Below are 121,896 nucleotides of genomic sequence, written 5' to 3'. Positions count from 1 at the left end.
CTGGAACCACCTGGGCTCCTGTCAGAGCAGCGGCAGCGTTAGATTCTCAGCGGCACAAACCCCACTGTAAACTGCGTGCGAGGCATCTAGGTTGTGCTCCTTGAGAATCTGATGCCTGAGGGTCTGAGGTGGAGCTGAGGCGGTGATGCTCGTGCTGGGGAGCGGCTGCAAATACAGATTATCAGTAGCAGAGACGTTTGTATAATCACTTCATTATATATTGTAATAATAGAAATAAAGTGCACAATAAATGTAAGGCACTTGAATCATCCTGAAACCATCCGCCCTTCCCCAGGTCTGTGGAAAAACTGTCTTCCATGAAACCGGTCCCTGGTGCCAAAAAGGGTGGGGACTGCTGCCCTAGAACTGCTGTCCCCAACCCCCAGCCTGAGGACCACCAGGAACTGGGCCGCAGGAGGTGAGCGGTGGGCGGGCGAACGAGCCAGTGAAGCCGCACCTGCACCCACGCGCCCCGCACAGCTCGTATCACCGCCCCCCAGCCCCGTCAGATCAGCGCGGGCATCAGACCCCCATAGGAGCTGGACCCCCACTGCGAACTGCGCAGGGAAGGATCCAGGTTGCGCGCTCCTTGTGAGAATCTAATGCCTGATGCTCCCACGTGGAGCCGAGGCGGCCACAGCCCGTCCGTGGAAAAACCGTCTTACACGGTTCTCGGTGTCAGAAAGGTTGGGGGCTGCTGCCCTAGAACACAAGTGTCTTGGCTGTTATTTCCAGCATTGGCCACATGAGGGCAACTCTTTCCATCTCACAGGCCTCACTGCGTTTAGCAAGGACGCGGGGCCGGCTTCGCCTTCCCCCGGCCCCGCCTTGCGGGCAGGGGTGGGCGTGCCGCGTTCAGGTCAGTCTGCTGCTGCTCTGTGCCCGGGGAGACCTGGGAAGACGACATAGACTAAGAACCAAGCTAAGAGGGGAAATACCAAAGAAATACACAGCTCAGGCCGGGCGCGGTGGCTCACGCCTGTAATCCTAGCCCTCTGGGAGGCCGAGGCTGGTGGATCGCTCAAGGTCAGGAGTTCGAGACCAGCCTGAGCAAGACCTCGTCTCTACTAAAAATAGAAATAAAAATTATCTGGACAACTAAAAATATATATAGAAAAAAAATTAGCTGGGCATGGTGGTGCATGCCTGTAGTCCCAGCTACTCGGGAGGCTGAGGCAGGAGGATCGCTTAAGCCCAGGAGTTTGAGGTTGCTGTGAGCTAGGCTGACGCCACGGCACTCACTCTAGCCCGGGCAACAGAGTGAGACTCTGTCTCAAAAAAAAAAAAAAAAGAAATACACAGCTCAGGTGAAAAAAACGAACACATTACAACTCTTCTTTTCCTTCCGGTTCCATCTACTGCCTGCCTTTCTCACTCTCTTACGTCTCTCTCCCGCAGCAGGCCACGCGAACTGCAAAGTGAGCTTAAAGTTTTTTCTATATTTTAATTTAAAAATGAATTCAACCATTTTCTTTCAAATTCTCCATGAAAATCCAAAGGAAGCTGTTACTTTTTTTTTTTTTTTTTTTGGAGACAGAGTCTCGCTCTGTTGCCCAGGCTAGAGTGAGTGCTGTGGCGTCAGCCTAGCTCACAGCAACCTCAGACTCCTGGGCTTAAGCGATCCTCCTGCCTCAGCCTCCCGAGTAGCTGGAACTACAGGCATGCGCCACCATGCCCAGCTAGTTTTTTTCTGTATATATATTTTAGTTGTCCATATAATTTCTTTCTATTTTTAGTAGAGATGGGGTCTCGCTCTTGCTCAGGCTGGTCTCGAACTCCTGAGCTCAAACGATCCTCCCGCCTCAGCCTCCCAGAGTGCTAGGATTACAGGCGTGAGCCCCTGCCACCGTGCCCTGGCCAAGCTGTCACTTTTTACTTATGCATATTATACAAAGAAAATATTTTCTTTTTTTTGCGGGGGGGAGGGCAGGGGGAGACACGCTGAGCACCTCATCCATTTCATCACACCCACTGACCTGCCTCCACTGCTTCACCAAGCCCTACAGGCACCTTTCCCTCCCCTGTTCCAGTCAATCTGTCCTTCCTGCTTCCATTTTTCCTTCCAAAATACCCTTGCGACCTTAGAGGTTCTCTTCCTGTGAACCCTTCCCCAGGCACAGGATCTATCTCCAATTCTGAATTATCATCATTCTCTTTTTCTTGTTCCTGGTACTGGGCAGCAAACCTAATGTTGCAAAATCACAAAATCCCACTATCTTGGTCCAGTACAAATTAACATTAGCATTGGCTCAACACTGCTGCTTGGCAAACTTCTCACTCTTCCTGATTCTCTGGCTACAGAACTGCTGAGAAAGTGAGTCCCATCCACTGTGAGCACCATTTCCCCTTCTCTTCACATGAAAATGTCTGAATCTACATTATCTCCCTTCCTTTCTTAGATGAAGAAGAGAGTCTCCTTCTTTCCAAAGTAACATTGAACTGTTCTGGCATCTCCTGTCTCCCCCTGCCCACTATGCACCCAGCAGCCAGAGCAATTATGTACAAATGAAAACTGGACCAGCCGATACTCCTGCTTCAACAGCACCAATGGCCTCTCAGTGCTCCCAGAATCACATCCCAACTTCCTGTCAAGGCATGTTATAAGGCCCCAGGTGTAGTGGCCTCTGCTCAAACTCAAGCTCAAGTCACATTCCTTGACCATGTCCAGTTCTTTCCAGTGTCTGGGCTTTTGCACATTCTGGCCCCCTTCCTGAAAGCCCTACTTTCCTACTCATCTGGTTCGTTCCTTCTCCAACTTCAGGCCTTGGCTTTCTTTAATGTTAGTTCCTCTCAGAAGTCTTCCCTAATCACTCAAATTAAAACGTGACCCTCCCCCTAGTTCCGTATCTATACCTTTCAACACTCCCCAAAGGCACCACTGAGTTCCTATCTTCGCATTTTTTTTTTTTTCTAAAGGAGACAGGGTCTTGCTGTCACCCAGGCTAGGGTGCTGTGGCATCCTCATAGCTCATTACAACCTCAAACTCTTCGGCTCAAGCAATCCTCCCACCTCAGCCTCACAAAGTGCTGGGACTACAGGCGTGAGCCACCGCGCCTGACCTACCTTTGCACTAACAAACTCTTAGGTGCTGCTCCTGCTGCTGCTACGAAGCCCTTTTGAGAACCAGTTCAAGAGTTTTGGTTGTTGCATTCAGCACTGGCCACGCAAGCGGAACTTATTACACTCTCAGGGCATCTTTGAGTTCCCTGTGGCCACGGGCTCTTTCCTGGTTTCTAACTTTCTCACTGTAAGTTTCCCCTAACGTGCCGCTAGCGTATTCCTAGCACAGTCCCGTCCTGGCTATCATGCCCCCGTAGCAGGGATTCTTTGGCCATCTTGGCCACATTTTACAGACTTGGGAGGAAAACCCAAAGACACTGGAGTCAAATAAACAAGGGTCGTGACTGTCACAGTTCTACCTCCCCGCAGGCTGGGCGCCCTTGTGCAGGCCAGCGCTCTCTGGAGTTCCCTCAATAGGAAGGGGTGGACAAGAATCATCACTTTTAAAAAACACTCCTGTAGTGCTCATTTTGTACCATGTTTGTACATGACTTGCAGGCAATAAAGGTTCAGTTTTAAAAATTTCTGCCAGTGAAATTCCCAAGCACTACCATGTAAATGTGTTATTTTTTTCCTTTTTGCGTTTCATTTCCATGCTGCTCTTTTCTGGAGGGGCCCATATTTAGGTGGACTTTTTTTTTTGTCAGGGTCTCACTCTGTCGCCCCTGGGTAGAGTGCCACGGTGTCATCACAGCTCATAGCAACCTCAAAACTCCTGGGCTCAAGCAATCCTCCTGCCTCTGCCTCCCAAGTAGCTGGGACTACAGGCACAAGCCATGATGCCTGGCTAATTTTTTCTATTTTTAGTAGAGACGGGGGTCTCACTCTTGCTCAGGCTGGTCTTGAACTCCTGAGCTCAAGTGATCCTCCCGCCTTGGTGCTAGGATCACAGGTGTGAGCCACTGTGCCTGGCTTAGGTTAATTATTAATCCCATTACATAGTATGTATGCTGAAGGAAGTAATGAAATTTGTGTCCATGGATGAAAGTTATTTTGGAGCATTTGAAGTGCTTGTAGTAAAATTAATGATCAAAAACTTGAAATGCAAGTTTTGGTGTTCACTTTATAAATAACATTCCTATATATTTTATGTATCATCTCATGTACACTAGCGAACTGAAAATTTAAAGTGTAAAGTGTGATATGAAATACATATAATAAAAATAAAGAATTTAAATCACCTTACAAATAATTACAAATCTAATCTCCTAATAACCCTACGAGGTAGGTACTTTTTTCACCTTCATTCTACATATGCGTGTACAGGCACCAAGAGGCTAAGTGGCTTGTCCACAGTCACACCCCTTGTGGGTGGACTCGAAGCCTGGCTCCTCACTCTTCTTTGATAGATCTTCATACAATTGTGGAACTACTTTGCATTTAATATACTTAGTCAGCTACTTGGCACAAGACTCTGATTTTTTTTTTTCCTTCAAATTCCTCAAGAGGGGCGTCCCCTAACTGTGCTTGCACAACTATCTCCACACCAAACCTTCACTTCTAGTAAGAAACTTGTACTTGAGCCCCAGTATTATTTATTCACTTGGCCAGAAAATAATTTCCCAAAATTAGATGCCCAAAGCAAGTCTTAACCAAACAGCTCTTCGTATTTCCCTTGAACTGGACTCGCCTCCTGATCATTCTCTTCTCCTCCCAACCCCACATCAGCCCCTCCCATCCGTCCTTTCCTTTCCATCTGCACCTCCCTTAGCTGGCTCAGCATTCAGCTTCCTCATTCCCACACAGAAGCTGTGGGTCCCATGCCCATCACCACCTAATACCGCTACCAACCACTTACATTTTTATGTTCCAAACCCATCTCCCCAACCTAAATCTAAGAAAAATGGCCACATTCCCACATTAACTCCCAACTAACTTTTTCTTCCTTCCCAAGCTTGGATCTGTTCTTTTCTTAGTTTTGAAAAATGGCTCCCTGTTCCCTGATTACTCAAATCATTATTTTTCAAGGTCCACCCTCAGATGATCCTGCTAAATAACGAAGGCCTGGATCATCTTTCCCTCCTTTGAACATGTGGCAATTTGGAAATCTGGAGTCCCACGTATCTGGTGATTAATTGCATCCCACTGTGCACTCAAAATGTTTTTCAGGTCTTCTCTAGACTATGAATGAAGGCAGACCTTTTGTCTTTTCCCTTCTTGTATACCCCACAGTACTGTACATGCTGGCTGGCTGATTTAGCACTTTCTGAGAGGATCGGAACCCTGGTCCCTGACCACAGGGTGGAGCACCTCCTCATTCATGAGGTTAGCGTGGACAGTGGAGCGACCCAAGTGTGCAGGATGGAAGGTGAGAATCACTCTCTCTTTTGTCTGAAGGGCTGGGGGAAGGGAGGTAGGATCCTTACACAGCCAACACTGTCTAAGTTCAGTAAGACTGCAAAAGAGATCAATTTGTGCTAGCGCAGAAGAGGAGATATTAAAAGCTGCTAGAGAACTGAATACAGCAGATCAAGACTGAAAACAGTTCCAACTCCCATGAACCTCTACACAGTGACAGGGCGACAGCAGCTCTGTTCCTTTATTTCTCGCCCTCGGACAGGCAGATCCAAGTTCAGCAGCGTTCCTTTCCTGCCCCCGCAGTCCCCATCCAGACAGGAGGCTCCTGGGTTGAGTAACGGCACAGGCTTCAGACGCCGGCCGCCAGCTCTGAGCTGCAACACCGGCAAACAGCAGCAGCACTGCGAGGCCGGGGCTGGGCTTGAGGCTCAGGCTGCGCAGAGGCGGCTTCCGAGTGCTGCCGGTCTGGAGACAACAGGCCACAGAAGCTTGCGGGATGCAGCCCCACAGCAACGAAAGTGGTCACCGCTGTCTGGATAGAGGATGTCAAGGGTAAGGCCAGCTCAGTTCTCTCAAGAAAAGTGGGACAGGCAAGTCTTTCAGAGAAACGGAAGCAATCAAAGTGGTATCCTGGTCACGTCAAGACAAGTTTCTGCCTTCAGGTGCCTGAGTCGCTGCCGGGCCAGCTGCAGCCCAGGGCAGTCTTCCGAGGAGAGAGGGAGAGGGCAGGGGAATTCTAGGCCATGTAAGCTTGTCTCTTAGGAGCCTTCCAGGAAGGAAAGCTCACTCTCGGGGCCGGTTGACCATGACTTCACCCAGGGCCTCCAACACCTCCCGCTTGTAGTCCTCGAAGTCGCCATCGATTTGGCTGACACTCTGCTCCTCCACCACCCACAGCTGGCAGTTGGTTTCCGTGATGAGTCGCGCATCATGGCTGACGACGATCACAGCTTTGAAGAAAGATGGCAAGAGAGGGCAGGGAGAAAGGATGAAGAGGAAAATCAGAACACAAAAGAAGTGAGCCCTAAAGGACAATACAGCTCAGTACCCAAGGGGAGAAGGGCCTGCTCCGAGCTGACTCACCACCCTTGTACTCGTTGATGGCTTCCCCCAGAGCATCGATAGACTCTATGTCCAGGTTATTGGTTGGCTCGTCCTGTGGAGCAGGAGGAAGCCCAAGGCTGAATGCTGTGACTCCTACTCCCACTACTGCTACCCCACCCCGCTCCCGCAGCCCAGCTCACTCACCAAGATGAGGACATCAGGCTCCCGACAGGCCAACTCCGCAAACACAACTCGGGCTTTCTGACCACCTGTGGCAAACGAAAAGGAGGTTCTCACACCTTCCACTGCCGTGCATTTCTGTGCCAGTGTGTCCGTGCCGAGGCCGCCCCATTCCTGGCCCCCCCACCTTTCTGCCTCCAGGTACGGTTTGTAGACATGAATGGTAAGGAGGAGGCCCCTCCCGGCCCCCTACAGCAGTACCAGAGAGCTTGCAGATCTGGATGGTGTGGGCATGACTCTCCAGGCCAAAGCGGCCCAGGCACTTGCGGGCGTCCTGGTAGGGCAGGTTGAAGCTCCGCTGCAGGTATTCGGTGGGCGTCTCCTCCATGTGCAGCTGCTCTGCATACTGCTGGTTGAAGAAGCCAATTTTCTGCCCGAGAGGAGAGGGAGGTGGTCAGTGGAAGTCATACCTCTTCTATCAGTGTTTCACTCCCTAATTCCCAAAGCCAACTTACCAGCCGATGGTTCTTTCTCATTTCCCCGCGGGTCTGCAAGGGAAGCACAAGTGGTAAGAGTAGGGACGGGGCGAGGTCTTCCAAAGGGAAGACACACACCAGAAATGGGCCGGAAATGAGCATGTTTGAGAAAAGGAATGTAGACGTTCTCCCTCACATGACAGAGCAGAAGAGGAAGGGGCAAAAGGGGCATAAGAAAAGAAAGAAGGCTGTAGAGACGAGACAAGCAGGAAGAACAGCGACAGCCAGAAACACCGACTTCCCAGACGGTGAGACTCACGACAGGCACGCTGTGTGGGGAGCTAAGTTTTGGGGGACAATCTAATAACACCTTTCTAAAGATCTACAATCTGTGGCGTGAGAAAATGGCCCACCCAACACTGTTGGAGGAAGCAGAAATGGCTACAACCTTTCTAAAGCACTCTATGGCAACGTATTACAAAAGGTCAAATAACACATATGATTCTAAGTATGGAAAAATGGTTGATGTATATATATTTTTAAGAGACAGGGTCTCGCTCTGTCACTCAGGCTGGAGTGCAGTGGCGCAATCACAGATCACTGCGGCTTCAACTCCTGGGCTCAAGCGATCCTCTCACCTCAGCCTCCCAAGCAGCTGGGACTACAGGCATGTGCCACCATGCCCGGCTAATTTCATTTTATTTTTTAGAGACAGGGTCTCTCTATGTTGTCCATGCTGGTCTTGAACTCCTGGCCTCCTGCCTTGGCCTCCCAAAGTGCTGGGATTATAGGCGTGAGCCCCTGCACCCAGCCTGGTTGATGTACATTATCTAGAAAAAGCTAGCTATAAAACAATTCTAATGATAGCCCATTTTTGTTAAAAAAAAAAAACTGCATGCACATTTGCAAAGGACAGGAGAAAGCTATCCACTAAAACGTTAATTAATACTGGTTATCAAGATTTTTCTCTTGGCTTAGGCAACCTCTAATCATTCTACAATGGACATATATTTCGTGTCTAACCTAAACACATATGCGGGTGCCCCCATTCCAACTCCGATTCTCCTAGCTGTCCTCCCTCAACCCATCTAAACTCTTCTCTTCCTCTACAGCCCTCTTAGGGAGATGAATCATCTTCGATGAGTTCTGAATGTCACTCTGCAGCGCCGAGAAGCCCGAGTCTAGCCTCTGGCGAGCAGCTGTGCCTCACGCCTCGCACGCTCTCCCTTCTTGGTCGCGGGGCTCACCGGCGTCAGTTTGCCGGTCAGCAAGAGGAGCAGGGTGCTCTTGCCCACGCCATTGGGGCCCACGATGCAGACTGCGAGAAGGAAGACAGGTGGTCAGACCGAGAGGTCCTCAGACGCTCTCGCTGTGGCCCTGCCCCCCATCCCTGAGCCACCTGACAACTTACTCCTGGAGTCCATGTCGATGCCAAAGTCTAGGTTCTTAAAGAGTGGTTTCTGCCCCTCATAGCCAAATGTCACACCTGAGGGCCAGGAAAAGAAGCCATTTATATCCTTTTCTGTGCCCCCGAAGGTCCCCCTGATGTCCTGGCCTTGGAGAAGAATGGCCCCAGTCTTGGTGGAGAGCTTGGGGTGCAGGTGCTTCCGCTGGGAGCCGGCGGCACTCACCGTGCAGACCCAGCACCGGAGGGCTGAGTGGCGGGGGGTCGGGGAAGGTGAATCGCACAGTGTACTCCTTGGGGCGCTTCAGGAGCTCAGGGGCCTCCTGGGATTCCTCATCCTGGTTTTTCCGTCGGCATTTCTGCTGCTTTCGAGTCAGGGCTTCCTTCGTTTGCTTTTCCTAGAGAGGAAGAGGAAAGGGAGAAATGCACACCCTGCACGGCATTCCTCAAAGCATAGGCTGTCCCCAGGGTCCCCTCTTCCTCCACTGCCATGAGAGAGGAGCAGCCCCCACCCAGGAAGCCCCAGGCGCTCACCGCCTGCTTGGTGGACTTGCCCCCCGCCTTCAGCTCCTTCAGCTTTTTCTCCTGCTTCTCGTACTGCTTCAGCAGCTCCTTCTGCTTCTGCTGGTACATCTTCTTGAAGGTCACTGGGGCAGAACAGGATGGGCGTTGCTGTCTGAATCCTGACGAGATCTAGCTCATCTAAATACCCACATGGACCCTCCCGCCCTTCCAGGCCTCTTTCTGAGGCTCATCTCTCCCCTCTACCACACGCTGTCCTCCTTACTGTAATTGCCCCTGTAGTAATGGAGCCGCTGGGCGTCCAGATGGATGATGTCAGTGCAGACGTCATCCAGGAAGCCCTGGTCGTGGGACACGATAAGCAAGGTCTTCCGCCAGCCCTGGAGGTAGCTGGGTTTCAGAGAAGAGTGCGGGAGTGTCACAATGGCCAAGTGCAGTCAGGGAAGCAGACAGACGAGGGGGGCAGGGAGGGAAGGGGAAGGTCTGGAGTGAGAGCTGTCAAGGACGCAGTGGAGAAGAGCTAGAGGAAATGAGGACAGGGAGGGGAGGGGAAGGGAATGAATGACGCCAACGCCGTAATCAACGGCAACGCACTTGTTGAGCCAGATGACGGCGTTGAGGTCCAGGTGGTTCGTGGGCTCGTCCAACATCAGCAGCGTGGGCTCCATGAACAGTGCTCTGGAAGGCAGGCGGCAGAGCAGCGTCAGGGAAAGAAGATCCTTCCTCGGGGAACTGCAGAGGAGCCTCTGACAGGGAGAGCCTGCGACTAGGAGAACTCCTTCCCAGGCTCCCCTCAGAGAAGTCCCTGGGCAGGATATGTCATGAGAACACATACCCCCAGGGAGGGACAGAAACGGAGAAAGACCTCGAATGCTCATGATGCGGATAATGAGAGAAAAGCTGGCCTTGAACTTCCCTACTGGCCTTGGCAGAATGGGGAGAAGGAAAAGGGCCCTGGTGATCAAGGTTGGAAGGGAGGGTGGTGATGTGGATGGCCCACCTGGCCAGAGAGACACGCATGCGCCAGCCCCCCGAGAACTTCTGTGTGGGCCGACTCTGCATTTCAGGGTCGAAGCCCAGACCAGCCAGGATCCGCCGTGCTTTGGCCTCTGCAGCTGCCGCCCCGGTGGCCCGCAATTCCTCATACACCTGGGAGGAGGGAGAAGAGGACACATGTTCAAGGGCCCCAAGGACCCCTGAGTCTTACCTGTGTCCCCTGCGCCGTCTCCTCTACCTTCTCTAGCCTCTCGGCAGCTGTGTCATCCCCCTGTTCCAGCCGTCCCTGAAGCTGACGCTCCTCTTCCAGCAGCTTCAATCGCTTAGTGTCGGCTCGCAGAACAGCCTGCACTGCTGGTGTCTCGTCCGCCACCACCTCTGGGGCAGGGGACAGCAGTTAGGGAGCCTCAACGGCCTGACAGTCCCAACCCTCCTTCCCTTAAGTGCCATTTCTGGTTTGCCTAATCCTGCCCAGCTCTTTGCACGTGTTCCAAATCAAACGTTCCCAAGTCCCTCAGTGACTCTCCTTCCCCTTGTCCAGCACCCCTTTCCCAACCCCATCTCTCCTGCGCCTCTTCAGCTCCGTCACTGTGATTCCTGCCATCCTTGGCCGGCTCTGCCACCCCACCCACCCACCCGCCCAGCCCTGGTGCCGCCCGCCCGCCGCCTCACCCTGCTCACACAGCAGCACGTCGATGTTGGGGGGGATGCTCAGCGCTCGGTTGGCGATGTGCTTGAGCAGCGTGGTCTTGCCCTTGCTGGGGACGAGAGCCATCAGGACCAGCCCACCACCGAGAATGTCCTCTGCTCCCTCCAGCCCCTCCTCTCCTCACCCATTGGGTCCCACTAGCCCATAGCGGCGGCCGGCGACAATATACAGGTCCGCGTTGACAAATAGCTCCTTGCCGTGGGCCGAGATGCTGAACTTCTCCAGCTGCAGCCATCAGGGAGGCAGCGCCAGAGGGAAGCGACAAGCACATGAGAATCCTCTCTTTGGGACAGGAGCTGCAACTCTCTCCCTGTAGGGAAGCCTCTGACAAACCGATCCCTCCAGCATAAGCCCTTCCTTTGGCCAGAGCCAGGCCCCTTCTCTGTCCCTGGCCTCTAAGGGGAGCCTCCCACACCCTAGCCAGCCCAGCCTGCCCTGGCCTATTTCCCTCTGAGGGTGCACCCCTCTACTTCTACTGGTTTTTCTATCTTCTTGCTCGAGTTGAAAGATCCCATGGTGTGGAAAATAACTCTAACTTTTCTTCCCAGTGACCTAACCCATCATGCCCTGCTTCCTTGGCTGTCACAGCCTCAGGGGAGACGAGGAAACTAGCTCTTCCCTGGGGGAGCAGGTTGAGGGGCCCTTCAGACCTTACCTTGATGTCAGATGCATTTTCTAACATGGCTTGGCGAGAGGACACCTCTGCCTGGGACACGGAGAAGTCATTTTCAGCAGCATTGGCCGCTTTTAATGAAGCCACCTGGCGCTCATACTCCATCTAAGAAGAAGAAGATACTGCGTTTGAAGCCATAGTCTCCCGGTTCCCATCACCGGGACACAGCCTGTGTCATCAGACATCAGGACGAGGTCCACAGAACATAATTCTTTCCTTACTCCAACTGTTTGACTTGGAGTAGCCCCCAAAGCTCTCCTGCCTCCACCAATCATGTCCCCTAGTTGACATATGAAAAATCCCCTTACATTTGACCATGAAGAACCAAATTCTTACCTGTTTCTTCAGTTTTTTCTTCTCCTTTTTGCTAAGGTGAGCATAGGGATCATCTGCCTTAGAATCTCCTTCTTCTTCCTCTTGCTCATCGGCTTCTCCTTCTTCCTCTGAACCCTGTGAGAACCAGGCATGAGAAACATTAGGGCTACCTTCTAGAACTCAGATTTCATATAATCCCTCCACCCCCACATTCATTAGCCAGCTCTTTCCCTTTTCCACCCAGAACCCTAAAATACCTCGGGATCCTCTCTCATTCTCATACCCAGCCTGGTCTCCTTGCAGTCTTTTACCAACTGCAGTTGCCAGGAAGGGCATAAGACAGATGGTATGAGTATGTATGTATGAAATGTAACAACATATACGTCACTATAAATATAATTTCCAACACAACATAACTGAGGGTTACATGCAAATTGAATTTCAAAAGAGTTTCATTTGTATCAAATGAGTTTCTGTGGTTTACATGTTCACATGCAAAGAAAAGATGAGGTAGCCCTGAGGGACAGCCAATGAAGAATCTTAATCTCCAAGGCGCTTTCCTCTCTGGAGCAGGTATTGCAAACTATGGCCATGGCCCAAATCTGACCTGACGCCTTTTTAAATATGTCCCGTGAACTAAATGGTTTTTGCATTTTCAAAGCATTGTTAAAAAAAAATATGTGACAGAGATTGTATGTGACTTACAAAGCTAAAAATATTTGCCACAGAGCCCTTTATACAAAAAGTTTGCCAACCCCGGCTCTGGATGGTAACAATAGCCCAGATCCCGGCTCTCCTAAAGAGCCGCAGAGCCCGGCCCTTCGCCCCACCACTCCCAGGGTCAAAATACACACCCGCTCTGCCTTCCTGGCCTTCTCTTTCCCTTGTTTGGGAGGCTCCTTTTCTTTTGTTATTTCTTCTTCTTCATCCTCTTCTTCATTGGCCAGAGCAGCAAATTTACTCTGAGGCTAACAGAGAAAAGACAACTGGGTGAAATGCTTTCAGGCCTGAGACTAAAACTTCCCCTCCTGCTTGTCTGTGTCGCACCTTAGCCTTCCCTCTCGACTTCTCTTCCCGTGCCTGTCTGCCCTTGAGCCCGGGCTGCTGTTGTTCCTCAGATACAGCCTGGAGGAGATAAACACAAAAATTAATTTGCTACCTTGCTGCTTTATAAGCATTTCTTTCAGAGTCTACTGTGTTAACTATACAGATGGTCCTCAATTTATGATGGGGTTACATCCCAATAAACCACAGTAAGTTGAAAATACCTTAAGTCAAAAGTGCATTTTGGACTTTTTTTTTTTTGGAGACAGAGTCTGGTTCTGTTGCCAGGGCTAGAGTGCCGTGGCGTCAGCCTAGCTCACAGCAACCTCAAACTCCTGGGCTCAAACAATCCTACTGTCTCAGCCTCCCGAGTAGCTGGGACTACAGGCAAGCGCCACCACGCCTGGCTAATTTTTTCTACATATTTTTAGTTGTCCAGCTAATTTCTAATTTTTTTTAGTAGAGATGGGTCTCACTGTTGCTCAGGCTGGTCTCGAACTCCTGACCTTGAGCGATCCTCCCGCCTCGGCCTCCCACAGTGCTAGGATTATGGGCGTGAGCCACCTCACTCGGCCTGCATTTTGGACTTTTGAAAGTTTCAACTTAACGATGGGTTTATCTGGACATAACCCCACCATAAGTCAAGAAACATAATGAATGAATGAGTATGGCTTTCGCACTATTATAAAGTAGAAAAATAGTCATGGAACTATCTACACTGAGTGCTGCTGGGTAAAAATGAGACCAAGAAAAACCTTATCCTCCAGCTTGAGACCAGACAGTAAAAAGACAGCTGGAGAACACCATCAAAACTAAGGGACTGTGAGTCAGGCGAGTGCACACTGTGGGTAGGGCACTAGCACTGGAGGGCTTGCTTTTTTTTCTTTAGCCAACTGACTGGGGCTTTAAGGAGGGCTTGAGAGGGCAAATGCTGAGAAGAGGTCATGGACAAGGGCTTGGAGAAGGAGGGAGGAGGGAAGTAGGAACACAAAGAACAAAGGCTTCACCAGGAACACAGTCAAATGGGATGCCAGGAGGTGATCAGGCTGGTCTGAGAGGTATACACGGCAGAGTCCCAAGTGGAAGAGCAAGAACCTGAGGGCTTTTGTTTTAGACTCTGAATTTAAAGGAGAATCACTGTAGATTTCTGAGCAATGAAGAGAATTCATATTTTTACAAGATGATTTAGATATCAAAAGCAAGAAAAACCTGGAACAGCTAGTTTAAAAGCAGGAAATTGCCACACCACGGCCAGCAGGTGCTAAATGAGGTAGGAGTGACCAATCAAGCCACCACTTTCACCTTATTGATCCGATTCTTCTCTGGCTTGGCAGGCTTAGGGGGATGTTTTTCTTCCTCCTCCTCTTCCTCACTCTGATCCTGAATCAGGGCTGCAAAAACATTACCACCCTAGAGGACGAAAGGACCACAGAAGTCAGCGGACGGTCAAGGCTGCACCCTTGGTGTCTGCTGACCATGCAGAGGGCTCACCTTGGTCTTCTTCCCCGCTCGAGCTACCGGGGCAGGCACTGAAATGACAAAGAGAAAAGAAGAGCTTGGAAAGAGAGTTACAGTGCCTGGCTCTGCACTTTTATGCAACGCAAAGATCAGCGCATGAGGCATCACTCTTCCTGACTCGTGGATTCTGGTATCCATTCCCCTCAGGTTACTCACCCTCGTCCTCCTCATCGCTGGCTGGCACCGACAGTTTCTTAAGGCGCTCCATGAGCTCTCTCTCCTCGCCATCATCGTCCACATCCTTCTTTCGCCGGGCTTTTCGGGTGTCTCGCTTCTTTTTTTGCTGCTGAAAGAAAAAAGAGTGAGAGTATGAAATGCAGGTACCTGCTGTATTTCTGTGCCACAGAAAGTTCCCCATCAGCTGAGTGAACCAACACGGGCTGGAGAGGGGTCATGGGCCCCAGACGCTTCCCAGGATTGGTGGGCCGCACGGCACTTGTACCTGCTGCTGCTGCTGTTGCTGCTCCTTCTCCTTGAGCGCTTTCTCTTCCTCGCCAGCCTGTTTGTCTTCTACTGCCAGTTCTTCAAAGAACTATAAAGTGAGTTCTGATATAGGTAAATACGGCTCCAAGACCAACCAAGCCGTTTCGTTTCTGCCATACACAGAGGCCTGCTGGGCCGCCATTCCACCCTCGCCTCTCCTGCTCTCTGGACAAGATCTTGTCTCCTTCCTGGGACCTCCCACCTCCTTCACATGGCCATTTGTTTTGCTTGAAAACACCCACACTCGTTTCTCATCCTCAACCCTCATTTTCTCACCGTCTTTTTGGTCTTCTTGTCCTTCTTTCCTTTCTTCACCACTTTGTCTAGAAGGTGAAGTGGACATTATGAATGTTTGTCTACAAATTCCAAAGCAGTCTGATCACCCCTGCAAAGAGCTGAGACTTCTATCCTATTTTGCTATTCTTCTAGCTCAACTCTCACTTCCTAGGCATTTGCACTGTCCCACAACTCCTGCAGAAATAATCATTCCTATCTCCATTCATTCCTCCAATAAATATGATTTACGAAACAGCTCCCATGTGTCAGCTATTGTGCTAGTGTAGGGGATACCACAGTGAGCAAGACAACTGTGGTTTCTTCTGGAGATTATAGGCTTTATGAAGAGAGATTTTTAAGTAGGGAATTAATTACAAGTGTATTGAAAGTTCCCAAACAAAAGGTGAGCCTACTTGGTGGGGAGAAAAGGGACTGGCCTCATCTCTGTTGTTGGCCTCCCTGAAGAGATGGTATTTAAGCTAATACCTGAAGTATGAGGAGTACAGGTACAGGGTGCGGTTGCGGTGCTGCACACAGATCCAGCTGTGAGAAAGCACACACTGAGAAACGGAGGGTCGGCATGGCGAGGCTCAGGGACTGACGTGCAGAGTGGTGCACAGCAAGGCTGGAGCGAGGGCTCTGTGATCAGGTTAAGGGATGGGGGCTTTATCGGTATGATCACCCTCACACTTTAGAGTCTCACTCTGGATTCAGAGAGCAGCAAGGATGGGAGGGAGGAAGTATCGTGGGAAATCTGTCGGGAGGCCATCGGAGTAGTTGGGAAGAGACAACGGGGCTTGGTCTAGGCTGCTGGCAAGGGGAGGGAGACAAGCAGAATTCACAGGGTGGGGGAAAAGGTGGGAAATAAACAAGAGCACTCAGAGATGACTCCTATGTTTTTAGCTGGCAAAGTCAGTTGGGCTGGTGGTAGCACTTATTAATTCAGAAGATAGTGGAGGAGAAGGTCCCTTCCTTCCCCGCCACCCCCCCCCCCTGCACGGGGAAGGGGAGAAAGAAGATATTATGAATCCAGTTTGGGATATGCTGTTTGTAAAACCTACAGCCACGCAAATAGAGTTATCTGGCCAGGCAGTGAACACCCGGGTCTGTGCCCCACCTGCTCTGCTCAAACGTTATCACACCAATCACGTTGTGTCATATTTACCCGTCTGTGTGCCAGTCTTTCATCCTAGAGAGTGACCTCAGAAACTGTTTAGCTTGTGCTCCCAAGGAGCAAAGTGGGAAGCCAGTAAGTTCACTGACTGAACAAATCCCAGTCCTCCCTCTGTCCATCCCTGTTTCCCTCAAGACAGGTGACTGTGTCTAACTCCCTCCCTCTGCCCTGCCAGCCACGGGGGCGGCCGCCAGCAGCCCCATGACTTCTCTTCATGGCCAGGCCCATCTACCACTGTCCCTGTCATACACTACTATGTAATTATGCCCCCAAAATCATTTAACTTTAGAAAAAAAAAATTGATGGTGTCTTCCTATCTACTACTTCAAGTATTCTTAGACCATAATTCCATGCATTCCACAGTAAGCATTCATTCAGGATTTTATACAGCACCTACTGTGCCAAAAAATTGGAGATAACGAAGGACAATCCTTATAATTTAGGACATCACAAACTAAAAGCTCCCTTTCCTATCTTTTCTGTTTCCCTACCCACACCTCTGTTCCGGACACTGGCTTCTTCCTGATCCTTGACTAAGCCCCAGGCATGCTTATGCGTCTCTGCTTAATCTGTGACCTCCCTCCAGAACACACCGCAAAGTCTGAGCCAGTACCGGGTGACTAGTGTGATGGAGTCGGAAAGACGTAAAACTAAAAGGCAAGGAGTTCGAACCTAAAGACACCAAAAGGGAGGATCCACTGAAGCACCTGAGAAGGAATGACATGATCAGCTCACCTTGACAACACTGAGGAGTGACTCATCCCACACACTAATTTCTCCCCGAGGGCTAACAACCATACCATCTCTCCTTCTTTTACATCTCTTCTGTACTTTAAACACCACTCTGATCCACCTGACCTGACCAGAGGGAGAGTAAAGTCTGTACACAGGTTCAACTGTGAGAAAAGTATGATCCCCAAGGAACTGAAAAGGTTAAGTAAGGCTATGGCTATACTGTGTTTTCAATCTCTCCTTCTCTAATCTCTTCCATCTTGGTATTAGTATATTGCTTAAGCTTCTCCTTCAAAGAGAACTTTCCTTAACCATACACCACACCCCGCCCTCCACTGCTGTTTTCTATCCTTGTCTTTATTGAGTCTCTAAAGAGTAACTCACACTAGCTCCACTCTCCACTTCCTCATTTCCCATTCTTTTTTAAACATACAACAATCTGATCTGGGTATAATCTCCTAACGGAGGCTACGTTTGCCGAAGTTGCCACCAACTCCTTAGTTCCTCAACCCAGAAAGTATTTTTTGATCCTAATTTTGCTTGACTTCTCTGCAGCATCCCCACTGGCTACCTCCGCAGCCTTATTTTTCTCCTCTCCTGCCATTACTGGACTTCGGGTCCTGCTTGCTGCTGGCTCGCCTCCAGTTTCTCTGGCTGCCCGTCTTTCTCAATCTCATCGCCTCGGTCTCCTTCCCTGCCTGCTTCCCTTTACTGCTGAAGTTCTTTTGGGTTTCCGCCTTCCACCTTCTTTTTACTTCAGTCTGCATACACTCTCCAAGGGACTCCTCCAGATCCAACGCCTGTATCTTCATTCCTAGTGTAGATCTCTCTCTCTCCAGCCACTAAACAAACTCCTTGTCATCCCCTCTTAGAAATTCTTTAGAAATCTCCAATTCAGCATTCATTCATTTATTTATTTATAGACAGAGTCTCACTCTGTTGCCCGGGCTAGAGTGCCAAGGCATCAGCCTAGCTCACAGCAACCTCAAACTCCTGGATTCAAGCAATCCTCTTGCCTCAGCCTCCCGGGTAGCTGGGACTACAGTCACATGCCACCGTGTCCGGCTAATGTTTTCTATATATTTTTCGTTGTCCACCTCATTTACTTTTCTAGTAGAGACGAGGTCTGGCTCTTGCTCAGGCTGGTCTCGAACTCCTGAGCTCAAACGATCCACTCGCCTTGGCCTCCCAGATTGCCAGGATTACAGGCGTGAGCCACTGCGCCTGGCCTCCAACTCAGCATTTAAAAACAGACCGTATCTCTTCCTACTTTCCACCCTACAGCCGATTACCACTTTCAATGAATGGTCTACTACCCACTTACCCACTGAGTTACTTAAGTGAGTGTCATCCTTAATTCTTCTCCCTTTAGTCAGTGCCCAGTTCCAGGCAATGCCAGCTCTTTAGTGACGCTTTAGTCTTCACTGTCTTGGCTTATTCCCTTACCACTTCTCCTCTGGATCATTGCTGCCTCCTAAGTGGTTTCCCTAGCTCCATCTTGACCAATTCAAGGCCATTCTCCACTGCTCAGTGTTTTCCCGATCAAATGATCATATCATTCCTGTGCATTTCTGTGGGTCCTCCCTCTTAATGTTTTTAGGATTAAACTCCTTGGAATGGCATATAAAGCCTTTCATTATCTGTCTCCTGCACATCTTTCCAAGCCCATCACACTAGTCACCAAGCTCTAGCGGGACCAACCAGGCTCACCTACGTCTCTACCTTTGCACAAACTTCTTCGGCTTGGAATGTGTTTCCCTTGCTAACTCATACTGATCCTTCAAGGATGAAGTACATGCTGCTCCTCCCTCCTACAGTCCCACAGCATTCTCAATGACATTCATCACACCCTGACAACCACTGCTGGTGAATGCTCTGTGCTCTCCACGACACTGGGTGCTCACTGAGGCTTACTGCTGTCTCTACATTTCCAGTTCCTTCACACAGTACCTGGTGTACAGCAAGCATCCAACAAATGCTTGTAAAATTAGTCACTGTGCACCTACTGTTGTTATTTGTGTCCATTTTCTCTCCTCTTTAAAGTGCCTGCAAGCCTGGGAGGATGTCTGCATGTTGTTTTCCCCCTTCCCAAAACACAGTGTGTATATATACACACACATATAGCGCTTAGTTAAAAACAGGCGCTCAACAAACATTCGCTGCTTTTAAGCAAACCTTAATCATCATTCCAAAATCCAAAATCTACACTCTTGCTCCCGCTGAGTCAGATGGGTGTCCTACGGAAGAGCCCATGACGGAGTCACCCTCTCTCGAGAGGCAAGTGGGATCACAGGCTCCCCGGGGGCGCGCGCAGGGGGGAGGGAAGGTCGAGGCACAGATTATATTGCTATATTCCTGTGTGGCGGGACGTCCAAAAGAGAAGAAAGCAGGACGTTTTCACTCTCCCCATCTCTCCCTCGGTACCATACGCTCTTCCTCGTCTTTTGCCCACTCCCAGTTAAGGTCACGTGCGACACCCAGGTATCTTCCCTCTCGCCCCCACCCGAACCCCACTCGTGCCGAGGCAAACTCCGCGCGGGTCCCGACACGCATGCGCAGTAGCCCACGCACGGCCCGGCCAGTCTCGCGCCCCAAGACCCTGTCCTGAGTCACGCGCACTCCTCGCTCTCTTCTTCTTCCTCTTTCGTTTCCTCCCTGCCTGCCAACCTCACCTGCGGGGCTCGTGCCCTCTCCGTCCCCGATCCACTCGGGCTCTGGCGGCTGCTGCTTGGGACCCTTCGGCATCGCGGTGGCAGATACGGATACCCTGGCGGCGCCCGGCGCTATTTCCGCTTCCGGCGGCTGGAGTCCCGAAAGGGGCGGGCTCTCCGCCCCCGCCCCGCCCCCGCCCCGGCCCCGCCCCGCCCCTGGGGCACAGGTGCGAGCGCAGCCGTCATCTCGGGGGCGCGGGTGCAGCCCGAGGGAGGCGTGGCCTTCAGTGACGTGGCGGGACCCGCGTCCACCTGCTCCCGTCGCGTCCGCGCAGCGTTTATGACCTTCTGGGAAGCCTGACCCGGTGACCCTGCGACGCCGCGAGACTAAAGGAACGAACATCATAATTACAGCTAGTACGAAGGAGTTGCAGCATACAGCATACTTCTTTGAAGCAGATGCTATCTTCTACCATCCGCTTACGTCTGGTCAAAGGCGGGACAGACAGCGGGGTCCACCAACTAAGGAAGCCGTCTTGTGGGTCCAATGTTGAGATGTGTCACAAAGCCCCGAACTCTAGCCCAACAAGCAGAAATCACGGTGCGGTGATTTTTTTTTTTTTTTTTGGTAACAGCTTTACTGAGGTATAATTGACATACTATAAACTGCACACACGATAAAATGACATACAATAGACTGCAAAGTGTACACTTTGATAAGTTTTGACATGCATAAACCCATTAAACCATCATCACAATCAAGACTTGGGCTCATTTCTAACTCTACCACTTAATAGGTTTGGGAGCTTGAGCAAGGGCTCCAGTAGCCCTGTCAGCTCTCCTTAAACCACAATCATGCCTTTGTCCCCACTGTTGCCTGAATTCACTCTTGCCAAGGTCAAGAGATCAGGGGCCAGTTCTCTGACCTCATCCTACTCTCCCGGCAACATCTGATACACTTGCTCACTCCCTCCTTCCTGTGTTTTCTTAAGAGACACTGCTCTCTATGGGTCTCCTTTTCGTCTCATGGGCTGCTCCCTTACCCCTCCTTTGCTGGCTTCTCCTCCTAAGGTCTAAATGTTGAAGTGCATCAGGGCTCAATCTTTGAAACTCTTTTTTATCTAGACTTACCATCTATGTGTCATGACTTTAAATAACACCTATAACTGATGAAGAGTCCCAAATGTCTCTTGCTGGCCCCAACTTCTGCCCTGAGCTCCAGGCTCATGAATTCAACTGTTTACTGGACATCCTCTCTGAGATCTCTAATAAATGCCTCTAATTAATATGCATAAAATGGAGCTCTTGTTTTTACTTTTTTTTTTTTTTTTGAGACAGAGTCCTACTCTGTTGCCCAGGCTAGAGTGCCGTGGCGTCAGCCTAGCTCACAGCAACCTCAAACTCCAGGCTCAAGCGATCCTACTGCCTCGGCCTCCTGAGTAGCTGGGACTACAGGCATGCGCCACCATGCCCGGCTAATTTTTTCTGTACATATTTTTAGTTGTCCAGATAATTTCTTTCTATTTTTAGTAGAGACAGGTCTCGCTCTTGCTCAGGCTGGTCTCAAACTCCTGACCTTGAGTGATCCTCCTGCCTCGGCCTCCCAGAGTGCTAGGATTACAGGCATGAGCCACCACGCACAGCCCTTGTTTTTACTCTTAAAGCCCGTGTCTCTTCCAGGCTTCCCTACATCAAGAAATCCACTACTTTTCACTCAGTAATTTGGGCCAAAACTGGAAGGTCATCCTCTTTCTCCATTGCCCTCCCCTAACATCAGCAAGCCATGTCTGCCTCATTCATTCATTTGTTTGTTCAACAGAAATATTTGAGTGTATGGTATGTGCCAGACACCCTTCTAGGCCGTTGGGATACCACTGAATAAAAATCTCTGCTTACATTCCTAGCAGGGGAGATAATGTTATAGATAAAAGAAAATACAGATCAACGTAAAAAGTATCAGGAAGGCAGGTTGTAGTACTAAATAGACTCTTCATGAGGCCTCAGTGAAGTGAAATTCAAACAAACCCTAGAAGAAGGTGAGTTTTGGCCACATGGATTTCTGGGAGAAGAGTCTTTCTAGCAGAAGAAATAGCTGGGGCAATGTTGTTCTATGGCAGGGGTGTACTTGGCATACGTGAGGAACAAACAAGAAAGAAGCCAGTGTGGCTGGAGTGACATGAGTGAGCAAGAGTTGTTGGAAAGGCCAACAGAGAGGTAAAGCAAGGTCTGGATTGGGAAAGGTCTTTTAGGTCATTTTAAGAATTTTGGCTTCGTCTCTTGATTAAAATGGAAGTCATTGCAGGGTTCTGAACAGAGTAACATGACCCAAGCTACATTTCAAAAGGGTGACTCTGAGGGTTATTCTGAGAATAGACTGGGAGATGGCAGGGGTGGGCAGAAATGACAGAAGCAAGGAGACCTATTCGGAGGACCAGGGTCATATTAGTGGAGGTCATGAAAAGGGCTGGTTTCTGGATTTTTTTGAGACAGAGTCTCACTTTGTTGCCCGGACTAGAGTGAGTGCCGTGGCATCAGCCTAGCTCACAGCAACCTCAAACTCCTGGGCTTAAGCGATCCTCCTGCCTCAGCCTCCTGAGTGGCTGGGACTACAGGCATGCGCCACCATGCCTGGCTAATTTTTTCTATATATATTTTTAGTTGGCCAGATAATTTCTTTCTATTTTTAGTAGAGACGGGGTCTCGCTCTTGCTCAGGCTGGTCTCGAACTCCTGACCTCGAGCGATCCTCCTGCCTCAGCCTCCCAGAGTGCTAGGATTACAGGCGTGAGCCACCACGCCCGGCCTGGATATATTTTTTAAAAAGAGCCAAAAAGTTTTGTTAATGGACTGGAGGTGTCAGGTATGATAAAAAGAATTAAGGATGACTCCAAGGTTTCTGGCCTGAGCAACTAGCAAGATCGAATTGCTATCAACTGAGACTTTAAAACATAACCCAAATCTTACCACTTCTCTCCACCGCTACCCCAGACCAAGCCACCCTCCCTTCTCCCCTGGACCACTGCAGTGGCCTCCTTGTTGGCCTCCCTGCTGTCATTCTCAGTCTCTAGTCTATCCTTCACACCTACAGTCAGGGGTAGTTTTAAAATGTAAATTATTTGTTCAAAATACTCAGAATAAAATCCAAATGCTTTACCCAGCTTACAGGGCTCCGTATGATGTGGCCCCGTCAAACATCTCGATCTCATCTCCACAATCTAAGCACATTGGTCTTCACACCCCCCAGATTCATTTCTGCCTCAGGGCCTTTGCCCGTGCTGCTCCCTATGCCTGGAATGTACTTCCTGCACATGTTCATATGGTTTGCTTTCTTGTTTAATTTAGGTTTCTGTCTACATGTTACCTCCTCAAAGAAGCCCTTTCTCAACCTGTTTAGTATCAACTGTTCTCTTCCCCCGTCACTCTCTAACCTCTTCCTTAACTTTGTTTTCCTTCAGAGGACTTACTACTTCAAATTATATTACACACTTACTAATTATCTATCATCCTCAATCTATGTAAGCTCCATTTGGGCAGGGACCCTGTCCTTTTCATTTATATATCTCCGGGCGCTAAAACAGTGCCCGCCTTAGAGTAGGCACTAGAGTGTTCATTGAAAGCATGTGAAGCTTAAAGAAGACAGTGCACGTGAAGAGCTTAGCGTGGTACCTGGTGCAGAGCAAGCAGCCACACGATGCCACACTCAGACATCTCCCTGCCTCTCTGGCAACCTTCCGCAGCCTCTTTGTCAGGCTTATCCTCGTCCTTCTTCGCTCAGCTCAATGTCAGAGTTCCTCAAGGTGAAGTCCTGGGCCCTTTCTTCCCACTTGACATTCTCCTCCCTGGTGATTTCGGCTACAGATTCCTCAGGGAGGTCTATCCTAACCACCATGTCTAAGTAGCTCCCCAACCACTGTTGTCTGTTCAGCACCCCATTTCCTTCCTTTGTATTACTCATCACAACCTGTAGTTACCCATTTGTTTACTTTTGAGAAAAACAGCCCCTGACAAATGGGAACTGGCCTGACACTAACAGATAGGCCTTGCAGTTCTTAGCAGCTAGCTGACGCTCAGAGCTAGGCCGTGGGGCTCACTTGAACATAATCTCACGGAACACCAATGTTAGACAAGGTCATTCTGTGACTGTAATGAAGTGAGACAAACTTCATGATGTTGTCTATGCACAGACAAAAACAAGGCCACTGTGCAAACTACAAAAGTACCAAACAGTTCCCTCTTGGCTAAAATGATAGAATGAATGCTGGCTGGCTGATTTATTTATTAATTTTTAATTAATTATTTATTGAGACTGGGTCTCGCTCTAATGTTGCTTTTTTATGTTATCGCTCTAGCCATATTTCATTCTTTCCTCTTTCTAGATAAGATGAAGATGTGCAATCATGGAATTGCCTGTCCTTCCTGACAGCACCCAAGCCAGAACAATTCCCTGCTTCTTTGAAAACATCTAACACAGGCCAGGCACAGTGGTTCGTGCCTGTAATTCCAGCACTTTGGGGGACCAGGGTGGGAAGATCACTTGAGGTCAGGAGACTAGCCTGGACAACACAGTGGGACTCCTGTCTCTACAAAAAAATTTAAAAATCAGCCAGGCATGGGGGTGTGCACCTGTAGTCCCAGTTACTCAGGAGGCTGAGGCGGGAGGATCATTTGAGCCCAGGAGTTTGAGGTTGCAGGGACTTATGATCGAGCCACTGATCGATCCAGCCTGGGTGATGGAGAGACACCCTGTCTCAAAAGGAAACCCTCTTTTAACGAGATAATCTCTGCACTGCAGAGTTAATAAACCCAATTTCGTTTGATCGCAGGTGGGTTCCTGGTGGTCTTTGCCTGGAGGGCGTTGACACCTTCGCTGTCTTGTTCTCTGTTGCATTCCCCCAATTTTCACATAGCGAGTGGCAGTTAGAGGCTGTTCATCCTACCCTAACATTTTTACCAACAGAAAGCCCCTGATATTTTGCTTAGCACATGGCTGCCAGAACACACACAAAAAAGAGTACTTTTCCAAGAACTAGGTAGTGGCCACGGGACTAAGTTACAGCCAGTGGCATATAAGCTGAAGAGCTGTATGTTAACGTTGAGGAAGTTTCCTAAAACAAAACTGGTGTCCTCTGCCCTTCCTCCTTCCTGGGGCTTTGAACATGGATGAGGAAGCTACAGCTTCACTTTGGACTGTGAACAGGAGTTTATGATTGTGTATCTGAAAGCTGGGGCTCCGCGTTCTGAACACCTGAGGACCACGTGGTGGCATGAGTGTCACACGTGCCTTGGACTGTCTATGTCTTGACTCAGAAATAAAATTATCTTGCTTAAGATGAAGTTAGGGTTTCTGTTACAACTGAACTTGATGAACCTGATGGAGTGGGACACGGGTGCTTAATACTTAGAGGGAATGAATTTATCCGCGGTCGTGGCTTCAACCACCAACATACGCAGATAACTCAGATTTGTCTCTAGTTCTAATCTGAATACCAAAACCTGTATATCTAACTACCTACTTTATATTTCTGCCTGAATGTCTTCAAAGGCAGATCAACCTCAACCATTCTAAAAGCAAATTAGTGGCATTCTGCCTGTTTTCTTCCAATACCTTTCTTTTTAAATGTCACTTAGTTACATAAGCCAGAACTACCCAGAGAAACCTAAAATACTTTTGTTTTGACCTGTCATTTCCAAACGTCCGCTTTTCTCCAGCTCCACTACCCGGGTCTATGCCATCACCACGGCTCAGCTGTACTATTGAAGTAACCTTCTAACTTCCAGGTCCAAGCCTGGCCCTCTCTCTACAAGTTAGTTTTTTTTTTTTAAATAAATTTTTAAATTTTTTTTTGAGACAGAGTCTCGCTCTGTTGCCCGGGCTAGAGTGAGTGCCGTGGCGTCAGCCTAGCTCACAACAACCTCAAACTCCTGGGCTTAAGCGATCCTACTGCCTCAGCCTCCCGAGTAGCTGGGACTACAGGCATGCGCCACCATGCCTGGCTAATTTTTTCTGTACATATTTTTAGTTGTCCAGATAATTTCTTTATTTTTAGTAGAGATGGGGTCTCACTCTTGTTCAGGCTGGTCTCAAACTCCTGAGCTCAAAGGATCCACCCCCCTCGGCCTCCCAGAGTGCTAGGATTACAGGTGTGAGCCACCGCGCCCAGCCTACAAGTTAGTTTTTTTGTAAAACCATTCTAATCCATGATGTTCACCTGCCTAAAACTCTTCAAAGGCTTCTGTTTTAAGAAAAGAGCCAAGTCCTTGTGTTCTACAAGGCCCGGAGTGGTCTAGCTCTTCTCCCTTGTCTTCTACTTTCCCTAGTTTTCTTAGCTCATCTTCCCCTAGGTCTTTTAGAAAAACCTTGGCCTCGACTTCTCTCTCCCACACCACCTCCTGTCTGTCCTTCAGAGCTTGTCTCAGATGTATCTCCTTCTCTGACTCCCTTCACTGCAATGTCCCTTTCACCATGCCTCTCCTGCCCAGCACTTTTGACAGGTGTAACTTTACACCTTATTAGTGATTATTTGATGAACCTGTCTTCCTCAGATTTTTTTTTTCTATTCATTGGTTTTGGCTCTTGGTCATCTCTAGCGCTTAGCCAGCCTGCAGGCACTCCACAAGTACCTGCCAAAAGACTGCTTCATCATTGCCACTCCATAAACAACCCTACAAAGTAAATGAAAACTACTCCAGACACGTGGGGCCTTTCCTTTTTCCTACAAAACTTTGCCCTTGAACATAACACAGCTCAGTGTGGTTGATGCCTCTAGGCTAGTGGGATCCCATTGGTTCTTTTAGCCTGGAAGAGACTTACACTCGGCCATTCCCCATCACCACTGCACACGAGCTAAATGAAGAGTGAGCTGACTCTGTCTGCACCTCCAGAGATGACTAGTACACAGGGATTAAAGAAAATGCTGGATTCCACTCCGTTTATTACTAATATAAAAAAATGTTAAAAAGAAAAAAAAACCAAAACTCATTCTCAGTTCTCCAAGAGCTCTCACCCCTCCCTCTTACCCGCACAGCTCCTGACCCATTTCCTCAGGGCCAGCTCAAACCGAACCTGCTCACTGCCGTTTTCACAGAAAACAACCAGCGCCAGGGATGTAGGGACGAGGGTTGGGAGAGGGCGACAGTACTGTCCAGGCTCCACCCGAAGACAGGCCAGGTGGATTCACAGAATTCAAATGAAAGGGCCGGTGGCCTCACGATAACACAGTCTAACTAAAATGGACTGGAGAGGAGCTAGGTAGGGTGAAGCCACCAGAGGCTCTACCAGACGCCTCACAGGCCCGAGTCAGACCCAGAATAACCGACACCAGGAGAATGGGAGGGCCGGGGAGGCAGTCTGGTGGAAAACTTCACAATTCTCCCATGTAGGGACGTGGGGAGAGTCTAGAGGGCACCAGGAGCCTCACTCATTTTGGCAGGAAAACTTATTCTAGTGTTGGGAAGCCACAGAAACGCCACGGACGCTGAGAAAGGCTACAAAGGGCTATGCACAGTTTCACGAAGCACAGTGATCACAGACCACGGTGGTGGGGATCATGCTACTGACGGAGAGTGGCCTTTTAGGGAGTAACTCTGTACCAGTCACCCCAACTTGACCCCAGGCCAGACAACCTGGTGAGTTTCACGAGCAGCTGACAACACGGAGGGTAAGGGGTGTCACATAAAAAGGACTTAAAACAAGCAGCTAGAAGGGAATGGCAGGAATCCGCTCCAGGCTCTCAGGAACCGAGGGAACAGTGGGGACTGGTGGGCAGATGCACTAGAAACAGCACCAAGGAGGTTTCCTGCTCAGCAGTCATTTGACGGGGGAAGGAGCCAGGAGGCAACTGAAGCGGTCCCGAAGGGAAGTCTCTGGAGACCGGATCAGAAACAAGCACACGTTGCGCACCAGCGCTGAGATACGACTCTGGACCCCAAACGGGGGCGGTGATGGGCGAGGAGGGTGTGTCACTGACTTCGGGTGCTGGGTGCAAGAGCCTCACAGTAGCCTCCAAGGGGCACAGGGAAACACATGGCCGCCAGGTCACAGAGGGCTCCTTCCGCCTGGATGGAAGGCACAGTCTCACAGGGGAGGTCCGTTGACGCCGGGGTGGTAGAAGGCACAGAGGTCCTCGTATCGACAGTGGCCCTTTTTGGCAAAGTGTCGGCAGACAGGGCGGTCGGATTTGTCTGTGAATAGTGAAAATTGGGCAGTTTAAAATTTGAGTAAGAAAGAACAAATATAATGAAAAGCAGAGAGAAGAGGTCAGATTTCCTACCCCCTACCATTTCCAGGTATTTTGGAATAGCAGTCTTTCTCCCGGGGAAAAAAAACATTCAGGTCTACTTCTGCTTCCAAATGAAAGCAGATAGCCCAGAGGAGAAAAGTCACGGGCACTCTGGGAATTAGGTCACGCTGGAGTAATGGGCATAACAAAATGGACCTCACCTTCCATAACCTGGGGGTCATCCTTGGCTGGGCACGTGTTCTTGATAACAGACCAGCTTTTGAGCCTTCGAGGGTTTCTCTGCTCTTTGTGAAAGCTTCCCCTGGAGGGACCCCCATGGCCTGGCCCCGGAAAAGGAGGTTCAGCATTGACCCCCCACCAACCACGACCATATGGGCCAGACCTGGGGCCGAGGCCTCCCCGAATTGGGCCTCTACCCCGGGGAGGAGGTGGGAGACTGAGCAGTGGTGGAATCATCAGTCCCCTTGATCCTGGAGGACCTCTGTGAAGAGCTGGAGAGAGAAAACAACACGCAAAGGTGACCAACGGGCAGCTTAATGCTGATACAGAAGCCCTGACTTTCCCCCACTCTTTTATTGACATACAGCATACACACAAGATACATCAGTTTTTAAGTACACAACTTAATTATCACAAAGTAGATACACTTGAGTTTCTACCCCCAGGTGAAGAAAGAATCTGGTTTTCCTTCAAAAGACCCCCGACCCCTTGTGTCCGTCCTCCCACTCTCTTTCCTTCTTCCACAAAGGTAAGCACTATCCTGACTTCTAACACCATAGGTTAGTTTTTGCCTATTTTTGAACTTTGCATAAATGGAATCATACAGTCTCTGTTCGTGTCTGGCTCCTCTCACTCAACGTGTTTGTGAGATGGATCCGTTTGCCTGCAGCAGTTCGTTCATTTTCATTTCAGTGTATACCCACTGTATGCACACAACTTACTTATCCATTCCACTAATGATGGACATGTGGGTGGTATCCAGTTTAGGGCTATAACAAAAAATGCTATGAACATTTTTATACATGTCTTTGTTACATGTATGTATGCATTTCTGTTGAGTACATATGTGTAGAGATATTGCTTGCTGGGTCATATAGTATATGTATGCTCCAGTTTAATAGATAACATCAAACTTTTTTGGGGGGGAGGACAGAGTCTTACTCTGTTGGCTGGGCTAGAGTGCCGTGGCGTCAGCCTAACTCACAGCAACCTCCAACTCCTGGGCTCAAGCGATCCTCCTGCCTCAGCCTCCCTAGTAGCCGGGACTATAGGCGCATGCCACCACACCCAGTTAATTTTTTCTATATTTAGTAGAGACAGGGTCCCACTCTTGCTCAGGCTGGTCTTGAACTCCTGACCTCAAGTGATCCTCCCGCCTCAGCCTCCCAGAGTGCTAGGATTAACAGGTGTGAGCCACTGTGCCTGGCCAATATCAAACTGTTTTTCAAAGCGTTCATACCAATTTACACTCCCACCAGCAGTTGTTCCATTGCTTCCACAACACTTAGTATTGTTAGTCTTTCTTATTTTACCATTCTGGTGACTATGAATAGTGGCGGTTGTTTTGCTTATTTTTTATTGTGGTAAAAAATATGTAACATAAAATTTACCATCTTAACTATTTTTAACTGCCTAGTTCAATAGTGTTAAGTACATTCATACTATTGTGAAAAAGATCTCCAGAACTTTTTTCTCTTGCAAAACTGAAACTCTATACCTACTAAACTCCCTTTCCTCAGTCCCTCTTCTCCAGCCCCTGGTAACCACGTTACAGCTTCTATGAATTTGACTTTAGATACCTCAGATAAGTGGTATCACATTATCTGCCTCTTTTTGAGAGAGTCTCACTCCACTGCCCTAAGTAGCATGCAGTGGCATCATCATAGCTCGCTGCCACCTCAAACTCCTGGGCTCAAGTGATCCTCCTGCCTAAGACTCCTGAGTAGCCGGCACTACAGGCATGTCACTGCCTGGCTAATTTTTTTATTTTTATAGAGATAAGGGTCTTACTATGTTGCCCAGGCTGGTATGAATTTCTGGCCTCAATCGATCTTCCTGCCTCAGCATCCCAAAGTGCTGGGGTTACTACAGGCATGAGCCACCACACCTGGCCCACAGGACTTGTCTTTCATTTCACTTAGCATAACGTCCTCAAGGTTCATCCATGTTGTAGTATGTGAGTTTCTTCTTTTGTAAGGCTGACTAATATTCCACTGTGTGTACACACCACATTTTGTTTATCCGTTCTTCTGTCAATGGGCATTTGGGCAGCTTCCACCTCTTGCCTACCATGCTTAGTGCTGCTATGGACATGGGTGTGCAAATACCTCTTCAAGATCCTGCTTTCAATTTTTTGGATATATACCCAGAAGTGGGACTGTCATTTGACAGTCTATTTTTAACTTTTTGAGGAACCTCCATACTGTTTTCCACAGTGATCACACCATTTTACAATCCCATCAGCAGTGCACAAGAGTTCCAATTTCAAAGTGGTATGTTTTTATCTTGCATTTATTTGATGGTTAATGCTGTTGAATACTTGTTCACATGTTTCTTGTTCATCTAGATCTCCATTTTTATAAGATGTCTGTTCTGGTCTTTGGTCAATTTTTCTAATGGCTTGTCTGGAAGAGTTCTTTATATATTCTAGGTATGAGCTCTTTACTGGTTATATTTGTTGCAAATATCTTCTACTCTATGGCTTCCTGTTAAGAAACAGGTGTCATTTGATTAATAGAAGCTTATATTTTCTAATGTAGTTCAACTTATCAATCTTTCCTTTATGGCTAGTGTGTATATGTGTATTTCAACTCTGTTTAAGAACTCTTGGCTACCCTAAGACCATGCAAATACATTTACTTTCTAGAAGAGAATTAGTCTTTTATCTTTTACACTTAGCTCTACGGTCTACTTGGAATTGATGTTTGTACATGGCATGAGTATGAGGTCAAATTCCATTTTTTTCACACGAAAATCCAATTGATCCAGTATCATTTACTGAAAAGACTAACTTTTCAGTTCTATCTTCATCATAAATGAAGTGTCCATCTATGTGTGGGCTTGTTATTGGACTACGCCCTCTTATTGACTTTTATGTCTGTCACCGTGCCTAAACCACATTGTCATAATCCCTATAGTTTTATTTCTTTTTTTAAATTATTTTTTTAAGAAATGGGAGTCTCACTGTGTTGCCCAGGCTGGCCTCAAACTTCTGGACTCGAGGGATTATCCTGAGTAGCTGGGACTACAGGGGCATGCCACAGTGACTGGCTTACAATAAGCCTTTTTTTTTTTTTTTTTTTTAAGAGACAGGGTTTGGCTCTGTCACCCAGGCTGGAGAGCAGTAGCATGATCACAGTTCACTGCAACCTTGAACTCCTGGACTCAAGTGATCCTCCCATCCTACCGTCTCAGCCTCCTGAGTAGCTGGGACTACAAGTGCATAGCACCATGCCTGGCTAATTTTTTGTAGAGATGGGCCCTCACTATGTTGCCTAGGCTGATCTTGAACTCCTGGCCTCAAGTAATCCTACAGCCTCAGCCTTTCAAAGTGCTGGGATTACAGGCAAGAGCCACCACACCTGGCCACAATAAAGCCTGATATTCAGAGTAAGCCCTCCCACTTCAAGATTGTCTTGACAGTCTCTCATTGTGATACTTTGTTATTTCCATATCATAATGTAAAATGTTTATTTCCACAAAGCCATTATAGGAGTTCTGAGTGGAAATGCATTGAATCTATAGATCAATCTCAGAAGAAGTGACATTTTTATTTTTACAACATTGAGTTTTCCAATCTGCAAATATACAACTTCTCTCCACTCATTTAGGTGTAGAATCCCTGATCCTTTGATTTTAAGTCCTTCCTTGGTTTTACTCCCTCCCTTGTTCCCTTCTCCAGGATCTAACACGGATCAGGGCCCCTTCCTCCTCACCTGACTTGGGATCACCAGGCTTTCCATTGGCCATTGGGGGAGGGCCCAGAAGGCTGGGTGGTCCTAAGAGTAGACATAAAAATATGGTCATCGTAATGGATTAAAGGACTGATGATTCTGTTCTTTTTTTTTTGAGACAGAGTCTTGCTCTGTTGCCTGGGGTAGAATGCCATGGCATCAGCCTAGCTCACAGCAACCTCAAACTCTTGGGCTCAAGCAATCCTCCTGCATCAGTCTCCCAAGGAGCTGAGACTACAGGCGCGTGCCACGGGGCCGGCTTATTTTTCTATTTTTAGTAGAGATGGGGTCTCGCTCTTGCTCAGGCTGGTCTCCAACTCCTGAGCTCAAGCGATCCTCCTGCCTTGGCCTCCCAGAGTGTTAAGATTATTACAGGCGTTAGCCACTGCGCCCGGCCGATGATCCTGTTCTTAGATGTTTTTCTTTTATTATTCATTGCTTAATTCAAGCAATAAAGTTAGGCATATTCTCACCCATCTCTCTGCCCTTTTTTCTGCAAAGTTCTTTCAGGGTTTGCAAAAAGTGGAGACTCAGTCAAAGCAGATAATGCAACTTTTTCTTTTCCTTACAGTGCTGCTATCCAAAACATCCCAAGTGATTGCAGAGATAAATCAACCCCTCACCTTAACTGCTGGCCAATCAGATAGTTCTTTTCTCCTCCCTTTGCCCCGGGGGAGTAGTTTAGAGAAAGCTGCCACTTCCACCTTCCCAGTGAAAGTCTGGTCACAAGATGTCATCCCAGTCATCGCAATCTGCAACATCTCTGCTTCCCCTCTTCCCTGCCGTTCTGCGGCTGCGCATACGAGCTCTTTATCCTCTCCTCCCCCGCCTTCTCTAGAAAGGTTTGGGGCCGGATTGAGGTTGATGGTTCAAGTTAGAGAACTCGCTCAAGGTTCCATTCGGGACAGCCCCCCGCCATCTCGCCCCAGTGCGTGCGCCCCTCCTCCTTCCGTTAGCCCACCTCCCCCGCACCTTATCGGCCCTAGCCCACTCCCCGGACGGGCTGACAGGCATGTGCACATCCCTCCCAGACCCCTCACCGACGGGACTCCCATCCTCCTCATCTCCTGTCTCGTCCCGCTCGGGCAGTGGGGGCTGCTGCGGCGGCGGTGGCTGGTGCTGATTCTGCCTCTTTCGTTTCGGCATCGTGGCTGCGGCAATGGCTGCAGCGGGATCTGGAGGGCAGTGAGGAAGGGGCACGCTGGGATTCTGTTTCCGCTTCCGGGGGGGCGGCGGGCCGCGAGGCGAGGCTCCCGCCATTCCACTTCCGGAGGGCTGCGGGCAGTCCCGGCGGCGGCCGCATGCTCAAGTAAACTGCGTCGCTCCACCTCTGCCGGCACGGCGGCTATGTCAAACCTTCGCTTCGCTCCTGCAAGTGCTTAGAAAAAATCCCTCTCTTCCACCTCGCTGGACAACACCATAACCAGCTCCTCACAGTGTGCCGGAGTCAGCAGGCTCTCGGGCCAGAAGGCCTGAGAAGAGGTGACTGTCGCACCAGAAGATCGCCACATCCGGCCCGCGGTTACTATGGCAACAGCTGCAGGCATAACTTCGTGCCCTCTGACCTCCTTCCAAAAGTCCTTGTCCCACCTGGGTTTCCCTTCCTGTCCGCTCTCACGTTTATGATCTGTAAACATACCCCTTATTACCGTTCCCACAAGAAATTTGGGTCCCAGCAGGTTGGCGCCCAGACCGCCACCAGCCCCTCAAGACCTCTGACCGTGCCCCCAGTGTAGCACAGCAACCGGCGTCATCCCGGGACGCGCAGTCTCGGCGTTTCGCTAAGGTCAATCCCTCGAGTTGGCCCTGCAGCCTCAGCGTGTCCACGCCCCCGTCTCCCTTAGGCAGAAGGACCCGCCCTGCGCCCCGCCGCCCCCTCCAGGTGAGTGGTAGCTCCTCCCGGGAACGCAAGGTAGTGATGACACGCGTCCCCCCTCCTCCGAACGCGACTTGGTAGCGTCCGTGACGGAGTGAGCCCGATCCTCCCACGCGCGCCGCCCAGCTCGCCGCCGGGGTGCCTCTCCGCGCCGCCGGCTTCCACGCGCCGGTAGCCCGTCCCGCATCACCCCGTCGCCCTGCTCCCAGAGGGAAGTGGCCGTATTCCTCGCGTCCGCCTTCCGCCGCTGCGGCCGCGGCAATTCGGCCGGGCCCGCCCGCTGACGTCACCTGCGAGCCCCGCCTCCTCCAGGGTCCCGGGCCCTGGCGGCTGGGGCTGCCCCGGGGGAGTCAGTTGAGGCGGCCGGGGCTCGGCGCAGGGCGGGCCAGGTGACTGGTCCGGGCCATGCCGAGGAAGAAGCCCTTCAGCGTGAAGCAGAAGAAGAAGCAGTTGCAGGACAAGCGGGAGCGGAAGAGAGGTCAGTGCGGGAGCGGGGAGCCGGGGGAGGGGGCGGGGCTCGGGCTCCCGCACCTCTGGCAGGAGGGGTGTGCCCGGCGCACCTCGGGGGCGTGGGCGGGGGAGGGGCGCGCTCCGACCCCGCGGGCTGTGGCGGAGGGGACCCCCACCCTGGCCCCTGCATCTAGAAGGGGTGGGGACGGATGGAGAGTTGGGGGAGGGGAATCCCTCCAGCTCCAACGGGGCGCCATCCTCGCGGCTCCCCGGAGGAGTGACTCCCCACGCACATCCGGGAGGGTCCTGGGGAGGGTGGCTGGGAGGACGGAGCCTCCAGAGAAGTTGGGTGGGGTGAGGAGGAGTCGGACGGATCGGGGAGAGGGTCTTACGGCCCCTGAGAGCCGGCCAGCGCTGGCGTCACCAGCCCCTCCCCGCAGGGCTTCAAGATGGGCTACGCTCCAGTTCCAACAGCCGCAGCGGGAGCCGGGAGCGGCGGGAGGAGCAGACCGACACCTCGGACGGGGAGTCTGTGACCCATCACATCCGCAGGCTCAACCAGCAGCCTTCTCAGGGGCTGGGTCCGCGAGGCTACGACCCAAATCGGTGAGGGTGGGAGGGGGCGCTGGTCCCTGGCTTCCCTGCCTACCGGAAGTCAGAGCGTGGGGGAGAGCGGGCTGCTGCTGGGGCAGCCGTGGAGTGGAGGCGGTGGGGCTGGGATGCCGCGGTTCTCCGCCGGCCACTTGGCTCTCCAGAGCCGGCCACAGTCTTGCCTTCCTGAGGGGCTGGAGAGAGTTTTGCTTTGAAAAGAGGGAGGCCGAATGTATCGTGAAAGAAGGACTGGGATCAGGCTGACTGAGAGGAGACACGAACAACTCTGGAGAGAGAGCTTTGCAACACTGTCTGCCCAGGAGTTTGTGGCCACAGGATTGTGCTGGATTTCATGGTCCCTGTTCCCGTAGATACCGGCTGCATTTTGAACGGGACAGCCGGGAGGAGGTGGAGAGGAGAAAGAGAGCAGCTCGGGAGCAAGTGTTACAGCCGGTCAGCGCCGAGGTGCTGGAGCTGGACATCCGGGAGGTCTATCAGCCCGGCTCAGGTGAGGGAGAGCGAGACAGGCATTGGGCCGGGGGAATGAGTGTGAAAGGTAAGAGCTGACTGCTGTGAGGAAGGAGGGGTCTGGGATGTGCACTTGAATCCTGGAAGTGTCTTCACACTTACTTGGGCTCTTTCTTGACTTCCCAGTCCTGGACTTTCCCCGACGTCCTCCTTGGAGCTATGAGATGTCCAAGGAGCAACTAATGAGCCAGGAGGAACGAAGCTTCCAGGAGTATCTTGGGAAGATTCATGGGGCTTACACCTCTGAGAAACTCAGCTACTTTGAGCACAATCTGGAGGTGACAGTGGAGTGGGCACAAGAGTGTGGCATAGTGACCCATGGTCAATTTGGTCTGGGGTCAGGCTGGAGAGGGATTCTGAGCTCAGGTTCTCATCCACTGATCTTGTCTTTTCAGACGTGGAGGCAGCTGTGGCGAGTGTTAGAGATGTCTGACATTGTCCTGCTTATCACTGACATCCGACATCCAGTGAGTCCTGGGGATGAGGGTGGTAAAGGAGGAGGAGGGAGGAACGTTCTTGTGGGGTAAAGGTCAGAGGCAAGAGTTGGGAGAAAGAGGTATTCTTCTCTTTCCTTTCTTTCCAGCCTCTACCCTGTGCTGATGTCTGCAGTCAGGAACTCAGTTTTTTATTCATCTCTTGTTATAGCCTGTCACTCTTCCCCTGGCCAGCTAACTGTCTTCTTTACTGCCTTTGATGAAAAACTCTTATGTCCGGTCTCCTAGCCCACCAGAGCTAGACCGATAGAAAATCCCCGTGTGGAGCTCCAGGGATTCTATGAAGGCAGCTGGGGACTTCCCCCTGCCCAGCCCAAAGATGCCTTTTCTTCTTATCTCGTTTCTCTAGTACCACCACATCAGTCGCTACAGAACCCACCTGGAATGCTAGGGTAGTGGTTAAGGCTGTAGACTCTGCTGCTGGACTGCCCTGTGTAAATCCTGGCTGTGACACTTCACTGTTGTCCTCCAGTGGGAGAAAGGGAGGTTTGTGGGGATGTTTAAGATGGAGGTCTTTAACAACATGCACACACACATACAAACACACGTGTGCACGTGCACATCTGTACATGCAGGTATGTTTGCATACACTCAAATTCACATTCACATGTGCTTAACACACAGACATGCACACATGCGCATGTGCTTGCACGTCTGCACGTCTGCACGTGTACACGCTTACACAGTCCACACATGAAAACAGACAGTAATTTCTACCCCAACCCGCATCCCTGTTTCTGATCCCATCCTTTACCTCAGTGTTTTTTTTTTTTTTTTTTTTTTTTGAGACAGAGTCTCACTTTGTTGCCCGGGCTAGAGTGAGTGCCGTGGCGTCAGCCTAGCTCACAACAACCTCCAACTCCTGAGCTCAAGCGATCCTCCTGCCTCAGCCTCCTGAGTAGCTGGGACTACAGGCGTGCGCCACCATGCCCAGCTAGTTTTTTTTTTATATATATTTTTAGTTGTCCCGCTGATTTCTTTATATTTTTTTTAGTAGAGACGGGGTCTCGCTCTTGCTCAGGCTGGTCTCGAACTCCTGAGCTCAAACGATCCACCCGCCTCGGCCTCCCAGAGTGCTAGGATTACAGGCGTGAGCCACTGCGCCCGGCCACCTGAGTGTGTTAAGTGTTGTTATTTCCTTGTCCTGTTTTTGGTTTGTTTCCACGTTTAATCATGACCTATAGGAACGCCCCAAGGCTCACACAGACAAAATTAACTCCTGCTTTGTCTTTCTTATTTAGTTTGGCTAGTTTATCATTTTCAGTCCAGAATCTGCTACCACCAGGGCCTTGTTTCCAAGCTGTGTCTGCTGAGCAGGGAGCGGGAGGCAGAGGACTCTGGGTTGATCTCTCGCTGCTCCATCCCGTTCCCAACCCTGTCCCAGGTTGTGAATTTCCCACCAGCACTTTATGAGTACGTGACTGGAGAACTTGGGCTGGCCCTGGTGCTGGTCCTGAACAAGGTGGATCTGGCCCCACCAGCTCTCGTGGTTGCCTGGAAGCATTATTTCCACCAGCACTATCCCCAGCTCCACATCGTCCTTTTCACCTCCTTCCCTCGGGACCCTCGTACCCCACAGGACCCTAGTAGTGGTGAGTAGACGATGAGGAGGGCAACATAGGGGAGGTGGGGTGGCAGGGGACAAAGGGGAGAACAAAGAAGCTTATCGACAAGGGGATACCTGATCTTGGGCCTAAGCGTGGTAGAAGAGATGAAGTGCACGAGCCTGTGTGCAAACCCTTTTGTGCCCTGTGACCTCAGTCTTGAAGAAGAGTCGGAGGCGGGGGAGAGGATGGACTCGGGCCCTGGGGCCGGAGCAGTTGCTGAGAGCCTGTGAAGCCATCACTGTGGGGAAAGGTACGTGACCCTTAGAAGAGGGATGTGGGAGGCCATGAGGGAGACCCAGGCCCAGAGTCATTTTGCTCACCTTTCCTGAAGACAAGCCCTCTATTTTGAGAGCATGTTGGAGGTTCTAGCAGGGGAGCGCAGCTACTTTTATACCCTTGACCGAAGAACAGTCCTCCTCTATCGGGAAGGTCGTCCTCTTTGAGCGCGCAGCTTTGGGAGGGACACACATGGAGCGGTGAGGGAGGAAGGGGACAGCCGCCTAGCCAGCCAGATTGCCCTCACATCTGAGCCCTCTATTTTGGATGTGCACGAGAGGCCAGGGGTAGGATGGAAGAAGGAGCAAACTGACTTGGTGGGACAAGAGAGGCAGCAGGTAGGCAGGAGCCTAGTGGTTTGCTGCTTTTAGTCTTCCCAGGACTTTTCAGAAACTCAGACAAAGAAATGTTCATGATTCCAGGGTTGGGTCAAGTGAAGACTGGGAGATTCTCTGGCCCTCCATTGTTTAGGTTGCCACTGTACAACTCCAGAGGGTGTCGGTTATGTCAGTTATGCAGTGTACAGTCTGTGCCATCGTGTATGGCCGCTCTGGGGAAAACCTTCCTCTTCTTCTCTGGGCAGTGGACCTGAGCAGCTGGCGGGAGAAGATTGCTCGAGATGTGGCTGGGGCCACCTGGGGTAGTGGCTCCGGGGAGGAGGAGGAAGAAGAGGATGGGCCAGCAGTGCTGGTGGAGCAGCAGACTGATTCAGCGATGGAGCCAACCGGCCCAACCCAGGAGCGCTACAAGGATGGGGTGGTGACCATCGGCTGTGTGGGTAAGGAAGTGGTGTCCTGTGCATGTTGGCCTCCCAGGAGGCATACAGTTGGCAAAGAGGGAGGGGGAGCAGGTCTTATTAGGCTACAGGGTCTCTGAGGGGAGTCTCTGCTCTTCGTGGGCAAGGCAGAGGGGCATCTGCTGTGCTGGAAGGATCACGACAGCCTGAGCCAAATTCCACCTCTCCTCAGCTGTGTGGTCTTGAGCAAGTGATGTAGCTACGTTGAGTCTTACTTCCTTTGATTTTAAAAATGAAGGCATTGGCCGGGCGCGGTGGCTCACGCCTGTGATCCTAGCACTCTGGGAGGCCGAGGCGGGCGGATCGTTTGAGCTCAGGAGTTCGAGACCAGCCTGAGCAAGAATGAGACCCGATCCCTACTAAAAAAATAGAAAGGAATTAGCTGGACAACTAAAAAAAAAAAAAAAAAAAAAAATACATATATATATATAAAATTAGCCGGGCATGGTGGCGCATGCCTGTAGTCCCAGCTACTCGGGAGGCTGAGGCAGTAGAATTGCTTGAGCCCAGGAGTGTGAGGTTGCTGTGAGCTAGGTTGATGCCACGGCACTCTAAGCCGGGCAACAGAGCGAGACTCTATCTCCAAAAAAAAAAATGTAGGCATTGTTACCTGATTAAAAGAATGGATGTGAGGAACGAAGGGAAAAAGCCTAACAAGGAGTGACAAATAATGATAGCAGTAATAATAATGCTCTCAATACTTAGCATTCACTTGGTGCTCACTTAGAACCAGGTGCTGTTCTAAGTGATTTACATATATTAACTGTTTTAGTTGTAGTAATTAGTCTATAGTATAATGATCATTAATTCATGGTAGGAGCTCAACAAGTATTAGTTTCCTTCTAGGTCTTAACTCCTTAAATAAGGGCTTTGTCTTAACTCTCAGTGGGGGAAAAATGAATGCCTGAGTAGGGCCCAGGGCCCCTTTTCATTTTGGGTGGGAGAGGTGAGAAGAGACCTTGGTGAAATTGTGGTATTTGCGATGATGTTGGGACCAAACAGGGCCCAGTCCAGAAGACACTGGGGAGTGTGAAGCGGGTAGTTGGGCTCCTTGGAAGGGCCCCTGACTTGTCTTTCCGTGTCCTTTTTGTCTTGGGGAAAAAGCTGCCTGACGGCTGAGTGACTGTCCCCCTATTTCCAGTCATCTCACACTGGCCCTCGTCCTGGGGGCCTCTGTCCCTCTCTCACAGTGGGCTCTGCACCAGCATGTCTGTGTGGAGCGGTGTGCTGAGCCCAGCATTTGCTGCGGCACGGGCAGCCCCGAGTTTGGATTTCCCTGCAGCTCTCGTTCACGTATCCACTCAACAGATATTTACTGAGCACCCACCAGGTGCCAGGTGCTGTTGGAGGGATGGGACGTGCCACTGTGAAAATGGCAAAAAGGTCCCTGTATATTCATGGAGCTTATTTTCCTGTGAGTAAATAGATTTATGATGTGAAATCATATTATTTAAGGGCAATGAAGGAAAGGAAGCAATGAAAGGGGACAGAGAGTACCTGGGAAGGGAGGGGACCTCGGGAAAACCTCCCTGAGGAAAGAACTGGATGGTGAGAGGAAGTGAGCCATTTGCAGCTGTACGGGAAAGGTCCTGAGTGGGAATGAGCTTGGTGATTCCAGGACCACACGAGTGTGGGACTAGGGGACTGGAACCTGGGGGCCCGGGAAGAGTATCTAGGATGAGGTCAGGAAGGTCTCCAGGAGCCATATCACGTAGGGTCTTGTGGCTGTGACAGGCATTTTGGATTTTATTCTAAGTCTCATGGGAAGCCAGCGGTCGATTATGAGCAGGGGAATGACAAGGTCTGATTTCCTTGTTTAGAAGTTTACCTACTAAGTAGAGAGTAAATGGTGTAGGGTGGGCAAGCAAGGAGGCAGAGAGCGCAGTCAGAGGCTGTTTCAGTAGTCTAGGGGAGAAATAAGAGCTGCTCAGAGTAGCGTGCTAGAAGTGGAGGTGGTGGGATGGGGCCAGAAACAGGACATATTTTGAAGGTAGAGAAAATGAGATCGCTGATAGTTTGTATTTGGCACCTAAAAGAAAGCAAATAAAGAAGAACTTCCAGGTTTTTTTCCTGAGCCACTGGGAATTCCATGATGGGAAGACTGGGAGAGAAGCAGATTTGCAGGGGTTGGGGAAGGGAGGGGAACCAGAAATTAAGTTTGAGATTCTTTTTAAATATCCCTAGTGGAGATGTTAAATAGGCAGTGGGTATAGGAGTTGGGAGCTTAGGGGAGAGAAGAGTACTGGAGATTTGAATTTGGGAAGGATTTAAATTTGGGGAGCCATTGATGATATAAGTAGTATTTAAAGCCATGGGATTGGGTGAGACGTAGGGGCAGAAGTAGGTAGAGAAGAAGAAGCCAAGGACTGAGCCGTAGGACAAGCAGCATTTAGAGGTTGGGCAAAGGAGAGTGAGAAGGAGGAAAACCAAGGGAGTATCCCACAAGTCAAATGAAAAAAGTGTTTGAAGAGGAAAGGAGGTGTGGACTGTGTCAGATATTGCTGACAGTTGCGTAAGAGGAGAATAGAGACTTGCTCGGTGGGCTTGGCAACGTGAAGGTCAGAGGTTTTGGTGGAGTGGAGGAGAGAAAGCTATATTGGGGTAGGCCCACGAGAGGACGTGTAGCAACATGGGGAACCTCACATAACCTTGTGCAAAAGGAGCCAGCACAATAACATCCATGCTGCACAATTCCATTTGTATGAAGTTCAAAAGCCAGGCACAGTGGCTCACACCTGTAATCCCAGAACTTGGGAGGCCGAGGCACGAGGATCACTTGAGACTAGGAGTTTGAGACCAGCCTGGGCAACACAACGAGACCCCATCTCTACAGAGTATCAAAAAATTATCTGGGTGGGGTAGCGCGTGCCTGTAGTCCCAGCTACTCGGGTGGCTGAGGCAGGACGATCACTTGAGCCCAGGAGTTTGAAGTTACAGTGAGCTGTGGTCATGCCGCTTGCACTCCAGCCTGGTGACAGAGCGAGACCCTGTCTCAGAAGCTGCAGAATTTAACTGCATCATTGAGGGACACACAGGCTGTAAACTAAAGAGAAACATAAGGAGTGGAATCTCTTAAAAGTCAGGATTGCGAGGGAGAGAGTTATGATCAAGAGGGATGAACGGGCTTCTGAGGTAGCATATCACATCCTGGGTGGTATGGGGTTCATTAGGCTGCACATTTATGTTCTATGCATTTTTTTGTGTGTTAAAGTTTACAGTCACAAAGAAGGTGGCATGAAGAAGTGATGACAAGAGATAGATAAATCTTTTAAGAAGTTTTCCTATAAAGGGGACAGAGAAATGGGGGTGGTGGGAGTTGTCAAAGGAGAATTGCTTTCTCCCTCCCTCCTTTTGAAAGGAGACACGTCAGTGTGTGTGAGGGAGTGCATTCGGCACTCTGGCATGCCAGCCACAGTCGGCTGCCCAGGAGTGGGTGCTGAGTGGGCAGAGAGTTGCATTTTACAGGGTTGGGGTTTTACCAGGTGGGTAGGATGGAGGCGGGAGGCAGGACCAGGGCGTTCCAGGTCTGCGAATGGACCTGGTTTAGAGCTGGATCATGGAATCTGAGTTGGGTAAGAAGGGAAGTGAGGACATAGGTATTGCATAGTGCTACTGTGCGAGGGTCAGGGTCACAGACTTATTGGAATAGGGGAACCAGAAAAAGCGAGCTGGAGGGGTGGATGTCAGGGCAGAGAGGCGTGTGAAATGACAGGGTCTAGGTATTACCACGGGAGTGGGCAGCTGAGGTGGGGTTAAGGAGACACTGTCTGGCAGTGTGATGCGGGCACTAAAGTCAGTCAGAAGGAAGGTGGTGGTCCAGAACAGAGTTGCGGTGAGCCCCAAGGCTTCCAGTTTTCTCCTGGCACAAGTCATAGTGTTTATTATGAGAAGTGGATCACTTGTGCTGGGCAGTTATTCTTCTGAGAGCACCAACCCAGGCAGTTGTATTGGTTATCTCATTTAATCCTGATCACTGAGGTAGGAGGTATTGCACTGTAAAATGAGGAAACAGAGGCCCAGAAAGTTAAGTAAATTGCCTTGAGGTCACAAAGCTGGTAAGTGGAGAGGCCAGGATTCAACCCTAGTAGTCCAGAGCCTGATTTATAATTTGCAATGTTGTACCGCTTCCTTAATTCCTGAGCTGTAGTTCTCCTTTTATCTACAGCTCCAGCACGGCATCCTGCCCATCAGAGTAGAGCCATGTCCTATGTGATTTTCCTTGCCTTCCTCAGGTTTTCCCAACGTGGGAAAGTCCTCGCTAATCAATGGGCTGGTGGGGCGGAAGGTCGTGAGTGTGTCCAGAACCCCAGGCCATACCCGATACTTTCAGACCTACTTTCTCACCCCCTCCGTGAAGCTCTGTGACTGCCCGGGCCTCATCTTCCCATCTCTGCTGCCCAGGCAGTTGCAGGTATGAGGGCGGAGGGGGCAGAGGAGGGAGAGAAGGTGGGACGTTGAGGAAGGTGCTGAGTGCTCATTGCCCCGCAGGTCCTGGCGGGCATCTACCCCATCGCGCAGATCCAGGAGCCCTACACCGCGGTGGGCTACCTGGCCTCCCGGATCCCCGTGCAGGCCCTGCTCCACCTGCGCCACCCAGAGGCTGAGGACCCCTCAGCACAACAGCCCTGGTGTGCCTGGGACATCTGTGAAGGTGAGTTCCTCGTGCCTGGCTTCTCCCTACGTGGTTCCAGCTGCCCTCCCTTACCTGTCAGCCTCTGGCCTCGCCCTTCACCCTCCTCTGTCTCCTTTCCTGCCTTCAGAGATTCTGCCATCGATGAAGCTGCTGTCCACTTACCCCCAGATTTCTGAGGCAGGGACAGCAAGATCTCTGGCCTGGAATGTTTGGGGGAAAACTGGAAGGACTGTGTTATAGCAGTGGTACCTGGTTAACGGTCCCCCCTCCCGCTATCTTTTCTCCCTCCAGCCTGGGCAGAGAAACGTGGTTACAAGACAGCCAAGGCGGCTCGGAACGACGTGTATAGAGCAGCCAACAGCCTTCTGCGGCTGGCAGTGGATGGCCGCCTCAGCCTGTGTTTTCACCCCCCAGGCTACAGTGAACAGAAAGGTCAGAGCCCGGATATTCCTACCCAGCAAAAGGGTGTGGGCTTTGTGGGCAGACAGAATGAGGGTCAAACCTGGATTCTGCACCTGTTGTCCAGGTCTGTGTTTTCTGCCATCTTAGATGGTTTCCTGATCTGAAAACTACGGGTGCTGATTGCCCCCTAGCATGGTGGTTGTGAAGATTGAGATCCATGTGCATAAAGCTTCTCTTCAGTGCTCTGCACATGAGAGTTTGAATGAATGAATGATTGCCAGCAGCTATAAAAATTACTCTTATTCCTAGTCTTTGCCTCTTCCCCACCTTTCTCTGGCTTCAGTTCCTTGCTCAAAACTCTCCATTCTTTTTCTTGTTTTGGTTTCCCAGGCACCTGGGAGTCCCATCCAGAGACCACGGAGCTGGTGGTTTTGCAGGGCAGGGTGGGGCCAGCAGGTGACGAGGAGGAGGAGGAAGAGGAAGAGCTGAGCAGCTCCTGTGAGGAGGAGGGAGAGGAGGACCGGGATGCGGATGAGGAGGGAGAAGGGGATGAGGACACCCCAACCTCAGCTCCAGGGTCCAGCCTGGCCACCCGAAACCCTTATGCCCTGCTGGGTGAGGACGAGTGCTGAGTCCCCACCCGGCACCATCTTCCCATCCAGTATCTTTGCTTTCGGACTGACCTGGGGGTATCTCCCCTCTGCTGCCGCAGTTGTGAATAAAGACTGTCTGCTTTGTAGCCCCTTCCCTAGATGAACGGAGGTGAGAGCGGCTGTTTGAGGCTGACAGCTGTGGGAGGCTTCTCTCCTCTTTTCCCTTTTTTCATGCATCCTCTTTACAAAAAAAGTTCTCTTAGGAGTTAATTCAGTGGGTTCTGAGGCCCTGCAACCTGCTTCCTCTGCCCACTCTCCCACTGTGCACCTTAGGAATCCCATTATCCACATGGGGAGGGGGGGTCTAAATCCAGCCCCTTTTAGAGTTTGCCGTTCTCTCTGACTGGAGCAGTGGCCCCGTGCGCCCCCTGCTGCCAGACCTGAGTCCTACCACGAGGTACTGGGAGAAGGAGCAGTAAGAGAGAAGGTACCTCAAGCTGATGTGAGATTTTTACAGGAATCATTCAATTTTGACAAATGTTTACTGAGGGTCTTCCATGTGTCTGGGCCTGCGCTGAGCACTGAGCATACAAAGACACACCGGTGGGGCCTGACCGAAACCTGCAGCCGGGCTGCCGTCAGGGCCCCGTCCTCAGGCACCCAAGCTGTGGGATTAAGAAGGGTGAATAATGTTCTCCAAATCCTGGAGGCTCATGGGGTATAATTCTAGGACTTCCTGTTGATATAAAATTTTAGTTAAGACAAAATACTTGTGAAAATATTGATTATATGTGTACAAGTAGAGTCTTAATTATTGGTGCACAACTAGCGTGCTCATTTATGATCCGAGAAGAACAGCCCTTTAGGTACAGTGTTAAGTTTCATTATTTAAGTGTCTGGCAGCTTCGGGTATGTGGGATACCTAGGGGAGTGTGCAGAACCAGCTTCCTCAATCCCATTTACTCTGGTTTGAGGATGGAGCAAAGCTGACTTAGTGTAGGGTACCTCGAAGTTAGCAGGTGGCCAGAGCCATCTTAATGTTTCATCTCTGCAGTGCAGCAGAGATCAGCTCTCTTGTGAGTCGGGGTGCCTTAGGCCTTGCTTTATTTCATCCTTGTTAAGCCAGCAGCTAGACTTCTAGATTTAATTCATGGCAAAAAGGAAGAATGGGCTTTGTTTTATTGCCTGCCACAGTATTGTCTGGTTTGGATGATAACAGTAGGCAGGTTGACTGTTAGGTGGAAGGGTGAGGAGAGGGAGTACCAGATCCCTTCTCTCTGAAGCATCCCGTTGAGGTTCCGAGTCACTGGGAATTTCTCTAATGCCAGCAGAGACCCTGTCAACCAAGGAACAAAGGCAACTATAGAAGAGGCTGAGGTGTTTGGGCCACATAGTCCTTCAAGCTCACCCTCTCCATTGGTCCCAGAGAGAACATAAGTCCTGGAATTTTCACTCCAGTGCAAGGTTTAAATACTACCAGCATGTGGATGTGCTTGAAGGTTGCCCAAGATGTTCTGGAAAAGAGAAACTGTCCCAGTTGAGGGAAAGATCTACCTATCTCCCATCTGGGGCTCTTTAGTCTCACCAGTGAGTCTTCTAATGGAGAAAAGGGGGCCCCAGCTCAGCTTCCTTTGAGGGTTCGTGATGTTCAGAGATGCTCAGGGACTTCTCTGCTGCTGGAGGTGGGGTGGGGACATTGGATTCATTTCCTCAGAAAGTGTAGAGATGGGAGAAAAATCAGAATTCTATTTGTGCCTCTGCCTCTGTGCTGCTCCTTTTCACTTGTCTTTATCTTTTGCTATCTCATGAGCTTCACCAGGGGCATTTGGGAGAGTCTGGGAGTAGGAATGAAGAATTGAGACCAGGAGCCACGTGGGCAGCTGACGAGGGGAGATTTTTATGCTGAAGATGTGGCAGGAAGCAAATCTAACATTTCCAAGGGGTTAGACTGAATGACTCTTCCCAGACCCCCTCAGTGACTTGCTGCCTCCCTAAGAAAGTAACACCAGGAAGAGAACTATCTTAGGAACAAGCAGATCATGGAGGAGAAGGATAAATAGTACCCCAACACCAGTGACTGAGGCTGGGTTTGACACTGACTAAAAGGACAAAGGTAATCAGGAGTCCAGTCTCTCCTCCATGTGGAAATAACCCCCATCCTTACACCCCTGTTGTCTGGGTCACATGCACTATGTGGCTACTTGACCGTGGAGGTCTGGGGCTCTGGCAGCTCCCACTGCTGGCCAGTCCCTGATGGAGCGAAACCAGTGGTTCTCTCATCCATGCTGGAACTTCATTTAGACATGGAGTTCCTTCCAAGCTTCTCTTTTTCCAGACTGGGTTCTTGTCCCGGTTCTGGAACAGGTAGCTGTGTGTGGTCCAGGATAGTTCAATTATCTGGACCTGTGTTCCTTTATTTCTTATAATCATTGATACAATCAACAAAAATTGGTTGAAAATAATATGTACCAGGCATGCCGAGTTCTGGGACAAAAAAAAAAAAAATTCAATAAGGTAATAGGTCCTACCCTCAAGGAATAGAACAGCCAGACACTAATAATACAATAATTCTATGGTACTATATAAATTATAAAAGAATTACTTTACAAGTATCTATTGAAGGAAGGTGGATAGTACTAGAATCATCCCAAGGATTCATTCACCCACAGAACATTTGCAATTATTATCTGCCAGTCACTGCTAAGTGGGGAGAGAGAAATGGTCCTTTGTGGAGTTCACAATTTAATGGAGAACTGCAACAATGAGATAGACAATTACAAGCCAAGTGCAATAGGAGCTGGGAGAAGGGCGGTACAGGATCCCAGGGGATAGTGGTGGCTCCATATAGGAGGGGCTCTGGGATACCGATCAGGAAGGAGTAGGGGGCAGGGCTGGAAGCTGTTTTAATATAGCAAGTTATATAAGACAGTAAAAAAACAAAAGTCAGTAGTGCATGGTAATGAATTGCTATGGGAACGCCCAATGGGGCAGTTAAGCCAGTCTTGGTGTGTCAGGGGAAGTCTCCTAGAGGAACAGGTCCAAGCTGAGGCTTAAGGACTCGGCAAGAGTGTTAACTGGACATAGAGAGGGAACAGCAAAGGTCAAGGAATATGACAGCTTTGGAAGACTGTAACTTGTTCAGCATGGCTGGGGCAGAGGGTGCAAGGGAGAAGTGGAGAGAGGTGGCTTGGTCTGGTTCTCACAGGGCCTTGTCAGCCATATTAAAGACGTAGGCTTTATCCAGAGGAACACAGAGGAGCTTTAAGCCTAAGACTAAAAAGGAGAGAATTGTGCCTTAGAAAGATCGCTATGGTTGCAATGTGGAGACTGGCTTGGAACGGGGAGAGAGCAGAGACTTTTACAGCCATCAGAAGGGAAAATGGAAGCCAGAATTGAGGTAGTACAGACAGAGAGAACTAGTTTTATGGGATGCTTGGGAGATACAACTGACAGTTCTTGGGATTGCTTTGCTTTGGGGGGAGAAGGGGAAGGGCAGGTGAAAAGTGCAGCTGGGTGAGTTGTAGGGCCATTTCCTGAGACAGGACGTGGAGCCTGGGGAAAGAGTGGCGGCTGGAGTAGGAGATGTGGCGCCGTCAGCATATAGGTGGGAGGAGAGGACAAGACCGAGGGCGAAAGTGAGGAACATACGAAAGGGAGAGCAGGTAAAGAGGAGCCAGTGAGACAGGAGAAAGCGAACGTGAGGTGCGGTGAAGCCAAGGGAAGAAGGAAGGAGGGCGCGCCGCGGGGTGCTGCTCAGAGCTGGGGACGCAGGACTGCAGAGTAGCCCCTGGCGACAGGGGGCTGGGTGATCGCGGGGGGCGGTTCTATGGGAGAGGTGAAATCAGAGGCCCCGGAGGTCAGGGGGTTAAGGAATGCTCTGGAAGAGGGCGGCGGTGGGAGCGAGGATGTGATTTTCAAGGTGGCTGTCAGTGACTGCAATGAAAGAAACATGCGGGGAGCGGGGCACGTGGGACCGAGGAGCTTTCCCTCGAAGTCTGGAGGGTCCGGCGCGTTCGACGCGCTGCTGCAGTGCAGGGGAGGAGGGAGGCGCGGCCCGGCCCGTCGGCGCGGCGCTGCTGTACCGGTCAGCAGGCACTGCAAGAGTAACTGCAATCAGCAGTAAAAATAATAGCGTAAATTCTGATAGGAACTCCTCAGTTAAAGCTAATTAAGTCATCGCAACAGCCGCTGGTAAATGGGCTTCGCGCTGCACCTGGGAAGCTTCGCGGCGCCACCTGCCGGTGTGGCGGCAGCTCTGCAGGCTGGGAGGCTGCCCTGCGACTTCGTTTTGAAACACTGAGAATTGCCTGTTTGAATTATCTTCCAGTTACGGAGTTGCTGCTGCTTCTAAATAGATTAGCTTCTACTTTGATTTTATTGTTAGTGCTTTGTCATTCTGGTGTCAATAGCAAGTTTCAGTGTTTTAATATTTACAAATTCAAGAATTTTTAATAAAATACTAAAGCCAAATGAAGAGACAACAAAGTTTGGATGTTTCTTAATGTGCCTTTTGAAATATTATAAATGAGAATCTTTTGATTCCTCAGGAGAACAAAGAAGAAATAATAGTCATGAGCTGCAGCCTGGAATGTCTTCTTCTGTTAACTGTGCAAGAATTAGACTAATATGGAAATTGTTTCCAACTAATAATAATTATATTTTGAAAAATTTCTAACACACAGAGGAAAAGGACAGTAAATACCCAGATACTCAACACAAAGATTCAACACATTCTAGGGAAAAAAATCAAATAAAAAAATTCAACAAATGCTAACATTTTGCCGTATTTGCTTTACTGGTCTCTACCTATCCTAGGCATTCACCTATTTGCGTATTTATCTATCCTTTTTGTTGTCGTTACCTTTTATTTTCTAAGTTTTAATCTTTAATTGTAAGTTGACAAATTATAGTTTATATATTTATGGGGTACAAGTGATATTATGATTTATGAATTCACTGTGGAATAATTAAATCGAGCTAATTATCTGTCACTTCAAATACTTGAATTTTTGTGGGGAACATTTGAAATTTACTCTCTTAACAATTTTGGAAATGTACAATAGATTATTATTTGCTATATTCACTATGCTGTACAATATATCCCAAAGGAAAACTGCTTATTTCTCCTGGCCACTTGAGGCTTTGTACCCATGGACCATCATCTCTCCATTCCTTCCACTTCCCCATCCTACACTCTGCTTTGAGGTCAATTGTTTTATATTATTTTATTTTATTATTACTTCTTAGAGACAGAGTCTTGCTCTGTTGCCTAGACTGGAGTGCAGTGGCACGATCCTAGCTCACTGTAACTGCGAACTCCTGGACTCAAGCCATCCTGCCACGCTGGCCTGGCCTCCCGAGTTGCTGGGATTACAGGTGTGAGCCACCTCGCCCAGCCTCAGGTGTTTTAGATTCTACCTATAAGTGAGGCATTATTATTTGTCCTCCTGTGCCTGGTTTATTTCACTTAGCATAATGTTCTCAACTCCATGTTGTTGCAAATGACAAAATTTCTTTTTTCAGGCCTAATAATATTCCACTGTGTGTATATACCACCTTTTTTTTATTCATTCATCTGTTGTTGTTTTTTTTTTGAGACAGAGTTTCACTATGTTGTCCAGGCTAGAGTGCCCTGGTGTCAGCTTAGCTCACAGCAACCTCAAACTCCTGGGCTCAAGTGATCCTCCTGCCTCAGCCTCCCGAGTAGCTGGGTCTACAGGCATGCGCCACCATGCCCGACTAATTTTTTCTATATATATTTTCAGTTGTCCATATTATTTCTTTCTATTTTTAGTAGAGATGGGGTCTAGCTCTTGCTCAGGCTGGTCTCAAGCTCCTGAGCTCAAACGATCCACCTGCCTTGGCCTCCCAGAGTTCTAGGATTACAGGTGTGAACCACCTCACCCGGCCTCCCCATTTCTTCTTAATCCAGAATCATCCAGTCTTTTTATTTCTTGGAATTGACTCTTTGAAGAGACTAGGCCAGTTGTCTTCTAGAATGTTCTCCATTCTAAATTTGTCTTATTGTTTCTGTGATGTCATTTAATATAGTCCTCTATCTCCCTGTATTTGGCAGGTTTTTCCCCCCAAACTTTTTTGATTAGATTCTGGTTACCCAATTTTGGGACTAATTCTTCAAAACTGCTATATACTTCATATTGCCTCACAGCAGAAGGCATATAATGTGAGGTCATCCCCCCAGTAGTGATGCTACGTGTGATTGCTTGGCTAAGGTGGACACTGCCACATCTGTTCCGTAGAGATTATGTTTTCCCCTTTGCATTTAGCAAGTCCTCTGCAGGGTTCTTTGACATTGTGTGAATATGCTTAAAAACTTTCACCTAATAATTGCCATCCATAGTGACCCTTGCCTGAATTAGTTATTTCATCAGGGGTTACAAAATGTTCCTTTCCTACTTCTCCCACCCCTTGTGCATTTGTAAGGACATGATTACCTGGAGAGGAGCTTTCCCTCATCAACCGGGGGATCTATGGTTCCTTCTAAAAAGGCAACGTAAGTTAAGGTATTTCCCTTTAATTACCAATTTTCAGAGTAAAGTGGTGGTGTAATATTAATCTATGAAAGTGAAAAATTTGTTCTTTTTCTTTGTTTAGACTAAAGATTCAGGGTTTTTTTGGTCTTTTTAGACAGAGTCTCACTCTGTTCCGTGGGCCTAGAGTGCCATGGTGTCAGCCTAGCTCACAGCAACCTCAGACTCCTGGGCTCAAGTGATCCTCCTGCCTCAGCCTCCCGAGTCGCTAGGACTATAGGCACATGCCACCATGCCTGGCTAATTTTTTCTATTTTTAATTGTTTGGCTAATTTCTTTCTATTTTTAGTAGAGATGGGGTCTTACTTGCTCAGGCTGGTCTCCAACTCCTGACCTCAAACGATTGTCCCGCCTCGGCCTCCCAGAGTGCTAGGATTATAGACGTGAGCCACCGCGCCCGGCCAGATTAAGGTTTTTGTTTGTTTGTTTTGAGACAGAGTCTTGCTCTGTCACCTGGGCTAGAGTGCCATGACATCAGTGTAGCTCACAGCAACCTCAAACTCCTAGGCTCAAGCAATCCTCCTGCCTCACCCTCCCGAGTAGCTCGGACTACAAGCATGTGCCACCACGCCTGGCTAATTTTTTCTATTTTTAGTAGAGATGGGCTCTCACTCTTGCTCAGGCTGGTCTCGAACTCCTGAGCTCAAGGGGTCCTCCCGCCTCGGCCTCCCAGAGTGCCAGGATTACAGGTGTGAGCCACCACGACTGGTCCCAGCCATTTCTCTCTCTCTCTCAAGAGATGGGGTCTCGCTCTCAATATATCACCCAGGCTGGTCTCAAACTCCTGGCCTTAAGCAATCCTCCCACCTCAGCCTCCTGGGTAGCTGGGACTAGAGGCGTGAGCCATTGCCCCTAGCCTCAGCCATTTCTCTAATTCGTTTTTTTTTATTGAAGAATGGTATTTAGAAACTACTCTTTAGGTGCTGGGAGAGCCCATTGCTACCGGCTCATTAGGTGCTGGCAACATTGCTTTAAGTCACATTCAGGGTTAAAAAAAAAAATCATGGGCCGGGCGCGGTGGCTCACGCCTGTAATCCTAGCACTCTGGGAGGCCGAGGTGGGTGGATCACTCGAGGTCAGGAGTTCGAGACCAGCCTGAGCAAGACCCTGTCTCTACTAAAAATAGAGATTAAAAAAATTATCTGGACAACTAAAAATATATATAGAAAAAATTAGCTGGGCATGGTGGCACACGCCTGTAGTCCCAGCTACTCGGGAGGCTGAGGCAGTAGGATCGCTTAAGCCCAGGAGTTTGAGGTTGCTGTGAGCTAGGCTGACGCCACGGCACTCACTCTAGCCCGGGCAACAGAGCGAGACTCTGTCTCAAAAAAAAAAAAAAAAAAATCATGAATTTATACTGATATTTCCAACTCAAATTTTATATTATAGGTTTTTCTCTTTTAAACTCTTTGATGTTATATTTTTATATCTTTTATCAGGGTAACTGAAAGTCTTTTTTCTTAATAATCTTGACATATTTACCTATTTGCTTTATCCTATAATATATATAAAATTGTTTCAAAATTGCAATATATTTTTGTGTATGTGTGAGGTAGAATTTTCTTTTATTCCAAATTCAGAAGCCATCCAAACTGAGCTCAGCCATCCTCTTAGGTGGTGGTTGTTTCTAGGTGGTCAACAGAGAGTCTCCGGTGTTACCATTAATGCATTAAGCTCCTAGAAGATGGCCGTGGAGACCCTGCAGTGGAGGCGGCTCCGTGGCCGCCTCCACGGACTCACACGCTGATTCATGGTCAGGGTTCTGGGCGTCCACCATCCAGCAGGCGGCGGCCAGTGCCCAGACACCGAACATCAGCCTGCGTGGCGCGGTGGTCGGCAGGACTGGCCTTTGGCAGGTGCTGCTGTCAGGTGCTTTTTCAGAGGTCAAAGCAGGGGTCACTCACACCTTCTTACAGAACTCAGACACACAGAAGTTCCAGAACCTTGTCATGCAACCTGTTAATAGGTATTTCTTCTGCAACCTCTTAACAGGTATTTCTTGAAAAAAAATTAAAAAGGAGAGAAGAGGCTTTTCTTTGGTTTTGTAAATTTGGGGAACTTCCAGATAAAGACAATCAGGATTTTTACACTCTGGAATGTGTAGTGTGTGCTGTGACTCTTAGACTGGGTTATGGTATGCAACATTTCCCAAAAGCAATTTATTACGGGCCCTGGAGTTAGGTAGTGAGGAGGAAGGGGAACAGATGCTTTGTCCAGGGAGTGTTCATTCAGGAGCAGATGGCACTAGGAGATACTTTGCCTACAATAGGAGGAATAGATTGACCAGAAAGGGGGTTTCTTTCTTTCTTTTTTTTCTTTTTGGAGACAGTCTCACTCTGTTGCCCAGGCTAGAGTGCCGTGGCATCAGCCTAGCTCACAGCAACCTCAAACTCCTGGGCTCAAGTGATCCTCCTGCCTCAGCCTCCCGAGTAGCTGGGACTACAGGCATGCACCACCATGCCCAGCTAATTTTTCTCTATATATTTTTAGCTGTCCATATAATTTCTTTCTATTTTTAGTAGAGATGGGGTCTCGCTCGTGCTCAGGCTGGTCTCGAACTCCTGAGCTCAAACAATCTGCCCGCCTCGGCCTCCCAGAGTGCTAGGATTACAGGCGTGGGCCACTGCTCCTGGCCCAGAAAGGGGGTTTCTAAGAAGGAACAGGTGACATCAAGGGGGCTTCCAAGGACTGACAGATGTTTGGTTTACAACAAGACATCTCCAAGGACTGACCAACCAGGAAGAGGTAGAGGGGCCACAAAGTGGAAATGCGATCAAGGCCACAAAAGAGGGTCTTTGGAGCATGCGTACAAGTAAAGTGACAGCATCTTTAAGTGACCTATCCTCATTAACATGGTAAAAATCACACCCACCCACGCCATGACAGTTGACAAATACCACAGCAACCCCCGGAAATTGCCTTACGAGGTTAAAAATGGAGAGGGTCCCCCGTTCCGGGAATTCTCTATCCCTTTCCAAAAAAATTCATGAATATTCCGCCCCCAGCTTAGCATATTATTAGGGATTAATATAAAAAACAGCCCATAACCCTGTTGGAGCAGTCCTCTCTCTACCGACTTTGAGGGTGTACTATCCTTTCTATGCTCTGTTCCCAATAAATCTTCTTGTTCGGCTTGCTCGTTTGCTCCATGGACTCGGTACCAGTAACCATTCTTCGGTACTGGGAACCAAGCACCAGGGAACACGGACCTGACATCTGCTCCCCACGCCTGACACTAGTGACAACTTGACCCACTGGGTTTTTGCCCGGTTTAGGGAAGTCTACAGTAAACCAAAGCAGCCTGATCTTGATTCTGGTGAGGTTTTGTTTTGTTTTGTTTTGTTTTGTTTTTTTTAACATGTTATTCAGCATCAGTATGGTGAGATTTTTATTCCTTAACATCTATGGGATCCAAATCAGTCTCTTCTCACTTCACACCCCTGACACGGCGCCTTTGACCTACAGCTGCAAGCAACCTGGCTACCATCGTCAAAGGAACTGACTGATGCCAGGCTGAGTGCTTCGGAATTACAGTGTTAGTGCTACTGCCAACAACAGAACTGCTGAAGGAGGTCACTGTTTATTGGCTGTTCTTTTAATCTTCAGAGTACCGTATTCAAAAGTCACTTGAGATGATTATTTTCTTTAATGGTTACATTAAAATTTGTCAAATAAGGTCATTTGCTGTAATTTTCAATTTTAGACTTTGATTTTTTCTCTTTAATTTAATTTCATGTTTAATATGTAAGACGTTTAGTGTTCAAAAGTAAAATTAAGATAAAAAATTAGGATATTCAGACTGTTAAAATTGATAGGAGGCCATTGGTTTGGACTGAGCTTCTGCTCCAGGCCCAACAGACCAGACCAAGATAGAGTCATTCGTGCTAAAGTGCCACAACTTGTGCACACGCCTGTCCCAGGCCGGCCGGTGGAGATACCTGTCAAGAGGCTTCCCCACCCTGGCGCCGGGGTGAGGCGGTCTGTGCTGTGTGCCACTCTTTGCTGTCTACCTGCTTGTTCTTGCAGGCGCTCTTTGCTGAGACCCTACTCTGTGGTTTGGTTGTAGTCTCCCGAGAGACTGAGATTTCAGTGGACAATCCTGATCCGACTTGTGAAGATCTTGGTCACATCAACCAAGTGTAACGTGGCTCCTCCATCAGCCGGTGGACACAGGACTTGGCCATCATCTCCTCACTGTCACAGGGGATGAGGGTTGGTCGTCCACAGAGCAAAAGGCAGGAAATGCAGGAAATGCAGATCCGGGATCGGTTCAGACGCAGTGGGGTAGGAATACTGCAGAGGGTGGAGCCAGTGGATCAGGGTAAGCCCCAGTGTTTACCGAGTGAGGACCCAGCTCCCTGTGTGTGTGCACGAGCGAGTGTGTGTGCGTGCGTGCGTGCGTGATAGGAGACCCAGGACACATGACATAAAACAATGGGAAGACAGTTACAGAACAGCCCACCAGCGCACAGGAATTCAAATCCCACACAGTGTGCATGGTGAGAATTCAGAGAAACAAACAAACAAGAAATGTCAGTGCAAGGCCTCAAGAAGGTTTCCAAGAAGAAGTTGTTCTTTCACGGGGCTTGAGGAGAGGCAGGATCTGGAGCCGTGGGAGAGATTTAGAAATAGTCTCACGGCTTGGACTGAGGTGTGAGTCCCCTGACATAGGACTCACCTCCAGGTCCCCCGCTGATGCTGTAGCATCTGAACCCCTGAGGGTTCCTCCCTCTCCTGCCTAATGTCCCCTTCCCCAACACCACCTTCGGTGTCTCTGTGGGAAACGCCCTGTCCTCAGTCAGGAGCTCCGGCCCTGCCACATGCTGTGTCTCGGGGGCAGCCACCGCCCTCTGCAGGCTTCAGCTTCGAATCTAGCACAAAGCCGTTAGGCTTGAAGGCCCAGGGCCTCCAGCTCCTCTAACATTCTGTAATTCCAGGGCTTCTGAAGTCACGAGCGTGCAGGAGGCGGTGCAGGCAGAGGGAGGGGTCCCCGGACAGGACAGGAGGGACAGCCTGCAGTGATCCTTGTCCCAGCAGCCTGGTCTTGTTTCTGTGCCTCAAACATGTCCTTTCCAGCCCAGAACTTTTTTTTGTTCCAAGTATTTTTTTTATTTTTTATTTTTATTTCAGCTTATTATGGGGGTACAAAAGTTTAGGTTATGTATATTGCCCATGCCCCACCCTCCCCGAGTCAGAGCTTCAAGCATGTCCATTCCCCAGGCCGTGTGCATCGCACTCATTATGTAGGTATACGCCCATCCCCTCCCCCCTCCACATCTGCCCGACACCCAGTTGGTGTTATTCCTAAATGTGCACTTAGGTGATGATCAGGGAAACCAATTTGCTGGTGAGTACATGTGGTGCTTATTTTTCCATTCTTGGGATACTTCACTTAGTAGAATAGGTTCCAACTCTCTCCAGGAGAACATAAGAGATTCTATATCACCGTTATTTCTTATAGCTGAGTAATACTCCATGGTGTACATATACCACATTTTACTAATCCACTCATGTATTGATGGGCGTTTGGGTTGTTTCCACACCTTTGCGATTGTGAATTGTGCTGCTATAAACATTCTCAGCCCAGAACTTTTGATCCCTTATTGTTCCCTGGTCTGAAATCCTCTGCCCCACCTACTGGCCACCTTTGGTCTCTCCCCATTCAAGTCTCTGCTGATTTGTTACTTTCTAGACAGCAGCAGCTCGTCCTGGGCTCAATCCGGACTCCTGCCTCCCTCTGAGTCCCTGGGTCATCGGTAAGGTTTCCACAGATCTTTCCTGAGGTGTGCAGGGGCCTCTCTCTAACTTCTCTCTGGTCCTGGAGTGTAGGCAGAGTGCTCTAGCTTGGCCGAGGTAAGGTTATTGTCCGCCTGGACCCTCCTGAACTGAGGGGAGAGACCCTAGACCGGGACTCGGGTCTTCCTTGCTGACCTCCACAGTCTACACCCTGAGCCATCCTGTTCCTGGTGAGTGGAAGCTCGCAAGCTCGTTCTTGTTTCTTGTTTATTCATCTCAACTGGAAAGTCCTATCGGTGAGCTGGAGGACCCTCAGGCCCTGGGGCCCTCACTGGACATAGGGACGCCTGTTCCGACTTGTCCCTCTCACTCTCTCATCACTCCCGTGCCACTCCCTCATTCTGGGGACACCTAGAATTGAGTAGAATCAGCCCCGTGTGACCCCTACTCTATCCAGGAACACAGGAAACTCTGTCTACTCCTCCTAAAACTACCCCTTTGGGATGCCTTCTCTGAAGCCTCAGAATACGAGGTCTCACTGATGAAATTCGGCCAGAACGACTTACCTTTTACTGCAATACAGCTGGGGCACAATGTAAGTTAGAGAACTCTCAGTGGCCTGAAAATGGAACTTTTGACTTTAACATACTATAAGATCTGGATAATTTTTGTCACCACAATAGCAAATGGTCCAAAATCCCTTATGGCCAAACCTTCTTTACTCTCTGCTCATGACGCTGTGTCAGAATTGCAGCCTGGCACAAGTCTGTCTACTACACACTTGCCCCCCACTATGTGCTCTCGCTCTGCCCAAATCTCAGGACCTGCGGATTCTGCCACAAGAGGCTTGTACCACTCGGGGAGTGGCTGGGGTGGAAGGCATTGATTGGGTACATGTTTCCTTCTCCCTTTCCGATTTCGCCCAGATATAGAAAAGACGAGGTTCCTTCTCAACCAATCGCTATGCTTTTATCAAATAATTTGAATATCTAACTCAATCGTATGATCTTACCTGGCATGATCTCTACATAATTCTTTCCTTTACTTTGTCTCCTTGTTAGGTAGATAGTGAGGGATTCTGGGGCTCCTAGGGATGAAAGTGGGTGCTGTTGCCCCCATCTTGGTCCTGCCCAACCCTGATTCTCCAACCTGGGGGAGGAGGGAATACTCTATGAATCTGCCAGTCAGAACTTGGTGCACCAGCTGCAAAAGAATGCAGAGGACTCTGTAGCCCACAGGCCAAGCCGCATGGGTACCATAAAGCCTGGAAAGTGACCTAGAACCCACATGCGTCGTTAAGGCTCAGGTCATGTGACTTCCAACTGTCCAATCAAAGTGATTCCATGGTGACCTGTGAACCACAGGGAGGTCTCTATCCAGACACTATAAAATAGGACGCAGGCCCTATCCAAGCTCTCTCTCTTTGCCCTTCCTTTTGTGTGCCCTGCTGTGACAATGGGTCAGGTCGTCAGCTGTGGCGTATGTACCATGCTCCATAAACCTGTATCTTGCTCTTGCCCTATAGTCCTATCTTTCTCTCCTCAATAGACCTCATTTTCATGCTTGCCTGACTTTGGCGTGTCTGGTCATTCTTCCGCCATGAGCGCACCCCGAACCGACGGTTTCAGACTAACACCTGACATCCTGAGGAGAAGGGGAGGGTCTGGCTCAACGCCTGGGCACACGGCGACGAAATCCACAGACACAGCCCCGCCCAACCAGTGGGGACAACTGACTGCCGTTCCCGGAACAGACCCGTTATGGGATTATCAAACAGGAACCCAAGAGGGCACAGAAGGACAGGCTAAGAGAGATCACATGATCACATGCCTGTTATTGGGCCTGAAAAAATGCTCCACGAGGCAGTCAATTATGAAAAACTAAACAAAACCGCACAGGGACGGGATGAAAATCTGGCTCTCTTCCTGTCCAGACTTACCGAAGCCTTACATAAATATACAACCCTGGACCCTGCTACCCCCGAGGGGATTTTACTTCTTAATATGCATTTTATCTCCCAAGCCACACCTGACATTAGACAAAAACATAAAAAATTAGAGTTTGGTCCTCAAACCTCACAAAGAGATCTGGTACAAACGGCCTTTAAGGTATTTCATAATAGGGATGAGGAGCAACAACTTCAAAACAAAAGAGGGGCCAGGCTAAATAGCAGATGTTGGCCACTGTCAACAGACCCCCAGAACGTGCTCAGTCAAACTGGGGAAAGGGGCAAGTGACACCAGCAGGCCCGTGTTTTAAATGTAAACAAACAGGCCACGGGGCGAGACAGTGTCCTAACCCTCAACCACCCCCAGGACCTTGTCCCCTCTGTGGAGTGAGGGACCACTGGGAGGTCGACTGCAGCTCAGCCCCTCGAGGCAGAGCCACCTCGCTTCCTCCCACCAAACCGGATAGTCCTGATCTTGCACTACGGGACCTCTTAGGCCTGGCCACAGGAGACCCAGGGTGCCCGGGACCGACAGCCCCCAAACTGAGCAGCACATCAGATCCCCAGGTAACTGTGTTGGTGGCAGGTAAGCCGGTTTCCTTCCTCATCAACACAGGGGCAACATTCTCGGCTCTGCCAGTATTCCGCGGACCTACACGACTCTCCTCACTCTGTTGTGGGAGTTGACAGCCTTGTCACCCGCCCTCTAATAGCCCTGCCTTTGACCTGCCATCTAGGCACAGATGTCTTCACTCATTCATTTCTAGTTCTCCCTCGGTGCCCAACCCACTATTAGGAAGAGATATTCTCTCAAAATTACATGCTAATATTTACCTACTGTCGATCATGAGTCACAGGCAAACACCACCCTTCTCCTCACGACTCCCCTCCATCTCCCATACCTTTTTCTGAATCTGAAGTCAACCCCAAAGTCTGGGATATTTCAACCCCCTCAATAGCCACTCACCACCCCCTCCCCATCCAAATACATTTAAAAGACCCTTCCCAATTTCCTCGCCAAGCCCGATACCAAATTCCTTTGCAAGGTCTTCAGGTATTGAAACCCATCATTACTCGTCTGTCCTACCAAGGCTCCCTCTGCCCTACTAATGCCCCATATAACACCCCTATTCCGCCAGCAAAAAAGCCAGATGGATCGTACCACCTCGCCCAAGATCTAAGACTCATTAACCAGGCAGTGAGACCCACCCACCCAGTAGTCCCTAACCCTGACACCATCCTGTCTCTTATCCCACCTCCACCACCCACTGCACGGCACTGGATTTAAAAGATGCTTTCTTCACCTTCCCATGACATCCGCACTCCCATGGCATCTTCGCATTCACGTGGACAGACCCAGACTCCAAACCGTCACAACAACTTACTGGGACAGAACTTCCCCAAGGATTTAGGGACAGCCCCCACCTCTTTGGACAGGCACTAGCCTCCGACCTAACCCAACTAAATCTTTCCCGTCTGTCCTCTTACAATATGTAGATGATTTATTATTACACAGTTCCTCTGAGACTAGTTCTCACCAACATGCCATACAACGCCTTGATTTCTTGGCGGAGAAAGGCTATACGGTATCTCCCAAAAAGGCACAAATTTCCTCACCTCAAGTAACTATCTAGGATTAGCTCTCTCCCCAGAAAGAGAGAAATGGTGGTAGATAGAAAAAATCTTATTTCTTCCCTACCTCTTCCCACCAATAAGAAAGATCTCCTCTCTTTTCTGGGACTAACTGGATATTTCCGTATTTGGCCCCTAATTTCAGCATCCTAGCTCGACCTTGATATCAAGCAACCAAAGGGGATCTCGACGAGCCATTAGATCCTACTGTAAATGTTCGGCCCTCTCTTGAAGCCTTAAAAAATGCCCTGACCTCTGCTCTGACACTCACACTTCCCAACCTTACCCAACCTTTCCAGCCATATACTGATGAAAGGCGGGGTGTAGCGGTGGGAATTGTAACACAAAATAATGGGCCAGACACTCAGACAGCGGCGTACTTGTCCAAACAGCCGGGTTTCGCTATCGGGCTGGCCGGCCTGCCTGAGAGCCTTGGCGGCTGCGCTTCTCACAGAGGAGAGTCAGGAACCCCCGCTGGGCAGCCCGTCACCAGCTATCCTCCACTCCCTTGCCGACCTTCTTTCACACCGGGCCCTACAAACTCTGACATCTTCTCGTGTTCAACAGTTTCATCTGCTTTTCGTAGAAACTCCACATGCATCCCTGGCCAAAAGCCGTCCTTTAAACCCGCCACTCTCTTACCTATTTCTCACGATCATTCCATGCATTCTTGCACAGCAATGCTGGATTATAAAATTCCCCACTTCTCAACAGCATTTCTCAACAGCCCATGCCTAGTTCCACCTACACCTGGGGCCCAGATGCAGCTCCTATCTGCTTGAGGAACAGAGGAGAGCGGGGTGTGCTACGGCACCCCGAGAGAGCATACTGAAAGGGGGCCACTGCCCATAGGGACATCTCAAAAGGCCGAATTGGTGGCACTAATCAGGGCACTGACACTCTCAGAGAATGCAGCAATTACCATTTATACGGACTCCAAATACGCCTTTCACCGCCTACACTCACAAGCCTCTGCGTGGGGGGAGCGAGGCTTTCTCGCTGCAAAGCCCCCCACCGTCGCCGCCCCTCTCGTTCTTAAACTCTTGCCAGGGCTGGCCTACCAACGGGGGCGGCGCTAGTACATTGCCAAGGACACCAGCGGGGCCATGGACCCATTACAATGGGCAGTAACCTAGCAGATCAAGGGGCAAAAAGAGCAGCTTGGCGAAATCCTCCCGCTGGTGCCAGCCGAATGCCAGCTCTCTCTCACGGCTCCATTAACTGCTCCCCTGAAGGAAAACATTCCCCACCAGAAGCGGGGGCCGCTCAGCTTGGCCCCTGGCTGGTAAACCTAGGAAAATACATCCTCCCACGAGAACAAACATACACTATACTGAGAGATATACATAATTCACTACATGTAGGGTTTAAATAAACTTCTACTCCGACTCCTAAAACCTCTCATCCGCTGTCCAAACCTGTCCTCTCGTCTACAAGACGAACCTGCAAATGCTCTATTCGTTACTCGGTCTCCCCGCGGGGAGTCTCTGGGCCGCCCCGTCTTCCTACTCAGCGACCGGGCCTGTGTTCCCGCCCAGACTGGCAGATCGCTGCGCTCCTGCCCCGTCACAAGCACCGGGCGTCTTCCCCGCCGGCGGACGCACTCTCTGAGTGGGCAGAGGACCCCCGCACCCCCAGGAAAGGCCTCAGAGGTCTCACACCCCTTTAGAACACGTTATCCCCCGATTTGGACGCCCCTCCGGCATGAGATGGCTGTCTCAGCCGCTACGACACTTTGCTTATTCCTGATTCCTCTGACTGCTCCACCGGAACCGCGTGGCACAATAGCACACTCTTTCTCGCCTCGGGGAACCGGCCGACACATACTCCAGGCCTACAATTCCTCTTGCTGGGTTTGTCACCAACAACCCATCCTTTGTCGGGATGACCCCTGTCTTGAGGCCGCCCCAGCTCATACACCCACAGTGTCTCAAGCAAAGCCATTTAGGGCCACCGCCCAGTTTATTCCATCCATACCCGAGCCCCTTCGTCTATAGATCCCGACGACTCCTTTCGCTTTTACCCTCCAGCACCATCCTCCACCCGGTCCGCCACCGGCCATACCGGCAACAGATGGCTCTTTGGGTCGCAAGCAACCTCCTGCATCATCGCCCTCTCGGGTCCCTCTTCCCCAGCTCGCTCAGGCCCCAAGGGAGGAAACGCTGTCTGCTGATTTCTTAGTCACACGTCACCTAAAGGAGTACGTAACGCTTCAGATGTCCACGCGGGCCACGTGCCATACACTGTGCTACATCCCATCCCGTCCTTTCCTAATCTGTGCACTGTGTCCCTCCACACCTGCATTCATCGCTGGTGGGACCCACTCATCCAACATAGCACGGGGGAACACATACGCCACAGCTCCTGCCCCGCTGAGGCCCTGTACTCACTGCAAGTCCCCATTTCGCATCATGGCTACATCGCTCACCCCTCTTAAGGCACACCGCTGGCCCTGGCCGACCCTGTCTCCCACCAGGTCTCGTGTTCTTGGGGGGCATAGGCCACAGAGGAATGGCTCTGCAATGTATAAATCCCAGATGAACTAGAGGTATTTTGTCTACAGGGTGTGTTTTACCACCGGATAAGGATGTTTCCATCCTTTCCAAAAATCAGTAATATCTACAATCCCCCCTCACCAACACCGCCAGAGGACAGCCGCAGGCCTCCTACTGGCCGGCGTAATGACACTCTGGAGCCTAGCGGAGTGGCAGCAGGAATTACCCACAATGCACTCACGGCCAAAAATATCACTACCACCACGGCTGCACGGCCCAGGATACCGGAGAGAGCTTTAACTCCTCTCTGCTTCCCGTAATTCATTAGCCGCCCCGGTCATAGGTAACAGAATAGCACTAGACGACGTGTTAGCTTCAGCAGGAGGAGTTTGTGCGATGGCCGACCCCTCAAGCTGCTCCGATGCAAACCCCACAGCACAGGTAGAAGAAAGGACACACAGACTCTGGAAAACGCAGGGTGGCTAAGAAGTTCTCTGAAAAGGACTTAGCAGACTCAATTTTCTCATCCCTCCTGGTTGTTTGAAAAGAATTATTTACTGCTCCCAGAAAAACCCTCTATAAAACCCAAGCCTCTTCCCTTTCCTCTTGTGGACACCTTTTCTGGCCTACACCCATCTGCACCCAAATGTCCAAGATAAACAGCATTTTGTTACACATGAGGCTTCAGCGTCTCCCTCTCAGCTCTGGACCTAACAGATATGTGTGCATATCTTGTTGAGTATTGTGAACTGAAATAAAATATTAAGGCTCCCCCCACACTGGCTGGCTGAAGGGACCTCCTCTTGGCCAAAGGAATATCCTAAAACTAAACTGCCTGCCATGAGGAGGGAGGTCAGACATGCCTCATCACGCCCCCCTCCCTTCTTGGAGACATCCTGCGTAACCCACTAACAGGCCTAAGTGTATGCAAGACACACCTGCAGGTCCTCAATTTACACAACAAATATATGTCTGGTGGCTTGTCTGTGATTAATGATGTCAAGGGAAAAGAAGCCAAACTGTAAAGTAATTTTAAAGAGATTTATTCTGAGCCAAATTTGAGGACCATGACCCAGAGCCACACCCAAGAGGCCTTGAGCAAGTGGAGTCGCTGTGGCTGGGTCACAGTTTGGCTTTATACATTTCAGGGAGACAGGGGTCACAGGTAAAGTCATAAACCAATATGTGGGAGGCATACATTGGTTTGGCCCGAAAAGGTGGGCCATCTTGAAGCGAGGCCTTACAGGTTATAGGTGGGTTTAAAGATTCTTTGACTTGTAATTGGTTAAAGACATGAAGCTTTGTCTATGGGCTTGGAATGGTTTAAGATAAGGAGGTCTGTTTATCAGAGACAAGCCAGGAACATATATTTGTTGTGTAAACTGAGGACCTGCAGGTGTGGCTTGCATACCCTTGGGCCTGTTAATGAGTTACAAAGGATGTCCCCAAGAAGGGAGGGAGGGGCATGATGAGGCATGTCTGACCTCCCTCCTCCTGGCAGGCAATTTAGTTTTAGGGATATCCCCTTGGCCAAGAGGGGGTTTATTCAGTCAGCTGGGGGAGGGCTTAAGATTTTATTTTAGTTCATAAAAGTCACCCAGGCCTGGCTGCTGGACTCAGGCTTAGGAAGAATAGAGAGAAAGGGAATTTGTCTTTCAGTATCTTTCTGTTGCTTTTGTTTTTTTCCTCTCTACAGCCATACCCAGGAATCCAGTGTCTCTGACCGTCTAGCAGCCTCGCACCCAGCACGATCCCTGTTGCTGTCTATGGCCATGTTGGGAGTGAGTGGAGAAGAGACAGGGACACCTGTGGTCTGCAGGACCCCAGCTACTTGGAGGCTGAGCTAGGAGGATCGTTGAACCCAGGAGTTGGAGGCTGCAGTGTGCCATTCTAGCCTGGGTGACAAAGTGAGACCTCACCTAAAACAAGAAAGAAAGCAAAAATGCCCCAGGAGATAACCACTGATAACTGTTTGTCTGTATTTCCTCCTCCGTTTTTCTCCTTTCCATCTAACAGCACAGATGGATGGAGGGGAGGTTTGAAAAAAAATGCTTCTTCCAATTTATATTATTCTACAACTTTTAATATTAATTTATGATGTGGACATTTGTCATGTCAATATATAGAGATTGTTAAAAAGTATAGTGTGGTATTTCGCTGTATGTGTACAGCTTATTTTATTTAACTGCCCCAGTGCTCCCCCTCATTATTCTCTGCTGTATGTCGTGCCTCAAAATACTCTTGTACTTATTTCTTTGCACACTAGAGGGCGCGTTTCTATAAATTTCTAATGAAATTTATGAACTGAACTTGTCCGCCCCAAATTCGCATGCCGGCGCTCTAATCCCAGTGTCATGGTATTGGGGGCGGAGCCCTTGGGAAGTGATGAAGTTGGGATGGAGTCAGGGGGCTGGAGCCCACGTGATGGCATTGGTGCCCTTAGAAACGATCCCGAGAAGTCATCTCTGTCCCTGCCATGTGAGCACACCGCAAGAAGGTGGGGCCTCTACAACCTGGGACGAGGCCCTGCACCTGACACCGGATCTGCCAGTGCCTTGGTCTTGAACTTCCCGGTCTGCAGAAATGTGAGAAATGCAACTCTGTTGTTTATAGGCCACCCAGTCTGCCGTATTCTGTTACAGCAGCCCAAACCGGCTAAGATACTAATTTGAGTGAAAGCGCTGAATGAAAGGTTATGAATATTTTAACTATTAATAGGTACTAAATTACTTCCCCGAAAGGCCATCTGTTTATACCCACATCAATAAGAGAGGTTTAAAAAATTGTTTTAGTGTTACAGCTCTTTTTTTTTCTTTAATTTTTTCCATAGCGTGTCATCTCTAGAGTGTTACAGCTCTTTTAGAATTTGTCTAGCAGGTTTTCTGGTCCTCACGGGAAGCCCCCCCCTGCCCCCCCCCCAAATTAAAGAAAATAAATAAATAAATATTGTTAAGGGCCAAAAGCTTCGAGACTACTGACTGTTATAACTTTTGGCCATATAATGTTAAAGGCTGAAATTTTAACATGGTCAAAGCTATTTCTATAATGTCACAGTGTGAGTTTTGTGCCGAAAAATCATTAACCTGCTATCTCACTTCTGTAAAACTGCTTGCTAAAGACAGTGCCCCAAGCGTGAGAATACAACACCCGTGTTCTGCATGACCGAGCCCTAAAGTGCCCAGATCCTGTTGCACCAGGACATGAGAGTGATGTAATGCTGCTTTTTGCCCCTGTAATCGTGCTTGCTCTGTCCCAGTGATTTTTACCCACGATAAAAGCTTTCTGCTTCAAAGGCTCAAGGCTGCTCTCTGTGCTACCGCCTTTGGTGGTGCAGAGCGTAGTCGCTCACCAGCTAATAAAGACTCCTGATTTGGCTCAATTCGGTCTTCAGGTGGTCATTTCTCACGTCTCAGACCATAACAAATATATAAATAAAAAAGAAAAAAATTGTTTTTGGCCAGGTGCAGTGGCTCACGTCTGTAATCCTAGCACTCTGGGAGGCCAAGGTGGGAGGATGGCTTGAGCCCAGGAGTTTGAGGTTGCTGTGAGCTAGGCTGACACCACGGCACTCTAGCTCAGGCAACAGAGAGAGACTGTCTCAAAAGAAATAAAGAAATGTACAAATATGGAAATGTTAACACCCTATTCCTAATTAACTCCCTTGTTAGACTAGTTAGGTTTGCACAGAAAAAACTTCTGTTTCCTAAAAACTATTATCATTGTGATGGAGCACTTGTTCTGTGGCCTATGCTTTTGTTTTCTTGTTTTAATTCTTTAAACGATACTTAAAATGAGGTAGACATTTTAACTTCACAAGGTGTGAAAACTGAAACTTCGTAGCAACGCTTTAATTGGAAACATTTCTTACAAATAGGCAAAACTAAAAAAAAAAGTGGTGCAATTTGTTCCCACTTCTCAGGGAAAACTCCACAAAACACTGGAGCTGCCAGATAGGAACGTCACAAGTTTATCTCATTGTCCATATGGTTGTTTCTCGCATGCTGGTAAACATTCTTTTTTGAGACAGAGTCTCACTCTGTTGCCCAGCTAGAGTGCAGGGGTGTTATCACAGTGCACAGCAACCTCCAACTCCTGGGCTCGGGCCATCCCCCTGCCTCAGCCTCCTGAGTAGCTGGGACAACAGGCCTCGGGCACTGCACCAACTAATTTTTTCTATTTTTAGTAGAGACAGGGTCTTGCTCTTGCTCAGGCTGGTCTCAAACTCCTGAGCTCAAGGGATCCGCCCGCCTAGGCCTCCCAGAGTGCTGGGATTACAGGCGTGAGCCACCGGGCTGGCCCACTCAGCAGTCTTGATCCTGACCTACCGTCTGTCTTTCCCAGTGCCCCTCTGGAGTTTGAGGACAGCTGCTGCACAACCATGATAGGAGACCAGGCTTGGGATATGGTTTCCCATTGGTTTGCATGAGGGAGAACGGAAATGTAGTAGCTGAGGGGAAACAAAACGGTTTATGCAATTGAGGGATGGGATTTTCCTGGCTGAGTCACATTTTAATGAGTACATCAATGATACACTTCCTCCATCTGAATGTATGTTATCTCTTTCAGCTCTAACTGTTCTTCAAAGGCAGAATCAACATGAACTTAGAACCAGATCATCACAAATCGTTAAACCATCATTTTCAAAAGTAATTAAGCATAATTAGTCACATTGTTCTCACTTGAAAATATTATAATTAACAATTTTGTGAGGGCAAGATATTCTTTGTATATCAAATAAAAACTGTTATTTTGGGTCCATGCAGTGGCTTATGCCTTTAATCCTAGCACTTTGGTAGGATGAGGTGGGAGGATTTCTTGAGGCCAGGAGTTTGAGATCAACCTCAGCAATAATGAGATCCAAAACCTGTCTTTACAAAAAGTTGAAAAATTAACCAGGCATGGTGGTACATGCCCATAGTCCCAGCTACTGGGGAGGCTGAGGCAGACAGCTTGTTTGAGCCCAGGAGTTGGAGGTTGCAGTGAGCTATGATGATGCCACTGCACCATAGTGAGCCTTTGTCTCAAAATAAACAAAAAAACCCCACTGTCATTTAAATTAGTTTATGTTTATCCCATCTTTCTAAATCTATTTTTAAAATATCTTATAATTTGTGCATTATGTATTGCTACAGTAGAACATCAAACACTTTAGAAATAAATAAGTAACCATGCAGTTTAAAAAGCAGGGAAGATGCCTGTAAAGCCTTGGGGACCACAGATCCCAGACACCTGGTTTCTGACTGTGACTCCGCCTTTCTAAAGGTTCAACGGGCCTCTCTTTCCTAAGTGGCTTTAAAGATCAGAAATGTCAGTTTTTGGCAGACAGGGTTGCAGAATTCAGAGGGGATCTGCCAGTGTCCTTCCTGTCTGCACCACAGTCCTGCCTTGCCAGAGGCCTTGGTGACGGGCAAGGACCTGCCGCCACTGTTGGGTCTGGCTGAGAGAGAGACGCACGAATCCTCATGTGTAGCAAAAGGCTGTTTATTTTGAACTTCTGGGTGCACAAGGGTGGAGGCTGAAAAAGGTGTCCCTGAGAGAAAAGGGAAGAGGCTTGGGTTTTATAGGGGGTTTTCTGGGAGCAGTGAAATTCTTTTCAACCAAGTAGGAGGGATAAGGAAAGTAAGTTCCCCTCTTACAGTCCATTCCCTCACCTCTCTAGGGTTGGGCAAAGCCTACTGCCTAATACACCCCTAGGAAGGGGAGAGCCTGGGTTTTACAGGAGGTTTGGATGGAAGCTGGGGGAGTGTGAATTCTTTAAGCCTAGCACAGACAAACAGGAGTCCCCACTCACAGCAGGACAGCCTGCCTCACTCTGCTCTTTCCACAGCTGTGGGAGGGCCCTTTGAGAGCAGAAGCTACAGAGGCTGAGCAGGAAGGGGCGAGAGAGGGAAACCAAAGGTCACATGCAGCCAGCAAAAGGCGTTCCATAAATGCTGTCCAGAGAAGCGCAGTTGCAGCTGGTCTCCAGAGGAGGGAAAAGTCCGGGTAACGCAGGTCAGTCAGCCCGCAGCCCGGGGCTGGCCCAGAGAGACCCCCCCGCTTACTGTGCTCAGGACACTGGGAGCCTCGGAGCCTTGAGCCTGGACTTCCTCCTCACCCGAATGCAATGATGTTAAATCTACACATGAAAAAGCACAGGGCAGTTGGACACTGCAACTTGGAAAACTGTAGCATGTGTGTTAAGTGGAGAAAAAGCACAGGTCTCACGAGAAGGGAAACGGTGTCGTGTGAGACACGCACTGCGACTTACGCAGGGAAACACGGGCAGCAAGCACACAAGGAAGGTTCTGCTTTGGTGTTCTGAATTTAAGTGGTTTTCCCCTCCGGTTTCCAAGTTTTATGAAATGTTTTGTCTTTCATTAATCGAGGCCGCAGCAACCTCCACCCACGTGGCCCCCACCCCACTCTAAGCCTGCAAATGAACGGCGCTCAGCAGAAGCCGTGCTTAGTCCTGGGGGTCGAGCAAGGAACTGAGGGTACTCGTACGTCTGGGCAATAAGCTCAGTGGGAGTGAGGCTCAGTGGGCAGGAAAGTGACTTGCAGGGTGGGCTCTGCTGTCACAGGGAACGAGCCGGAGGATGATGCTTCCTGCGATACAGGATACAGACATCGTATTCTGTCCGGGACGCAGCAACAGAGATACAGACCAGGAATGGGCCTCGACCAACATTCTCATTAAATGTTCTCAACTGATTATTTACATTTTTTCTACAAAAGTAAACTTTAAATTTGCATACTTTTTTTTTTTTTGAGACAGAGTCTCACTCTGTTGCCCGGGCTAGAGTGCCGTGGTGTCAGCCTAGCTCACAGCAACCTCAAACTCCTGGGTTCAAGCGATCCTACTGCCTCAGCCTCCCGAGTAGCTGGGACTACAGGCATGCGCCACCATGCCCGGCTAATTTTTCCTATACATTTTTAGCTGTCCATATAATTTCTTTCTATTTTTAGTAGACACGGGGTCTCGCTCTTGCTCAGGCTGGTCTTGAACACCTGACCTTGAGCGATCCTCCTGGCTCGGCCTCCCAGAGGGCTAGGATTATAGGCGTGAGCCACCACGCCCGGCCGGTTTTTAACTTTTAATTATGGAAAATGATGAACTCATAAAAAATTATAAGTAATAGCAAAATGGTCCCATCATCCAGCTTCAACAGTCACCCTCCCTAGGAGAATCACAGCAGCCGGGGCAGGCTCTGGACCAGAGACTGAGGCGGGCGAGTCCTGTCCACCGCCTGCCTGCGTTGCCTGCACAGGATGTTCGCAGCAGCAACACCTCGAGTGGGGAAAGGCAACAGCTTCTTTTCTGTTTAGGACTGAAGGGTGCTCTGAGTACGCCCCTTGGCTGTAGGGTGCTTAGACATTCTGGAGGAAGCGTTAAGAGTATTAGAATGAATTGCTGGAAAAATAAAGTTGTGACTATATTTGAATCTTGGGTTTTTATGGGAAGTAACATTAGTTACTTTTAGAGCAGAATCTATTCTTTCTATACCCAAAGGTCCTTTTTTGTCATAAGGGAAGAGTTTTCAAGGGCAATTTAAAAACATGAGAAACCACATTTAGTGTGAGCGATGTGCACTGTCACACACTGGCACATTGCCATAATCAGCACCCAATAGACAGTTTTGCTCCAGACCCAGCAGAGGCCTGGAGAACCAAGGAACCCAGGCTGGGGAGGGTTGGGCTCAGCCTGACACTTAGTGCCTGGCTTTTTTTCTCAGGTGCAGCTGGGAAGTCTTAAATGGAGGTTCCTGCTCTCCTTGTCTGTTTTCCTCTTCCCCCTCCACACGACTGCACCTTCCTCCCAGCAGGGTGCTCTACTCAGCACACAGCTGTGAAAATGTCATCAGGGCACAAGAGAAGTGACACTGAGTCCAGTAAGGTAGGGAAATTAAACCTCTGGGGGCCGCGGCGGAGCTCACTCTCATTGCAGCAGAGCCCAGTTCTACTGAGGAACCGTTCCATCGGCCGTTTCCTCACAGCCCTTGCCCCTGGGGAAGGGGTGCAATTTTCAGTGATCTTGGCTTTCAGTTTTATTGTTTTGAAAAAAACTTATTACTGAAACTTGAAATACATACACAAGTAGAGAAGACAGCATTGCCCATCATATCTGCGTCACCCTGCACTTCAGCAATCATCAGCCGCTGCTGATCTTGCGTCTTGCATCCCTCCACCTTGTTCCCACTCCCAGTACACACTGCATATTTTGAAGAAAATTCCAGACATATTTCATAAGTAAATATTTTTTAACTTCTTTTTTCCTCCACACTTCCCACTTCACGAAAACCAGTAAATAATTTTAATGTGTCTCCAAAAGATATTTTTTTAAAATAAATATTTTTAGGCCGGGCGCGGTGGCTCACGCCTGTAATCCTAGCACTCTGGGAGGCCAAGGCGGGTGGATCGCTCGAGGTCAGGAGTTCGAGACATGCCTAAGCAAGAGTGAGACCCCATCTCTACTAAAGAAATAGAAAGAAATTAGCTGGACAACTAAAAATATATATAGAAAAAATTAGCTGGGCATGGTGGCGCATGCCTGTAGTCCCAGCTACTCGGGAGGCTGAGGCAGGAGGATTGCTTGAGCCCTGGAGTTTGAGGTTGCTGTGAGCTAGGCTGACGCCACGGCACTCTAGCCCAGGCAACAGAGTGAGACTGTCTCAAAAAAATTAAAAAATAAATAAATAAAGTATTTTTAATAAGGCAAGACACAATAAGAAAAATATTGATAAATTGGAAGGACTTCTATTCATTAAAAGACCATTAACAGTGAAAATGCAAACCACACAGAGAGGGACGACACCACACATGTAATCAACAACAGGCTCTTTGAGAGCTCGTTTGGAGGTTCTAGCCGGGGAGTGCAGCTACTCTATACCCTTGACAGAAGAACGGTCCTCCTCCATTGGGGAAGATCATCCTCTTCCATGGAGCGCACAGCTTCGGGAGGGACGCACATGGAGCAGTAAGGGCGGACAGCGACACCCGCGCAGCCAACCAGATCGGCCAAATCAACCCTGGCAATCAATGGGGTGACAGATGTCACAGCCAGATCACCCTCACATCCAGCAACAGGCTCTTTGAATAGCTATTCAATAAAAGATGATATATAATGGTCAATAAATATCTTCAATCTCATTAGATACCAAGTATGGATATTAAAACCACAATGAGATATACTGTACCAGAATGACTAACTTCAAAAAAAATGACAATATCAAGTGATAGCAAGGATACGAAACAATGAGTACTCTCATACACTGATGATAGAAGTACAAATTAGTACGAAACTCTGGAAAATTGTTTGTCATCATGTACGAAAGCTGAACATATGCATACGCTATAAATAGAGATTCCACTCCTGGGTATATGCCCAACAGAAATGCACCCACGTGCAAACTAAAAGATAATGTGTAAGAATGTTCATAGCATTTGTACAGCCACAAATATCCGTCTGAATATAAGAGACACCGTGGTGCAGTCGCACAGTGGAACGCGCCATTGCGGTGGTTTTCGGAGCATGGTCCCCAGACCAGCAGCGGCGTCAACACACCTGGCACGGTGCCGCGTAATGAACTCGGGGGGTGGGACCCAGCAACTGCTCCTCAACACGCACTGGCGCATACCAGGGTTTTAAGAATCATTGATCGACAGGAAAGAAATGAACAGAAATGGACTAATTCCACAAAATGTTATGTATAAGCCAGACACAATAATTTATACACTCTATGATTCCACTCATATAAAGTTTGAAAACAGGTAAAAATAAGCCAGAGCGTCAGTTCAGGGGGAGGGAATGGGTAATGATTGGAGGAATCAGGACGCGATTCACTGGGGTACTGCCAATGTTCTCTTTCTTGACCTAGTGTTGGTTACATGGGCATTTACTTTTTTTTTTTTTTAATTTCAGCTCTTCATGGGGGTACAAAAGCTCAGGTTATATACATTGTCCGTGTCCCGCCCATCCCCCTGAGGGGCATTTACTTTTAAAATACTAATTTAGGCTGTACATGTATATTTTATCAATTTTCTAGGCTTTAACAAAGAAAAGGCTAGCTTATGAGTCTCTTAATACTTTAATTAATGAAATCAAAACACAAATTGCAAAATATCTAAAAAAGATAACGAAAACACTGTATGTTATAACCTATTGAATACAACTAGAAACCTACAAACAAAATTTCAAGACTTTAAATATTTATATCACATAAACAACAAGGAAGAAAATTCAGCGAATTAAGGAAATAACTAAAAATGTTAGGAAAAAGTAAATAAACCTAAGGAAAGCAAAAGGGAACAGGAATTAAAGATTCAAAAGACAGAGCGAGGACAAGATGACGACTAGAGTCAAGGCTGGTTGGACGTCCCCGGCAGAGGAGTTGAGGTTGGACTGAAGGAGGCGGAGGGTGACAGCCGCTTGGGAGTGGTCCACGGGTCCCATCCCCGTGGAATCCAGATCCCACCACCGGCAGGAACCGAACAGTTGCACGAGGCCCCACGGGGACCTCTCGCGCCTCCGTCCAGGGCTCCGCCCCTTGTCCCAACTGAGCAGTTAGTTTCGGTTTGGAAGACAGAAGCCCCGCAGACACCACGTCCCTGCGCAGGGCCCGCTGAGCAGCATCGGGTGCCTCCTCTGGATGTGGGTGAAGGCCACAGCCACATGCCCAAATGTCAGTGGTCCCTGGATCCGGCTCTTCTGGCCATCTGCCTGCTCAACTGTTCTCCCAGGCCAGGGCAGGGGATTCTGCCCAAGCCAGTCCCTGCCAACATGGGGGTGCTGTCTGGTGGGCGGCTCCGACTCCCCGCCTGGGCACAAGCCGCACGCGCTCTGGGACCCCGGACTCCGGCGGTCGCTCCGCACTGCGCAGCCTCCGCGGGGGGCCCAGCCCGCGCCTGCCCTGCGCTCCCACCCGGCTCTCCTCCACCCGCCGCTGCGGGAGGCCGGGGGCGCCCGCCGGGCCGAGGCTCCGCACCGAGCTGGGCCCGCGGGGCCGCGGAGCCGCCCGCGCGGAGAGGCGGCGACCCCACAAGCCGGGATCACTTTATTTTTTTTATCTTTTATTTTTTTAGCACGCAGAACTCAGTCCCATAAAATATAACTTTATAATTACAATAAATGATCATTTCTAAAAATGTTAACAGTAATTCTTAATACCTTTAAATATCCTATGCATGTTCTCATTTCTCTGATTGTCTTACATATTTTTCTTAACATTGATGTGTTTAAATCAGGATGCATTGTGTTGTTATGTCTCTTGAGTATCTTTTAATTCACTGGTTCTGTCTCTGTTTTCTACTTTTTATCTTTGATTTCTGCCACAGTTTACCCACATCTTCCCATTTCCTCCCCTTTATGGTCACAAAAACATTTCTTAGTTGAGACGAAGACATTTTGTTGACTTGGGTCCCTTCCTGCCTAGTTAATTTAGGGCCTTTGTCAACTCTAAGCGTGGCGAGGTTTGCAGGGTAGAGCGCAGACCACTGGCACAGCGGGGAGTCCGCAGCCCCTGTCCTCGCCCTATTTACTGCTCTAGTGTTCTACTGTCTCTGCCATGCAAGGAGCAGCCTGGTCTGAAAATGATGCCGGGCGCTCATTTGGGGTTACCTGAATAATGAGCTCATTAGAACCTGGGGCTCCCTCTTCTTCCAGTGAACAGGGCTCTAAAAGTTAGAATCTGGTGGAACCAGTGGTGTTTTCTCACAACTGGCAGAGGGGCCTGCGACTTGCGCAGCCCGAGGTCTGCAGTTCCTGGGTAGCCGGCAGTCCCAAACATCTCGTGTATTAGTCAGCTACTACCACATACAATTAACCCCAAACAGGTGGCTTAAAACAATTTTAGAAGTCTGCTTACCACACCCTGTAAAAAACTGATACTCTAATCAAGAATGCCAGGTGCCTAAATAGTTTGTGTGTCTCTTCATTGATAAGGCTGGTCTCATGCTTGCCTTATAATGGAGGGCAACAACACACAACCGCGTGCCCCCACAAGCATGTCCAGTGGGGAGCCCCATTTGCTCCTCTGTGGAATAACACAAGGAATGGGGCTCATGCCTTTTCTTTACTTGCTGACACTGAATTGAAAATTCCCCCCAATGCCTGCTTCTTAACCCATAGCCTGTGATAGTCAGACTTTTATCTTGAGCCCTGGTGAACAACAGGTGGTGAGCCCAGTGGGTCTGCCTTGCATGTCAACCTTGCACCTGGTCTTCCTCTTGCAGCCCCATCTCTTCTCTTTGCCTTGTAAGCCCAGTTTCACCCCTGCGCACCGCTGTTTGGCCATTTTATGGCTCCTGTCTGCAGCTCAGGGGAGAGATTCTTCCCACCCTTTCCCCACCAGCTGTTCCTGGGACCTCTGCCAGGGTAAAAGATGTCTGTGAGAGCGGGTCTGACACTGTCAATCAGCTTTGCTCCACACCAACACACATGCACTTGGTTGTGGAGACTGGTAGCCGTACTCTTACGTGTACCCACACATACATGTACTTAACAATACATACATGAAGCAGTCTTCATGGGCTCCCCACACCCACTGTTACGCTTTATAAACAAACCAACTCATGCAGTCTTTCCTAAATAGACTACATATTTCCCTTGCTTTTCTAGCAGAGTGGGTAAAACTCCAGCTGTGGAATCAGGCTGTCTGCGTCTGAATCCCAGCTTAGCTTTTTAGCGAGCGTGTGCCTCTGAGGAAATTCCTTAACCGTCTCTAGCCATCGGTTTGCTCACCTGTACAGTGGGTGGGAACTGCTCCGGCTTCACAAGAACAAGGTCAGGGTTAAGTGCACACAAAGCACTTAGTACAGCGTCTGGCACACAAGCACGGAATAGATGTTTACAGATTTCAATCCTCATAACAATCTTATGAGTAGGTACTATTTTTCTCCCATTTTAGGGTGAGGAAAATGAAACACATGGCTAGACCCACTGACTATAAAATACACTCCAGGTTTCAAGGATTTAGTATAAAAAAAGAATAAAAAATCCAATTAATAATTTTTTATATTTGAGTACATGTTGCAATGCTAATATGTTAGATATATTGGGTTAAATAAAATACATTATTAAAATTATTTTCACTTCTTTTACTTTATCAACATGGCGACTGGAAACATTTAACATGTGGCTTGCATTCTGTTTCTGTTGGGCAGTGCTGGTCTAGACAGCGAACACGTATCTACTCACATCCTGTTTCCTAGCCATGAAATAACTAGCTCAGAGAGTGCGGACCAACCGCTCCCTGGCAGTGAGCACCTGATGACAGCTGGCTGCAGATTGTGGCCTACCGACACCCAGCCTGACAACCAAAACCAATACCAACATTGCCAATGTCCAGCACAACTGCCAGAGTGAAGGCGATTTCTCTTTTTAATTCAAACTCATTACCTACTTCTGCTCATTCAGCTGAAGGAAGTCAGGAAAAGATACACCACCTATGTCCCCCAGCTCCATAGAGCCATATGTTAGAAACAAGAATCCTACTTTGTGAGGCCCCTTCTTACTGTAATTTCTGAAGTGCCACCTGACTCCCAAACCTAATCAACTCAAACTTAAATGCAAAAAGTCCTAGCTTACCAGCCAACGCTCATCCAGCCCTTTACAGTCCTCCCACACACTGGCACCCGGCAGCAGGCACTGGTACAGCCACACTGACTGCTGGAGACAACAGGACTGTAACTGTGATAGGTGGGAAAATGAGTAAGTACTGTCAATTCTAACACAAACGCATTAGCCATCTGTCTTAGGCTGTCAGTGACCATCAGTGAATGGGTCTCTTGCCATTGCCGCATCAGAGAAACATTTACATTTCCACTTGCCAGTTCAGCCATGTCATGGCAAGCAGAGTGGCCGAGTTGTACATTCTTTGCTTTGTGATTTAGGAAAATCATCAGTGAATCAATAGCCTCACACTGCTACAAATTCTAAATAGTGTATTTGTTTGTTTTTCCTTTTGTTCATATTGTTAGTGTGTTTATTCCACTGGAAAGATTAAGAATAATTGTGCAGTGTTTCAATATCTATAAATTCAGGAACTTAGAAAACTAAACAGTAAGAATAAAGTGATGAAGAGTTTAAAAACATTTTAAACATTGCTTTTATTTTATATTTTATTTTATTTTATTTTATTTTATTTTATTTTATTTTATTTTATTTTATTTTTGAGACGGAGTCTCACTCTGTTGCCTAGGCTAGAGTGCCGTGGCATCAGCCTAGCTCACAGCAACCTCAAACTCCTGGGCTCAAGCCATCCTCTTGCCTCAGCCTCCCGAGTAGCTGGGACTACAGGCACGTGCCACCATGCCCGGCTAATTTTTTTTCTATTTTTAGTTGTTTGGCTAACACTGCTTTTAAATACCATGAACATGGGCCAGGCGTGGTGGCTCATGCCTGTAATCCTAGCACTCTGGGAGGCTGAGGAGGGCAGATCGTTTGAGCTCAGGAGTTCAAGACCAGCCTGAGCAAGGAGACCCTGTCTCTACTAAAAATAGAAAGAAATTAGCTGGACAACTAAAAATATATATATGTATATAAAACTAGCCGGGCATGGTGGTACATGCCCATAGTCCCAGCTACTCGGGAGGCTGAGGCAGGAGGATCGCTTGAGCCCACAAGTTTGAGGTTGCTGTGAGCTATGATAATGCCACAGCACTCTAGCCTGGGTGACAGAGCGAGAAATACGAGAAAGGAGGGACTGGACCAACTGCCCTCCTGGAGGTCTGTCCTCAGCAGACACCTTCCCCTCTGACCTGTGACTGCTGGGGATCAGGTCCCCATCACCACAGTCATCTGCGTGAAAACTCTTGTCCTTGACTTTCACACGTACTTTACAAAAGGGTCAGTGTTGGCACACGGGGCCCAGGCTGGGTGAGCAGGTGTGCGTGGATGGAACTTCCCAGTAATGGGGCAGGGCACAGTTCTTCCTGGAGCTTCAAACCCCCAGGGAGACAAAAAGAACCCACCCCTCGCCCCTTCCCCACCTTAGCTATTCTTCCTCCACATCACAGCGGCGACCACAGCTCCAGCGAGCACAGCTCCAAGGACAACCAGGCCAGCAACGAGGCCCACCATGGGGACGCTGGGCTGGGAAGGCGGCTCTGGGAAAGGACGGGAAGGTGAGGGCCTGACCCCAGGCTCAGCCCTGACCCTGCTGAAGGGCTCCAGAAGGGCCCCTGCTGTCCCTGAGAAGGGACGTGACCCCCACCCCCTCCTTACCCCATCTCAGGGTGAGGGGCTCCGGCAGCCCCTCGTGCTGCACAAGGCACGTGTATCTCTGCTCCTCTCCAGGCGGCACCACCACAGCTGCCCACTTCTGGAAGGTTCCGTCCCCTGCAGGCCGGGTCTCCACGAGCTCCGTGTCCTGGGTCTGGTCCTCCCCGTCCCGCTGCCAGGTCAGTGTGATCTCCGCAGGGTAGAAGCCCAGGGCCCAGCACCTCAGGGTGGCCTCCCGGTCAGAGACGGGGTGGTGGGTCACGTGTGTCTTTGGGGGGTCTGAGAAGGATCAGAAAATTATGAAACTTTCACATTCTTCTGGGGACACCCCCCCAGCACTCCTGATCATCCTGGGAACTAACAGAACAATTAGGGTGAGAGAAGGGAGCATAAAACCTAGCCACCATCTTGAACTGAGGAATCTGGGATAATCTCCTAGTGACATGGAAAGTTCTGGAATTGGGGTGAGACAGCACAGGATAGGAGGCTCCAGGTCTCTGTGGGGGAGAAGAAGGCTTGTGCTCCTGACCTGGGGGGAGGCTGAGTTGAGAAAAGCTGGAGTCAGACTTCCAGAGATGCTGGGTGTGGGGCAGAGAACAAGACCCGAGAGAAAGTCCCCCAGGATTCCCAGTGCTGCTGCCAGAGTCAAAGAGAACCGCTGATGAGTCATGTCAAGGATGGTCTTCCCCTCATCCCCAGAGAGACCGGATTCCCTAATTGCCTCTGAGCCAAGGGCAGGCCCTTTGAGCGACTCACTGTCTCGCACAGATTTGGAGACCTAGGGGGACTCCCTCTCCCCATTCAAGGGCGGAGCGGTATTCTGGCCCCATGGTATTTTCCTCTAGTCCTTGAGAGCTGCCAGCTGCCGGCACAGCCCCAGCCCAAGGGAGATGGGGGAGCTGCCCTGTGGCCCCCGCGTACCCGCGCGCAGCAGCGCGTCCTTCCCGTGCTCCAGGTATCTGCGGAGCCAGTCCACGCACTCCTCCTCCAGGTAGGCCCTCTGGTGCTCCGCCTCACCGGCCGCCTCCCACTTGCGCTTGGAGATCCGAGCCGCCGTGTCCGCCGCGGTCCAGGAGCGCAGGTCCTCGTTCAGGGACAGGTAGTCGGCGCCGTCGTAGGCGAACTGCAAGTACCCGCGGAGGAGGCGACCGTCCGGCCCCACGTCGCAGCCAGACATCCACTGGATGGTGTGAGACCCTGGCCCCGCCCCCGCGGTCAGCCACGCCCACTCGGCCCCGCCCCTCCCCCAATTGACAGGGAACCCGGAGCGGATTCCCTCGAGCTCTTCTCGGGTTGAGGGTCCGGGCGGGTCCTGCGGCCTCGGGGTGAGCTCCGATCCAGAGACTAGGAGACCCTGGCCCGTCTGTGGGGGGTCGGGAGGGGTCGTGACCTGTGACCCGAGCCCGGGGTCACTCACCGGCCTGGCTCTGGTTGTAGTAGCCGCGCAGGGTCCGCAGGTTCACTCGGACAGTCTGTGCCTTGCCCTTGGCGATCCGTGTCTGCTCGTCCCAATACTCCGGCCCCTCCTGCGCCACCCACGGCGCCCGCGGCTCCATCCTCGGACTCGCGGCGTCGCTGTCGAACCGCACGAACTGCGTGTCGTCCACGTACCCGACTTCGATGTACCGGGGCTCCCCGCGGCCGGGCCGGGACACGGCGGTGAAGAAATACCTCATGGAGTGGGGGCCTGGGGGCGGGCAGGGGAGGAGGGGGCGAGGGGACTCGTCAGGCGGGAAAAGGGAGCAGGGGAGACGGGAGCGGGGGCCAGGGAGACCTGGCGCCGGGTCCTGCGCCCCCGCCGGGCGGTCCCCTCGCTCCTCCCGCAGACGCCGCCTCCCCCGCGGCCCCGCACTCACCCGCCCGGGTCTCGGTCAGGGCCAGGGCCCCGCAGAGCAGCAGCAGGAGGGTTCGGGGCGCCGTGACCGCCATCCTCGCGGTTTGGGGAGACTCTGAGCCCAGGTCGGTCCGTGGGGACTTTATAACCGGGAACCGCGGGGACGCTGATTGGCGTTTCTGGAACCTGAAACCCAATGGGAGTGAGAACTGGGGCCGCGTCAGCAGTATCCAGGAAGAAGGACACGAGGCGGGGTATTAGAGACCTGAAACTGCGGCGAGAAAGGTTGGGCTCGGCACCCTGCACACCGCCGTCGGGACTGAGGCCCTGCGAGCCACGCCCGGGGACCTGGCAAATTGCCTTCCCCCCCTCCTGCACCGAGCGCTCGTTGTCACACTGTCTCCCTGAGTGCTGGCTGAGGGTCTCTGTGTAAGTCTGCAGTTCTTAAACTTTGAGGTTTCAGGATCTCTTTCTCTCTCTTTTTTCCTACTACTCTTTGTTTTTCTTTTTTCTTTTCTTTTCTTTCTTTCTTTCTTGTCTTTACTTCCTTCCTTCCTTTCCTTTTTTCTTTCTTTTCTTTTCTTTTTTCTTTCGTTTGACAGAGTCTCACTCTGTTGCATTGAGTAGAGTACCCAATGCGAGCCTAGCTCACAAGCAACCTCAAACTCCTGGGCTCAAGCGATCCTCCTGCCTCAGCCTCCCAAGTAGCTGGGACTATGGCCTTGGCTAATTTTTTCTGTTTTTGGTAGAGGTGGGATCTCGCTCTTGCTCAGGCTGGTCACAAACTCCTGACCTCCAGTGATCCTCCTGCCTCGGCCTCCCAGAGTGCTAGGATTAATAGGCATGAGCCACTGCGGTGTCTATACGCACTATAGAAATTAGTGAAGACCCAAAAAGATTGTGTTTCTGTGGATTATAACGATATTTATTAATATCATATCATCAATTAAAACAGAATTTAGAAATGTTAATTCACTTACAATGACATCAATAGCCCACTATGTTAACAGAAATAATATATGGTTATGAAAAATGACTAGTTTCCAAAATAAACAATGTATAGTCATCCCTCTGTAACCACCGGAGATTGGTTCCAGGAACTCTGCAGATACCAAAGTTAGAGGATGCTCAAGTCCCTTATGTAAAATGGTGTATTTGCATATAACTTAGGCACCCCTTCCTGTATACTTTCAATCATCTCTACATTGCTTATAATACCCAATAGAATGTATATGCTGCATAAATGGGTGTTATAATGTATTGTTTTTCAAATTCGTGTTATATTTTATTGTTTTTCTTTTCTTTTCTTTTCTTTTTTTTTTTTTTGAGACAGAGTGTCACTTTGTTGCCCTGGCTAGAGTGAGTGCCCTGGGGTCAGCCTAGCTCACAGCAACCTCAAACTCCTGGGCTTAAGCGATCCTCCTGCCTCAGCCTCCCGAGTAGCTGGGACTACAGGCATGTGCCACCATGCCTGGCTAATTTTTTCTATATATATTTTAGTTGGCCAGATAATTTCTTTCTATTTTTAGTAGAGACGGGGTCTCGCTCTTGCTCAGGCTGGTCTTGAACTCCTGACCTCGAGCAATCCACCCGCCTCGGCCTCCCAGAGTGCTAGGATTACAGGCGTGAGCCACCGTGCCTGGCCTATTTTATTGTTGTTCTTTCCAAATATTTTTGATGTGCTGTTGGTTGGGACTTTATAATTGGGATATTTCCCCAGAGGCAGACCCAGTGGGTACAGAGACATAGACTATAGTGAGAAGACTGATCATTTTACATTTTTGTGGTTCCATTTTTGTCTGTCTCATTAAGAGATCACTGTATTTTCATATCTGCTTCTGCTTTCATTCTCTTATTTTGATGGAAGTGTATATGGAAAAATCTAGCCACATGCGAATATTGAGTTGGAAAAAGGGAGGATTGTTTTTAATAGGTTTTTCATGTATTAATAATTGTGGATATTCACCTTTGATACTACATAAAAACTATACAAGTGATAGTTTCTTAAAGATTAGATACAACCTGAAACCCTATCATCGAATATTTATATTCTAGTACATTAAAATGGATTGTTACATTAAAACATCTTGCACATTGAAAGGTTTTTTTTTTTTTTTTTTTTGAGACAGAGTCTCACTCTGTCACCTGGGCTAGAGTGCAGTGGCATCAGCCTAGCTCACAGCAACCTCAAACTCCTGGCCTCAAGTGATCCTCCTGCCTCAGCCTCCTGAGTAGCTGGGACTACAGGCATGCACCACCATGCCCAGCTAATTTTTTCTATATATTTTTAGTTTTCCAGCTAATTTATTTCTATTTTTTTTTAGTAGAGACAGGGTCTCACTCTTGCTCAGGCTGGCCTCGAACTCCTGAGTTCAAATGATCCTCCTGCCTTGGCCTCCCAGAGTGCTAGGATTACAGGCATGAGCCACTGTGCCTGGCCTGTCATTCATTCTTTCAAGTAAAAATGGAATTTCATTAAAAAAGAGGCTACTACGTTTAACACAAATTATTTTCCTTGAGATAAACATAATATTTTGGAATGTAGCATAAGTATTTTATGTGTACTTCCCATTTTATTACATCAAATAATATAGAGGTGTGGACTCAGGAATGATTATTTAATAAAATTAATTTTTACTGCTTCCATGGGACATTTGAAAGTGAAGAGTACAATAACTAGTATTGCAGTTTGGTGCTATAGCCTTGATTCTTGCTAAGGTACCAGTAGAATTACCTCAGTGCAAATGTTAACAGAGTGAGAAAGGTAAATATTGTCTTGGTAGCGTTATAAGATTGGTTTTGACTTGGTAGATACCATGAAAGTGTCTCAGTGACTCTAAGTGTTCCACAGAACACACTTTGAGAACTGCTGAGTAAACTAGGGGAAATCTCCTAATTGGCCCCAGCCTCTTTGCTTTCTCTTCACTTCCCAGAATCCTGCTGTCTGAGCAGGACTCTCTCCCTTCCAAAACTTAGGGTAGGGCTCTGCCTTTGCCATTCTAGAAGATAACTCACCCACTGAAAATTTGATGCCAGACATCGCCCAGTCAGAGAACTGAGGTGGACGGACAGGCGTTTCCCATTTGGAACTGGAAACACTTTGTGTCTGAAGGCACCAGAGAGAGATCCAGTCATGACCCCTTTGGGTTTTGTCACAGAGCAGCTTAGGAGGTAGCCACACTGCAGACGGTGGGGAACTGACGCAATGTGTAGGAGCGCTAGCATGGGGTCCTTCATTGTAAAGGGGTCTGTGCAGCCCACCTGAGGCTCAGAAAGCATCACGAGAACTGTCCGACAGCACTTTGTGTGTGAGGGAATGTTCTCTATCTGCAGTGTCTAGCAGAGCAGAATGAGCTATGTGCAGCTATTGAGCACTTGAAATGTGACTGGTGTGACTGAGCAGTTGAATTGTAAGTATCACATAATTAATTAAAAGCCATATGTGCCTAGTAGCTATCATATTTGACAGTGGGTATCTAGAGAGTTTTTAGTTTTCAATCTCCCCCGACATACACTGTGGGATGCATAGATCCAAGCATATTAAAATTATCTTCATATAGAAGCCATGGATTTTTCTATGTGGGTTGTAGACCTATCCTTAAAATACATCATGCCCAAGAAAGTTTAATTAATGTGTGTGTTAATCACTAGAGTGTACAGACATTAACCTAAACAAACATGATTTATTACCTCAAGGTTGTAAGTGTTCAAAAATGCCCATTACCAGTGCTAACTAATCCTTGTGTATATTGCACTGGGACTCTGGTGTTCTTGTCTGCTTTAACCTGGTGAACATAGGGAGACAAGTCTTCATTTACCCCAAGATAAACTATTTGTTGAATATGACATATGTCAGGTGCCCTGTAGGCCCTGTGGATGTACCTTAGAATTCTTTACCTGTTGCTTCCCCTTCCCCCACATTCCAACAATTTTTTTCCTTTACCCTCAGACTCTTCTTTCCTCATTGTCACAACCTGGGTGGAAATATACACGAAATGTTTATAATTGAGGAGTGAAGAAGGATTCTCTACACATGATCCAAAGATGGAAAAATCATGGTATTTTTAACTACTTGCAAATTAAAAAACTTCTCTTGGGTTAGCACCCATACAGGAATATATAAATACTTTCCAATAATCAATCTCAAAGACATAAAAAAGTTTATAGACAAAATAGTAACATGTCCATGCCCTTCCCCCAAGGGCCACCAGGAGCACACCTCTGGGTGAAGACGTTGGGTTTATTACTTGTTGCCAAGTGCAAGAATGTGCACTGTGGACTATGTGGCATGTGTAAGAAAGAACACATTATAGGATTGGGCTTTGGGTGGGTGATTCTGGGGACGGTGTAAGGAAGTTAGCTTCACTCTAGGTTGGGTACTTGTCAGGAAATGGGCAATTCTATAATTGGGTGTCTCAGTAAATCTTATCTCTAGGAAGGCTGGACTACAGAAGGATAAAGCTGTCATCAGTAGAGAAGCATCAGCCACTCATATTAGTGGGGAGAGTGCTTAGAGAAAAGTCTGAAATGCTCTTGTTTTATCTCACTGTGTCATCATGTCAGAGTGAGCTTGTCTGATGTCGGTGTTTTGTGAGATGATTTGTGTCCAACAAGGGAATGACATGGCTTAACAGCGAACTTCAGGCCAGCTTCGCGTTAACAGTGAGACCCAGTGTCAGATCAGTCCCTAGATATCTGAGGCTGCTTTTTTCCACCCTTAATTTCAATATTTTAAAATACCTACATCCCATTTAGAAAATGATTAATGAGGCCGGGCGCGGTGGCTCACGCCTGTGATCCTAGCACTCTGGGAGGCCGAGGCGGGTGGATTGCTCGAGGTCAGGAGTTCGAGACCGGCCTGAGCAACAGCGAGACCCCCGTCTCTACTAAAAATAGAAAGAAACTAAATGGCCAACTAAAAATCTATATAGAAAAAATTAGCCGGGCATGGTGGTGCATGCCTGTAATCCCAGCTACTGGGGAGGCTGAGGCAGAAGGATCACTTAAGCCCAGGAGTTTGAAGTTGCTGTGAGCTAGGCTGATGCCACAGCACTCACTCTAGCCCAGGCAACAAAGTGAGACTCTGTCTCAAAAAAAAAAAAAAAAAAAAAAAGAAAATGATTAATGAATATTAGAACACAACTTGGAATGGAAAAATGCAAATATCAAACAAATGTTTATGTTAGAAATAAATGTGAACAAAATTAAAATATGGACTAAGAAATGGGAATAAAATTTAAAATCTCTTAGCTTGGCAAAGATGAAAATCGATGGTATCATTAATAGTACTGACCAAAGTATAGGGCAAATGTACTGTCATAAAGGTTCATATGATTAAACACTGGTATAAAATTTCTAGACAGCATTTTGGTAACATGTATCAAGAATATAATGTGCTTACATTTTGACACAAAAATTTCTCTTCTAGAAATTTACCCTAAGAAGATAAACACACATGTTTTCAAAAATATATAAGAAGGATTTTCCTTGAATTGTGACTTGTAAAAGCAAAAGAATAGAAACAACTTAAACAGTATAATCAATATGATATTAGCTATAAATAGTGGACACTTAACATGTCTCAGTCAATAGTAATGTGTATTTTACACACGGAATCAAAGTTAATCTTCAGGGCAAAGCCATGATGAACCCGACACGTGATCCTCTGCATGGACAGGGAATGGCAGGCTCAGGGGTGAGGAGGTGGCGGAGCCGGGTGGACCCAGAGCATTTTCTCCCAGAGGCCTCGCCGACTTGGCTTTAGTTTGTACCCTGCCCATAAGGTAGGTAGGTGAGTGTGACTCTGCATCCTGTGGAACTGAGTTGTCCCAATGTCCCAGAACAGTTTATGACAGGTGGCCACTAGGCTCAGAGCTCAGGAGGACATCGAGGAGTGGTGTGACCTCACTGCCCATGCCATGCTAGCATCCTTCATCCAGTGTATATTTCAAGGCCTCAGGTGAATCAAGACATCACCCAGACATGGAAGATCCCAGAAGAGCTAACAGAAGATCTTCGTGGTTTGGAGTTTGCACTGTCATGAGGGAGATGGAAATTTAGCAAAGATTACCAAGGTAGGTGTAAAATCACCACTGAATTCTGAGGGAAAATTTCATGAAAGCAGGTAACAAAGAGACCCAACAGGCCCCCAGCACTATTATCAATCATATACCAAAGACGTAAGGAAGCATGAGGCACTCATGACATGGGACACGTCTATACAAAGTTATATACGGGAACAAGACAAGCTGGGGAAATTAAAACTATGATCATAGCATCATAGAAATGAATAATGCAATAGATGAATGGGAAGGTAAACGTGATAACAAAATGGAATAGTGATTGCAAAAAGAAAAGAAAAAATGTAAGAATGTTATAGTATCACTGAAGGAACTCCAAAAACATCATAATACATCGTAATACAAGAGAGTAGGAAATGACTAAAAAGTAATTCAAGAATATTCCTCAGAATTTACAGACAAAAGGTTACACTTCAGAGAGCCCCAACCAAGTTCTTACTACAGTAAATAAAAGCAGACCTACACCACACACATCAAGAGGAAATAGGGAAATTTCAAAAAGAGTGTAGGAAAGAAGAGATCCTGAAAATTTCAAAAAGCAACAAAAAGCAGCATGTCTGGAAGCTGGAACACAAAGAAGCAAAAGTTTCCAAATTCCAAGGAAAAATATTTTCAATGTAAAATTCTGTATCAAGTCAAATGTAAGTGGTACACAGCCTAAAGCCATTTGCAGCTGTTTAGAGTTTTACCATCGTACTTTCCATGTTCCCTTCCTCAGCCTACCACTCAGTGAAGTGGGAAACAAATATGCTGGATAATAAAAGAGGGGGGCTGGGGGCACCCAGGATCCAGGCAACAGGGGAGCCAGCACGAGAGACTCTCGGGGCTGCCCGGGGGAGGTGGAGGAGAGCGGGGGTGTGAGCCCTGCCCCAAGTGTGCGGGCACCAGACCACGTGTGGCAGGACTGGAGGCTACGGGACAGGTGTCTTCACAAAGATGACTTGTAGAATCCCAGATGTGCTTTATTAACAATATCGTTGTGGAGATTTAGACCCTGGCGGAGAGTAGGAGGATTTAGTCATGAGCACCACACATACTAAACCAATAAAGGAACTCCAATAAACCAATAAAGTATAACTCCAGAGAAAATGAAAAGTCGATATAAGAAGGAAAAGTAAACATAGTGTATTAAATGCTCAGTTATGAGTACCATTTGCATGGTTATAATAATGTAAACACCACACATCAAGCTAACCAAAATGATCAAATAAGTGTATTGGGAGGACGGGAGTTTGTGAAGGAGAGCTAATTCACTAAAGATGACACATAAAACTCAGAAACAAAGAAAGAACCCTAGAGGCATGCTACTTAGAGGCATAAAATTAACAATAGCAGAATCAGATACAAGAAGTATAGCGGATTGCCTTGGGGTTCAGGGAATGGGGTCCATGGAAGATTGGGAATGTCTGTGTTCCTAATAAGCCTTGTAGAAGTATTTGACTTTTTAAACTATTAATATGTGCATACACTCACTTGATAAAAACAAAAATTCAATGTTTCAAAAGACAACATGAGGGAATGGACTCAAGAATTGTTCTGTAAGGAGCGTCACAGGACGGGGCAGCAGCTGGCGAGATGGGATCAGGCGGTGGACTTTACGGTAGGGTACTGCTTTGACTCGTTTAGTCTAGCTGTGTTTGTTTCTTTGGGAGACATTACAGCATGATCGCCTGTGGGAATGCTTGAGCCAGCACAGTGGAAACTGATCACGCAGGGCAGGGAGAGGCCCGCCTGTGCCCCAGTGCAGGGGTGGCCTTATGCAGGAGAGGGACTAGCCATCACCACTGGAGAGAAGGCCACAGGGAGACAGGTGCAGTTGTGGAGGGATGATGATGCAGTTCGTATCTGAGTCCTTCTTTGCTGGGTGAAGGAGAAATAAATTCATCACCTAAAAGTGGGGAGTGTGGAAGGAGTGGAGGGGTGTGAGGTGGGAGGAGAAAGTGAGAACTAGCCCTCTCAGGAGGTGACAGAGTGGACTGACCTGGGAACTGACATCTGGAGAGTGCAGGGCTGGGGACCACTGAGGTCTGTGCTCATCATCTTGGGGAAGGGGAGAGAGGCAGAGGGAGGGAGAGAGGGAGAGGGAGGGGGAGAGGGAGGGGGAGAGGGAGGGGGAGAGAGAGGGGGAGGGGGAGAGGGAGGGAGAGAGGGAGGGGGAGAGGGAGGGGGAGGGAGGAGGAGGGAGGGGGAGAGGGAGGGGAGAGGGAGGGGGAGAGGGAGAGGGAGGGGAGAGGGAGGGGGAGAGGGAGGGGGAGGGAGGAGGAGGGAGGGGGAGAGGGAGGGGAGAGGGAGGGGGAGAGGGAGAGGGAGGGGAGAGGGAGGGGGAGGGGAGAGGGAGGGGGAGAGGGAGGGGGAGGGAGGGGGAGAGGGAGGGGAGAGAGGGAGAGGGAGGGGGAGAGGGAGGGAGAGGGAGGGGGAGAGGGAGGGAGAGAGGGAGGGGGAGGGAGGGGGAGGGAGGGGGAGAGGGAGGGGAGAGAGGGAGAGGGAGGGGGAGAGGGAGAGGGAGGGGAGAGGGAGGGGGAGAGATCCAGCACTCAGGCAGCAGCAAGAGGATATATAACAGACTAGAGAAGAAAATGCAACAAAATTTCTCTGGTGTGAGGATTATGAATTATTTTTATTTTGTCACTGATAACTTGTAACATTTTATAATTTTTCTGCAGGGAATGTATATTACATTATGATCACAAAAAGTTATATTTAGAAATTAAAACTGGAATGCAGATTGGGGAAAAGTAGATAATTCAGGAATTTCAGACAGAACAGAAAAGACTGAAAGGAATAAAAATAAAAGCCTCTTTCCCCAATGCAACCCTTATCTCTAACTGCACATACATGCCGGAATTTGGGAGGGACTCGAAAGCCTGTTTTATCTCAAACACTTTCTTGTAGGGTGACGTGGAACTGTAGGGTAAGGCTTGGCTTCCAGAATCCTCCGGTAGAGGAGATGGTGCCCTAGGAGAGAAAATGGTCATCACTACCACCGATTATAGTGCCCGCAATTGTGTTCAATGTGTTACAAACTCTGTTGCTATTTTATTTAATTCTCACAACGGCAAAATATTTATAGACAAGGAACTGAGCTCTGTGAAGCTTTAAATAGCTTGCCCTATGTCATGCTGGTGGGGGCAGCCCAGGATATGTGCCCAGGTCTGTCCCTTTATGTAAAGATACATTGTTATTTTGTCTTTACAAGGAAGGGGCGCACTCTTTGCACATCTGCCATGTTCCAAGCCCTGTGCCAGGTGTTCACGCCGGTGATCTTGTGTCACCTTATGTAGCCCAGATTTTGCCCCACAGGCCGGCGGACTGACGGCATCGGTGCATTCCCATTTTGGACCATTCAGATGCCGTGAATTTCAGCTGGAGATCCTTTAGAGAATGAGTTTTCTTATTCATCCACACACAGAGAACGTGTGAGTGTGTGTGTGGGTGTGTGTGTAGCTTAATGTACGTCTCTGATTAAAGTCCCTGTTTAGAGCTGGGGACCTTGACTGGTCAGGAAGACACCGTCCAGCGGGTGTTTTAGACACCTCTATGCTGTCCCCTCCCATTAACTGTTGGGGAGTGCGGGGTATTCCTCATGTGGGCATGCGGGTGGTCCCTCTCCCCGGATCTCCGTCTCCCTTCCTTGTCTCCCCCTGACCCCAAGATCCCAGCTTCATTCTGCTGCTGTACCTAGTGCTTGCGTCAGGGCAGCAATTCCCATTTTTCTGGCTCTTCATGTTCTCACAGCAGAAGACATGTCCCTACCTTGAAGACAAAATATCCTCCCATGGGCTAATATGAATTGTCACTCACAGCACAGCAATGATTGATTATTGCGTAGCAACTGTCATCCCCACTGAGTGAGAAGAGGGATGAAAGAGGTAAAAAGGACAACTCCATTCTGCTACATCCCAGTGTCACTACTTGGGGGGATATTGTCCTCAGTTTATAAATCAAGAAACCAAAGCTTAGGAAAGATAAGTAATTTGTCCAAAGTCACACAAAAGTGGAAAATGTTCAAATTCAGAGCAATGTTATTCCCAAACTCATGTTGCTATCACACCTCATCTCTTGTGACTTAAGGTCATTGGCAGCAGCCATGGAAGAGGCCCCATGTGTGTGTGGGTGTCCAGAATTCCACCTAAGACAGGCTTTGGGTCAGCAAGGTAGTTGGAAGGGAGGGTGCTGGGGGACTTGCAGGAGCATTTGTCTGGAACGCATGTGCGAGTTACTCAGGGAGCTTACTTACTTGAGGGAGCGTGGGGAAAGCTGACAGAGATTGTAGGGGAAAAGCCTCACAAGACACCCCTTGCCCCTCCACTGTGCTCACAGATCCCTGTGTCAGATGAATTAGCCCTACTTCTACTGACATGGAAAGATCTGGTCCAGAGAGGGACACGGAGCTGGTTCATTTACCAGGGACTGGGATTTCCATCGGGTCTGAGTCAGCCAAAACCAGAGGCAAAGAGCCGGAAGTGCTGGCCCCGTGCCTGGGCTCTGGGGCAATGACCTCGCAGAGCCATTCTCACCTTCCCGCCCCTGCTCTCTACGGAGGCCAAGCAGCCTCTTTCCCTTCTTCTGGGGGCTTGGTCGTGGGTCATTATCTCATCAGCTCTTTGATGCTTTTAAGAGTGGAGTTCTATACTTAACCTAGCAGTTGTAGTGTTTTCAGTGAGAGGATTTATTCCTACATCATATCCCTTTTGCAGAGATGGAAAATCTAAGTGATTAAGTAAAAGTAGGTGATCAGAATCTGAGTCTTCATGTCTGATCAGGACACGATCGAGTGTTCTACCAGTGTAAAAGATTTTAATATAGAACATTTTATGAAAAGATAGTTCATGTACCCCAAGAAATTTACAAAGCTATTGAAGGATATACAAAGATAAGTACATCACACTGCCCCTATATCCCATCCTCATCCTCCAGCCACTGAGGTTGGCTACCCAGGAACCATACCAGGTAGCAATTGCTCATTTCTGTTTCCAGAAAACTACATCTTTGCATTAGTGTATAGTGTTAATTCAGAAAAAGAGCTCAGGCCACAGACTTGGAGAAAATATTTGCAAATCATCTAACTCATAAATGAGTTTCCAGAATATTCAAATAACTCTTAAATCTCAACAATAAGAAAACAAAAACATAATTTAAAACATGCAAAATATGTGATAGACACCTCACCAAAGGAAAGATACAGATGGCAAATAAGCTCATGAACAGATACTCAACATCATTTATCACTAGAGAAATGCAAATTAAAAACAATGTGATATCAGTACATACCTATTAAAATCACTAAAATCTAAAACACTGGTGATACCAATCACTGGCATGCATGTGGAGCAACATGAACTTTTATTCATTGTTGACAGAAATGTAAACTGGTACAGCCATCTGAAAGACAGTTTGGCTATTTCTTATAAAATGCAACGTAGACTTACCATATGATCCACCTGCAATTACAATTTACATTCACAGGAAAACCTGCAGATGAATGTTTATAGCAGCTTTATTTGTCGTCATCCAAAACTGAAAGCCACCGAGATGTCTTTCCATAGGTGAATGGAGAGTACAAACCGTGCTACATCTGTACCGTGGAACACTATTTAGCACTCGAGAGGAATGAACTATTAATCCAGGTAGCAACGTGAGTTACTCTTAAATGCACAATGTGAAAGAAGCCAGTTTGAGAAGGCTATATGTTGTATAATTCCATTTATATGACATTCTAAAGGCAAAACTATAGAGACAAAAAAGATAGGTGACTGCCAACGGTTCGGGCAGGGTGAAGGATTGACTAGCGGAAGCACAGGCAGTTTTAGGCCCATGAAAGCATTTTGTATGGTATTGTAGGGAAGGATACATGAAAGTATCCATTTTTCAAAACCCATAGAACTTTACAGCACAAAGAGAAGACCTGAATGTATGTAAATTTTGAAAAAATCAACCAGGAGGGGAGGGGTCCAGGATGGAGTGAAGACATCAGGTCCTAAGTGTATCACAAATGTATGACACAACCGCACTGAAAAGGGCTGAGGAAAAGAGACAGTGACCCAAGTAACTTTGAACATGACCGGAAACTGTAAGACTAAGACAAAAGGAACTCTACATAATCACAGTATTCTAGCTGATAGAGTTGTTTCTCTTGCAGAGCATGTTAATAATTCTGAAATCATTGCACATATATATGAGGACTGAACAATAACTAAAAGGGTGGCAGATTGTGGGAGCCAGATTCCCTGTTGGAATGGGAGGTCGCAGACAAGCAAGGGGGAAACTGTGATGAACCGTGTGGTGTTGGATTACAGTTGGTGACATCAGTGTCAGTTTATGTTTAGCTTAATATATGCATATATACACATATAGAAGCAATTATATGTGTGTGTACGCATATATACGCACGTAGCAGTAGTGACAGACATGTGTGTGTACACGGGTAAATATATACGAGTATACACATGCATTTACTGGTTTTGTCTGATGAGAGAGTCTAGCAGCAATGATACCCAAATAGCAATGTGCAAACCAGTGCCCAGACCTTGGTTTCCAATACCGTTCTTTCATAAAAGGCATAGAAATGTCTGATTCTAAGGCTGGAGCAGGGAATATACAAGATGATTCAGAACATTTTATAGTGCCAGAAAGTAAGGGAGTGATCAAAAAACACAACCTTGGAGATATGTCAAAGGGACTCAGGAGAAAGCTGAAAGAACTCCTAATGATTGGCCAGGTGCGGTGGCTCACGCCTTTAATCCTAGCACTCTGGGAGGCCGAGGTGGGTGGATTGCTCGAAGTTAGGAGTTCGAGACCAGCCTGAGCGAGACCCCGTCTCTACTAAAAATAGAAATCAATTATCTGAACAGCTAAAAAAATATATATAGAAAAAATTAGCCGGGCATGGTGGTGCATGCCTGTAGTCCCAGCTACTCGGGAGGCTGAGGCAGTAGGATCGCTTAAGCCCAGGAGTTTGAGGTTGCTGTGAGCTGGGCTGACGCCATGGCACTCACTCTAGTCCGGACAACAAAAGTGAGACTCTGTCTCAAAAAAAAAAGAACTTCCAATGATTAAAGCCAGAACAATTTGACAAATAAAATAATATACTATTAGGTTATAGCCCAAAGTGTACAATAAATATGCACGAGTCCATATTGATATACTCAAATGGCTAAATACACAAATGGAGAAGAATAGACAAATCATTCATACGGAAACACTCGGAATAATTCACATAGATATTCTGCCCTCATGGAGGTGGAGCATGAGTTCCTACCCCTTAAATACGCCTAGTGATTTCCTTCAAAAGCCTAGAGGAAGGGAAGTGAAAAGTAACTTTTTTTTTTTTTTTTTTTTTTGAGGCAGAGTCTCACTCTGATGCCCGGGCTAGAGTGAGTGCCGTGGCATCAGCCTAGCTCACAGCAACCTCAAACTCCTGGGCTCAAGCAATCCTCCTGCCTCAGCCTCCCGAGTAGCTGGGACTACAGGCATGTGCCACCATGCCCGGCTAATTTTTTCTATGTATTTTAAGTTGTCCATATAATTTCTTCCTATTTTTTTAGTAGAGACGGGGGTCTTGCTCTTGCTCAGGCTTGTCTCGAACTCCTGAGCTCAAACGATCCAGCTGCCTCGGCCTTCCACAATGAAAAGTAACTTTTTTGGAGAGAAACCTGGGCAACATTACCTTAGCCAGGTGTAGTGGGCTGAATGGTGGTCCCCCATATGTGCAAGTCCTAATCCCCAGAAGCTGTGAATGTTAAATTGTTTGGAAAAAGGGTCTTTGCTGATGTAATTACATTAAGGATCTTGAAATGAGGAAATCATCCTGGATTATCCAGGTGAGTTCTAAATGCAATGACAGGTGTACTCCTAAGAGGCCCACAGAAGAGAGGGACAGACAGACAAGGAGAAGGTGATGTGAGGAAGGACGTAGAGATTGGAGCAATGGACCCCCAAGCCAAGGGCCACCAGGGAATGCTGTGTGTCAGTCAAGAAACAAACAAACAAACATACAGATCAAGACCAAAATATATTTGCATCCGTGCAAGGGAGGTAGCTGGACAAAATCCGTCTGCCAGACCTCCAATTGTCAGTTAGGGAGGTTGAAACAGCCAGGGGCTGTGCACACTGGCTTTCCAGCATCGAATTTAGGACCAGTGGAGCAGGCTAAATAAGCACTTTTATCTCTGTCTAGGGGGAGCCTTTAAGAAATTTTTTTAAATTAAAAAAAAAGGCATTTTTGGCCACTTTGCTGATGTTACCCCACCAGCATTATTTCATAAAAGTAAACATCTTTTCCGTGGCCCAGTGGCTTGAATCACGTATAGTAGTTAACAACAGAAATTTCGTGGAGTCTGGCAGGAGAGGTTTTTATTTGGCACAAACTAGAGATCGTCTTTATTATTAAACCAGGAGACATTACTTTTCCAATGTTGTTTTTCAGCCTCTAATGCCTGATTTTGTGCATCTCTAGTAATTGGTTTCAGATCATCTTCTGGGAAACTTTCTGGCTGGGCCAAGACAGAGATATGATCAATAGGATCTTTAAGGGCAGCATTCTTTGCTGTGTTATCAGCAAGGTGATTTCCTCTAGCTTATTTATTTACCTTTTTGAGAGAGATTCTCACTCTGTTGCCCAGGCTGGAGCGCAGTGACATGATCATAGTTCGCTGTAACCTCCACTTTCTGGGCTCAAACAATTCTCCTGCCTCAGCTTCCCAAGTAGCTAGAATTACAAGTGTGTGCCACCACGCCCGGCTCATTTTTCCATTTTTTTGTAGAGACAGAGTCTTGCTGTATTGCCCAGGCTGGTCTTGAACTCCTGGTCTTAAGCAGTCCTCCCACGTTGGCCTCCCAAAGTGTAATTCCAAAGGATTACATGCATGAGCCACCACGCCTGGCCTCCTCTACCTCCCATAGAGTCTAGTTCTGAATGGCCTGGAACTTTGATAAGCTAGAGGAGCAGGTAACTCTATTGCGTCTAACAATTCTTTTACATAAGAGCCATTCTTCATTTCATCTCCATTGAAAATAAGGAAACCTCTTTGTTGCCACAACATTCGGAAATCATGGGCAACTCCAGAGGCACACCTGCTGTCTACTTAAACATTACCAGTCTTCCCCTTAGCAAGGAGACAGGCCCGAGAGAAGGCACACAGCTCTGCCTGCTGGGATACGGTGGCTAAAGGCAGAGAATCTGCTTCCACAATCTCAAAGAAGGTAGTGATTGTGTAGCCTGCACAGCACTTCCCAGGGTCATTTTAAAAAATATGAGCCATCTGTGAATCAGGACAACTCAGCATTGTCCGGGGGAGTCTTTGTAGCTCCTCCCCCAGGAGTTAGAGGTGGTCACCCAGAGAGCAGCAGTCGTGTGGCGTGTCCTCTGCAGGAAAGGGCAGGAGGGTCGCAGGGGAGGGTGATTGCAGGTGAGGGGGGTGACAGGAGGAGCAGCATATAGGAGAAGCTCGTAGGACGCTGAGTCGAGTGGCAGAAATATGCTAAGCGTGAGGCGAGCGTGAGGCGCGTCCGCAGCACGAGGCTCAGATGCGGCAGCCTCGACTGGCAGCGCTGCGGCCCAGCTTGCTCCCAGGCAGACGGGGGATCCATGGGGACAGGGTCCCTGTGCCGACGGCAGTACCCTGGCCTCCATGCTTTCGGGTTAAGATGCGCAAAGGGTTTCCTTCCCTTCCACATACAAAGGGGAGTTTATAATTAGGATGACCTAGAGCTAGAGGATTTACAAGTTTCTTAAAAACTTGCTCTTCAGATTTTGCCCAAATAACAGAATCAGGCTTGGTAATTTTAAGTGAGGCCTACAGCGGCTGGGGCAGAAGAGAAAAGTTAGGAATGTAGCAGGATAGGGACCAGCAAGTGCAAGGAACCCATGGAGCTGGTGGTTCGTTTTCGGCTGAGGAAATTGCACAGCACCTTGAGTCCGGTCTGGGTCTAAATGCAACACGCTCCGAATTTCAGCTGAGTTTCTGCTCGCCTCAGCTTTTCCTTAGAGACGTCACGACCTTCAGCAGCCAGCTGCTGCAGCAGGTGCGCTCACTGGGAGGGGCGGCAAAGAAGCTCGGCTGCGTCCGGCAACAACGCGGAGCCTCGGGACGGGACGGTCGCGCCCCCCAAGGCTGCCTTTAGCATTTTACAGACACGGGAAGGGCTTTCAGCAAAACCCTGGGCATTCCCAGGTAAAGGCAAAAAGATAATGGCCGCCCTGCCCCGGTGGAATGCAGAACAAAGTACCGCACAGATCGGCGACCGGAAAACAGCATCAGTGCGTGCTGAGTCTGGTGACTTACGGGGAGTTTGGAACCAGTGGATGCCTTGGAAGAACAGTATGGTTCACGGCTCGGGGCCTGAACAAACCTCCACCCACAGGTGTCTGGGCTTTCAATAGGTAGAAGTGGGGTATTACAGGGACTAGTGCATGGAATAATGAGGCCCTGTTTTTTAATAGGTTTAACGCCTGGCAATGCCATCAGGTTTAGTGGCTATTGTTTACTGTTAGGCCAGGGTTTTGATGGATCAATCTGGATTTCAGTAGGGGGTGTGCTATGAATTTTGCCGACGTCATTGGAAGATTTTGCCCCTGCAGAGACAGGCGTTTGATTCAGCAGTGAAAGGCACCTTCACTTTGCTCTCTGAATAGGGAAAGACGTCACAAGTGAGGGGATTTGGGGAGTCAGCGTGCTCCAATGTCAAGTCATTGCAGTTTGCTTTGTCAAATTCTAAAATTATTTCCCCCTTTTGGGATAAAGAAATTCCAGCATGGTATTTTTGTAGGAAATCATGTGAAGGAGGTGGATGGGGGAAAATTAACAAGCAAAAAAGAGATGGGTCTTGGTGAGATCCAAGACAGAAAGGAACGGGCAATGAGACAAAGCAGTTAAAGGCTTGCTGGAAACTCCCACCACTGGTATCTTTTTATTACTCGGAGGCAGAGGCTGATTGAGGCTGGTGGGGATAAGGACCGACCGCGTTGCTCCAGTACCTGTGAGCACAGGCAAGATCTCATTCTCAAGTTGAAGGGTCATTTCACCCAGATGATTTTTTTTAAGAGATGGGGTCTTGCCCTGTTTCCCAGGCTGGAGTGCAGTGGAGAGATTATAGCTCACGGCAGCGTCAAACTCTCGGGCTCAAGTGACCCTCCCGCCTCAGCCTCCCAAGTAGTTGGGACTCTCACCCAGATGATCAAGTGTGAGAACCATGAAGAGCCCCTGTATGTTCTTAGGGCCTCCCCCCTGGGTGGGGGAGGAGGAATTGAGAAAGAGGCTCTGTCTGTCTTTTCGGCAGTCTCTGTTCCAGGGGCCTGGCTGCTTACAGCAGCGGCACAGCCAGGAAGTCTCCTCCTAGTGTCACATCTGGGAGCCTCCATCGGCTGCACTTGGATATTAAGGATTTCAGTGGTTTTCTTTTTAGTAGTGTCCTCAAGGGTGCAGGCAAGCTGATCTGCCAAATTAACCAGACGGAAAGTGGGTACAGTTTCGAGTCCATGCTGGCTCTTTTAACAACTCAGGAAGTTTTCAAGAAAGGCTGTTCACAAACATAGAATTAAAGGCTACTGGAGTAGATTCAACATTCATGGATATCCAGAATCTTCTTTATTTTATTTATTTATTTATTTTGAGACAGAGTCTTACTCTGTTGCCCAGGCTAGAGTGCCATGGCATCAGCCTAGCTCACAGCAACCTCAAACTCCTGGGCTCAAGTGATCCTCCTGCCTCAGCCTCCCGAGTAGCTGGGACTACATGCGCGTGCTACCATGCCAAGCTAATTTTTTCTATATATATTTTTAGTTGTCATATAATTTTTTTCTATTTTTAGTAGAGACGGGGTCTCACTTGCTCAGGCTGGTCTCGAACTCCTGAGCTCAAACGATCCACCGGCCTCGGCCTCCCAGAGTGCTAGGATTACAGGCGTGAGCCACCGTGCCTGGCCCAGAATCTTCTTTAAATACAAACTGGAGGCCGGGCACGGTGGCTCACGCCTGTAATCCTAGCACTCTGGGAGGCCAAGGGGGCTGGATCACTCAAGGTCAGGAGTTTGAGACCAGCCTGAGCAAGAGCGAGACCCCGTCTCTACTAAAAATAGAAAGAAATTATCTGGCCAACTAAAAATATATATAGAAAAAAAAAATTAGCCAGGCACGGTGGTGCATGCCTGTAGTCTCAGCTACTCGGGAGGCTGAGGCAGTAGGATCGCTTAAGCCCAGGAGTTTGAGGTTGCTGTGAGCTAGGCTGACGCCACGGCACTCACTCTAGCCTGGGCAACAGAGTGTCGCGCCCGCCTCGCCAGCAAGGATGACGCGGCAACAGGAGTTCTTCTAACAGTGCTTTATTGGGGATCCCTCTAAGCTTCAAGATGTGGAAGACCCTGAGCACAAGCTCTCACACAGTAATATACCCTCAGGGAAACAGGAAGTAACAGAGATAGGTCAAAGTCAATCACAAGCGGTCACCAATAGGCCAAGCCAGAAAACCTCATATGCATACTTATATAACAGATCTACAGACGTACTACGCATGCGCCACACTTGTTTACCTCAGCCAAGCCACCGGAAATCGGCGCCATCTTGCAATGGCGTCCGCGCTCCCCACATCTCCCCCTGCTTTATTAATTAAGAAGGCCTGCCAGACTTGAAACCACCTCGCCTCGTGCAATGAGCGAACTCGGAGGCGTGCAGAGGCTGGTTATAAAGGCGGCCGTGGGTAAGGCCTCTGTCTTAGGCTACGTGGGCTGCTCCCCGGCCTGGCACCAACCGGTGTGCCTCCAGGCTCGGGACCCACGCATTCCCGTCATGGAGGTACCTTACAGCCGAGAAAGGGGGAGAGTGTGCAAGTCGCGGAGCGCCTACAACCTGGCCATCCACACGTGGGGGTCCTGGCCGAGTTGCAGTGCAGCAAAGGCTTGTTGCAGCAACATTTGGTTGCGCCGATTGCGGCGCGCCATACGGGTAAGGGCTACAAATCCTATCAGGGCCATAGTCGCGAGCAAGGCTAACAAACAGCCCATTCCTGCCCACTCTTTCACATGGTTGGCCACTTGCCACACCCAATCCGACAGCCCCTGGGCAAAGTTCACGTCGACTCTCGTAGAGTTGATGTGAACTATACTAGCCTGCAGCTGTTCCAGCAGAGTCTCAAACTCACTGGACCATGTACCCAACAACTGCTGCGACAGGGTTCGTGATAGGTTAGCTGCCCGGGAAGCATTCTGAAAAGGGATAGAGGTGACACACATGCCAGGCAGGCGCCACTCGCATCCGAGCTGCATGACCTGCATCAACAAGTCCACTTGTTCTTGAACCAAGTCCACTCTTTGATTGAGGATCATGATGCCCCCTTTCAGCTGAGCGTTGACGTTGGATTGGGTCGCCAGGGCGGTCGCCACCCCCGACGATAAGTTGTTCAAGGTGGTGGCCGTATGCACCGAAGTGGTGAGCGCAACTGCAGCCGTCGCCGCGGCAGCCACCGCGGCCGCTATGGCGGCAACTATGGCTGCGGTGACGCCAAAGTCGCGTCGCTGCCGATACAGCGCCGCGGCCGAGGGCGCCTCCACGGGGACTGGAACAAAGCGGGGTAAGCGGGTTACAATAGCAGTGGTATGCCGGCTAGCGTTCCAGCAGGTGGTGTACAGGCAAGAACTGGCCATTAGCACCACACAGAAGCCATAAGGCAAAGGGGTTGGCGGTGCCCTCTATGTAGGGGCTCTGCCCGGTGAAATTGACTGCTGGGTCAGTCTCATTACAAAAGACACTCATACGGGGAGAAAATGTAAAGAGGCCCTGCACTGCGTAACTGGCGTATCTGCTCTGGCAACCCGTCCAAGGGAGCAAGCCGTCACGCTTCCCTCGGCACCGAGGTGCCCACTTAGGTTGCGTGACAATACTCCCGTCCGCTGCAGTGGGCCAGAAGGCCACCACGCCAGTGCCATTGGAGGAGTTAGTAGATCCCTGGGGCTTATCTAGCCAAACCCCGGCATGCTTGCGCAGGCGGATGCATTCGGGCACCTGCGTCATGTTACAAGTCCGGTTAACCTCAGATACATGCAGAAGGGTGAAACACAAGGTACCCAAGACAGTGATATTGGCCACATGTGAAAAATTGGCCTCCTCACTATCAAACGGGAGGAAAGGTAAGTCTAGAGACGCATTGGTGGTGAAGAAGCGAGGGAAAACTGTAGCGTCATGCCGGACGGGCATCGGCAGAGGGAAGACATCCATCAGGGCCCAGCGCGCTTCCGGTACCGCCGTCGCCGTCGTCAGGGCTCCCGCCAGCATCAGCATTTGCAGTAGCGCCATCTCGGTCCGCAGGACGTTCGTCCTCCTCAGCCGTGGTGTGCACCGAGCGGGTCAATCGCGCCGGAACCCAAATAGGGTCCTCACGATCCTGCCGGAAAACACAAACAGCTCCCCTGGATCTGGCTATAACCGGATCCGGGCCTCTCCACTGGCTCGTCAAGACGTCCTTCCATTTTACCACCTCGCGGCGAGCCACCGGGGGGGGGGGGGGGGGGGGGGGGGGGGGGGGGACGTGTGTCTCTCTGCCGCAGAGCGGCCGGTCACGTCCAAAGTCAAAAAGTTTAAAGTAAAAAGGACAAGGGAAATGGTGCCTTTAGGGGACCTCTGTATGGCCTCCAGGGCATCTCCCCCTTTCTGTTTTTGTAAATAAACCTTGAGCGTGCCATGAGCACGCTCCACAATGCCTTGTGCCTGAGGATTGTAGGGGAGGCCAGTGAGATGCTTGACTCCGAGGCGAGCACAAAATTGTTGGAAAACTCTGGAGGTATAAGCGGGGCCATTGTCTGTTTTAATAGTACGTGGCTTGCCCCAGGCAGCCCAAGCCTCCAAGCAATGGATGATGACATGACTGGCCTTTTCCCCCGCCAGTGGCGTGGCATGGAGGATACCAGAACAGGTGTCTATGGACACATGAACAAAGGAAGTTTTTCCTAGAGAGGGAATATGAGTGACGTCCATTTGCCACAATTGCAATGGTCGCAGACCCCTGGGATTTACTCCCGTATGTGCGACATTGCGAAACGGAGCACAAGTGTGGCACTGCAACACAACCTCACGCGCCTTGGCGCGCGAGATGTGAAATCGGAGACGCAAGGTCTCAGCTGGGACATGGTAGAGTGTATGAAAATCTCTGGCGGCAGCAAGATTATCGGCCACCCAAAGAGCGCGGGTGGCCCGGTCTGCCATTGCATTTCCCGCCGCCATGGGTCCAGGCAAGAGAGAGTGTGCTCTGATGTGTTGAATAGAGAATGGGCTGGTCCTACTCAGGATGATGTTCCTGAGGTCCGTGAATAAGGAGAAAACTGTACTTCTAGGGAGGATACAAGGGGAAGTTTCCAAAACCTTCACCGCGTTAACCACATAATGAGAGTCTGAGATGATATTAATGGGACCGGTGATGGTGCTAAGGACCAGACCAACTATAGCACACTCCACCAGCTGAGGGGAAGTGTAAGGAAATTGCTTAGTAAACACCTGGTCCTGGATAACATAACTCCCAATGCCTGTTTTAGAGCCATCAGTATAGACATCCAGGGCATTTGGCAGCGGGTGTGCCGAAGTCATCTTCGGGAAAATGAGGTCATTCCTCATAGCAAATTGCAATAGGGGATGTTTGGGGTAGTGATTATCAATGCCTCCTGGGAAAGCGCACCGCAGCACCGCCCATGCATCAAGAGTGGCACATAAAGTATCTACCTGGTTGGCAGTGTATGGACAGATGAGGCTCTCTGGATAGCGCCCGAAGTGGGAGAGAGCCAAGTGAAGGCCCTTCAATGCGAGGTCAGCTACACAAGTCGGGTAGTGACCAATCACCTTTCCCGGAGAGGCTTGAGGATGTACCCAGAGAAGGGGACCATCCTGCCAGAGCACTGCTGTAGGAAGGGTAGGAGAGGGGAGCAGACATAGAAGAAAAGGGTCCTGGTGACGAATGCGTACTAGGTGCGCATTCTTAATGGCTTCTTCAACCCTATGCAAGACCTTTAGGGCTTCCGGAGTCAAGGTTCTAGGGGATGTGATATGAGGGTCTCCCTCAAGAATCTGAAATAAAGGTTTTAGTTCAGAAGTGGTAAGGCCCAAAAAAGGCCGAAGCCAATTGATGTCTCCTAATAACCGCTGGAAATCATTTAAAGTTTTCAAAGCATCCCTTCGAATGGATAGCCTCTGAGGCACAATTTTATCAGGAAGGATGCTACTGCCAAGAAATGAGCCCACTTCCCCTTCCTGCACTTTATCGGGAGCTATAGACAGCCCCCTTTCCTTTAACTGAACATGAAGGAAGGCGAAGACCTGAAGCAACAATTGGGCGTCCCGATGGCAGAGCAGAATGTCATCCATGTAATGGATGATTCTTACCTTAGGATACTTCTGTCGAACAGGCTGGACAGCCGCGCTCACATAAAGTTGACATAGAGTGGGGCTGTTAGCCATGCCCTGAGGTAGGACCCGCCAGTGATACCTTTCATCAGGCTGCTCATGGTTCATGGAAGGGAGTGTAAATGCAAATCTAATTTTGTCAGATGGATGAAGGGGAATAGAAAAGAAACAGTCTTTAATATCCAAAATGATCAGATTCCAATGCTTGGGCAAGGCAGAAAGAAGAGGCAACCCTCGCTGGACAGGCCCCATAAGGCGCATCTGGGCGTTGACCGCCCTTAAGTCCTGCAGTAAGCGCCATTTTCCTGACCTTTTCTTAATCACAAAAATAGGGGTATTCCAAGGCGAATGAGAGGGTTCAAGGTGCCCAAGAGTGAGCTGCTCCTGCACCAACTCACGGGCTGCAAGCAATTTGTCGGAGGGCAATGGCCACTGAGACACCCACACCGGGTCCTCCGAAACCCAGGGAATGGGCAAGGCAGCCTCAGCGGCCCCTAGGAAAAACCCAGTCCCTGTCTACCGGGATTGTGACTAGGCCTAAGTGGTGTTGTCCTGCCTTGCAAATTCTTTCCTAATCCTTTACCTGGGACCCATCCCATGTTACTCATCATGCCTTGGCTCTGAGCAGAATACTCATTTGTCAGCTTAAGGTCTAACTGTCTCAGGACGTCTCTGCCCCAGAGATTCACTGGCAAGGGGAGAACAAAAGGCTTAAAACTACCCCTACTGCCTTCGGGATCACTCCAAGATAGAGTTCGGGCACTCACAGCTGGGGCCGAAGCATAGCCCAGGCCTTGTAAAGTAGTCTCTGAGTGGGTGAGCGGCCAGCCTTTAGGCCACCATCGCTCAGATATGATGCTAGTGTCCGCTCCCGTATCCAGCAAACCCTCAAATTTTATTCCCTGAACAGTCAATACAAGGGTCGGACGGGTGTTTAAATCCAAAGACAAAAATGTACAAGTGCCTCCGGACGACCCGAACGCCTTACTACCACGTGGCTCCTGCTTGCTGGGGAACCAAGCGTGAAGGCTAGGGAGAAGCAGGAGCTGAGCAAATCGGTCCCCGGGGTGAATGGAGATAACTCCCCGAGGTGATGAGCACATGACCTTTATTGGCCCCTGGAAGTCTGAGTCTATAACCCCCGGGTGGACAATCAGCCCTTTTAAGGTAGCTGATGACCTCCCAAGCACTAATCCCACAGTATGACTGGGCAGGGGTCCTGTAAAGTCCGAAGGGACAGGTTGACATCCTAATCCGGGTGTCAAAACTGTGATGGTGGTGGCACGGAGGTCCAATCCTGCGGAACCGGGGGTGGCCCTCCTAGGTTCCCCCCCGGTAGCGCCGGGATCAAGGAGGGACGAGTCCCCGGGGTCAGCAGAGATGTGCCCGGGGGCCCCTGGGGGGTGTCCTGTGCCAGCATTGCCCCATATGTTTGCGGGCCCTGGGGTCGTGGGCCCCGCCTCCCGTTTTTTGGTGGTGCAGCCGCGCTGCCGCTAGGCCCACGGGAGATGGGCCGGCCGTCCTTATCTTTAACGGATCGGCACTCTGCGGCCCAGTGCCGGCCTTTCTGGCACACGGGGCAAATCCCCGGCTGTGAAGATGATTGCTTCACCTTACTTGGCGCTCGGCACTGTCTTTTTAAGTGACCGGGCTTGCCGCAGTTGTAGCAATTGCGTTGTTGTTGGGCTTGTGCTGCTATGACCGCGGCCGCCAGGCCTTGGTTAGTCAGAGGACCCCCAATCTCCCTGCAAGCCCTCAGCCATGCATTTAAGCCTTTACTTTTCCATGGCGTAATGGCATTCCGACATTCTGAAGTGGCCTGCTCATAAACTAGTTGCTCAACCAACGGCAAGGCCGAGTCTAGGTCCTCAAAAATCTTTCCCGCGGCATCCATCATGCGGGCCACAAAATCCGAAAACGGCTCTGCCGGAGCCTGGACAATTTTTGTCAGATTGCCACGCACCTCCCCCCGTTTGGGCAAACACTTCCAAGCCTTAATGGCTATCTGATTTACCTGGCGATACACCTCCTCCGGGTAAGCTGTTTGATTATTGGCCCACTGCCCCTGTCCAGTGAGCATGTCAAAAGTCCACGCTGCCCTGCCTCCTCCCTGGGCTGCATTCGCACGGGCCTGCGCGGCACACCCGTCATGATACATGGACTTCCAGTCTAGATATTGGCCCGTGGATAGCGCCGCGCGCACCACCTGCTGCCAATCCGTGGGGGTTAGGGCACTAGCGGCGAGCATCTCCAGCAGTACTAAAGTGTAGGCTGCGCTATGCCCCCAGTTGCGGACCGCCTCTGCAAGGTCCTTTAATTCCTTATGGTCCACGGGTTGCCAATATCTCTGCTGATTATTGTCCACATACACAGGGAAAGCAAATCCTAGCTCTCTCCGTGCTTCTGGGGGGAGGAGAGATGCTCCACCTCCCGGTGTGGGCCCATCGAGGGGCGCTGTAGATGGGGGCAGGGAATACGGGGGAGGCCAGGTCTCTATATCGAGCCTGGGCGGGGCCTGCCTTCTCGGCTGGGCCACATCCTGTTTTTTGAGTTCCCGTACTTCTTTTCTCAACTGCTGAAAAGAAAGGGTGGCTTCTTCCCCTTCCGAGGCGGACGATTCATCTTCCGCCTCGGACACATGCAAATTCTCAAATTCTGGCAACAGCGGGTCGTCACCCGTTCGCCGGTTCTCTACTTGACCTGACTGATCATCATTAAGCGTTGCAACTCCTCCCCCTCTCCCTCCTTCTGAGAGCTGAGACTGCACTTCCGCAAGCTGTTCTGCCGCGCTCTGCGAACCCTGCGGATCGCACTTTAGGCAATCCATAACTAACCTATGAAGTATCAAGACGCCAGGCCTTAAATCTGACGCCTCGCTTAGATCATGACCCACCTTCCTCCAAGATGGTATTGTGAGCGAGCCGGAAGCTAGGAACCAAGGGGACACCCGGTCCACCTCCCTCAACAATCTCTTTAAGTCATGATCGTCAACATGAATCTTATTTTCAGCAAGCAGGGTTTTCAGAGGCCACAGGAACCTGCGTAGTGGTATGTTGCCCATGTCTCTCTTGGGGGCGGGGAAGTTGGCCGTCCCACACTGTAGTTCTGAACTCACCTCACTAGAGGTCGTCTCCGCTGGTGCCCTGATGGTACAGGTTCCTGGGTTTCGGCACCACTTGTCGCGCCCGCCTCGCCAGCAAGGATGACGCGGCAACAGGAGTTCTTCTAACAGTGCTTTATTGGGGATCCCTCTAAGCTTCAAGATTCGGAAGACCCTGAGCACAAGCTCTCACACAGTAATATACCCTCAGGGAAACAGGAAGTAACAGAGATAGGTCAAAGTCAATCACAAGCGGTCACCAATAGGCCAAGCCAGAAAACCTCATATGCATACTTATATAACAGATCTACAGACGTACTACGCATGCGCCACACTTGTTTACCTCAGCCAGGCCACCGGAAATCGGCGCCATCTTGCAATGGCGTCCACGCTCCCCACAACAGAGTGAGACTCTGTCTCAAAAAAACAAACAAACAAAAAAAAAACCAAAAAAAAAAATACAAACTGGAGACAACTTTAATGGTAAACTGGCTCATCAGGTTCTTGAGTATAGGCCTAGATTTTTTTTTTTAATTTTTTTTATTTTTCCAGCACCACCCTTCTCATAGGCCTGGATTCTATTCCAGTCTAAGGATTTAGGAAAAATCTCAAGAATACGCCGGTGGAATTTTTGTTTTGTTTTGTGTTTTGTTATGTTTCTGGCTTTAGTATAGGCTTTGGGGATCTTTTTGCCTAAAGAGGCCCAGAGTCATGCCCATGAGCCTTGGCTGCCCAATGTTATGTGTGTCCTTCACCAACAGGTATGTGAACCAACTGGTAGAGGCCAGGAAAACCTGACTGATAAGCCTGAATTGTCATGTTGAATTCATCAGCAAATAATAAGGGTCCCCAGGGACCTTTGAGAATTCCTTGGCAATGGCACTAAACTTCAGCCTTGTTCCAAGGAACAAAAGAAATTTGGGGCTTAGAGGAATCATCAGTGGGGGCCAGGACAGGGCCAGGCACGATGGCTCATGCCTGTAATCCTAGCACTCCGGGAGCCCGAGGCAGGAGGATCGCTTGAGCTCAGGAGTTCAAGACCAGCCTGAGCAAGATCGAGACCCCGTCTCTACCAAAAATAGAAAGAAATTAGCTGGACAACTAAAAATACATAGAAAAAATTAGCCGGGCATGGTGGCATATGCCTGTAGTCCCAGCTACTCAGGAGGCTGAGGCAGGAGGATCGCTTGAGCCCAGGAATTTGAGGTTGCTGTGAGCTAGGCTGATGCCACTGCACTCTAGCCCAGGCAACAGAGTGAGACTCTGTCCCACCCCCCTAAAAAAAAAGCAAAAAACAAAACCAAATCTGAATCTTTAGTCTAATTCTACTGGTACCTTAGCAAGAATTAAGGCTATAGCACCAAACTGCAATACTTGTTATTGTACTCTTTACTTTCAAATGTCCCATGGAAGCAGTAAAAATTAACTTTATTAAATAATCATTCCTGAGTCCACACCTCTATATTATTTGATGTAATAAAATGGGAAGTACACATAAAATACTTATGCTACATTCCAAAATATTATGTTTGTCTCAAGGAAAATAATTTGTGTTAGATGTAGTAGCCTCTTTTTTAATGAAATTCCATTTTTACTTGAAAGAATGAATGACAGGCCAGGCATGGTGGCTCATGCCTGTAATCCTAGCACTCTGGGAGGCTGAGGCAGGAGGATCATTTGAGCTCAGGAGTTCGAGGCCAGCCTGAGCAAGAGTGAGACTTTGTCTCTGCTAAAAAAAAAAAAAAAAAAAAAAAGAAAGAAATAAATTAGCTGGAAAACTAAAAATATATAGAAAAAATTAGCCGGGCATGGTGACGCATGCCTCTAGTCCCAGCTACTCGGGAGGCTGCGGCAGGAGGATCGCTTGAGGTCAGGAGTTTGAGGTTGCTGTGAGCTAGGCTGATGCCACAGTGCTCTAGCCCAGGTGACAGAGTGTGATGCCACAGTGCTCTAGCCCAGGTGACAGAGTGAGACTCTGTCTCAAAAAAAAAAAAAAAAACCAAAACTTTAAAGGGGCAGGATTTAACAGTGCAGGTGCAGGGGTAGTGGGAACTGAGGAATGTAGGGGAAAGGTAATTAAGCCAAAGGTGGGTAGAGAGGAAGAACAGAGGGAAGAGAAGAGGAAATCTCTGGAGAGGGAAGAGGCTGGGCCACAAGGCCTTGTGCAATTTCCTTAACTGTTTGTTCATCTCAGTTAATTTTGACATAGTATCTTGTAGCGAGGCAATTTTGGAATCCTGAATGCACTTAGAAGCTTTGAAGTACCAATTAAATTACTCCTCCCATCAGATCGTTTAATTTTAGGACAGTAGTCTTCTAGTTTTTTTCTAAGAAAGACAAGTTTGGGGAACTCAAAAGACCGCCAGGACGGCCACTGAAGATCTAAATGAATTTCATGTACTCTGTGTATTGATTTAAAAATGGACCTGAGAGAGGATCATAGTTTTTAAACTAGCTGGCGGGGGTCCAGAAAGGGGACCATTACTGAATGCTTTGGAATTTTGGGATCCCTCTGCCTCTTATTAATCTCTCAAGTGCCAGAGAAAAACTCTCTGAGCCCTGTCAGGGACGGTGAGGGGTTGGGCTGGGTTTTGTTTTGCAGCCTGCCCTGCACAGTGTTTTATTTGCACTTGGTGGGCAGCTGTCCTCTAATTGCCTGTCCTGTGACCAGGTTTTCCCTATGTGGGAACTTGAGACTGGCTGGCCTCCTAGTGGTCATCTTGCTTGTCTCTGTACCAGTTTACCCTGACTCTGGAAAGTTTTCTTCAGAGACTGACATCCCTCATGGAATGGTGGCAAAATCCTTACCTGCTTTTAAAGGGTCCACTTGTGCTGAACTGTTTAGAAAGTAAATTTTACTGTCCAAAGATGTTCAGAAACAGAGGAAGGAAAATATCAAGCAATAAATGAAAGTATAGTCAGAACAAAACCGAACCCAAAAGTGCACTTACTAGGACCAGAAAGACAAACTGTGTTTGTACCAGGAAGGACTTGTCAGAAAGGACAGTCTTTTTATAGTTCTAGAAGGGACATGAGGTCCTTAATTAAGGCAACTTAACCCGACTGGATCCGAATAAGGTCAACAGAGAGCTGCTGCCAAAGGGAGGGAGCTGGACCTAAGAGATTTACCTGGGCAGAGCAAAGGCAATGAGCGGAGGCGGAGAGTGCCAAGGGCTCAGCTGTGGGCACCTCATCCGTGTCTCTCTGAAGGTAATCTCACTCCAGGAGTGCTTCTGACACCAGACTATGTCAACCTAAAAGAAACAGACATTACAGAAATGTACAGATATGTTGAGCTTATTTGGGAATGAGAAGTGAGAAGCTGGCCGATGTCTCGTCCTGTTGAGTGACAGTGGATCCCACCTGGAGGCCCTAAAAGCTGGTTCCCAGGTCTGGGTGGACCCCACAAACATACTGTGTGCCCCAGTATTCAGTCTCTCGGTGTTTTGGGAATGAGACGTTGGATGCTGGAGGCCCTAAAACTTGTTCTGCTGCTTCCAGGGATGAAGGCCCCTCCTCCCAGGAGCCAGCCAGGTGATTCTCCAGCCCTAGTGTGGCAGGACCAAGGAGGGAGGCGGCTTCCGGCTTCCGAGCTGGAGACTATGTCGTGTTACAAGGATATCTGTGATCAGACCCGGCCAAGGGTTTGCCTCAAAACCCTCGGGAATCGGAGAGTGGTCCCTGCGTGACTTCCCAGGCCTCCAGGACCCTGGCCTCCTGCCTCTTCTTCCCCTTGGCGACCTAAGCAGACACTGACCTGCTGTCTAGATCCCTTAGGCCTCGACCCCTGCCACCGCCAGTCCCTGATTAAAGGGCCTTCTTGATCCCGGACCCAAATCCAGTGTGTGGTCCTGCCGGTGGACCCCGGGCTGTGAGGGATGTGGACCGGGGGAGGCTCCCCAGGGCCGCACCCGCAGCTGCTGGGCAGCAGCGGGGGTTTGGGGCTAAGACCCTGCCAAGAGGCTGCGGAGGCGGCTTGTGGTCAGGCTTGCTCTGTGGGCCACGCCGGAGGGGCTTTGTCGCGAGCAGGAGGGCGCTCGGCGGGGCTTTCTGCCACCGAGGCTGCGCTCGCCCCAAGAGAACCTCAGAATCACATCCTAGGAGGCTACTGACCTTCTCAGGCCCAGACTGGACTTTCACGGGTTCTGGTGCGTTTATTTAGTTCTTAACTGTTTACTGAGCATCTACCTTGCATCAGGAGCTATTCTAGGCACTCGGGTCAAATCCAAACAAGCAAAAATCCCTGCCCTCCAGGGATTTACAGTCACTTGAAAGATATGGCCAATACATACACTGAAGTAAATTATAGGAGTGTCGGAAAGTAAAGGATGATTGAGAGAAAAATATTAATAATAAGGCATGGAAGAAGCTGGGGCAATTTTAAGTATTATCATCAGTGTAAGATTTACTGAGCGGTGGCATTTGAGCTAAACGCGGAAGCAGATGAGGAGTGAGCCCTGTGGTCATCGCGAGAGAGTGTTCTAGACTCACTCTCTGCAAAGACAGGGGGCTCCAGTGGGGAAAGCACCTAGGCTGTAGCAGGAATGGAACTGGGTAGATTTCAGAAGGACTTCCTGAGGGGGATTGTGAGGGTTTAAGTTTGTGTATCTCTGGCCGCTTCACACTTGTGCCTGCGGTTTATGAACTCCTGGAGCTTTGCTGGAGCTTCCTGAAATGCACAGAAAGGCTGGGGGAGGAGGGAGCAAGCTACGGTGGGTCCCACCCCCAGCCTAGTCTGTGTGCTCTTTCTTTCCTGCAGGCAGAGTTTGAAGAGTAAAATGATACTGATGTATTCTGCAAATCCTAGAATCCTGGAACCGGAGGAAAGTCTTGATATGGCAGGATATAAAATTAAGGAATTTCTAAGTCTTGGAGGCTCAAACCAAAGATTTCAAGAAAGGCCAAATAATAGAAAAAGAATGTCAAATATGACAACAATCTTTTATATTGATTACATGCTAAAAATATATTTTGGATATTCTGGTTAAATAAAATACATTGTTAAAATTAATTTCACCCAATGCTTTTTACTTTTTAAAATGTGGCTACTAGAAAATTGAAAATTACCTATGTGGCTCACATTTTTGGGTCAGATTATAATTTATTGGCTACCTCTGTTGTATTTATTTATTTTTAATTATTTCAGACCTTTATTAACAGATGCTTGCAGTTTGTTGACTTTTTTGAAAAAATCAAGTTGTAAACTTTTATTGCAAATTAAAAATGAAGTTCTTAAAAATCTCGACCAGATATGAAACAATTTAAAAACCTTTAAAGGCATATTGAGAAAAACCAGGCTTTTTTACAAAACACATTTTTTATTACCAAAAAAAGACCTCTTAAGGTAAAAATAATAAAAACCCCATGCTGCATAGATAATGCAGATAGTTCTAGTTATCTGGTCAAGGGGCAAAAAGCAAGCACTTAAGGTCTTCAGCTCCAATCTTTTGTTCATTGCTTATTGCTGGAATTTCATGTTCATTTCTTCTTTTTGGATGACTAACCGGAGACGGTAGAGATGGTGGAGACCTGGGAGACGGGGGCGACGGCGGAGACTGGGGGGGGGCAGACGGGGGAGACCGGGGAGTCGGGGGGAGACGGGGGAGACGAGGGAGACGGGGAGACGGGGGAGACGCGGGGAGACTGGGGAGACGGGGGAGACGGGGAGACGGGGGAGACGGGGGGGGGGGGAGACGGGGAGACGGTGGAGACGGGGAGACGGGGAGACGGTGGAGACGGGGAGACGGGGGAGACGGGGGGAGACGGGGGAGACGGGGGAGACGGTGGAGACGGGGGGAGACGGGGAGACGGGGGAGACGGGGGGAGACGGGGGGAGACGGTGGAGACGGGGGGAGACGGGGAGACGGGGGAGACGGGGGAGACGGGGGAGACGGGGAGACGGGGGAGACGGGGGAGACGGGGAGACGGGGGGAGACGGGGGAGACGCGGGGAGACGGGGGAGACGGGGGAGACGGGGAGACGGGGAGACGGGGGAGACGGGGGAGACGGGGTAGACGGGGGAGACGGGGAGACGGGGGGGGGAGACGGGGGGAGACGGGGGAGACGGGGAGACGGGGAGACGGGGGAGACGGGGAGACGGGGGGGAGACGGGGGGAGACGGGGAGACGGGGAGACGGGGGAGACGGGGAGACGGGGAGACGGGGGAGACGGGGAGACGGCGGAGACGGGGGAGACGGGGAGACGGGGGGGAGACGGGGGGAGACGGGGGAGACGGGGCGACGGCGGAGACGGGGGAGACGGGGGAGACGGGGGAGACGGGGAGACGGTGGAGACGGGGGGAGACGGGGGAGACGGGGGAGACGGGGAGACGGCGGAGACGGGGGAGACGGGGGGAGACGGGGGGAGACGGGGGAGACGGGGAGACGGGGAGACGGTGGAGACGGGGAGACGGGGGAGACGGGGGGAGACGGGGGAGACGGGGGGGGAGACGGGGGAGACGGGGGAGACGGGGGGAGACGGGGGAGACGGGGAGACGGGGGAGACGGGGGAGACGGGGGGAGACGGGGAGACGGGGGGAGACGGGGGGAGACGGGGAGACGGGGGAGACGGGGGGAGACGGGGGAGACGGGGGGGAGACGGGGGAGACGGGGAGACGGGGGAGACGGGGGGGAGACGGGGGAGACGGGGGAGACGGGGAGACGGGGGAGACGGGGCGACGGCGGAGACGGGGGAGACGGGGGAGACGGTGGAGACGGGGGAGACGAGGGGAGACGGTGGAGACGGGGGAGACGGGGGAGACGGGGAGACGGGGGGGAGACGGGGGGAGACGGGGGAGACGGGGAGACGGGGGAGACGGGGGGAGACGGGGGAGACGGGGAGACGGGGGAGACGAGAGGAGACGGTGGAGACGGGGGAGACGGGGGAGACGGGGAGGAGACGGGGGGAGACGGGGGAGACGGGGAGACGGGGGAGACGAGGGAGGGGGGACGACGAGAAGCCGGCAGGTGCTCAGCCCCGCCCTGCGAGCGGACGAATTCTCAGCTGGAGGATCGGCTGCTTTTGTCTCTCTGCCATCCTGTGGTTTCGGGTTTTCTGGGCGTCTGCGTGGGTCATTGAGTTGCTGCGGTTGGGACTTGAGGCGGCTGCTGACCTTGAGTCTCCTTGATCCCCTTTACCCTCTTCGTTGCCGTCCTCGCTGGGCTGTCTCAGGCGAGAGGCCCCTGCGGAATCGTGGTCCATAGCCGCCCCCCAGACATACTCTGTCTTACTGGTCTGCCTCGTTCTCCTGCACCCTGGTTGTCAGCACCCTCCGTCGCTTCTCCCTGCACGAGAGGGTCCGAATCCTGAGGTCGCCGCCCAGGGGGCTCCGCGTGCAGGAAGGTGGGGACCTTCGCCCGCGGTGGGCGGCGTTGCTGGCCTGGCCTTCGCGAGCGCGCCCCGGTCCCCCCTTCCTCTCCCCACCCTCACTGTCCTGCTAGCTCCGCCGGTGACTGCGTCGGGGACCCTGCGGCGTGGAGAGCGTCTATGATGGCTGCGGTCTGCTCCGTAATTACTGCCTTGAACTGGAACGCCACCAGGGCCTGTGACATTTGCCGCCTCCGCCCCCTTTCTCCTTCAACAACATCGGACTCTCCATCTCCTGCCCTGTGGGCGCTTCCCGGGGTTATTCTTGACGGCAGGCTGGTGTGCAAACGCATCCTCCTTGGTGTCACTCCTGTTGATGAAACCATGTCCGTTTCTTACATTGAACCATTTTACTGTCCCCAAAACCTTCTTGCGATGACTTTTTCGTGCCCGCCGGCAGGCACCGCCGATGTGAGGTCGCCGGGGCCACCGCTCCCTGGCCGCTGTCGGTGGTGCCCGCTCCGTGTCGGTGTCGGCGACTGCTCACCCTTGCGGGGACGGTGACGGGTCGCCGTGGCACCTGGGGTGTGTGATGGTAACCGGGCCAGCCGCGGCGGGGGAGGGGGCGCGGGGCAGGGGGAGGGGGCTGCACAGGGCTCTCTGGGGTCCGCTCTCCGCTCCCGCTACCCGTCGAACTCTAGCGCTGTTTTAGAAGCATAAAAATTTTAGTTCTTACGTTTCGGTCTATGATTCATATCAAGTTAGTTTTTGCATATGGTTTCTCTTTTTCCTTGTCAATTTGTTCCAAAACCATTTTTTGAAAATACTATCCTTGCTGCATTAATTACCTTGAAGCATTTCTCATAAGCATATATGTGTGGTTCTATTCATGTCCTCTTTATTCTAGTCCATTGATCTACGGCTCTCCTTAGGCCAGTACCACGCAGTTTTGATTACTAGCATTTTATAGTAAACCTTGCAATCAGGTAGTGTGTAATCCCCAACTTTCTCCTTTTTAAACATATTTTGGCTATTCAAATTCCTTTGGATTTCCATATAAATTGTAGAGTCAGCTTGTTAATTTCTTTTTAAAAAAAGCTTGCCAGGATTTTGATTGGAATTGCATTTAATCTACAGATCAATTGTGGGAGACTTGGTATATTATCGATGTGGAATATTCCAATCCTTGACCATGGTGTTTCTCTTTATTTATTTAAGTCTTTATTTCTTTCCTTGATGCTTTGTAAGTTTCAGCATACAACTTTTACACACTTTAAAAAAATTGATACTAAGTATTTTATTCCTTGGAGGATACTTTTATAAATGAAATTAAAATTGTTTTATTTTCCAATTTACATTGTTGTTACATAGTTGACTTTTGTATGACTTGTATCCTGTGATTGTGCTAAATTCATTTATTAGTTCTAGAAGCTTTCTTTGCCTCAGGAATTTCTAGGTACACAATAATGTCACTTGCAAATTAAGATGCTTTTACTTTTTAAATATAACCTATTTTGGCCCCTTTCTTATTGTTTTTTCTTGCCTTAATGCTCTGGGTAGGACCTCAAGTACAATATTCTTGCCTTGTTTTTGATCTTAGGTAGAAAGTAGTCAGCACTTTACCACAAAGTATAATGTTAGCTGTAGGTTTTTCATAGATCCCCTTCGTCAGATTGAAGAAGTTGCCTGCTATTCCTAATTTGCTGAGATATTTTATTATGAAAGGATATTGAATTATTTTTTGGGGGGGACAAAGTGTCACTCTGTAGCCCTGAGTAGAGTGCAGTGGCATCATCATAGCTCACTGCAGCCTCAAACTCCTGAGCTCAAGCAATCCTCCTGCCTCAGCCTCCCAAGTAGCTGGGACTACAGGTGCCACCACCACGCCCAGCTAATTTTTCTATTTTTAGTAGACACGGGGTCTCACTCTTGCTCAGGCTGGTCTGGAATTCCTGAGCTCAAGCGATCCTCCCGCCTCCGTCTTCCAGAGTGCTATGATTACAGGCCTGAGCTGCTGTGCCCGGCCAGGATAGTGAATTTTTAAAAAGCTTTTTCAAAATGCTGTTGATCCATGGTTTTAATTTGCATTTCTTTGCGGACTAGTATTGTTGGGTATCTTTTCATGTGCTTCTCAATGACTAACATATTTTCTATCGTGAACTGTTTTAACCTGGTGGTTTTAGCTCAGGATCTCTCCTAAGGTTGTAATCAAGATATCAGCCAGAACTGGAAGGCTCCATCGGCATGGAAAGATCTAATCAATGCTCATTCATGTGCTTGTTGGCAGAAGGCCCCAGTTCCTTTCCATGTGAGGACTTTCTTAGCTATGGCAGGTGACTTACCCAGAATGAATCACCAAAGAGCGAGAGGTAGACCAAGTAGGAAACCACAGTGCTTTTATGACTTGTTCTCTGCAGTCGCGCACATCACTTCTGCTTTATTCTGCCCAACAGAGATGAACCACGATTCCAACTTACACTCAGGAGGAGGGGAATTAGTCTCCACCTCTTGAATATCAAAGAATTTCTGGACATTGGAAAAAAAGCACAGTCCTTCTGCTCACAAATTACTTATATTCCTCCAAATGTGAAATAAACTCTCTCCAAACCAAAGCTCCCAAAGGTCTCATCCCATCCCAGAATCAGTGCAAAGTCTGGAATCTCATCATTAAAATCAGGTCCGGGGGCAGATGAGGTCCTTGCGGGTACTTGTTTAGTGCAGCTCCTCAACTGCAGCTCCTCCCGGGCAGACCTGTGTACTCAGGAGACACGCTATCTGCCCCAGCACACCTCGTGCACAGTGGCTGGGCAGGCACAGGGTGACCAGTGCACGCATTTAAAAGGGCAATGGACGGCCGGCAGAAAGGAGCCACTGGTCCAAGTAAGGAGAAATCCATTTAGGCAAGTGGCGGTGGTTCCGTGACTGAGACTCCATCCTGCTCTCTGCCAGGGAATAATTCTCTGTGGCTTTTGGCTCTGCACGTTGGGATCTTAGTGCCACTCTCTGAGGGATCCATTCTTTTCCATGAACAGTAGCCCATGTTTGCAGTTGCATGATTTTTTGGCCTGCTTTCGCCAATAGAATTGTAGAGTGCCGTAAGCTTCTTTTCACTTTGTACTGCCTCCGACCCTTTCACTCAAAAATTACAGTGTCTCTGCTGACCTAATCTGCCTAAGGTTTCCTTGAATCTTGCTGCGGTTCACTCCGTTAGACAAAATCTCCGCCCACGGATATCTTTAGATGAACCGTCTCTCTTGGGCTTCAGCTGGGACTGCTGAGGGTCTGCGTGGTCAGGCTCTTTAGTGCCTTGTTCGAGAAGACCTGTGAGGCCCTTACACCCTTTCAAGGCGCCCCCACCCCTTTTCCACTTCACTGTACTCTGAGACACCACCTTTGATTTTTCTGTGGTCTTATCAAAAGGTTTTATTGTTCACTCTCAGCTTTATCTTTAGACCATGCATTCCTGGGAATGCCCTGGGTTTTATCTTTGCTAGGAAGCTATTTCTTTATTTGAGTATTGTTTGCAACCTGTAGACACTGGAAATCTTCAAAACCATCAAATTTTGGATCCTTTTGGGTTCTTTCTCTCCTTTTATAATTTATTATGAGCAGCAAGAAGAAAACAGATGATACGTTCAACACTTTGTCTAGAGGTCTCCTTTAGGGCATGCAGTTTACGAGATGTGTTTTCCACCTTCACAGTACTGCAGGCAATAGTGTTGATAAACTTTCTGTCACTGTATAATAAAAATCCTTTTTCCTTCAGTTTTTGATAAAGTTTTCTTTCCTTTAATCTCCCACCTATAGTCTCTTCAAAGAGCATCGTGCTTCTTAGGGTTTCTTTGAGGATTTCTAAATGTTCATTAACGTGCTTCTCAAATTCCTTCCAGTTACAAAGCCACTCCCACATTTAAAGTTTTTGTTAGGCAGCACTCCATGTCCAGGTTCCAATGTCTGTACTGATGTTGGGAACCATCTACTACTGTGTAACAAATGACACCAAACTTTAGCAGCTTAAAACAACAAACATGTATTATTTCAAACAGTTTCTGAGAATTAGAAATCCAGAAGAAGGCTGGGCATGGTGGCTCACGCCTGTAATCCTAGCACTCTGGGAGGCTGAGGCAGGTGGATTGTTTGAGCTCAGGCGTTTGAGACCAGCCTGAGCAAGAGTGAGACCCCGTCTCTACTAAAAAAAAAAATAGAAAGAAATTAACTGGACAACTGAAAATATATAGAAAAAATTAGCCAGGCATGGTGGTGCATGCCTGTAGTTCCAGCTACTTGGGAGGCTGAGGCAGGAGGATCACTTGAGCCCAGGAGTTTGAGGTTGCTGTGAGCTAGGCTGACGCCACGGCACCCTAGCCTGGGCAACAGAGTGGGACTCTGTCTGAAAAAGTAAAAATTAAAATTAAAAAAAAAATCCAGAAGAAGGAAGCTAGGTGGTTCCAGTAAAGGCTTCTTAGTTTGCCATCAAGACATCAGCTGGAATTGTAATAATCTGAAGGCTTGACTGGGGAGGACCTGTGTTTAAGCTCAGGTGTGTGGCTGTTAGCAGGAGCCCTCAGGTCTTTGCTGCTGGTAAACGTGGACCCCGGTCCCTCACCACACAAGTCTCCCCACAGTGGGTGTGTTATGACAGGGAAGCTGGCTTCCCACAAAGCAAATGATGGCAGAGAGCAAGAGAGAACCCAAGCAAGACACGTGGCTTTTGGGACCTAATCTCTGAGCCACACATTGTTACTGTCACTTTGTTCTTTTTTTCTGAGACAGAGTCTCACTCTGTTGCCCAGGCTAGAGTGCCATGGTGTCAGCCTTGCTCACAGCAACCTCAAACTCCTGGGCTCAAGAAATGCTTCTGCCTCAGCCTCCCGAGTAGCTGGGACTACAGGCATGCACCACCATGCCCGGCTAATTTTTGCATATATATATTTTAGCTGTCCATATAATTTCTTTCTATTTTTTTAGTAGAGACAGGGTCTCACTCTTGCTCAGGCTGGTCTCGAACTCCTGAGCTCAAACAATCCTCTCACCTCGGCCTCCCAGAGTGTTAGGATTACAGGTGTGAGCCACCGTGCCCGGCCTCTCACTTTGTTCTATGATCGGAAGTCAGTCACTGAGTCCAGTCCAAAGTCAGGTAGACGGGAATTAGTTTCCATCTCTTGAAGGGAACCATTTAAAGAATTTATGCATATTTTAATTCCCCCACACCTTTATGTAATACATAATTATCTCTTGCTTTTTTTCAGGAATTTTTCCTTATCTTTCCATTTCACCAATTTGACTACTAAGCCTGGGTTTTTTGTTTTGTTTTGTTTGTTTGTTTGTTTGTTTTGTGGGTATCCCACTTGGGTTTTGTTGAGCTTCTTAGATCTATAAGCTAAAATATTTTACCAAAATTCGGAACCTTTCAACCATTACATGTTCAAATATTTTTTTCTGCTCCTTCTCTCTCTTTCTCTGGGATGCTGATTGCTTGGCTGTCCGCGTGCTTTATGTTCTCCCATGAGTTTGTGAGGTTGTGTTCATTTTTCTTTAATCTTTTTTCCTCTCTATTTTTTGAATTGTAGGATTGGGCAACTTCTATTGGCTTATATTCAAGGAGACTGATTCTTTTTTCTGTCATCCCAGCGCTTCTGTTGAGCTCATCCAGAAATCTCCCATTGCATTTTTATTTTCAGTTGTACGGTTTCCGCACAGTACATTTTATAGTTCCTGTTTCCTCTGTTTCGATTACCTGTTTACTCCTTAACACCAAGGTTTCCTTTGCTTCTTTTGTCATATTTTCCTTTAATTCTTTCAATATATTTACCATAACTGTTTTGGAGTCTTCCGATGCTAACTCCAACAGCTGGGCCTACTGGGAACCCATTTCTGTTGTAACTTTCTTCTTATTATGGTTGCACATTCCTATTTCATTGTGTGTCTGGTATTTGATTTACAAATGGATATCATAGATACTATGCTTTAGTGAATCTAAAATTTATTTTATTTTTCTGAAGGTTGCTGGTTTTTCCCTTAGATAGCAGTTAATGTGCCAGGCAGCACTGTGAAGTCTGTGCCCTTGCAGCCTGCCACACCTCATATCTTTGCTTTCTTTTGTCTTGCTAGGACACTTTTAGTTTGGGTCTCTGGGGGTCTACCCTGCATCTTTGTGTTTTGGTTACCAACCATGGATGTGGGAAGTTTTGACTCAGACTTTAGGACTTTATCTCTACCACTCTTACTTCTGGATTCCCGCCTAGGTTTCCAGGTGGTGTGCTAGCCCCAAATTCTGCCCTCTGACCCCCAAAGTCAGTAAGATTTGTGTTTTCTGCTGCCTGAGCTGTGTGCAGGTGTAAGAATGCACTGGGTCAATGTTGCACTGGACTTGGAAACCCCAGCAGAGTCAGGCTGTCTTCCAAGGGTACACCTCCCTCTAGGTTCTTTCTGCTTTTCCAGCAGGTTCCCTTGGTTATCTCACACCCATGCAGAGTTTGGTGGTCAGTCAGCAGCGTTGGCATAGTTTGTATTTAGTTTTGGATCTCAACTCTTCTGCAGCTCTCTTGCTTTCAAAAATTCTCTCTAAAATTTTTAGCTGCTCTGTGCTCTGAACTCTATCAACTGCTCCCTCGAGCCATTTGGCCTTCAGTTATCTGCTGGGAGGTTGGAGAGCGTCCACATTCAGGAAGGCCACCACCTTGCAGTTCTTATTCAATATGGGAGTAGTCTTTGAAGATCAGGGCTCTTGCCAAATTTCCGTCTGCTTTTTCTTATTCTCTAGTGACTTGAAATAATTCCTTTAGCATTTTATCCAGTTTTCATAATTGTTTCATAATCTGGAGGAGATTTGCCCAACTAACTTCTTTTTTTTTTTTGAGACAGGTCTCATTCTGTTGCCCGAGCTAGAGTGAGTGCCATGGCGTCAGCCTAGCTCACAGCAACCTCAAACTCCTGGGCTCAAGCGATCCTCCTGTCTCAGCCTCCCGAGTAGCTGGGACTACAGGCATGCGCCACCATGCCTGGCTAATTTTTTCTATATATTTTTTAGTTGTTCAGCTAATTTCTTTCTATCTTTAGTAGAGACCGAGTCTCACTCTTGCTCAGGCTGGTCTCAAACTCCTGAGCTCAAGCGATCCTCCCACCTCAGCCTCCCAGAGTGTTAGGATTACAGGCGTGAGCCACCGCGCCGGGCCTCAACCAACTTCTTCACTTGACTATTACCAGAAGTCCCACCGTGCAAGAAACTTTTGGAAGCAAAGTTCACAGCCCACAATCCAATCTTGTGAGACTAACATAGCTCCAGACACTAGAAATTCTCTGTTCAGGTTTCTCAAACAAAAATCAGATTGGGCCTGACTTCTGGGACTCCAACTTTCTCAGGGAAACAGTGATACTATGTGAACCACAATGGAAAAGAATGCCCCATATCTGATTGGCCTCTTTAGCTATGGGGACAGCACATTCTGCACTTGACAGTTTTCCTGCAGTCTCTTAATCAAGTCCTCACAACTGCATCTCAATTTGAATGAAGGCCTTGGAAGTGGTTAATTGTGAAACAAGCTCTGTTTTTGTCCTCTGCTCTCTTCAAAATCCACAGAATTGCAGGTGCCTTTAATCAGTTCTACAACTGATTGCATCCTTTAGAAATGAGAGCTGCCCGTACTTCATTGGGCCATGGGTGTTTGAACTTGAGGAATTCTTTCAACTCTAAGGATTATAAACCCTTTGAGAAGTAAATGTACTGGGTGTTATTGAACCCTAGTGAAGACAGTTAATTTCACCAAAGAAAAAATTAGGACTTTCAAAATCTCATAAAGTAGTACAAGTGCAAAAATGTTCCCATGTGAAATGGGAATGTCACATCCGATTCAGGCAGTAGGTAAGCATATCTGACATTTGGCCCTAAATACTTACTAGAATATTGGGGTGTGTGTGTGTGTGTGTATGTGTTGTATGAAGCAGTCAAGCAGACTCACTGCCCAGGCTCCATGGTTTTGGGGAAAACTACTCTGTGCTCTCCATTTCAGAAATGGCTCCTGGCTTGCTTCTGTGCCCTGGTGGATTCTGAATGCCATGATCATCATACAGCAAATGGCCAAGTTGAGATGCCCACCATGACCTGGGTTTTATGTGTTCTGTCTTGCTTACCAGTGCTCTGTCATTAAGGGGAAGTGGTATACATAGCATCAGACTTGAGCAGGCCCTCTAAGACAGGTAAGTTGCATAACAAGGTAGATTATACACCTAATGTTCTTATTACTGTTACAGAGTCAACTCTTTTGTATTTCATTCTTGTGGTCTGTGAGGAGTTTCCTAAGACCTGTTGACTATAGAGGAAGAAATTTGAGGCTGCTTTATATACAGTTTTGAATATGCTTTGAATAGTCTGTAATGGGCTGCTACAGTATTACCGTCTAAGTCACAGACGGTCATAAAAACATCGGAAGAAGAAATCTTTCCAGGGAGGAGAATTTGAAGCAGATTATCTGTAAGTCCACTTTGCCAAAAGGAGAAATGTCTTGTGATTGGATACTCATTACTGCATTCACAGTGTTCAGCAGTTTACTTAGTTGTTCAATTACTTGGAACATACAGGACGGGGAAATTTGTGAAAAGGAGATTTGTGATGAGGTGTAAAACACCAATATGGGATATTAGGTGTCCACATCTACTCTCACACTAAGAGGAATTGATGAACAAAATATAAAAAACTTCTTAAAGGCATTGAAGTGCTTGTGATGTAATAGGAATTGTCTAATTGAAAATCAAGACTCTGAATTTACTTTTGCCTTGAAGTCATTTACTTAATGTAGAATATTTAAGTGTTACTTTCCACAGCCTCATAGGACATTTGAAATAGAAGACTAAGTCCGAGGAGCACTCAAAGGGAGATGTATGATAGGATGACCCCCCACTGAGCAAGGGCCCCCTAAGGCTAGATCCTCAGTGTAAGGAAAATGTCCCACTCTCAAAGGACCACAGGGACAGTTGCGCTGATGCTAGGTGGAGTGGGAGGGAAAACTTGTTCCTGATTTTAACCATGAATGGCTCCTCACATGCATTTGCAGCTTGAGTTCACACTACCTGAATGGTGTGAAAAATCATCAAGTCATAAATTCAGTTTAAAGTAGGCCAGACTCCAAGAACCTGACAAAAACAAATATAAATCTTGTCTACAGGAAGCTGCCATCATCTGGGCTTTAAAAATTCCAACAAGTCATTTCATAAGCCAAGTAAACACTTAACAGTAAAACAAAACAAATCCAACAACAACAAAAGCAAAATCCAAAAAACGAAAACTATGTTCACAAGAAAACAAGTCACCACGAAAGAACAAGCAAAATCAACAGACAGCAGAATTGCATATTCACAGATTAGAGTAATAAGAATAGTATGTAAAATAAGTATGCTTACTATGATTAAAACAAGTTTTAAAATATTTTCAGGGAAAAAGAAAATGTAAAGACTATGCCAGAAAAGGAATAAAACCTGGTATATAACATTTAGAAACGTAAATGTAATATTTAAAATTAAAACTTCCATGCATTTTTCAAAGACAATTTGTGGCAAACAGATCATTACTAAAGGAAGAGCTAAAGAATGAAGTGAGAAAGGAAGAAAGGCTAAGTACTTCTAGGGTGGAGTGGTGAGATGGAGGAAA

At 48.9% G+C, this 121,896-nt stretch overlaps 4 protein-coding genes, 1 non-coding gene and 1 pseudogene across 7 annotated transcripts; 2 read left to right on the top strand and 4 right to left on the bottom strand.

The window, feature by feature from the left end:
- Positions 1 to 5,560: 5,560 nt before the first annotated feature.
- Positions 5,561 to 19,716, bottom strand: ABCF1 (ATP binding cassette subfamily F member 1). Of its 2 annotated transcripts, none has more exons than XM_045541539.1 (25): positions 19,579 to 19,716; positions 15,001 to 15,047; positions 14,684 to 14,773; positions 14,398 to 14,527; positions 14,215 to 14,252; positions 14,026 to 14,133; positions 12,727 to 12,804; positions 12,534 to 12,647; positions 11,701 to 11,814; positions 11,347 to 11,469; positions 10,816 to 10,916; positions 10,655 to 10,740; positions 10,221 to 10,360; positions 9,987 to 10,135; positions 9,581 to 9,664; positions 9,252 to 9,376; positions 8,999 to 9,111; positions 8,691 to 8,862; positions 8,471 to 8,545; positions 8,307 to 8,377; positions 7,099 to 7,131; positions 6,845 to 7,013; positions 6,608 to 6,672; positions 6,443 to 6,515; positions 5,561 to 6,309 (listed from the first exon to the last, which is right to left on the bottom strand). In XM_045541539.1, the coding sequence occupies exons 1-25, from the start codon at positions 19,649 to 19,651 to the stop codon at positions 6,143 to 6,145; spliced, it is 2,538 nt and encodes an 845-aa protein (XP_045397495.1). In that variant the 5' UTR covers positions 19,652 to 19,716; the 3' UTR covers positions 5,561 to 6,142. The 2 variants fall into 2 exon arrangements, with proteins under 2 accessions (XP_045397495.1, XP_045397497.1); XM_045541541.1 differs by having other exon boundaries at positions 14,398 to 14,524.
- A 6,742-nt stretch (positions 19,717 to 26,458) lies between these two features.
- Positions 26,459 to 33,586, bottom strand: PRR3 (proline rich 3). 2 transcript variants are annotated; one of them, XM_045541537.1, is made up of 4 exons: positions 32,790 to 33,585; positions 31,732 to 31,794; positions 27,997 to 28,287; positions 26,459 to 27,737 (listed from the first exon to the last, which is right to left on the bottom strand). In XM_045541537.1, the coding sequence occupies exons 1-4, from the start codon at positions 33,007 to 33,009 to the stop codon at positions 27,631 to 27,633; spliced, it is 681 nt and encodes a 226-aa protein (XP_045397493.1). In that variant the 5' UTR covers positions 33,010 to 33,585; the 3' UTR covers positions 26,459 to 27,630. The 2 variants fall into 2 exon arrangements, with proteins under 2 accessions (XP_045397493.1, XP_045397494.1); XM_045541538.1 differs by lacking the exon at positions 31,732 to 31,794 and having other exon boundaries at positions 32,790 to 33,586.
- GNL1 (G protein nucleolar 1 (putative)) lies at positions 33,032 to 44,141 on the top strand. Its single transcript, XM_045541536.1, has 12 exons — positions 33,032 to 34,103; positions 34,516 to 34,681; positions 35,038 to 35,174; positions 35,321 to 35,472; positions 35,590 to 35,661; positions 37,073 to 37,280; positions 37,450 to 37,545; positions 38,155 to 38,349; positions 42,600 to 42,778; positions 42,856 to 43,018; positions 43,292 to 43,432; positions 43,793 to 44,141. The coding sequence occupies exons 1-12, from the start codon at positions 34,031 to 34,033 to the stop codon at positions 44,032 to 44,034; spliced, it is 1,824 nt and encodes a 607-aa protein (XP_045397492.1). The 5' UTR covers positions 33,032 to 34,030; the 3' UTR covers positions 44,035 to 44,141.
- Positions 44,142 to 65,200: 21,059 nt separating this feature from the next.
- Positions 65,201 to 65,261, top strand: LOC123633722. Its single transcript, XR_006733737.1, has one exon. It is a non-coding gene; the product is annotated as a U7 small nuclear RNA (small nuclear RNA).
- A 12,048-nt stretch (positions 65,262 to 77,309) lies between these two features.
- Positions 77,310 to 79,500, bottom strand: LOC123631677 (patr class I histocompatibility antigen, A-2 alpha chain-like). The gene is made up of 5 exons (XM_045541531.1): positions 79,413 to 79,500; positions 78,974 to 79,243; positions 78,478 to 78,753; positions 77,560 to 77,835; positions 77,310 to 77,441 (listed from the first exon to the last, which is right to left on the bottom strand). Exons 1-5 carry the CDS (start codon positions 79,483 to 79,485, stop codon positions 77,326 to 77,328), a joined length of 1,011 nt encoding a protein of 336 aa, XP_045397487.1. The 5' UTR covers positions 79,486 to 79,500; the 3' UTR covers positions 77,310 to 77,325.
- Positions 79,501 to 108,721: 29,221 nt separating this feature from the next.
- Positions 108,722 to 116,076, bottom strand: LOC123632057 (annotated as a pseudogene).
- Positions 116,077 to 121,896: the final 5,820 nt, after the last annotated feature.

The sequence above is a fragment of the Lemur catta genome, chromosome 2 (genome assembly GCF_020740605.2).
Source record: "Lemur catta isolate mLemCat1 chromosome 2, mLemCat1.pri, whole genome shotgun sequence".
Lineage (NCBI taxonomy): Eukaryota > Metazoa > Chordata > Mammalia > Primates > Lemuridae > Lemur > Lemur catta.
This window is presented reverse-complemented; position numbering and strand designations above follow the sequence as displayed.

What these genes read in the sequence shown, in the direction of transcription:
- ABCF1 (XM_045541539.1), bottom strand. Translation starts at nt 19,651, where the DNA reads ATGCCGAAGGGTCCCAAGCAGCAGCCGCCAGAGCCCGAGTGGATCGGG. An exon ending in GCCGTCATCTGGCTCAACAA is followed by an intron (nt 9,377 to 9,580) that starts GTGCGTTGCCGT and finishes TCTGAAACCCAG; the next exon opens with CTACCTCCAGGGCTGGCGGA. An exon ending in CATCAACGAGTACAAGGGTG is followed by an intron (nt 6,310 to 6,442) that starts GTGAGTCAGCTC and finishes CTTTCTTCAAAG; the next exon opens with CTGTGATCGTCGTCAGCCAT.
- PRR3 (XM_045541537.1), bottom strand. Translation starts at nt 33,009, where the DNA reads ATGGCGGGAGCCTCGCCTCGCGGCCCGCCGCCCCCCCGGAAGCGGAAA. An exon ending in GCCTGGTGATCCCAAGTCAG is followed by an intron (nt 28,288 to 31,731) that starts GTGAGGAGGAAG and finishes TTCTCTCTCCAG; the next exon opens with CTCTTCACAGAGGTCCTCCA. An exon ending in TGACCCCCAGGTTATGGAAG is followed by an intron (nt 27,738 to 27,996) that starts GTGAGGTCCATT and finishes CACTATTCACAG; the next exon opens with ACAAATCCGACCGCCCTGTC.
- LOC123631677 (XM_045541531.1), bottom strand. Translation starts at nt 79,485, where the DNA reads ATGGCGGTCACGGCGCCCCGAACCCTCCTGCTGCTGCTCTGCGGGGCC. An exon ending in CCTGACCGAGACCCGGGCGG is followed by an intron (nt 79,244 to 79,412) that starts GTGAGTGCGGGG and finishes GCCCGCCCCCAG; the next exon opens with GCCCCCACTCCATGAGGTAT. An exon ending in GCCCCTCACCCTGAGATGGG is followed by an intron (nt 77,442 to 77,559) that starts GTAAGGAGGGGG and finishes GTCCTTTCCCAG; the next exon opens with AGCCGCCTTCCCAGCCCAGC.
- GNL1 (XM_045541536.1), top strand. Translation starts at nt 34,031, where the DNA reads ATGCCGAGGAAGAAGCCCTTCAGCGTGAAGCAGAAGAAGAAGCAGTTG. An exon ending in CGAGGCTACGACCCAAATCG is followed by an intron (nt 34,682 to 35,037) that starts GTGAGGGTGGGA and finishes CTGTTCCCGTAG; the next exon opens with ATACCGGCTGCATTTTGAAC. An exon ending in TGCTGCCCAGGCAGTTGCAG is followed by an intron (nt 42,779 to 42,855) that starts GTATGAGGGCGG and finishes ATTGCCCCGCAG; the next exon opens with GTCCTGGCGGGCATCTACCC.